The following is a 144179-nucleotide window of genomic DNA, read 5'->3' on the forward strand; positions in this document are numbered from 1 at the left end:
GAATCAAAGGACATTTTTCTCTTTTTAACAACAGAAGCGATACTAACTCCACATAGTGGTTTTGAATATTAAATAACTATGTGAAAGCATTTAGGAGACTGGGTAGAAAGGAGACTCACTTCATAAAACTATATATATGTTTATATCTCTCTCTATATAAGACATATATAAATATATCTCAATATATTTAGAGCAGAGCTTTTGGGGGATAAAACAAAAAAATAAAATGAAAACAAACACATAAAAAACGCAGAAATTACAAAATCCAAGAGGATGGTTCAGGACTTTTTGTACAAGTTTATCTTGTCTCATTTATGGACAGGCTGTTAATATAATAAGTTTACTAAATGTGAAATTTCTAGCACTTTATGTATTTTTTTACATTAGATATTTTTATTCAGTTCATTTATTAGTGATAGAAGTAATAAGTAGTTAATTGGTGAGCTTTTACTATACTTATTGAATAACTATATATAAATAACTATTTTTAATTGAATTTTATTTTTCAACATAAATGATAGCCAGATTGCTCAATCACAATGAACTGATTTTTGACATTTGTTAGTCTTTGGCAGCAACACATTATATAGTCTAAAAGAATTACAGCAAAGCTTTCGTGAAATACTGAACATGAAGTAGACATAATAAATTTGTCCTCTAACAGCGTACACAAGTACCACTCAAACTATTCCAAACACAAATATTACAAAGATAAATAATGATATTAGATGCCTTGATATCACATGGAAAATACCACCATCACCAATAGCGATAACAACTATAATAAAAATGATTAAAAACAACATAATCCAAACTTATTAAATGGTTGTTCTGAAATTGGAATGGTATTAAGCATCTTATATGATCTTTTTTAATATTTGAGAAACTCATTTAAAGATATTTAAAATACAGATGTAGAAACATACAGATAGAGACATATTTTAAAAATGGAAATTCCCTCCCTTATCAGATTAACATAGTATCATCTTAATATTAATTAGACTGTCAAATCTTTTTAGAATTTTTATCATCACATCTTTAGCTATTCTTAGGGGCCAAGAGTTTGCCTTACAACATATACTATAAAATACATTTTTTGCTTCTTTGTTTCATTTAAATTTGCTGGATAAGGATGGGAAGAGAGAGGGAAAAAAACGTATTGCAAAGTAGTTCTCGTTTGCTAAAATTAAGTGTTTTTTATTTTTTGCTTTTTAAAAGATATTTCCCTTTGTTTATTCATCAGTGTTAATCTTCACAGTACTTTTCTATGTCTCCTCCTTCTCCCGTACCTCTTGCACTTTATTCTCCACCTCTTTTGGCTCTCCTTCAGTTTCCCCAAGCTTGTTTAACATTTCTTCTTCTAATAATATATTTGGAAAGTGAGACTGCACTATCAAAACAGCTGTAGTACATAGCGACAAGCATACCAGTCTTAGTAATAAAGTAAGTATGCACATTGGATCACACACAAGTGGCCGGGGTACTTCCCATTTTGGATACCAAAATTTGTAATCTGTAAATAATGAAGCGATTGAAAGCTAGATTTCACATAAACTAGTAAAATCATTGAAGAAATAAAGGACAATAATACATACATGTGGCTTGGTCACGCTCTGCATTACCTAGAAAGAAAAAGACCGTAAAGAAATTTTGTCATTTCACCTTTTCTCTAGACTATAAGATAATTTGTCCAACAACCATGACATCATTCTCCGAGTTCTTAAGCAACATGGCATCATCATTGCTGCTCCACAAACTAGTAGCCTGAATTAAATACATTATATTTGCTTTTCATAAAAGTTAGCCTGCTCTGCTAGAGAAAACATCGATATATAAGAGAAATTGTGGATTCCGGTATTAATTCTTTCTCTAAATCCTTTTTTCACCTTATCTAATTCATTTCACTTCTGTACTCAAAAGATTGTTGCAGCTTCAACATTTTAGGGTTTTATAATATCTTATTTTTATCTCTCTTCCCCACCCTTCTACCCCCAATCATTCCCAATTAATCTTCTGAATCTACTCACTTTCTTCAAGAATTTTTATTTTCAGAAGCTGTCCGTTGTTCTTCCTTTCCTAGATGGCAAAGTTAACTCTCTAGCCTGTCATTCAATCATTTTACTATGTAGCCCCCTATACTATTACAATCCTTTACAGGAAATAAATTTCTGTACTTTACAGGAAATAAATTTCTTTTCCTTTGCTCACCTGGGCAGAGAGGCCCACACGACTATTCCTAGATGTCACTAGGAAGGAGAGTGGGAGCATAGAAGAGTTCTCACACATAGACAGCCCAGTGAAACCAGGGGCTTTTTCTTGTGTTGATACTAACCTTAGAGGAAAATTTAGAAATTGCTATTCAGGTACCTTGGAGAGTTAGTAACCTTCTGTTGGATACTTGAGGCTTTTAGCCTTTTTTGCTTAGTCTTATTTATTGTTTCATGTTTTATGTAATGATTCTTATTTTCCAGCTCCTTTTAAAAATATCTTTTATCACATCGTCTATATTTTTCCTGCTTCACTCTGTATATGTAACTAATGATAGCTTAGTAGAGCCATGATATAATTAGTACATTTACTCTTCATCACTAATTTTCATTGATTGCATTCTTGTTTTACTTTTGGTTTTGATTTAGTATTGAAATACATTTATATTTACTTAAATCTCTATAGTTTGATTTATCAGCTTTAAATGATATCTCTAGGACTCTGGTTATAAAAGACGAGAAAATTGAGTACACTGTTCTTTCTTTTTTTCCCTCTCTTTTCAATAATTATGCCATTTGTATATGTTAGCAAAATTTGTTATGTTTACATTTTGTTTTTATAACCATAGCCTTTAGATTTTAATCTTTATCAATTAAGATTTAAAGCATAGAGAGATGGTGAATATGACATTAACAGCGTTCTCTGCTTTGTTTCCAGAAAGATAATCTAAAAGTAGCCCAGAGGGCCACTAGTTTGAGAGGGTCCAGTGACGGGGCAAACTAGGGTACCCGTTGGACATCAGAGGCAAGCATTGACCACACAAGAAGGAATAATGAGGAAATTCAACTCCATACAACAAAAAGTGGGTAGAGAGTTGCCTAGAGACTATGGCAAGGGGTGGCAGCATGCCATGCAAAACTCAGAATTGTACTCTCAGATTTGGGTGACAACTCTGAGAAGGGTTAGCTGAGTGGCATGGAGTCACCCTCTTAACTGAAGGGAGATTGTGTGGAGGAGCTGGGGTGTGCCAGGCTTGCCAGGTTGCCAGGGAAGAGGATAGGGAAGTGGATGTACTTCCCTTCCCTTCCCTGGCAGGACTGGTGCTAACCTGTGAAGTTCTCCGATAACAGACAGATGCAGGCACACAGGTCTGGAAAGCCCAAAGAGGAGTGTTTTCAAAGGTGCCACAAACACAAGCCCACTTCAGTACAATTTTCACCAGTAACTGGACCCCTTCAGAGATCTTACACACCTCCCACTCTGCAGCTATAGGTCATTTTCCCCCAAAACACAAGATACTGACAGGCCAAGCCAAGAAAAAGAAAACCTACAGTGCCATCTGCTGGAAAAGTAGAAATTCAGCATCCTTAGGACATTTGAAAAGATGGCGATCTGGAAAGCTACACAGTGGGCAGACAGAAAAATAAAATACATGGCACCTCGCATCCCACAAATCTCCATAATCTAACCACAAAGTCATTAGAGCCCTTTTCTTCCTATCAGATACAGAGTTCAAAATTGCCATGTGAAAGAAATTCAAAGAAATGGAAGAAAACACAGAAAATATGATCAAAGATATACAAGAAAATACAGAAAAGCAAATGGATGTCCTGAGAATTAAAGTCAATGAACAGGAGATAAAATTGAAACATTAAATAAGAAAATAAAGGAGTTGCAGGATGTAAAACGATCATTAGAGGAGATAAAAAAAATTCTTTGAAAGCTATGCAAACTGAATAGACCAAATGGGAGATTGAATCATTGATCTCAAAGATGGTAACACAAAAATAACCCAGGTGGAAGAAAAAAGAGAAATATAAAAGAAAAACTGAAGAAACACTATGAGAATTATGACTTCATTAGGAAATGTAAGTATAAGAATAATAGGTATCCAAGAAGAGGAAGAGAGAGAGAAGGGAACAGAAACTTATTCAAAGAAATTAATAGAGGAAAAATTCCCAAACCTGGGAAAGAACTAAATATATGAGTGCATGAAGCTAAAAGAACACCAGATGATCTCATCTCTCTTGGTCTTCACAGAATTGAAGAGTTAGGGCACTGGGCTAGATTAGTCCTTGGCTATAATGTTATGGCTAGTTTGTTTTCTAACCACACCACTCAACTCTCTCCTTATCTGCAATCAGGCTGTTTTGCTTTTGCTTTTTTCATTCATGTATTAATTGAAGCACTACTTTTAATTTCTTTCAAGAACTTTTGCTTTGTGAACACAACTTGGCTAACAGGGCTCTTCAAAAAGAAAAAAAAGAGGCTGTGTCCTTGTGGTTACATGTCTCTATATTCTTTAAGCATTTCTTGCTTTTGGATATAAAAAGAAGTTCTGGATTTATCTTATATTTCCCTGCCTCTGTCCTAGATATTTTCTTTCTCCAATGCTCACTTTTAGTACAGGCTGAAATTTAGAAATCAAGGTCTGGGTGCTAATTGTGTTCATTGGGGGTGGGGAGGCGATGGTAGAATGGGGGTTGGGGGTTCTGCCCCAAGGTCTTTTCTGAGCTTAGGGAGTATGTGTATATAGATAGATCATATACAAATATTTCTGTCTATGTTTAGTTGCATGTTTGATCCTTACATGCTAATACCTGTACTTCGAATTCATAACCACAAGATCCATGCTTATTTTCCTCCTTTATGTATTTGTATTCCATCTTCTGACAGTCAGAGAACTGATGTCTATTGTTTTTTTCCCCATTGTGGCTGTCTTTATTCTTAATCTATTTGCATATTTGATCAAACCCCCAGTGTGCTTCCAATCTCCAATTGTTAGGGGGAAAGGATGTCCTGAGCTAATCCCACACAAGGTTTGTGGACTCCACCCCCACTCCAGACCAAAGCCTTCAGGACACTGGGAAAGACAAATCCAGTCACCACCAAAAGGAAGGTGGCTGGGACCTGACGGTGGGGTTAAGCAGCTAGGTTGGGTATAAAAAACAAACACGTGGGCCTTGGGGGGCTCGCTATCGCTCGCCTCCTGGCTTCACGGCTGGTGGCTTGCGGCCAACTCTCAGAGTGCTATTTGGGATTCCAGATTGGCGGATCAGGTAGGACACATTTAAAACTTTATCTCCCACTTTTCTCCCTGAGTTGCACATTTCCTCATTAGCCCTTCCCTTGTGAAAAAACCTTTTATTAACCTTTCACGTGAGCCTGCAGTAGAGTATTGATAAGTCCCATTAAGTGTGCAGGTGAGGACCCACAGTCAGGCACCCCATTTTGTATCGGGGCTGCCCTGTAACACTATCATTGCCTCTACTTCATCCCTTACACGGGTACCCTCTTCATCCTGTATAAGCTGTCACAGCACACACCAGGTTGGTAGAGCTGTCAGATTTAGAAACAAAAATATAGGCTATACAGGTAAATTTTAGAATATAACAAATAATCTTTTAGCTTAAGTATATCCTGTGCAATATTAACATGACAATAACTAGTGTACAGGTCATTTTTCTTATTATAAAATGCATTATACTTATTTTGATGTTTAAGTTATTTTCTTTATCTTACTGCATAGAAGATCTGTGCATCTGTCATATCTGTCACATCTAGAACAATGCCGTCCTGGCTTGTAAGGCTTTCTTTTCTGAGTTCTCTAAAACAAACAAACAAAAACAAAACCAAAAAACATTTAGTTAGAAAATGTCTCAAATCCTGTGCTGTTTAAATTTACTGTCATCAATTTTTAGTTTATAAAGGCAATTGAATTAAGAAAATGGGCTCAAGAAAGTCTTAAGCAAGAGACACAATATTTCCCTTCTCTTCCCCCCTTGGAAAACATTGTCTTCTGAAACTGTTTCCAGGTCTTTCTTTGAAAACATTATTATTTAAGCCTGAGTTTTAAAGCACTTTTATTTCATCTTAGTTTGCAGCAAAATTTCCCCTTAAATAGAATGCTATAGAATGTTTAGTAATTACTTGCTCTCTAGTTGGCCTAGGTATATAAAAACTTCTATAGAAGTGATATATTTATTTTCTGAAGAATTCACAAAATCCTGAAATGCCTATTGTCTCAAAGACCAAGATGCATGGATTATTTCAAGGTCCACTCAGAAAAAACATAAATATATGAACAAGTGAAAAAATCTAAGTGGGATTTTTACAAAGATGTTTTAATCCATTGCCTACAGCACAGGCTAGAATTGAGAAATTATTACATCAACTGTGCAGAGTTAAGTAAGGAAAATAGGCCCAAAAGTAGATATGAAAGCTCTATGATAAGAAAGATATGGAAGAAAGATATGGAAAAATATTTTTGAGTGAGGGGAGGGTCATTAATAGTCATCATTTAAATAGGATTGCTTATTAATTTACTCAGTGCACTGTTAGACATATAAGCAAGCATCAGGCATATAAATCTCAGTTAGGCCATTCTGGATCATGTAAAAGAATGGCCAAACAGAAGAAATACATATACAAATATGTGAATATTAAATTTCTGAGTCATGTTGTTTTTTTTTTTGATACCCAATTAGCTATCTGATACCCTTGAAAAGCAAGTTTTCTAGTCTATCAAGGACACTCAGAAGTTTGTGGTTATTTGTAGATCGCATATCACTTCTCTAATTTCACTTTTCACTATCAAAACACTTCAAGGAAAAAAAATACATTTTTATATTTTTAGAACCCTGTTGGGTCAGGAATGCCCCAGCATGACCCTGAGGACATGCTGAGGGACGAGTCGTGGAGCAGGTTTGCAAGGCAAGACTCTGCTGCTCAGTGAGCAGCCCTCTTGGTGTTTATTAGCAGTAAAAAATAGACATGACTGTTTATGTGACAATGGCAGGAGGAGCAGGGCCCAGGGAGACATAGGGAAGTCAACTTTATGGGGAACAGGAGGGGGCATGTTGGCCACATATACAGGGAGGACTTCCCACGCAGGTACTTGGTTTAATTTCTGAGCTACTTCTAGACCACCTGAGGCCATGGCCACACAATCAGTCAACAACAACCTAGGCATCCCCGGCTGCCTCGTAATGTGGGCCATTGTCTTAAGGCGGTCATGCAGGGGTGCCTTATCCAATTCTTTCACACATACACAGGTGCAGAGAGAGGCCATATATACAGGTGCAGAGGCCCCAAGTGTTAGAGAGGCCACAGATCCCAGCTAGAACACTAGCCTTCCAAAAATGTAAGAATTGATCTGGCCATATTTACCTATGTCCTAGTATACTTTTCCTGCCCTAAACCTTTATCACTGAAACACCTCCAACACAAAAACAGAGCATATCCTACCTATCCCAAGACCCAAGGGATAGAGGACCTCTACCTCTATACCTATGCAAAAAACTACTCACTATAAACACTGTCTTTAAAACCGGTAGCACAGGCCAATCACCCTGTGATCATAATGTCTGATAACTGTAGCCTGGAAAAACTCTGAAAAGGCAAATAAATAAACAAATAAATATATAAATATTAGTCAACCAATCAATTAATTTCATACTGATCTAGAATACAATGGACCCTCTTTCTCCAAGATTAAAAGTATCTGTTACTATCTATATTGGATAGCCAGAAATGCCAGGCTATACATTGTCCATGATCAAAGGGTCAATCCATTAAGAAGCTTTAACAGTCATTAATATTTATGCCTCCAACACAGGAATACCTTCATACTGACCATACAATGTTTATAGGTCTTGAATAATTCCAAGTCAGTGAATATGATGAGCTCTACTTCCATGTTTAATTATGCTACATAGCATAGTTGACCTTAAATTACAAATATTATCCAGGTGGACCTGATCCAATCAGTTGGGTAACTTAAAAAACAGAGAGTTTCTCTGGCTGGTCACAGAAGATAAACCAGGGATTTGAAACATCAGAAGGATCTGATGTGTCTTTAGTGACTTGAAAATGGTCGGAGACTGTATCAAGGAATGTGGACAGGCTCTAGAAGTTGAGAGCAATTCTTGGCTGGGACTCACAAAAGAAATGGGGACCTGAGTCCTATAGTCACATGAAACTGAACTCTACTAACAACCTAAATGACCTTGGAAGCAGATTCCAGATAAGAATTTAGTCACTTAGTCCCACTTAGGGTATATTATTCTTTTTCTATGTTTTTGGATTTGGTTTGGTTATATTTTGTTAAGAATTTTTGGATCCACATTGATGTATAGTTATGTTTGCTTGTGCTATCTTTTGTCTGGTTTGGATATTAGGGTAATGCTGACCTCATAAAATGAATTGATTACAGTTTCCTCCTATTTTTTAAAAGCATTTGTAAAGAATTTGTATTAACTGTTTAAATGTTTTGTAGAATACAGTGATAAAGTGAAAAAAAAAAAAGAATTCAGTCAATACTTTGATTTGGCTTTGAGACTCTAAGCAGAGAATCTAGGTATATTGTGCCTGAACTTATAACCTACAGGTCTATTTGATAATAAATGGGTTATATTTTAAGACACAAAGTTTGTGGTAATTTGTATGTAATAAAAGAAAACCAATCTGCATGCTCTAAACTTCATCCAAGATACCACAGTCTGTGGGTCTCCCTGGTGGTGCAAGGTGTTAAATCGTTAAATCAGCACTATGAAGTTATCTTCAGCACCAGTTCAATCCCTGGCCAGGGAGCTGACCCACGTGCCGCAGCAGATCTCTCCTGTCTCACATGCTGCTCCCCTCAGCAGTATATTTCAGTAGATCTTCCTGTTCTGCTTCACATCTGTCTCTGGTGAATCCTCTCACCACCACTTGCCACTGCACCTGTGGCCTACACCTCAGCTCTTGTATGGAGATATATATATATATGATATATATATGATATCTCATATATATGATACCACAGCTGTACTATCAGAGAAACAATTATTATGAAGCAAGTTCTTGCTTCCACTTTGTACCCTATTTTCCCTATATTCCATTCACAACACAATAGTCAGATTAATATTTTTGCGTCTGTATATTCTTTTCAAAAAAGATGTAATGTCACACCCTTGTTAAAGATTTTCCAATGGTTTTGCCATTACTTAGAATAAATTCCCAAGTCCTACGTATTTCCTGTGATCTTCTATTTGGTTAAGCTGTCACATAATTTACCTCAACTAGTAGTTCGAACCATAATTTATTATTTCTCAAACATGTTAAACTCAGTCTAAGTTCAGAGATTTTATACATGTTGTTATTTCTATCTGAAACATTCTTTAGCCACTCTTTTCTCATTTTACTTTCAGCTCAAATGCCACCTCTTTTTTTAATCTGTATTTGATTTTAGCTATCATTTATTTGTTTATTTCGATATATTTTACGGTATATTTCACAACCTAAGTAAATAGTATTTATTTATGTGTTCATTTATCATCTCCCTCTAAAACTATAAACTAAATATGGTAAGCAATTTTTTTGTCTTATTAGGAGATAGAACAGGAGATAGATTGTACATAAATGTCGAGTACATAAATGAATAATGGTACCTTAGATGAATGAATCCATTCTCTCCCTCTCCCGCCAGTACCTAGTTCTCTGTCTAAATTTTCAATTTTAATTGGTAGTCAATTTTCCAGTTTCTCCACATAATAGATAACATTCCAATGCTTCTAGTGTGTAGGAATGAAAGGAGGCTTAAAAATTTTTGCAGGGCCTCCCTGGTGGCGCAGGCGTTTGAGCGCCACACTGTGAAGCTGTCCGCAAACTCTGCAGCATGGGTTCGATCCTGGCCAGCCGGCGAGAATCCCACATGGTGCGGTAGACCTCTCCTGTCTTGCCCGCTGCTCCCCTCAGCAGTGTATTGCAGTCAGTCTGCCTGTTCTGTTCCCCACTCTGTCTCTGATGAATCCTCTCACCCTCCCGCACATCTGGCCTATACCCCGGTTCTTGTATAAATAAAATAAATCTTAAAAAAAACATTTGCAATGACTCTCCCAAACTTGTTTTGAGGTGCCTATGTTCAAAGTCTGCAAAGTTTTACAGCAGGAAGGGCCTTTCTGAGTCTAATTCAATTAGATCATGGTTAGGTTTTTGTCCCTATCTAGGGACATACAGTCAGTAATCAATATTCTTTTTCTTTTGGGTTTAGTCTTGAAAGCAGTTTATCAACAGAAATGCATTCTTAATTCTAACATGTTTTTTAATTTTTCCTGTTTATCTGACATACTAATTAGGCTATTTCTTCACATAGCTGGACATTATACTGCTACTACTTCTGTTATCATATTGGCCAAAAGAGAGCTTGAGATTTTCTAGACTAGGAGGCTAGATTTTCTATCCTCCAGACAGACATGGAGGCTATTCTAGAAGGTAGTTATTTCTCACCACATAAAGGTATTCAAATAGAGAATATTCGCATGGTAAGTAAAATGGAAATAATTCAAGTTTTGTATGGAAAACTTGACAAGAAGACTTTTGAAGTACTATTTCAACTCTGAGATATTATAATGACTCACATGTGTGAAACTAGTGCCAATTATTAATGTAACTTCTAAAGGATAGTCAACTAAAAGTATGCTTAAAGTAATAAGAACTGATGTACTCCTGAAACAATTATTATAGCACATCTAACCTTATTTTCTTTTGCCTTTTTTAAATAAGGGAATAATCTATTTTGGAAATTAATTTTAAAATACATAATTTAACAATCCTATGCTAATTAGGCTAGATTATGAAGTAATACTAAAGTTAAAATCTTTTAGGAAGTAATTGATTTGTCTATATACAAAATGCCCATGTTACATGCCCGTATTAAGACTCATTTCAAGATATAATTGAAAATATCTCAATATACAATCTTTAATATCTTATATTTAACTTATAGTTCACAGAGACATTAGAAGACTATATTGAAACCTAGAAAAGTTTAATATTGAAAAATATACAATGTTAATATATATATATTTTAATTTAAAGTTGCTTACCCTGGTGCGTAGTTACATATGAAAAGTGCTGCATCTTGAATACGTCCTATTCTTGCACAAGCAGTAACAGCACAACCAACTTTGTAAGTGAGATCCCAAACAACCTAAAATAAAAATTTCAGAGAAAACATAAAATGTAATTCCAAACATTTATTTTGCATGCTATAAGCAATAGTATATTCAATCCACATAAAACTTTAATCAAGCAGCTTGAGAATATAAATTATTCTTCATTTGGATGCAGGTAGAAAATTGTCATGTATTTAGGGAAGAAGTTTTAAAACTTTATTTAGAGAAATATTTTAATAGGTTTTGGCAATTCTGTATTCATAGGAGAAAGAATTTGAGAAACACTAACCCAGAATGATGTTGTAGAGCCAAAGGAAGGCATCCCTGCTGAATAAATTTTCAACTTCAGATTGTATCTGAAACTGCTATGTTATTGGTAGAAAGAAAAGGGAAAAGAGAGGAGAATGATTTTGGAAGAAAAAAAGTTGTGAATAGAAGGGCGAAGAAAGGCCCAAGATTATAGAAGAGAGGGAAAAGAAATATAAGATAGAGAGTAATGGAATGTTATTAACATTTCTCTTTCCACTTATGGAGGAAATTCCATTATAAAATGAAAGGGCTGTTCTTAAAAAATAAAAAAAAAGATCAGGTCTATAAAAGGAAAAGCAAGTCTTGATATGTGAAAATATGAGAATAACTGAAAGTATTCTTGAAATTTTCTGTACGGCTACTTCCATTAATTCCAAGTGAAAAAAAATACTTGTTTGTTAAACTCTGTGGAAGAGACAGGAGTCATTTTTGTTTTTCCTTTTCTCTTTACCACAACCTTAGTGGTTTTAAACATGTGATTCTTAAAGAAACAGTGATGCATTAAAAGACTAGCGAGTAGAATGTCTACAGCAGTTAATGTGAAGTCAAATGCAGTAAAGAAAAGTGTCTAAGAGAGTGGAATTGGGGAATAAAAAAGACAGAAGAGGGTGATATATAAAATAATTAGTGCATATATAGGAAATAAAAACTGGTTCAAAAGAGTATAAAGTGACAGGGTAAATTGTTAGACCTGAGGCAGGGAAATAAAACTATTAATTTGAATTAAAATATTTTAATCAATCAGTTATTTAGTAGTATGTATACTGAACATAAAAATACCAAATCTTTTCTTTATATTTATGGTCAGTATTTTTAAAATAATTAGTCTGCTGGTTGCTTACTTCCTTTTCCAAATGCACATTCTTTTTAGAAAAACACCTTTCACCTTTGGATAGGGGATCCAATTTACTAGATTTAAAGGATTGTTTTAATTGCATGGTTCACATAATAGATGAAATTATAGACATCTGAAGATTTAGAACTGCTTAGAATTTTTATTCTATTAGAAGTGATAATTTTTACCAGTTAAGTTTATTTATAAAATTGAAACATCATCAATAAAAACTTGGCAGTAAAGCAAATGAAGACATCTATTGAATTAATAGTATAAAAATTATTATACCTGCAGATAATTAGAACACTCTGATTTGCAAGTGTCATTTTCAAAGTCATAATTCTTCCTCTCCTCATACCAACTTCTAATGGCAATAGTTGCAGTGAACACATTTTCAGGGCCGACCCAAATATTTTCACCAATACCATTAAATACAGGATGGGCCGTCTTTACTTATTCTAAATGACTATTATGCTGAAGCAAACATTTTCTCCCCCATGCTCTAGCAGTCCGAGACAAAGCTACATCCCAAGTCTAAAAAAAATGCAAAAAGCAAAGAAAACAACGTAATGAGTTTTTTTGTGTGTACTCAAAATTATTTCCCTTGCATGTTCACAGTTAAGTTTAAGGAAAACACATTTAAATTTGTGCAGATGGATCTTGTTTGCAGAATTTCTATGCAGGGAAAGTTTTTGGAGATAATCATAAATCAAACTACTACACCTTGAGAGAAAGGACTATGCATATATTTATAATTAAATCAGATTGTTAGATGATGCAAATGATTATAATAATCTTGTAGTCTGTTCAAAACAGTATACTCTTACATGTAATCTGTTCAGAATATGTATTTTTAATCTCAAGTCTTTTCATACATAGTAATCATTTGAAATATTTATCTAAGAACTATCCTTTGAACACGGACTATATGCAAACTATTGTGAGGAGTAAAATAAGAAGTAAAACCTAAATTTTGTCATCTGATTGTCTACTGTTAGACTACCAGGGATAGTCTATGTCCCCAGAAATGTGTGCCTTTGTCATTAGAGTCTCATTGAGTCCACTGTTTATAGTTAATCACAAGAAAAAGAACAAAACACATAAAAAATCAATAAAATCAACAAATTAAGTTGTAAAACCAAAATATTGTGGTCATATGTTACAATATATCTAAAAAGTAGCAGCAAAAATTTCAGGCTTTGGGGTGAGAACACCATGAGGGACAAAGCAGTCTTGGAGCAGGTTTGCAAGGCAAAACTCTGCTACTTGAGCAGAAGTTCTTGGGCCTCCCCGGTGGCGCAGCGGTTGAGCGCTGGGTTGCGAAGCTGCCTGCAGCCTCTGCAGCCGGTTCGATCCCCGGCTGCTCCCCGGCCACCAGAGGAGGGTCCCACATGGCGCGCAGACCTCTCCTGCCGCCCGCTGCTCCCCTCAGCAGTGTGCTTCGGTCCTTCTGCCTGCTCTGCTCCCCGCTCTGGCTCTGGTGAATTCTCTCACCCTCCCACGCTTCTGACTGTACCCAGTGCATGTATCAAACAAACAAACAATAAATAAATAAATAAATAAGACATGCCTCTAGAAAATTAAAAAAAAAAAAAAAAGAAGTTCTTGTGCCACTTATTGAAAGCACACAGGCCAGTAAAAGCTGATCACGTGACAGTTGTATGAGGAATAAAGTTCGGAGGGTGGGATTGGAGTCAAAGGAATTGGAGGGTGGAGGAATGAGAGACAAAGTTTTATGAGGGACAGGGAAGGGGACATCATGAGTCAAGAGATCTTTGCGTCAGCAAAGTATGATGTTATCACAGGCAGAGTTATCTGAGACTGTAACAGGGTGGTCCCCAGGAAAGGGGGAGGTTCCAGCTTCCCTGCCCCACCCAAGGAAGGGTGGAGCTGAGCAGGGAGAGAAGAAGCTGCAGAAGAGACTGAGGAAGGAAGGAGCAGGATGGAGCCAGGAGACCTGGAGGAGGTGCATGGAGCCTAGAGACACGTGAAGAAACTGCGCTTGTCTTTTGGTCGTGGACTGGGTGACACAGATGTGGGTGAGACCCGTGGGGAGGTGACAATGGCAGCTTTTATCTTGATGTTGATTTTGCTCTTTTCCTTCCGGGCTTGTCCGGTTGTTTGTGACCCTTTGCTGTGGGTCCCCACTGGAAGATGCTTTAGACTTGTAGCAGGCTTTGGGGCCTTGTTCTGGGCCGATCCCATATGGATGGACTTTTACCCACGAGGGGATGGGTAACTTTGGGTGCTTCATTTAGAAACTAGACTCTTTGCCTTACCTGTATTGTTTCCTAGTTTAATTAAAGTTCCTTCCCATTAAAGTCTCCTATGTTTTGTGTTGATGCGGCGGATGGCAGAACCCATTTAGAATAGGCAGGTTTGCAGGGTTTTTGGGCTGCCCCTCTCCCTGTCCTATAACAAGACCACCATGGAGACAGTCACGTAATCAGATCAAGAGCGGCCTAGGGTGGTCCCAGGCCTGCCTCCTGATAAGGACTACACTCCTGTAGGTAGTCAAAGAATGCTCTGCTGTGATTAGCACATAGGAAATAGGTCACAGTTGCCTGTGAGTGCTCAGCTCATAGGAACCCACACTATACCAAGATTCCCTTAGATTATTTTATTTTCATAGATTATAAACAAATAATAGAAAATATATTATAGAAGATAAGCAAAATAGGCCTTCATAATACCATTTTTAAAACAATTGCTTTGTACCTATATATACACACACACATCAAACATCAGAAATGTTTAAAATGGGTACTTTATGATATTTTTCCCTTGCACTATTATAATCATAACACACACACACACACATGCCCCGATATAATTGGCTTGTTAACTTTTGGTTTTCACTTGGAGATACTATTCCAAATTGGCACAATTGCCAATTGCACCAATCCAATGTTTTACAAACTCTATGTGATACTGAATACTATAGATTGCATATTATGTTAGCATTCCACTAGTAATAGCCTATTAGATTTTGCATATTGTTTACACATCATATGTTTACTATTTACAGTCACTATTCTAAGTATTTTTGTTCATTATTTCACCTAATGTTCACAATAACCCTATACATTATTATTACTCTTTTGGTTTCACAAAGAAATTAACTAAAGCACAAATAAGTTCAATAACTTACTTCCAGCTACTTAATACCAGTATATTGTGGAGCCTGCATTTAAATCTGGAAAGCTAAATCTCATATCCAAGTTCCTAAGCAACTTTCTTCACTGTTTTCCATAATGGTGTACATATAAGATAGTTCCAAATTCCTTTCCTTTGTTCAAACTTGAATAAAGAAAAACCCAAGCTAAATGTGAAGTTCTCTGTGATCTTTGACCCTAAAGATCAGTGGCCCAGACTTTCCGAGGCTGAGAGCTAGGGTCTATAGTGACAAAGGTTATCAGAAATTGGGGCAAAGACCCTTAGGACTTGGCCCCGGAGCTCATTGTGGATGTTCACGTACTCATTGATAAAGTCCACATCCTCTTCATCAGGCAAGAATCCCTCGTTCAAACCTGAACCCAGAAGTAATAGCCAGAACTCAAAGAGCCACAGCTTCAAAACGCCCCCTCGCGGCAGTAGGTGAGACGGGGCGGCCCACTCCCGGGCTGACCACCTTCGGGGCTCCATGGTCTACCGGCCACAGACAGGCCGTGGTCACGCGCACGCCGGCCCGGGTGCCCTGCCAAGGCGCGCGGCGGTGCTTGCCTAGGAGAAGAAGCGAGAAGTTGGAGCAGAGCCAGAAATGCGGGCTGGTAAAAGCTTGTTTTTAACTGTCTAGCCAAAGAGGCGTAAGTTAAGTGGGTGCAGGCTTTTCACTGAGTTAATGTAGCTCAATGTTATTCAGGGTGGATTTCTGCCATCAAATGCTGTGTCACCGTTTATTAATGAGCCATTTTTACATGTCAATTGCTAAGTTATTAACATGTTATTAAAGGAACCTTCTAGTTATGGAAGAGGAAATGATCATTCTTCAGCGATACTGACGAAAATTCCATTATTTTTTCCCCTTCTTACTTGTTGGAAATTTGATGCAGGTCGCATCCTATTATTTTCCTTATGAACAACAAGAAAATATTCTCTCTAAAAAGGACTTCCTCATTAACTGAGATTTTTTGCTTACTTACTTATCGAATCCACAAAATAAATGGAAGAATAAAAAGCTCAGCATTTAGGGGATAGACTACTGATCATTGATTCTCATAAGGTTGAAATATATCCATTTCTTCTCTCACTAGTACTGTATAGTAGCCTGAATATCAGGATTCATTTATCTGACAAATTGTCCTGTTCCTAACAAGGTTGAATTCATTTTTGTGTTCATGTCTTTCTTTCAATGACCTGGTGTTTTTACCTTTTGCTCAAAAAAAGCTTGCTTTGAAGAATATACCATCTAGACACAAAATAAAAGAATTTCTTTTTTGGGAATACATGTGCTTTGCTTTATAACATTGTATTTAATAGCATCAAAGAGATACTCAAAGTCATTGATACTGGGACAGAATTTTGCTACAAAGAAAGCATTTCAACTGTTGGCCAAAAATCTTAAATGTGCTTTGAAAAAAGCAGTAGGTCCGAAAAGATGGCTTCATTTATGCCCTTATTCTTTTAGTAAGTATTTACTAGGCAATATGTTAGGTGGTTGGGAAAGACCAGGCGGCAAGACCAGACACAGACCCTTTTTCCAAGTAGATTACAGTTCAGAGAACTAGTACATAGGTAACTTTTATTCCATGAGATAAATACAAAATCAAGATACTTTTGCAGCATGTTCGGTGCAATACTCTTTTTGAGGATCAGGGAGGTCTTTCTAGAGAATATGACATCAAGATGGTGAAGCACACAGGTGAAACAGCACATTTTATTTTATTTTATTTTTTAATTTATTTATTCATTTACACAAGATCTGGGGTACAGGTGAGATGAGCGGAAGGTAAGAGGATTCTAGAGCCAGGGCAGGGAACAGAACAGGTAGACTGACTGAAATACACTGCTGAGGGGAGCAGTGGGCGCGGCAGGAGAGGTCTGTCGTGCCATGTGGGACCCTTGCTGGCTGGGTGGGATTGAACCAGTACTATAGAGGCTGTGGAGAGCTTCACAGCGCGGCCCTCAACTGCCTGCGCCACCAGGGGAGGCCCAAACAACACATTTTAAACAAAGGGAAAGCTTGTAATAGGCTAAGAGTTTTAGTATAACTGGAGCCTATTGCTGGGGGTGGTGGTGGCAAGTGTTGAAAAATGGGCTTCCTTTTTTATGTAGTGTTGTTAAACTTTGAACATTGCTCATTTAAAGCACAAGATAAAGAGAATAATGCAATTATAGGGGGAAGTGTTAGGCACTTTTACTAGTCCCGTGTATTAGGCATATTCTCTGACATTTCATTATATATGGAGTAATTTCTTTAGTAAACTATTGCTATTAGCTTAACTATTGCATTATGAAAATTAAATGTCATTTATTCCTTGTGGTTTGCAATAGGCTAAGGTAAATTTGTATATATAGGGTATACTTTTCTTTATGTTGTATTATCTTCTTAGATTTTTAATTTAACTTTTTCATTAATAATTAAAATAGCCTCTGATTTTAAACATTATACTATGACTTCTTCAGATGTCTCATTCATACAAAAGCATATGTTTCCTCAAATCAGATAAATTGAAATGTGTTACAGAATACATGAAAAGAAATTGTTATAGAATTATGTTGTCTGATTTTGAAGAACTATTTGTCAGAGTATTAAATTGGCACTTGCTAGTAATGGTGGTTCTCAGAAAATGGGATCTTGTAGAATTTTCTTTCCTTCTTTCCTTCCTTCCTTCCTTTCCTTCCTTTCTTTCTTTTCTTTCTTCATACAAGAGCTGGGGTACTGGCCAGAGGTGTGGGGGTGGTGGTGAGAGGATTCACCAGAGACAGAGCAGGGAACAGAACAGGCAGACTGAAATACACTGCTGAGGGGAGCAGCGGGTGAGACAGGAGAGGTCTGCTGGGCCATATGGGTTGCTCCCTGGCCGGCTGGAAATCGAACCTGCACTGCAGAGACTGCAGACTGCTTCACAGCGCTGTGCTCAACCCGCTTTGCCACTGGGGAGGCCCTGTATGAATTATTTATAGATCTTGGCTATTACCTCCTTGATGGATGTATGATGTGCAAATATTTTCTCCCATCCAGTTGGTGGTCTTTTGTTTTTATTGATAATTTCTTTTGCTGTACAGAAACTTTTTAATTTGATGTAGTACCAATTGCATGCTTTTGTTTTCTTTCTCTTGCCTTTGGAGTCTCCAGAGACATCACTGAAGCCAATGTCATGGAATGTTTTATCCATGTTTTCTTCTATGGATTTTATGGTTTCAGATCTTATGCTCTGTCTCTAGTGGATTCTCTCACCATCCCACAGCTCTGGCCTGTACCCCAGTTCTTGTGTAGATGGATCTAAAAAAAAAATTATAGCTGAGGGAAGATGGTGGTTACTTTAAGAAAACAATTTAGAATACTTAGTTCACAGGAGTCAACAATTCAGTGTAAGTGGTTTTTGAAACTGGATTAATTGAATTGTTTGGGTTTTTAAAATTTGTTCTTCAGACAAAAGAAATGCTAAAACTGACTAATTCTTTGCTTTGTGGAAATGTTGCTAACCACTAACCACGCTACAGATAATTTTGTATAGGTTTTAAAGGCCATAGTATCTGCACCCTGTTATTTTACACAAAGCATATTTAAAAATAAAATATCCTCAAGGAATGTGATTTTAATTTTCAGAACATATGCTTACTTTTCAAATATTAACATTTCCTTTTTGAGTTAGTTGATTATGACCATAATACAGTATTGCTTGTTATCTACAACTTTTCTTAATAACATTTTGTTTCTGAAATATGTTGATCATATGTATTCTTTAAGGAAACTAATGGCATATAAAAAGATATCTCAAATGTTTTTTAATCTACTGTAATTAATATGATAATCCAGGATATTAGAGAATGGAACTGTTGTTATATCTGAAATTATGATTAAAAATTAAGATTTTTTTTACTGCTATACTTCTACTATGCTACACCTTTTGAATTACAAAAACATTAAATTTGGATACCAGATAAGGGTGTAGAAGTTTTGATAATTAAACAGATGAAAGTTATATTTTGTCATAGACTGTTCTTTTATTGTCATATCTGAGAAATTATTTTGCATATACATGCTGATTAGAATACCCTCAGAAGACTGTAAATTAGGCACATTGCTGTATATGGTATGCACTGAGATGCTGAATTCCACTTTGCATCTGTGTCTGCGCCTCCTATAAAAAAACACAAACACACATAAACACATACAAACATACACAACAGTTCAGAGCTCAATTTAGTTTTAAGGGGAAGAAATAATTGAACCAATACAGAAGTATTTTGATGTACACTTTGATGTTTATAAGCTTCTTTGTTTTCTAAACTACAAAAAATTTATAAAATTAATAATTTTGTAATAATGTCCTGCCAACAATTTCATACCAAGTATTTCTTGCATGCCTCTTAGATTGAAAGCACAAAAGTCTAAAACTGGCAAAATGATATTTTTGACATTCTGCCATTCTTATTTAAAGTCCCTGGAAAACAATGTTGAGTTTTGGGTATCCAGATATTTCTATAAACATCACACTCATTTCCACACAACCTCTCCAGCAGAAGAACATGGATTTCTTGAGATGCTGGGGAGCTTCCAAAAAAGCAAAAGTCAAAACTGTCAGGACTCTTAAATTTGACAAAATCAAGGAGAGGAGAAATAGTTTCCACTTCTTGATGGGAGGAATTGTTGGTGAAGTTAAAGACAATTCACCATACCAAGAAACTGGGCATATTATTACAATCAAGAGAAAACTAAACATAACATTCTCAAAACTAGAAATAGACCCACAAGTGATTCAGATGCTGGAGATAGAGGAAAAGGTTTGTATATTTGAGGGTGGTGATGTTGTAGCTTATTATATCAAAGGAAGGTTAATAAAAATTTTCAGAGAGAGGGGGAAGAGCCAGACCACACTTGGGTTTGCCAGCCATGTAATGCAGTCAGATTTTTCTATAATTGCAATAAGAGGCAATTGAGGAATTAAGAGAAAAAGTGATATGACCTGATTTTCTTCATATTTAGCGTAGAGCAGGGAGTGAAATGAAATGGGAGACTACAGTAATTCAGGTGAAATGTCAGTGTCTTGGATACTGGGAAGGGGAAATAAAATAAAAAGAGTATATTATTGTTAATTTTAGATCCCTGTGATGGGAAAACAGAGTTTCCGTATAGGATGTATACAATGTATTTTTTATACTGCTTCAATTAGAATCTGAAATTAGAGGGATCATACTTCCAATTCATTCTCTAATTGAAATACAACATGAATACAAACATGGATACCTCATAAGTGGGAAAACTGATAAATCCTGTTATTATGATCTTTTTATTACACTTTTCTATTACAAAGTGAACACACCAAGTTAACCAAAACATAGGCCTGGAAAATCCTGGTGTCTTCTAATTAGTAATCCCTCTTTTCTCTTCAAAGGAAACTGTGACCTGACTCCAGAGCTAGATTAGGTGTTGCCTGATTTTGAACTTTATATGAAGTGAATAATTTAATATGTATTCTTTTTGTGTCTGTCTTTCATGTCACCACTTCTTTTCTCTTTTTTCACAATTTTCAAATCATCTCTTCATCCACTTCACTGTCCTCAATCAAGAATTTATATATTTATCTTTAAAAAGTTATCTTTAGTTTGAGGAACAAAGGCTGATAACGGAAGATAAACCTATTAGTTTTAAACCATAATTAATTTGGATATAAATTAATGTATTACTTCTGAGTGAGCCACTATTTTAATAATATCTAATAAAAGGAGGTGAATGGACACAAATACAAATAAACATTTCAATCAATAGTTATTTCAGGCATAGAGTAAACTAGATTATAGTTTTACCTCACTCCTTTCTCCTCTTTAGTCTGAGAGGGATTATCCTAGTTTAAATATGATATTTATGACAAATGGTTTATGTCATTATAAAGTAGCAATCAAATTTTGACTATAATCTAAAAACTTGAACCAAATTTTAAAATACAATGAATTTATGGAAGATTTGCTTTCCAAATAGAATGTTATGCTTATTTTTTTTCCTTTTTGCTTGCTGCAGAGTTTGTTTACACAAGTATCGTTTCCTTCACACATAGAGCAGGGTCTTCCTTTAGTGTAAGGGGGCGTATTTGGATAATTTCCTCTGTAAAAAAGAAAATTGATTAGCCCATATAGATATTAATTTCTCTAATTTTGTGCATGCATTAATGCAAATTGTTTTAGTTACTAAGTCATGAGTTTTGAAAGGAGAAAAGAACAACATTGTCACAATTTATTTAAGCAGAAATTGCTGGACTCTTAAAACTCTTCCTGACTGGATGTCCCTACTCCTTGTGGCAGTTATATTCTTGAATATCCTTTAGGACACAAATTAGATGTGAACCCAATGTAATTATTAATGTGACAGTCACAAAGATTTTGCAGTCAGTCACTATTACTATTTGATTTAATAAATGGAATACACAAAATTTAAATTGCAAATGAAAACTTATGGTTTAATCTAAAATTAAAAATACAATATCACAGTCCTTAATTAGCTCTATTTGGTGAGGTATCGAAAAGATTTTACAGCTATTATGCCTGCTTTGCAATAATATAAGTGGATGTATTTTAGCAAATGCCTTATTTTCCATCTGTGTCTGTGGAAGGCTTAAAAAATGTTACTTACCTAGAGTACATAAAGAAAAACATTAGTAACATGAGTAATATTAAGGAAATACTAAAATTAGTATTTAGAATTAAAGAAAATTCCACAATTTATTTATCCGTTCATGTGCAGATGGACAATTGGGTTGTTCCAGTAGTTGCATATTACAAATAAAGTTACTAGGCACATTTTTTTTTTTTTTTGGGAGGGTGGGGTAGGTGCCAGTTTTACTAAGCAAGGAAATTTTTTAAAATTTCTATATATAATTTATGTAAATTTACGCCATTGTTCATTTTTTAAAATATATTTACTTTTTATTTTTTACATTATTGCTAATTTTTAAACAATATTTGCTGCCCCCCCACCCCCTCAGATGTAGTCCCCATAGAGTTTCCTTCACTAATGCACCATGCACCACCACCTCAGTTCCTTTTACTCCTCCCTCCCTCCCTCTCATTACTCTCCCTCCTCTTGCCCTGCAGGATGTCTCTGATTTATAATTGTCCATTTTTGCTTCACTGTGTTTTGTACTGTTATTATTTTTTACTAGACACATTTTGCACAATCATATGTAAGTCTTTATATGGACATACATTTCCTTGCACAAATACCTAGGAGTGGAATGCACCATGCATATGGTCCATGTATGTTTAACTATTTAAGAAACTACCATATTGTTTTTACATTGCAGTTGTAAAACTTTAGCTTTCCTCAGTAGCATGTGAGAATTCCAGTCTCTCCACATTCTCCTTGGGTTTTGGAATGGCCAGTGTATGGCAGTTTTATTTCTTTTTTTAATAATATTCAGTGTGGCTTTAATTTATATTTCCCTAATAATTAATGATATTGAACTCTTTTTGATGTGCTTATTTGTTACCTGCATATCTTCTTTGTTAATTTTTGGTCCAGTTTTAAAAAACTGGCTTTTAAGTTGTCTTGAGTTTGAGCATTCTTCCTGTATAGTTGCTCCCTAACTTACAATGGGGTTACATAAAATTAACCTATTGTAAGTTGAAAATATCCTATGTTAAAACTGCATTTAATACACTTAACCAAGCATCATAGCTTAGCCTAGCCTATCTTAAATGTGCTAAGAACAGTTACATTAGCCTACAGTTGTACAAAATCATCTAACACAAAATAATAAGTGTTGCCTACCTCATGTAATTTATTGGCTACTGTACTGAAAGTGAAAAACAGAATGGTTGAATCTATTCTCACATTGTCATATACTTCTGAAAGCACAGTAAACCTGAAGAATGTTTGAAGCATTGAAAATATAACACAATATCCAGGAAACAACATCAAACAAAAAGGCCAACAAACACTATATCATGGGGTTTCCCTCAGTTGGGTCGGGAATGTGCCAGCAGGTACATGTCGTGGGACAGGTTTGCAAGGCAAGACTCTGCTGCTCAGTGGGCAGCTCTTTTGCTATTTATTAGCAGTAATAGACAATCATGATTGATTATGTGACAATGGCAAGAGCAGCAGGGCCCAGGGAAGACAAAGAGTAGTCAACTTTATGGGGAACAGGAGGACAAATGACATATACAGGGAGGACTTCCCATGCAGTTTCTTGGTGTAATTTCTGAGCTACTCCCAGAGCACCTCAGACCATGGCTACACAATTGGTCAATGGTTTCCTAGGTATCCCTGGCTGCCTTGTGATGTGGGCCATTGTCTTAAGGCAGTCATGCAGGGTGCCTTATCCAATTCTTTCACACCCACACACACAGGTGCAGAGAGAGGCCATACAAACAGGTACAGAGGCCCCAAGTGGGAGAGAGGCCACATCCCTTTTTTACCCTGGTGATCATGTGGCTGACTGGGAGCTTAGGCTCTGCTTGATCAGAAAATATAATAACTGTGTATTGCTAGTCTGGGAAAATGTCAGAATTCAAAATCTGAATATTGTTTCTACTGAATGCATATGGCTTTCATAACATTAAAGTAAAAAAATTGTCATTTGAACAATCATAAGTTAGGGATTGCATGTATTCTCAGCATAAGTCCTTGACTTGATATAGATGTGTTGCAGAGATTTCCTTCCAGTCTGTGGCTTCTCTTACCAGTGTCTTTGAACAGTAATAACTATTAATTTTAATAAAATACAATTTGTTAATTTGTTCTTTTGTGGATAATGCTGTTGATGTGGAAGCTAAAAAATATTTGGTGACAAAATATTAAGCTAAAAATTTAAGGTGACACAAGTTTTATTTATGTTTTCTAAAAGTTTTCTAGTTTTAGTTTGACATGGTGTGTGATCCATTTTGGGTTCATTTGTGAAGAGTATATGTTGTATAGATCCAAGTTTATTTCTCTTTTTTTATATCTGCATGATAAATTCTTCCATATCATTTATTGAAAAAAAATTTTTTTCTGCTTCATTGGCTTTGTGCATTTATGTAAAATCAATTGAAAGTATGTGGTAAATCATAGGTGGGTTTATTTCTGTACTCTGTATTCTATTCCACTGATTTTTTTGGTCTAACTTTACATAAATTTCTTAATGTGATTATTCTACCTTTAATAATTCTTGAAACTTCAAATTTAATCTTTCAGAGTTGTTTTGGCTTTGTGTTTTCACATGAATTTTATGATCAGCTTACTGATTTCATTAATAAAAGATTGCTAGGATTTTCACTGTGATTGTATTGAATCTGTACATCAATTCAGTGAAAAATTGCATCTTAACAATACTGAGTCTACTAACCCACTAACCAGGTATATCTCTCTATTTGTGTCATTGTTAATTTCTCCCTTGAACTTTATGTAGTTTTCTGTGTACATGCTTTTTGCCAGATTTATATCCCTTTGAATTAGTGGTTTTATATTTTTTAGGTAGAATTGCTGGATCATATGGTAGGTCTACATTTAATTTTTTTAATTAATTTTTTACTAATTAAATTTTTTCTTACATCATTGTAGTCCCCATAGTTTTCCTGTCATCTTATCCCCATGAACCATCACCATATTCCCTTGTGTTCTTACCATGCCTAATTTGCCACCCCTCCTGTCCCTTCCTTTGCTGTATGAAAGTTTATTATGGAAAAAAGGAACAGAAATCAAGTGGGACTCCCAGGCAGGTGGAACCAGGCCAGGGAGAAGGAGCAAGGAAGCCCTGCCTCAGTTCTATGGTTACAGAACACAGCAAAACCAAAGCAAACAACCCAGTCAAAAAATGGGCAAAAGAACAAAAAAGACACTTTTCCAAAGAAGAAAGGCAAATGGATAACAATTACATGAAAATATGTTGACCATCCCTAGTTATCAAGGAAATGCAAATCAAAACTACAGTGAGATACTACCTCACTCCAGTAAGAATGGGTCCTACCTTGAATATTTTGAGGAAACTTTACACTGTTTTCCATACAGGCTGGAGAAGTTTGCATTCCCATCAATATTGCACAACTTTTCCTTCCCTCCTACATCCTCTCCAATACTCATTGTTTCTGGTCTTCTTGATGTGGGCTTTTCTCATAGAAGTTATCTAATTTTGTTTTTGATTAACATTTCCCTGATGATGAGCATTATATAATTATCTTTGGAAAAGAATAAAATAATATGAAAAATATCCTACATTTTTACCTATGTAGTTATCTCTCCCAGTGCTTTGCAAACACTTTATTGAAAGCTATTTTCATAGGATCTAGAAGTCTCAGTTGATAGTTTAAGAAACTACTGTCTTCTCTCTTGCATTGCTTACAGTGAGAACTCTCTTGTCATCCTTATCTTTGCTCCTTTGTTTTTAACATGCCTTTGTCCTTTAGCTGCATTTATAATTTTTCTTTTGTTACTGGCTTTGGAATTTTTTATTATCAGGTGAATTTGTGTAGATTTTTTTTTAAAAGATTTATTTATTTATGCATATAGGAACTGGGTACAGGCCAGAGGTGTGGGGGGTGAGAGGATTCACAGAGACAGAGTGGGAGCAGTGGGCAAGGCAGGAGAGGTCTGCTGCACCATGTGGGTAGTTCCCTGGCTGGGAGTTGAACTCATACTGCAGTGGCTGCGGATAGCTTCATAGGTTGTATCTTAACCCCTTGCGCCACCAGGGAGTCCCTGTATAGTTTTCTTCGTGCTTCTTGTGACTGTGACTTGTTTAGCTTCTTGAATCTGTGAATTTATAATTTCCTGATAGCTTGAAAAATTACTTCAAATATTTTTTGGCCCCACCTCTTTCAGAATATTAATTTCCACTGAAGTTGTCGCATAGCCAACTGATGTTCTTTACATCAATTGTGGAGTCTTTTCTCTCTGTATTTTATTTTAGATGATAATAAGAATTTAGTAGTTCTTCAGTCTCTAGTATTTATAAAAATTGTACTCTGCTCCAAACTTTAAGACTATTAATTTGTTGTTCTTGTTTTTGCTTCTAAGAGAGGATGAAAAAAATATTCAGAAAGATATTTACACACACGTACCTCTTCACACCAATTTTGACTTAGCTCTTGCTTGCCAGTTCTTTATAATTATTCTTTGACTTTGTTTTCATCTTTTGTACATTTTATCCTTTTTAATTTTTGTTAAAGAGTTGGATTATTAACTGATTTTATCTTTTTTTTCCTTGTACAGCTCTATTGGGAATAGAGTTCCAGAATTTCATTTTTGGAACGTCTTTTTAGGTTTATATTGTATTTCCATTTACATGTACAATTATCAGAAAGGCAATTAAAATTATGGACTTCTGTTCTTAGAGGAAGGTGCTTTTCACCACCTTTCTAAATAATTGACTCATTCCAAGTTATGTTTTCTTAGAGAAGCCTCTGCCAACCTATTTTGTATTCCACTATTTAGCTACTACTGTGGCAATACATTTTCTGTTATCTCTTTTTTTCAATTTAGCAGTGTCTTCCATTTTCAAGTTTAAATGTTTCATAACAGTTATAATTCTTTACACATGTAACACTCTCTTATCACTTACTATTTTGATCTCTTTCTTTTGATTAGCAATGTAAAGGCAGACTTCTTTTATAAATAATATATTATCTCTTTAGTATAAGATCTTACTTTGGGAAATGATTCTTAATATGTATTTAAAACATTAATTGAAACATAAATTAAAAATATTTTAACATCAATTGAAAATATATTTTGATTGCAAATAACTTACGGAGGTGCATAGTTGCATACAAATATTGATGTTTGATCGTTTCCCAAGTTAGGGCATAATGAAATTGCACAACCAACTCTCTTTGATTTGGCCCAAACTACCTATAATGAAAGGAATTTTAAAATAAAATACCAAAACAACTCTATGCCAATTAATGCATTATAAAAACAGGAATAATATTGTCATACTAGAAAAATAAATGTACATCAATATCTATTATTTGGCTTAGAACAATTATTTTGTGAAGGCTACTCTCTCTCTCATGACAGTTACTTCACTAGTTTTTCCCTATTGATAAATTCCTATTCTCATAAATCAAATGGAGTATATTATCTATAATAAACAACAATAATTCTTCTAGATGATTTATGAGATGTATATTTTAATTTTATCCATGGCATATAATATCAGCAATATTAAAAACAGCTTATAAATATAAACAATTGACTTTATTGCTTTTTCTCAGAAAGAATATATTTATGATCGCATTAAAAATTTTGTGTTTTTTTTTTAAAGATTTATTTATTTATGCACACAAAAACAGGCCAGATGTATGGGGCGGGGGGTGAGAGGATTCACTAGAGACAGAGTGGGGAGCAGAACAGGCACACTGACTGAACTACACTGCTGAGGGGAGCAGTGGGCCAGACAGGAGAGGTCTGCTGTACCATGTGGGTCACCCTCCTGGCTGAAGTGGCTGCTGATAGCTTCATGGTGCTGTGCTTAACCTCTTACGCCACCAGGGAGGCCCCCACTATATTTTGGTCTTAACCATGTTCTTATCTTTGTTAAATCATAAGAGACAAATAGAAGACAGATAAGAATATATTGTTTATTGACAAAACATGTCTGCCATGGAGATGGTGAATCTCTCATTTGTCTAGTTGCAAGGGATAACCGTGCTATGCAAAGTAAAAAGACTTCTTAGGAAAAGGAGCTACAGGGAGAGAGAGAAAGAAGTGAAGAATATTACTATTTCTTTGTGACAATGGCATATTTTTTTCTTCATTTCCCCTCCCCCTAAAAAAAATGCTGATTTACTCCATTTGGAAAATGAAATCCAAGGAAAACTAATATAAATTTTGATAACATAAATCTTTCAACTTGGAAAATATATTAAAACATATCTTATAAACTGATCTCTTAGTAATTATTTCCCATGGTCTGGGTTTAGCCAGTTTTCCAAAATATATTTTGATATCTCTTTGATTGCAACAAAAGTACAATGAACAGAGTTTTGCAACAAAATTTTGCAACTAACCATGGTGACAGATGAATTCTGAGTTAATTTCCCACTTAATAAAATCAAATTAAGCTAGATTCTTTAAAAATCCCTTTCCATTGTGATGTTTTAGAATATGAATAAATTGTATGGCTTCAAGTTTATATATTTTAAAAAATAAACCAATGTTTAAAATTTTGGTTCATGAATAACTGACTACACTATGAAATCCTATTTGTTTAATATATTTAAATCATTATTCTTTTTTTTTTTTGCTTTGGGAATGGTAAAAATATTGACTATATTTAAGTTTAATACGTATTGCTTTCATTGAAGGGGTTGAACATTGGTTATTACTTCAATATGAACCTCTGTGGATGGTAAATGAAAGAAACCTTTAGCTCATTTTGTTTAGAATACTAAGCAAGACGTAGTAGCTGCAATAATGAGAATAACTCACCCACTCCCAGTTATTTAAGCATATGTGTAAATTAGCCCTGAGGAATGAACTTCTGTTTCTGATGTAGCAATGCTAGGAGAAAGGGAGTAGCGTTCCTTTTTTTCTTGCAATAAAAGTGAAGACAAGGGACTGTGTTAAGCTTGTGACCCGGCCTTGATGCCATATTAGGAATGTTGCATTCTGCTTGTTATTAGGACACCTAACATTTGATTCTATTCTTTCATTTTCTAGCAATGACCAAAATATATTCTTTGCAAATGTCTATCCTCAGAAGGGTTTCCAGATTTACAGTATCCTGTTTTTTGGGCAAAGAGTGAATTGAAGGGAGTACGAGAGCTGCTACTTTCTTTGTTCACTGCACCTCTGGCAAAAACGACTTGATTTAAAACACTAAATGTTGGGCCTCCCCTGGTGGTGCAGCGGTTGAGCGCTGGTTTGCGAGGCTTCCCGCAGCCTCTGCAGCACCAGTTCGATCCCAGATCACCGGCAAGGGTCCCACAAAAAACAAAACAAAACAAAACAAAAAATAATGTTAGCTCAGCTTACACAGGTGAGTAAGTTTGGAAAAGAAAGTTAGCTATCAATATTGTTTGAAGGGACTTTCCTATGAGCTCAATGCCATGTTTAGGATTAGCTTGGCTAAATAGTGAATTCTATTTCCTACCAAAATTATAAGAACTAATCTTTTTCAAGATAGTGAATATTAGGTAACAAATGATAATACTACTTGAGTGTCAGCAGAAAAGAATACGAGCTATACAGTTGTCCCAGCTTACTTCTTTGAGAGAGTTTGTAGGACATAGCTGTTGAGGGTGGGGTGTGGGGAAGCCAGGAGGAGCTTAATGGATTCACATAGTTGAGAGACAGTCTGTGGAGACTGGAGAGGCAGGAGATTAGAGAGTGTAATACTGGAGATGTGACATAACTGTAATGATTACAGATGGTCCTCATCACCACAGCACTAACTAGAGCATGCATGTGAAGAAATTAATCTAGAAAGAACCTCTGCGAAAGAACCTGGGAAAGAACCTCTTCTAAAAACAGGAGGAAACAATACTGAGGCTTTTGCATGGCCAGGAATAAGCTTGTTACCAGCAGCAAGCAGGAAGCTCTCATAATATCTGGGGCTTTTGGGAGACAATACAGAAAAAGCTTACCTCACTGGTAGATAATTCACTGCAGAAAAAAAAAAATGCTTTCCTTCCACCTGACACTTTTTAAAAGCAGGAGCCAAAAGGATCAAACAAATTCCAGATAACTGTATGCCAGAAGACACTTCAAGAACATTTTCATGTACATAAATAAGGCCAGCATCCAACAAGGAAAAACCCAATGTGATAAGATAGAAAATTTTGGCCCATAATGAAGAAGGAAAATGAAGCCACTGGAAATAACCCAGAACTAACATAAGTGCTAGAGTTAGCAAGGAAAACAAAATCATTATTACAACTGTATATCATATGCTTTACCAGATAGATGAAAGATTAAACATACTAGATATAGTTATTGACAATATAAAAAAGACAAAAACCAAACTTTTAGAGATACAAACTTCAACATGGAAAACAAAAAGTCATTTTCAGTAGATTAAAATTACAGAAGAAAAGGTTAGTGAAATTTAAGATAAAGACACCGAAAAGGGGCCTCCCTGGTGGTGCAGGGGTTAAAGAAGTGCTATCAAGCTGTTGCCACTGCCACTGTCACCACTGCAGCATGAGTTCCATCCCCTGGGAATTCCATCCTTTGCCCTGCCAGGGAGCAACCCACTTGAAGCAGCAGATCTCTCCTGCCTTGCCCGCTGCTCCCCTCAGCAGTGTATTTCCGTAGATCTGTCTGTTCTGCTCCCCACTCTGTCTCTGGTTGATCCTCTCACCTACCTCATCTCTCGCCCGTACCCCAGTTCTTGTATGCATAAATAAATAAATCTTTAAAAAAAAGGACACAGAAAAGAGAGCATCAATTAGCTGTTGGAGATTTTGAGTGGCCTTCTTCATGGGTAACTGGACTTTGGGAAGAGAGGAAGCAGAGGGAGCAACAGGAATATTTCAAGAAACAATGGCCAACATTTTTCCACATTCGATTTAAATTAGCGACCTACCATTCCAAACAGTTCAGTCAACTGTAGCACAAAACAAAATAAAAACAAAAACACATGAGGAAAACTGCAGTGTTATTATGAAATTGCTCGAGAATTATGATAAAGGAATAATTTTAAAGGGAATCGGATTGAAAAGACAACATACAAAGGAATAAATAAAAGAATTACTATAGATTTCTCATTTGAAACAATACAAGTGAAATGACAATGGGATAACATTTTCAATGTTAAAAAAAACAACAAAAGAAACTCACTATATAGAGTTCTATTCCCAGTAAAAATATCTTCCCAATGAAGGTAGTTTTCCAGATACTCAAAAGAAGTTCAAAGGTGGGCCTCCCCAGTGGTGCAGCGGTTGAGCACTGGGTTGCGAAGCTGCCTGTAGCCTCTGCAACCAGAAGAGGGTCCCGCATGGCACGCAGACCGCTCCTGCAGCCCGCTGCTCCCCCAGCAGTGTACTTTGGTCCTTCTGCCTGCTCTGCTCCCTGCTCTGGCTCTGGTGAATTCTCTCACCCTCCCACGCTTCTGACTGTACCCAGTGCTTGTATAAATAAATAAATAAATAAATCTAAAAAAAAAAAAAAAAAAGGAAGTTCAAAGGAAATGCTAATAACATTGTAACTGAAATGTGCATAAGTGAGAACTAATTAATAAAATGTCAAATATTCACCTGTGTATAATGGCCACAAATTAAGGAGCATGATAACGTATCAAAATTATAAAATGCAGTTTCATTATACCAAGAGTTAACAGCAAATTTTGGTGAAAATATTCTCAATCCACCTAACCAGATATTTTCTCCAATATATTGGAACATTGCATGGCATCCATATTGTTTTGGTAAACAGCTGTTGTGTTCAAATTTGCACTTGTCTGCCCATGCTTTGGCAACCTTCGCTAAGGCGGCTTCCCAAGTCTGAAAGATAAAAATAATTTAAAATTGTGAGTGTTTATTTTGGATTAGTGAAACTTGTAGTCAATTAAATTTTATTTTAACAAGAATTTTTCTTTGACAGTATATTCATAGTTGGTAATTTCTTTTTGTCTGTGCTTCAGAAATAGTCATTTAGTACTCTACATATGAGAGTTCCTTTTTGTATTTGCAGAACTTAATCTAATAAAATTATCTTAAATATTTCTTCTACATACATTAAGAACCATTTATGACAATGTTATAATTTTTGCTTTAGCTGTCAAATGTAAAAGAAGTATAATTTATTATATTTAGTCATATTTTTACTCTTTTCTTTGTTCCTTCTTCATTCCTGTTGTTTCTGCATTGTCTTTCTGACTGAAGAACCTTCCTTAGCTATTCTTTTAGAGAAATTTGGCTCATGATAAGTTGTCTTAGTTCTGATATTGGCTATGTCTTAGTTTCACCTGAGTAGAATTAGTTGTCTTAGTTTCTCTGGATAGAATTCTTAGTTCACACTTTGAAAATGAAGTTGAAATTTTATATGTTGTGCCACTTTGTTCTGGTTTCCATAGAGTTGGATGAGAAATTTGATGACATTGAAATTGTTTCTCTCCTATAGGTAATTATTATTTCTCTCCATCTGTTCTTACAGAATTTTTTTTTTGTCTTAAATTTGTTGAAGTTTGATTATGACGTACTTTGGCATGAATTTCTTTGTTTATGTCTTTACCCAAAATTTGGAAGTTCAGCCAGGATGCCACAATCAAGGTAATAAATATAAAAAGACCTTTCAAGAGTTTCCTTATGTCTCTTTGGTTTTGTTCATTTTTGTGTAAGTATATAAATTTTGAAGTAAACCATTACTAATATAGTAAACTATATTGTACTACGCTATATGGAAGATCTCTAGAAATTATTTATTGAACATAACTGAAACTATATAATTGAATATAACTGAAATTGAATTGAACAACAGTGTCCCAATTTCCCCACCCCTGCCCCCTAACCCCTGGCAATCAGCACTTTATTCTTTGCTTCTGAGTCTATTTTAGATACTTCAGATAGGTGAAATCATGTTGTACTTGTTGTTCTGTGACTGCCTTATTTCACTTACAATGTTCAGCATGCTTTTCCATGCTGTTACAAATGGCAAGATCTTCCTTCTCATGGCTGAATAATATTCCATTGTTTGTATATATGTATATATACATATATACCTGTAGGTGGCCTTTCTTTCTATATATGTATACATATGTATACAAATGTATACAGTGTAATTATATGTGTGTGTGTATATATAATGTGTGTGTATAACATTTTCTTTATCCATTCATTTGTTGATGGATATTTGGGTTGAGTTGTTTCTCTAGCATGCCTGTAGTGAACAGTGCAATGAATATGAAGGTGTAGATATCGCTTTAAGATTCTCTCTTCAAGATCCTTATTTCAATGATTTTTGGATATATCCCAAAAGTGAGATTCTGGATCACATGATAATTATATTTTTTAATTTCTTGAATCATTGGCATGCCATTTTCCATAGTTGCAGCACAATTAACATTCTCACAAACAGTGCACTATTGTTCTAATTCCCTGCAACCTTGTGAACATTTACCTTAAAATTTATTTGTATTATTTTAAATCACTTCTGGCAAAACAAATATTTGCAATTAAGAACAGCAATTTCTTAATAAAATTTCTAATATAAAAGTAATATTCAATGATATGTGGTGAAGAGATGACAAGAAAAGGACGGAAACTATCTTAGAATAGCAAGAAATTCATTAGATACCCTCTTATGCTTCATATTGGGAGCCCTTGTTATTGCCTATCAATGAACCTGCTAGGGATAGGAAGCCCCCCTTGTCTCAGAAGAATTGAATCCTAATCACCTTCTGTACAGCTGGCACAAATAAGAAATTAAACTTTGTTTTGCTAAGCCACTGACATTTCACGGTTTATTTCATACTATTGCTTAGACTGACATCTTATAAAACTTAGTGCTGGAAGAGGGGAACAGCATAATAAAAATATGAACTCATGTTCCCTTGAGACCTAGGCAGGAGGGATTCTAGCCTTTATAAGATATCACATCTCTCTTTCTCTCTGTAACAACAACCCACTCGCCCCCACCAAACACCACACACAATTTATTATTAAAAGTTTCTCAGCACAGGTTCAGGGTGACCCACAACGCTGGACATTTACATCTTTTGCCACGTGTTCTTAAACCAAAGGCTTCTTTAACTGAATGGTAAATAGATTTATGAATATTGTTGTTGATATTATATAGGAATACTCTTCAGAGTCAAGAAAAATATGAACTGTGCAAACTTTGAAGAAAATCCCCTGTGCAATCCTCTAGTCTTAAAGTTGACTCTGAAGAACATGAGTTGGTGTGATGGAACCAGGATATAATCAGGGAAGGCATTGCATGGGGAAGAGGTAATATGGAGAATAGTGTAGCTGGTATTAGACTTTGTGAGAGTGAAATAGTAAACCTGTTTTAAGTGAAACAAATACTAAGTGAGACAAATAGTGTATGATTTCATTTAAATGTGAAATCTAAAAAAAAAAGCCTGAACTAACAGGAACAGGCAACAGATTGGTGGCTGTTGGAGGTGGAGCTTGGGGGGGGGGGAGATAGATAAAATGGGTGAAGGTGGTCAAAAGTTACAGCTTTTAGTTATAAGATAAATAAGTTTGAGGAATGTAAACTACAGCATGTCATTTCAGATGTAAAGTATGATTATAGTTAGCGATATTGTGCTGTATATTTGAAAGTTGAAAAAAATTCACAAATTTGAAAAAATTCTCCCCACAAGAAGAATAAATGTATCTGTGTGTGTGTGTGTGTGTGTGGGGAGATATTAACTAAACTTATGGTGATAATCATTTCACAGTATAGGCATATAGCAGACTGTTATGTTGTACACTGTAATACAATGCTGTATGTCAATCAAAAAAGAAAAATATTTTAGGGTTTGTTTGTTAACACAACATAGTCTATACTGGCATGTAGAAATTGTTATGAGGAATGAAGTGCCTAGTTTTTCTGGATGATTCAGTCGTGGAAGACAGGAGAAACTCCTGTTGAAGAGTTAGCCAACATTTGGCATTTCAGCTCTGGCCAAGATGGAGTAACAGGAGTAGGTTTATCTTAGCATTTGAAGAAACAAGACTAATGGTATGGACACTTACGATTTCTTGGTATCAAATGTACATGAAAGAAAACATTATAATGTAAGGGAAATTCCCAGCAATAAATTCATAGTCAAGAATTTGTTAAAGTTTGTAAATTTTATGAATGATATTAATTATCCAATGTTTTATCTGCTCACTTCAATAGACAAATATTCTTTTGCCTTACTGTCTGTGTGATGGAGGCCTATAAAAGACAAAATGAGTTCAATGTTTCTTGGAGTTAAACTTCACATATTTATTATTTTTCATGAAAAGGAAAGTCTGATATTTTTCTAGTGCTGATTTCATTATTTACATCCTTGTAGAACTTTTTTTCCCCAAATGAATACTATACAAGAGTGTTATTTCAACTGCAAGTTCATAGGATTTAAAAATAAGAAAGAACAAGAGAATCTCCATCCCTGTGCTATTTATTTAATGTGTGGTATATTGGTTGTGTGCCTGGGAAGTGCTAGCCAAAATATGAGGGAGAGGAATTTATAGGAATTACACAGGAGCCTTAGGGATGCAGACCAAACAACTTCCACTCCTGCCATCACCCTCCTCTTCTCCCCTCCCCCTTCCCCCCTCATATCTCTCCCTGCCCCATCAAAAGGTAGCTGGGTGTAGGCAAGGAACAACTTCAAGTTTTCCTTTCTCATCCACTCCCTGGAGACATCCAAGGTGTGATTTTGACAGCATGCTGAATATGCAGGCCAAATTCATGAATAAATCCGGGTAATTTACCATCCAGATACCTTAGATGTAACCACAGGTGTAAGATCTCAGCCGGGTTCTCTCACCATGTATTTCATGTCGGCTGCTGGGGGTGAGACTTTGCCACGCAATTCATTGTGGGTCCTGACACACTGGTCTATAAAATCCCTGTCCGTGATGGATGGTATCTTGGGGGAAGAGTCTCTGACTACCTGAAAGAGAATTAAGGTCCATAGACAACTCAATTTTCCCATTAGAACCATGGTGGGATGCTGAGACAGCACAACCAGTAACGGCTGTGTGAGTCAGTCTTCCAGGCCCTTGGGGACCGCGCTCTGTCTGGCTTCATCCTCCTGCACCCGGCAGTGCGCGCGGCAGCAGAGACCCCCGTAAAGCACCTTCATATCAAATTATTTAACATTTAAGCATGTGTTTATTTTTTTTCTTCCTCCATATTTCAGCCTGGGAACGGAATACCCGATAACGCTCTATAAAATATGCTACACGGAATTCATTTAAATGAAGAATAAACACCCCCCCCCCCCACCCCCGGGCCAGGCTTTGGCTGTCCTCCGCTCAGGATAATCCGCAATGAGTGAGTTCGTTCCAGATCCTCGCCGGGATTTGGAGGCGCTGCAGAGCTGGTGTGCAGAGTCTCGGGCGGCTGCACCTGTACCTTCACCTGCGGCTGTGGGGTGAGTAATCCCGCTGTGGCGGCGGGACTGGCGCCTCAAATTTAGGAGTCGGGAGCTGGCGTGGACGGAGGGAGAGACTAAGGCCAACGACCTGCTGGTTGAGGGGCTTTAAAGGCCCTGAGCGGAGGCATTTTCTTTTTCTTTTTCTGGTGGTTGAGAGGCTTTAGAGGACTTGCGCGGAGACTCTTGTTGCTAGGCAACCTGAGGACGCCTGTCTGGATTAGTGGAGCATTTGCCTGTTGCTATCCCCTTCCAGCTTGTGTTGTGTGAAACTGTCCGAAGAGTGTTCTCGGTCGTGTAACTCTCGCTTATGCTTTTCCCAGCTCTGCCATTCTGGTTCTGGGTTTACCCAGCTGGTTGGGCCTAGTCACCCTGACTATCCTTCTGTCCCACCTTGATGGTGAATCCCAGATAGGGAGAAGGTCGAGCGTTCATTCTGGTGCGTTTGCAGATGCCCTGAAGTTTGATCACAATTTTGGGGTGATATGGGGGTAATTACTCTGCTTTGTTTGAAATTAGAAGTGTACTCCTAAATAACTGTACTCCAAAATAGGCTTGTCACCCCCCCCCATGCTTTAATATTAAAATGTATCACAAATCGCGTTTTCATTGTCTTTGATTGTGGGTTAGATTTGGTCAATTTATTGTTTGCTTTGATTTCGTGTAAGCAGAATTAGAGCTACTGATACTACTCACCGAGAGAGAGAGAGGTGGCCCTTGGAATTGGAAATAATCCTCCTTTAAAATGGGCATGAGTTCAGTTACTTTTGGTTGTACCAAAAACATGGTAAGAGTTGGATCTGTTAGTTAACAGCGTTCATCATATGCTAGAAGTAATGTCTAGTAACTTGCTGCCCGCCATTGAGTTGGAGACAGAACGATTTGTATTTCGGTGTAGTTCTGAAATAACATTATCAGGATTAGTGGAATTTGCTTATTTAAGAAATATTTATTAAGTTACTATTGTTTTCTAGGCTTTCTGCTAAGTGCTGAGAGATTGGACAAGCAAAGCCAGTGGTGGTTGCCTTTATGAGGCATCTAGAATAGTGGAGAATAATAACCACTGAATATCATTCTTGCTTTAAATGCTTTCACTAGTTGTTTGAAGACAAAATTTAAATGTGATCATGTCATTCTTGGGTGTAGAGAAATGAAACTAATCAGAATATGTTTAAAATGTGTACAGGTATTTAACTTATTTATTGAATAAATAAATATTAAGTATCTGGTATAGAAAGGAGATGAGATGCCAATTTCCATGGGCTGTTAGAGAGTTGAAAAAAGTGGTGCTGGCTGTCATGCAGGTGGAAGTGCAAGAACTGTTAGGACTTGGACATTTGAATATTTAAATTTTGCTGTTTTTATGATTTGCACAAAAATTATATGATTTTAAGTGATGGATAGTGGTTTGAAATAGCTGTAATAGTTACTAAAGCATAAATAATGAATTGTGTGGCTGATGTGTGGAGTTCACTTCGCTGATGACTCAGCATCCGTCTCTTGGTCTCTCCAGCTTGGGTTTGCTTGCTGACCTCTCATCATCACGGTGAGTACAGCACTTCTTGTATGTGATAAATCCCTCTCCCTACACCAAACCAATAAGAACTGTAAAAAGTTCCTTCTTTGTGAACGATATCTCTGAAAAGAAGCCATCTGCTAGAACTATAGGAGTATTTTCTTTTTTTTTTTTAAGTTTTTTTTTTTTTAATATTTATTTATTTATACAAGCACTGGGTACAGTCAGAAGCGCGGGAGGGTGAGAGAATTCACCAGAGCCAGAGCGGGGAGCAGAGCAGACAGAAGGACCGAAGTACACTGCTGAGGGGAGCAGCGGGCGGCAGGAGAGGTCTGCTCGCCATGTGGGACCCTCCTTAGGTGGCCGGGGAGCAGCCGGGGATCGAACCGGCACTGCAGAGGCTGCAGGCAGCTTCGCAACCCAGCGCTCAACCGCTGCGCCACCGGGGAGGCCCTTATAGGAGTATTTTCAAATCTAGTAAATTGTGATGACTTTAAAATGTGTTTGTTATTGGTTGATAAGTCTTCCTGAATACTCTCCTAGAAGAATTCCAGGCTTAGGGTATGGGATTTCTAGGGGCTAGGGCTATGAAAATGGGGTGAAGGGAGCCATTTAGATAAGCTAGTAAGAAATTGGGACTCTTTCAGGTAAGAGGATTTCATTGTGCTTTTAAATAATAATAATAATGATGATGATGGCTAAATGTATTGTTTAACTATTTTCCACATGACATGAAAGGATGAAAACGGTGTTAGCATTAAACTAATTTTACATATAAAAATATTAACTCAGAAAGATTCATTTCTTTTTTTTTTTTTTTTTGGTGGGACCCTTGCCGGTGGCCGCGGATTGAACTGGCGCTGCAGAGGCTGCAGGCAGCCTTGCAACCCAGCACTCAACTGCTGTGCCACCAGGGGAGGCCCAGAAAGATTCAGTTCTTAACCAGCAAAGCATACCTTATGGGAAAGCACCAAAAATGAGGATTTTAAGTCAGTCTGTGTGATTCCAAGCTTGCACTAACTAGCACATGCTATCTTTATATAAAAATAAAACAAAAATATTTTACTATTAGAATAATTGCAAGTGTATAATAGAAAAATGTAATGTGAGTGAAATAAAAAAGGTATCCTTGGTTACATCAGATTGAACTATAAGATATATAAAGTTTGGATGACAGAGATAATCATCTGATTTTTATTTTATATGTCCTTGCAAGTTAGTTCAACATCCACTTGCAAACATTTTTACCCATCATCCATAATTACTAATCAGAACATTCACTCCATTTTATTCTTTGCATATATAAAGAATACTGTTTATTAAAAATATTTTCATCGCCTCCTCTGGCAAAATCAAAACTCAAAAAAGTTTAGGAAGAGTAAAGAAAATAAATGTACATCACATTGTGTGAGGAAAAAGGTACTTGGCATTAGTTTCCTGTTGCTGATGTAAAATATTACCACATATGTGCTGCCTTAAATGAAAATTGATTATTTTACTGTTTTGGAGGTAGGAAATATAAAACCACCCCTAGAAGGCTAGAATCTAGATGTCAGTAGGGCTGGCTCTTTCTCAGGGCTCTGGAGGAGAATCCATTCCTTGTTTCTTCTAGACACTTCTGGAGATTGCTCATGGCTTCTACATCCATATTCAAAGCTAGCTGAGTAACATCTTTACTCCTTTCTGACCTATGAATCCATTCTTGTGTCTTTTCTTTTTCACTCTGACCATCCTGTCTCCTTTTTATAACGACTCTCTGGTGCTTGCATTAGGCTTACCAGTTAATCCAGGTTAACCCCTACATATTAAAATCCATACTTTAACCATATGCAAAATGTCCTTTTTGTCATATTCACAGAGTCTAGGGGATTGGGTCATGGAAATCCTTGGGGAATCATTATCCATACTTGTATTTGCCCCATAAATATTATCCCACATAATGCCAATGCCCTGCAAAAAGTTGATTTGGTGAAAGATGAGTAAACCATATGTTTTCTTTCATGTGTTATTATTATATAATTTGTATGATATTTAAAAGTAGTAAGAATTATTTCATATGTATTTTACCTTTTTCAAAGTATACTGCATAAAAATACATGAATTTGAATGGATTTAGAGGTTAAAGGAGTTGCTGCTTCTCCTACAAGTCAAACACAGCCTTTCTCTGGAAAAAAGAAGCCATTACATGTATGTATGCTATATAATTTTCCTCTTCTATGAAATCCATTAATTGATTTCTTTCTTCATGACCACTTATGCTCACAAATATTTATGATCATTATTTCCTAGAGTTGAAAAACCGAACCACCAAAACTAAAAATAACTATTTAAAATTGACCACTGCTTCAGGTGGTTTTCTTTTTCAAAATTAAGCTTAAATTATTAGTTTTCTTATCTAAAAAAATCTTCAGAAAATATAAAAAATAAAAAGCATAGTAGAAACTATCAATATATATTTTGTTTTAGCTAGATAGGGAAAGAATAGGAGCTTTTGTTGTTAGGACTTTTATTCTCAATGCTCATAACATCATTGTTGAATCATGACTTAGTTAAGTGTGAGTTTAAAACTTCTTTGTCCTGTTACCTACCACATATTGAATAAATACAAAACTTAGATTAGAAATTCATTTAAGTGATGTGTATTTCCTTGTTGTTTTGTTCCAAATGTTGAATACCTACTGCTATTTAACAATCATGTTTCTGTAATTTTTATCATTTAATTCTTACAACAGATCTTTGTAGCGGGCATTAACCTGCTTTTAGGTATGGAACAAATGAAATGAAGCTTCTAGAGATTAAGTGACTTTGACAGGGTTTTGAACTCATCTGACTTCAAGATCTGTGCTTTTTACTCTGTTTTCAGCTGACTCCCAATATGAATAAGATAGTGCTATGGGACTCTTATGGTTCATACTATTATGGGTTAAATTTGAATTATTTGATAATTTGAATCAAACCAACCCTTCCTTTCAGTCAAACCAATAAGTACAGTATTCTATCTTCTCTCATGGATAGTTTGGTTACCATATTATGGAGCCTTCCACTTCAACAGATACATTAGTTTTTTCAATTAGCATTGATTCATTGCTTTCTTTTAATATGTAAACAAAGGGTTTATGCCTACTGACTCTTATTTTTTTTAAACTTTATTTTAAGGAAGGATGGAATTCCAAGTCACGGTTATTCCACGATCCTTTTCTACCTGTGTAAGTCACACTACTTCACATTAAAACAGTTTAATAGTCAAATATTTATAATACATTGACAAGGAAAAAAATGAAGATTATCTTTCTCTCAGTCTACATATATATTGGTGCAATGTATAATATTTAGAATATAGATAATAGTGAAGTACAGTAAAATTACATGTATGCGTGTATGTACATACATTAACATACATATATGTGTATGTGTGTATAGTGAGAGAGAGAGAGAAAGCGAGCGCGCAAGCGTGCCCATGCACTATCCTTGTGAACCATGGAAAAATTTGTATACATGTGAATGACCTGAAGATTTTTACATCAAAATTAAAGTAGCTTATGGTAGGATGGTAAAATTAAAGTTAATACTTCTCATTTCATATTTTCTTTAATATTATTTCTATGTTTTATTGAAAAATATTGCTTTATAAAATTCAGCTAAATGCATTTATTAAAGAGGTAGAACTTTTCCTTTTATAACAGGGATAGTGAAAATGAATTTAATGGTAAGTATATCTGTGCTTTAATCTTGAATATCCCAATTTTTTCAATATTAGTATAATGCATTTATTTATTTATTTATTTATTTATTTATTTATTTATTTATTTATTTGAAAGATTTATTTATTTATGCAAGCACTGAGGTACAGGCCAGAGGCGCGGGAACATGAGAGAATTCAACAGAGACAGAGCAGGGAGCAGAACAGGCAGAAGGACCCAAGTACACCGCTGAGGGGAGCCGCAGGCAAGACAGGAGAGGTTTGCCTGGCCATGTGGGTTGCTCCCTGGTCACGGATCAATCGCGTGTGCAGAGGCTGCGGACAGGCTCACAGAGCAGCGCTCAACCTGCTGTGCCATGGGGGAGGTCCTAATGGTTTCATATTTAGGCTAGAAGATATTATGGTTTATACTTAACATTTTTACGTTTTAAAATTTGGAAGGATTTTTTTTATAGTCTTTCAAGTGTTTTACACTGCAAGGCTTCTTGGGAAATAGTGATTTGCTGGTCTGAGCCAATTGACATTTTTGTAAATTAAGAATGGGCAAATAGTCGCCATTTCTTGTCAGTCTACATAATAGCTATGTTTATACTTGCTTAGACATAGAGTTAGATGCAAGTGCTAGATACAAAATACTGGCTGTAAGACAGTTTGTTTTATACTGATAAATGTTTAACACCTGGTTTTCTGAAAGTGCACTATAAATTTTACTTGTTATTATAAATAAAGCTAAGTATATTTTAAGTTGATTATAAACTTTACTGATATAAAGATATGTGGCAAGAAGTTTACAAATACTGATAAAATATGTTTTATACTTTACTCTTAATTGTAAATTTCATCTAGCTAATAGATACTTACAGGATGGTTTCTTTATTTTAGCTAAACTTTTCCATCTGTAGCCAACCTATGATTGCAATTGATAAACCAGTATAGTTCCAAAAGGAATGTTGGTTGACCTTTACATTTATTGCAGAGCAATGTGAGTTATTTCTTTGCTGAATCAAATAATAATTTTGAACACTGGCATCAATACTTCCCCAGTTTTTTTGTTATTTACAATGTGACTTTTACAGACATGACACACTTTTAAATTTAACCTGCACTATTAATGTTTTCTCTACCATATTTTTAAGTCTCAGGAGCCAGCAAAATAATGAACCAGGTCTTGATTTATAACATTTGCCAGTTCTGTGTAAATACTTCCACCACACCTGACTTCAAGCTATAAGTAAATATCCCTGAACACTGAGAAGGAAAGAAATGCTTATCATTATATTACAGTATAATTACATATAATTAAGTATGTATGATTAGGTGAAGTAGATATAAATAACCTTTAGATACAGATAACAGTACAGTAAAATTATTAGGAAATTATAAGTTTTGAGTATTTATTAACTTTGTTTTTAATATATCTAATAATCTTATATAATTCTATTTTTAATAATGTGTTAACAAGCAGGTCATAAAGTTGCTGAGAATTTAACAAAAGATATATATTAAGATATAGAATGTAGGATTTAGAACTATCAAATTCACATTTTTAAAAGTTATGGAATGCATAGATTATTTCTTTCAGGGTCCCACCACTTGATTTGGGAAGACTTGTTGACTCTGATGATGAGGTAATTTTTAGTATTTGTTATTTAATACAGCAAACATTTGAATATAGAATTATAGGTAGCATGTAATAAGTATCATTGAATTTCATTTTTAGGATGATATTTTACATATTCCACTTAGTACAGTGGGTATTGATTTTAACCCACCAAATTCATCTTCTACTCTTGGTTGGGTCACACCATGTCAGATACCATTTACTCAGTGTCATCTAAGTGATCTGGTTAGTGTTTATTTATTACCTGCTTTTACAGAATTTTAGTGGTACTTTAGCACTAAATTTAATCCAGAAGTTTCATTATGTTCAGTCTGTTTTATCTGGCTTAAGTATTATATGTATTAATGCACCAATAATAATGTTGGTGAAATAATTTACTTTGTTTTACATTTTTTTCTCATGCAAAAATGGTATTCAAAAAAATTTCTTATAAAATTGGTAGAGGTTTATCCTAATAGGGAATCTAGGAATTTAAAAATATGGTAGAATATAAAATATGGTTTTACTAGTTTACCAGTATAAAATTGTCTCTTAGAAAAATGACTCATTCTTTAGGCTACTAAGATACTATACATTTAGTTATGAGCTATACCTATTCCAAAGTGTCTTCTTCAGACATATTTATATTTCAAAAAATATTTATGTTTTCACTTCACGAACAGAAGTTCTGACCAGTAATCTATGCGCATGGCTTGCTTTTCTGTCTTTGTCAGTCTTTCTCCTACAGCTGACTCTAAACCATCTTCTCTTCAGTATAATGTTTTTATTTTTTAAGTATTTTTTTTAAGATTTATTTATTTATACAAGCACTGGGGTACAGGTCAGAGGCATGGGAGAGTGAGAGAATTCACCATAGACAGAGCAGGGAACAGAACAGGCAGAAGGGCTGAAATACACTGCTGAGGGGAGCAGCAGGCATGACAAGAGAGGTCTGCCATGCCATGTGGGTATCTCCCTGTCCGGCCGGGAATCAAACCCGTGCTGCAGAGGCTGTGGACAGCTTCACAGCACTGCGTTCAACCCAGTGTGCCACAGGGGAGGCCCACTTCAGTATCATTTTTGATAAATTATATTGATGGTACACTAATCTGTATCATGCTGCAGTTTTCACCCTGACCCTTTGCCTCAACCTTCTCCTCTGTGACAGACTTAGGTATTATCAATACCTTTCAAGGATTGTACTGACTATATTCCTCTTGGAGTGACCATCCCTTTCTGGGACAGCCTTCATATTCATTATAGATTTTTCTATCCACTGGCTAAATTATTTCTCACTTCTGTGGAAATGTGGCAGGGAACCAAATAATATCAGAAGGTAGAAGATCTCAATATTCTGGAGGTGGTAATCAGTGCTTCTTAGTATTAATGATCTTCAGTTCCTATGATGATTCCAGAAAAAGATAACTGGCAATGAGCTTTTATAGGGCAAGACAAATAGACTTATCTCTAAAACCCCTAAGAAGAAAGAAAAATCCTTTTTCCCTTTTCCTCTCAAATTATTTTAGAATCAGGACTGATCTTCAGTTGGGATAAAGAGATATAGGCTAATTGGTATTTAGGGCCAGTGTCTATTCTGAGTAGTTCTGCCTGCTCTGATCACTCAGTGATGCTGTGCTGGCTGAATGTTTTCAATATCACCTCTGTTTAGAACCTCCATCAGAATAGTCTGTTTCATACAGACTGTTGCAAAGGTAAACGATGCAAAGGTAAACCTACTTATAGTAATAAGGAAAATGAGTGATTATTTTGATTTTTTTTTTCCTCGTGAATAGTATATGTTTTCCTTTTATACTAGGAGCAGGATACTATACCTGAAAATTTGTCAGCACCAACAGGCAAATATAAAATGAAATATCAGCAATGCAAAACTGAAATGATAGAGGGACATAAGCAGTATAGTCAAAGAAATGCAGAAAAGGGGACACCAAGTATCACACATCAACAGTCTCTAAGAAACAAGACAGATAACAAGGTAATGTATGGGACTTTATAGAATTCTAATGAAATTTTAAAAAATCAGTACTCATATTATCAAAACATCTCTTAATCTGTTGTCTTGCTGTCAGTGATAATAGAATAACTAACTTTATTTCTGTGTACCAGGACCTATTTTAAGTGTTTTAGTTACATTAACTAATTTATTCTTCATTCAAAGAATGTCAAATGACATTCAATATGTCATTAAAGTAAAACTTTGATTTCTTTGAACAGAAGTTGAGGACATTTGCTTGTTACTTTTGGTTTGAGAAAGAATCGAATATTGTTTGCAAGTATTCCTATGTAATTAATAAATATTTACATACTGTGAACAATAGGATTTTAGAAATAAAAGCCAGTGTATACATATTAAAAAGAACCTGTTCTGTGTCCTTGATTTTTTAACTTACATTTAAAAATGTATAAAATTGTGTTTAATATGTTCCTGGTAGTCAGGCCAAGAAGCTCTGATGTCTCTACATACCATATATGACAATATTGTATTCAAGGACCTTAAGCTACTTATTTGATATCTTTTTAGTTATACACCATTATAAGAGTCAAACATATGAGTTATGTGCTGTTAATAAATCCTATTACAATTACATGAATTAACGCTGGATAGTAATCTAGAAGTGATGAGGTGCATGATGTAAGAAATGTAAATCCCTCTCTAAAGTAAGGGGCGACATGCAAATTGATTGTCTTTAAGGAGATATTTAGAGATAAACTTGGTGCTTTGCCTCTTTGGGAACCCAGTGGATCCATTACTCTAAAGGATGCACTTCTGAATTTTATTTTATAAGGGAGTGGACATGCCCACATTTATTAACTTTACAAAGACTTGACATGGACAGCAAAAGCTATAATAGCTACAACCTTTCATTTAATACTTCTGTATGTTAGGTTTTTTTTTAAGAGTTGGATATGTGTCTTCTCATTTAATCTTTTTTGTATATAAAGTAATTACTGTTATTAATTCCCATTTTATCAGTGAGTAAACTGAGGCACAGAGAGATCCTTTAGCTGGAGCTAGAAGAGCTGGATTCAAACACAGGCAACCTGATCATCAGAGTCTGTTCTCTTAACCACTACAAATATAATCATTGACACATCAAGTGGTTATTTAATCCCTTATTTTTTTAGAAAACAAATATTCTAAATCTGTGTCTGTTTCATTCATTGCTTTCACTTGTAGTGTGTACAAGGTGAAGAAGCCATCACTGATGATCTTACAAGTCTGGATAGGAAAGCGCTCTTACAGCAGGGTTATGCAGAGAGCCCTTACAATGCACAGCGCAGTACAAGAAAATCTCATGCTGTAAGTTACCGATATTTTTATATATGGTATACCGTTAAGATACTTTGTCCTCCAAGATTTTACAGACAGGGCCTCCCTGGTAGCATAGCCGGTTGAGCACCACGCTATAAAGCACTATAAACCTGTCCACAGCCTCTGCAGCACAGGTTTGATTCCTGGCCAGTCAGGGAGCAACCCACATGGCGCGGTAGACCTCTCCTGACTCACCTGCTGCTCCCCTCAGCAGTGTCTTTGGTCCATCTACCTGTTCTGCTCCCTGCTCTTTCTCTGGTGAATTATCTGACCCTCCCATGCCTCTGGCCTGTATCCCAATTCTGTTATTTTACAGACATATAATGGAAGAAATAACTGCAACATTTGAATTTGAGCCGAGGTCAATATTAATGTGTAACTGAGTTCTCATTTTTACAAAAGATTGGTATACTTGATGTGGAAAACATTAACCTGAATCTTTGAGAATTGGTAGAAACTTAGTTTACACTTTTCAGATTGACTGCTGTTTATACCAGGGGGTTAATTTGGTATTGCCCCTCTCCTTAGAATAAACTGGTTATTTTATTTATTTTTTTTAAAGATTTATTTATTTATTTATACAAGCACTGGGTACAGTCAGAAGCGTGGGAGGGTAAGAGAATTCACCAGAGCCAGAGCAGGGAGCAGAACAGGCAGCAGGACCGAAGTACACTGCTGAGGGGAGCAGAGGCTGTGGCAGGAGAGGTCTGTGCGCCATGTGGGACACATGCCTGGCGGCTGGGGATCGAACTGGCGTGGCAGAGGCTGCTGGTTGATTCGCAGCCCAGCGCTCAACCGCTGGCCACCAGGGAGGCCCAATAAACTGGTTATTTTTTTTTTGAAGGTCATAAGCTAATAAAAATAGAGAAATTCAAGACAATTAAGGAAAAGGACAGCAATAAAATATTTTTTCTTTAGCAAGAAGAAAAGCTTCTTGCTAATATTGATTCTCAATATTAACTTTCAACAACATCTTTTACAAATAAATTAGATAGTTTCATGAATATTGGTTGGACCAAGTCTGGTACAAATGAATAATTGTATTTATAGTGGCTTGAGGTGTTAAGATCTGTTTGAGCCCACTGGCTACCACAGATACCCCAAAGTAAATAATATCTTAGGTGGAACTGTCACGGGTTGATAGAATATCAGTGTATGGTATGTTAAAGTTGAAAAAACTCTGATTTCAATGGCCTACATAATAATAAAACAGTAATGATTGTGGTTGTTCCAAGGTGCTAATTTGTTATGGCTCTTTTACTATTGTAAAACCAAATACACATATTTTCTATGCCTATTATTATTCAAATATTTGTGCTTAATTGAATGAGAAGTCTTACCAGCATTATCCTAGAAATTCAAAGCAGTAGTAACTTATCAAAGTTATTACACTGGGTATTGTGGTTCATATAGTACAAAATTATCTGGATGTTACTGGATTTCTTTTCCTTGCCACTACTTTCTTAGTGCCAGTATATCTAAATTCACTATCAGGTACATTTTCCTTTATTGTGGTAGTGCTCATTCATTTATATTTTTCAGGAAATATTTATGTGAGTAAACATTGAATGCTTTGTTCTGAAATTCTGATTTATTTTTAAATTGTAGTTAGAAGCATTTTAATTTAATTTTAACTACTAAAAGGGACAACAGAAGCAGTGAACCTTTGGTTTTTATATCATTTCTTCTAGTTTGTCATTTTTTAATGTCATCAGATCCTTTACATCAGTGTGACTTGTGCTTCTAATACGCTCTATGCTTACACAGACGTCTAAAGAATGTGCCTGAGGGTGGTTCTAACCTTTCCTATAAAATATGAACCACAATAAATGTTAACACTTGAGGTAGACTTTCTGCATGGACTCTGATTTTCATTAAACTCACCCCTGTACTTCTGTGTTTTGCATTTATGTTCTGGCTGATGTGGATCTATTTATAAATTCTATTTCTATTTCTAAAGTCATGTTTTAATCAGTTCGTTTTCTGAATCATCCTTATGTATAAATGATTTCTTGCCTTACCTTTATAATTGTGTAAGTTACACATTTTTTTCTAACTTTTTAACTGTTGGTTTAATTTATTACTAACCAAACATTATTAAAGTGTCATAAATGTAGAGAACACAAGATGCATTTATATATTAAATGATATCAACTGTGTATGATGTAAATTTGAATTACTATAAATTGTAGTTTTTATATACTGTATATCTTAAATTTCTCCCAAATACACACACACACACACATATATATATATTCATATGGGGTGTATTAGGATTATTATAAACTAAAGACTATATAAATTATATATCTTAAATATTTTTTTAAAAGTTGTATCTTTATTATTTTTTTAAAGATTTATTTATTTATTTATACAAGCACTGGGTACAGTCAGAAGCGCGGGAGGGTGAGAGAATTCACCAGAGCCAGAGCAGCGGGGAACAGAACAGACAGACTGACAATATATACTGCTGAGGGGAGCAGCAGGCGGCAGGAGAGGTCTGTCATGCCATGTGGGGCGCCACATGGGACCTTCGCCAGAGGCTGGGGATCGAACCGGCACTGCAGAGGCTGCGGGCAGCTTTGCAGCCCAGCGCTAAAATGCTGCGCCACCAGGGGAGGCCCTACATCTTAAATTTTTGCCAAAAAGAAAAACTAAACTCGATTATGGACTAACATTTAATGTGCCCAACTTTTCAAGATTTCCTAGGAGTTTCTTTCTTTTAATCATTGTTATTTGAATTTTGTGTCAATTTTGAATAGAGCACTCTCCTTAAGATTATAAAGCCTCTATCTTAAGCAATATTATTTTATTTGATTTTATTTATTAATATGATCGGGGGAATGATTGCAATGTACATTCTGAAAATAGACTCAAGCTTTATTTTGACTTGCTAATTTTTTATCCTCTTTCATTTACCCTTCACAGAAGTTCACTATGAAACATCTTAATGTCACATGATCTAATTGGAATTGAGTGGTTACATATTTTTTAATTGCTATCACCTAAAATGTAGTGAAATTTTTTATTGGATACCAGTAAAAAATAGTATCATATAGGTTAAGTTAAACCAGTAATTGAAAAAAGTTGAGGTATTATTAATTAATTATAGACCCAAAAGATTACATCTTTTAATGACGGGAGGCTTTTATAAAGGTTTTTGATGTATGATTGAATGATTCAAATTCAGTTTTAGCCTTATTTTCTGTAATTATGTCAGTGCTCTTTTTGGAGCCAGATAAGATGCCTTTTGCAGGGCATCACTCAAGGGGAGGGATGTCATACCTCCGTTATTCTGGCTCTATAAAATGCTTGGTGCCTCATGGAGCTATTAGATGCTTTCAATCAAAATTTAAATGCTTTGTTTTTTAGGAAATAAGTATATATATTTTAGATTAAATAATTGGAATTTAAATTTATCAGTGATGGGTTTTGTAATATATATATATATTAAAGAAATAGGAACCATTTAAGTTATGTTTTAGGACTCATGTTAACTCTCATGCTGTTCTGCTTTGTGGACAATGGAATTTCCTCAGGAAATTGTGGCTGCAGAGAAGAAGAAACAGACTGTCGCAGAGCAAGTGATGATAGACTGCTTATCTAGGTGAGAGATAGTAACTGGCATGAGAAATTCATTCTGAAAATTTGCATTCAGTTTCTTTTTTATACATGACAACCATGTCTTTGGCCATGACCAAGTGGATTAATTTACCAACTTATTCACTGCAGTGTTTTAATAACTCTTTCAGACTAATAGAAAGATCTATTTATTAAGTGTTTTTCTCTGAACAACTTTGTTAGTTTTTATTTCCTAATAACTTAACGATCATTTGAAAAATTAATATAAATAAGTTGAAAGATTTTTTTTTTTATTTCATCCGTAAATAGCCAAAATTCCTTACTAGTAGGATATATTCACCTTTGGGCTCTGCACAATTTCTCAAACTTTAGAATTACTTAGGGTTCAATTCTTAGATTTCTTCTATCTTTACGTCTTAAGCTATCTCATCTAACACCATGCCTTTAGAAAACATCTATATGTTTATACTTCTCTAATATGACTCTAATGTAACCTTTTCTGATCCTGAAAGTTCTTCCTTTCTGCTCCACAATGAATAAGTCCTCTTAATTTCTCCCCTTGACAACTCAGTTTTTCTTTAGTCTTAAAATCTTGGTGATGTCTTTGAGTAGTCTTTCAAATTCTGTGTACATTGGGTCAGCAAATACTCTTAGTTCTACCATCAAAATGAATCTACTCTCTCTGCTGCCACCATCCCTGTTCACACTGTCATCCTCTGTCCCTTTGCTTATTTTACTCACTTTGTAAGTGTGCTAATTGTGACTGCATTTGCCTTTTTTCTGTCTATCCTCAACCTCGAAGCCAGAGTGAGTCTATTAAAAGGCAAGCCAGATCATATCCTCCAGTAATTCTCCATCTTAATCAGCATTAAATCTAAAAGATACATATATATTGCTCATGTGTCAATACAAAACTTAATAGCTTAAAACAGCAATTATTTGTAGCATATGTATCTTCAGGTCAGCTGTCCAAGTGATGCTTGGCTGAGTGGTTTTTACTTTTAATTTACTCTGACATTCATATATGAGCAAAAGCAATGTTTTCAGTTTTGAGCTTAGACCTTAAAAAAAGGGATGTGTCTACAAATGCAGTTGGGCTGCTTAGCCAAAATTATCCCAGATTAATAGATCCCTAGACAGACACTTATATAAGTTAGTGCCACTCAGATCAGCAGAGCCATCAGCTATATGTGATTTTTCAAAGTAAGTCAAATGGCTAAATTCAAATCCATAGGCTGAGAAGGTGCACTATGCCTATAGTGAGGCTGTTAATGTATGACCAAAGGTCCTAGGGATTTGAAACTGTTAAAGGATGCATGCTCTAAAAGGGATTCAGTCTTCCATGTGCACAAAGACAAAGGAAACAGACTTAGTGTGAAAGAACTGGTTTGCAGAGAGAGAGAAAGAGAGAGAGAAGAAAGGATTTCAAATAATAGTTTCCCTATAAAATTCCAAAATCACCCATTCCACATGGGCAAATACCAAGTCAAAAAGGTTTACTCTTAAGTGGAGCCACTGAGACCTGAAAGCTTGCTGCAAGTTTCATGTACCTTCAGGCAAGTATTGGAGGAACAGTATGTTCTGAATGAACTGTACTCATTGTTTTATGGACTCCCTCCCCATCTCCATGCTAAAGAGATCTCAGGAGCTAAGGATTACAACTCCCATCATGTCATCAATCTGCCATGATTCTGACTTCTTGCAGGGGGCATTGCTGGGAACTAAGGGTGGACTCGCATCTTCTTGCTTTTCCTATTTTCTGCTTGCACCCGGGGTCTCAGCTTAGAGAGTGTTACCAGTAGGACATATCAAACAATCTCTCTCTTTCTGTACTCTGGGAGAAGTCCATCTGTCTTCAGTTTTATATTAAGCATGGCTACTTAACTCCACCTTTAGTTCCCAGCAACCCCCCTTCAAGGTAAAGTCAGAAAAGCCAAAGAATGAGAGCATGCACATCTTCAATTATATATCAAGCGTGGCTACTTAACTCTACCCCTAGTTCCCAGTAGCCCCCCTTTTAGGAAATCAGGTTCATGGCGTGCTGGGAGTTGTAGTTTTTAGTGCTTGAGATCTCTGGCATAGAGATGGGGGGTGGGGTCCATAAAATGATCAGAGGATGGAGTTCATTCAGGATGTCTTTCACTGCCTCAGAGTTTGCTCCTTATTATTCCTCAAACAGGGCCATGGCAAGGATGTGGATAAGGAGTGCTAAAAATTTGGGGTTAGTAATATGGCCTATCCAAGCCCTACATGACCTGTCTACCTTGGATACCTACCTACCTTCCTTTAAACATAGGATCCTAGGATCCTTTTTCCTATTTCTCTTTTCTCTTTTATCTATTCTGGTCTAGTTATTCCGCTTCCTCCCTGTGCTGAAACATACCAGGCTCATTCCAGTTTTAAGTGCTGGACATTTATTTTCCTTTTGCTAGGAATGCTTTTTCCTCAGAAATCCATAAGCCTGCTTACTTTGCTTCATGTCTTTATTTAGCAATCACCAGTACAGTGTGTATTTGTTTAAAAAATAGTAAAAGCAAGATATGAAGCTCTGAGTTCTTTTACAATTTTTCAATTTATTTTTAGGTAACACTTACGGAAAGAGAAATAGACAGGATTATCTACTTTTTATGGCCAGTATTTTTTAATTATTAAGTTTATTCGTTCACTATCTGACAAAAATAGTATTCTGATGGTAGTATAAATTTGCATTTGTAGTTGAGCTTTTCCAAATGGTTATAAATGTGTGAATGCTAGAGCAATGCATTGGCACATTTAATTGGCAGACTTTGTATTTTCCTGTATAGGGCTGTAATCAGTGATCCAGATCAAAATTTAATCACTGAGAAACAAGAAAGTGATTGTATCCTCCCAGATTCAAAGATAGCACCTCTTCGTTTTAGAAAAAGAACTCTACACGAGACAAAGTAAGAAGGTTTTACTTATATAAAATGAGGATATTATGTGTATTTTAAAATGTGCTTTCATGTGTAACTGGAAATTTCTCTCATTTGCTTTTGCTTTTTTCTGTGTAACGGAAGTGGGATTTTTGGAGTTCAAATTCCAGTTCTGTGACTTTAAGATTTTGAACAATGCTTGCTCTTCAGATTTTCTATTTGTAATTTCCAAATAACAGCCACAATTAGGAAATAATATATGTGAAAATGTCTAATAGAGTAACTGGAACATTTGTTTGTGCACAATAGGTATTGGTTGTTTCATTGATATACTCAACATTAATATTGTTTAAAAATTGTTATCTGCATTTTACTTTTTAGCTTGTAAAATCTTTGAGTTGGTATAGACTTTCATGGTCTCTGGTAAATTTTTCAACAATTTCACTGACAGTTGACATTCTGCCTTAGCCATAATAGAAAATCCCCCAGTTCCTGCTAAACTTCCTTTCTATTTTCAGATTTATGTTATTGTTAGACAGTACTTATAACTTTCATTTTTTGGCCTTGTTCTTATTTTCTGTAAGCCTTTGTTTCCATATCTTTTATGTATTTGAAGTTATGTGTTAATTTCCTATTGCTGCTGTAACAAATTACCATAAAGTGTTTAAAAATAACACACATTTATTCTGTTATAGTCCTGGAGGTCAATAGATGTTGACAGTACTGGATTCCTTGTCTAAGATGTTGACAGTACTGGATTCCTTGTATAGTCCTTGGGGAGAATCCATTTCTTTCCCTTTTGCAGCTGTAGATTCTTCCTTCATTTCTTGGCTGATGGCATTTCCTCCATCTTGAGACCCAGAGGTGGCTAGTCACATCTTTCTTGTGTAAGTTGTAGCACTCTGACACTTCTCTCCTACAGTCACATGTCCTCTACTTTCCTTTATAAATACACTTGTGATTGCACTGAACCTCCCTGGATAATCCTGACTATTTCATCATCTGAAATCCTTAGCTTAATTTTCATATGCAAAGTCCCTTTTGTCATGTAAACTTAACGTTTTTACATGTTTTGAGGATAAAGATAGAAACTACTTTGGGGGACCATCATTCAGCTGTGACATATCTAAACTTCTCTTTTTTAAAGTAAATTTTTATTGAAGTAAAAAAATATTTCACAAAATGTACACATTTTTTAGTACAGCTTAGGAACTTGAATAAGCTAAACAATACTCAGGTACTGTGTTTCTTGATCAAGAAATAGAATATTGCCAGTACCCCAAAAATCTCCCTGGTGCTGCCTCTCAGTCACTCTCCACTTCCTCTGCCATACCAGGTTAACTGCTCTGTCTTGATAATAGCACAAATTAAAACTGCCTGGTTATAAACGTACATGAAATTGCAAAATTCAAACTCTGTATTTGACTTCTTTCATCCAATATGATTGTGAGTTTTATCCATGCTGTCATTTGTAATTGTCCTTTATTCTTATTGCTGTACAGGACTTCATTGTAGGAACACAATTTATTTATCCACAGATATTGATGGCCATTTGGTTATTTATGAATAGTGTTGCCATGAACTTTAGTGCATTATTTTGGTGAACATATGTACTCATTTCTGCTTGGTACCATTTATTATGCATATGCTCAGCTTTTTAAAAATACTACTAAATAGTTTTCCAAAGTGGTTGGTGCAATTAACACTTCCACCAGCAGCAGTAAGAATGTGCTAGGTGCACCATGTCTTTGCCAGTCCTTGGGCTTGTTTACAGTTTTTAATTTGGTTCTTCATGTGGAAGTATATTTTGTGACTTTAATTTACATTCTACTGGAGACTAATGAAATTGAGCATTTATGCATATGCATATTTTTGACCTAGATATCCTCTCATAGGAAATTGCCCTTCATGTCTGTTGTGAACTTTAGTTATATATTCTAGTTCCAAGTCCATTTTCATTTATATTTGTTGAACTATTTTTTCCTAATGCTTTCACTCTTTCATATTCTTGATCATGTCTTTAGTTGAATCATAGTTGCTAATTCTAGTTGTAGACCAGTTTACCAATCTTTCAATTTATTGTTGGTGTCCTTCGTGTCATCTTTAAGAAATCTCTGGTCATGACAAAGCCATTGTGCCTTTGACTTGTAAGCCACTTATGTCATATATCAAGTCGGTATAAATGCATGGTCACCTTTAGGCTTTTTCTTTCGTTTCACCTACCTATTAAATATCCCTGAACTAGTATTATCCTGTCTTAGTATTAAGCTAAGTACTAATTAGCTTTCTGTTAGAATAAAGACCTGCAGCTTATATGCCTTCAATATTGTCTTGACATACTAGGCCCTTTCCTCTTCACTATTACATTTTAGATTTAGCGAGTCTAGTTTCATGAAAAGAAAATCCCATGGGGTTTTTGACTGGAATTATTGAATTTATGAATTTCAAACTTCTTCCCCCACCCCACCCAATTCGTTCTTCCTATAAGAGGAGAGAATTCTGCTTCATAGAGCTGGAAATTGGAATTGGGCTGGTCAGTGCATCACTTCTTTTTTCTTGGAAGCCAGATGTCACAGAAGCACACATTCTACTTTCTGTACTGTTTCACAGCTTCCTTTCTCGGTGGGAATGTGTGGATCATTGTGTTTAATTCTAGTATTAAGAACTTAATATGTGGTTGCTGCATTCCTAAGCCATGGTTTCCAACAACCTTATCAACAATACACCATGTATTTTGGTATTTAGCTGCCTGAGTCTTATTTCTGTATTGAGTAAGACCTTGGGTAACGAGAAGAAGTATTGATTCTCTCATTGGATACCTAAAACCTCAACATGGATCTTTGGTTTTACAATATAAATGCTTATTTGCTTATTTTTCTTTTCAAGAAGACTCTAGACTCTTAAAAAGGTGTTATTTTAGCCCACCTGAAATAACCAAGTGTTAAATGATGTTTCATTGACCTTTGAGAAGCAATATCATGTTAAAGGTTATGAGCAAGTTTTTCTGGCTCTGCCATGTATTATCTGTGTGGTCGTAGGCAACTAATCTTTCTCTCTGACTGTAAAGTTTATTTGTATAGTGATAATAGTACTTATTTCTTAGAGTTATTGCAAGTGTTAAATAAACCAGTACATATTAAAGTGATTTTACAATGACTAGTGTCTAAGAAGTCATCAATAAATAATAATAGCTATTATAGCTACTGTTATTTTCTCAATGTTTAGAGTTGCTTTAGGCATTCTATAAACATCAGTATCAGTGTAGTAAATTGTATAGTGATAACTAAGCTATCATGGCTCTACTCTGTGTTTACAAACTCATTAGGTCTACAGGCTCTTGTGTCCTTTCCTGTTACCTTATATAGAGACCTAGATTTTATATAAGTATAACTTTTCAAAAGCTCTCAATGACCCATGCATTTACTTAATGCTTACATTATTGCAATTCCATTATACCTGAAATTTAAAGGGACTATCATAACATTTTTTAGGAAGGAGAATAAAGATCCATCACTGAATCTCCGGATTTCTTCTTTTAAGAGATTATTAATGGTAAAATACCAAAGTGTGTGCATTTCTGTTTTCCTTTATATTATTAAACAGAATTTTAGGACTGGTAGTCTTTGTGAGATTATTTTGGTGCTACCTGAACACCTTAAAACTTAAACAACTGATGTGATGTCTGACAACTACATCGATGCCAAAGCTGGAACTTTATCTAGCACTTTCCCCCCATATTCCATTTTGCTAAGGAATGTTTTTTGACTACTCATAACTGAACTCCTGACTTGTATATACTCTCAGGGATATTGTGTTCTGTCTGCTACAATTAGCAATTTTTTTAAAAAATGCTTGTACCTTAACTATCCTATCTGTAGATTTCAAGGAAACGTAACTTTTTAAAATTTTTTTATCATTTACATCAACTATAAATAACTTTAAAATAATTATTGACAAATTTATTTCTTCACAGAGTAAGAACTCATTCTACATTAACAGAAAATATGCTTTCTCATAAAGTAGAATTTGATAGTAGGATCATATCAAGGTAATTGTGTTTTTATCAAACTTTTTAATTTTATGTTTATAAATGTTTTGTCTTCTTTTTATTCTTAATCTTTCATCTGAAAAAGTTTTTTTATTTACTAAATAAGCTTTTTACTTAACTGAAGTAACACTGATTTACTAACATTGCATGTGTTTCAGAGGCAATAATGAAATTAGATAAAATTGTCACAATTTAGAATAAACATTTGTAGGTAACATATATTAATCTGCTACAAAATTATATTAGGTGTGAACCTCTAAGAAAAATATTTCAATTAGAAGTTACTTAAAATTGTTTTAAAATGTCTTTTTTAGAAGTGAATATTTTAAACGTCTCTCTGACTATTAGAGGATTGTAAACCAGTTAAATGTTAGCTTTTGTGTAAGGTGCTTTATTTAATTTATTTTTAATGACTTAACAGATTATTGAGTTATGATAAAGTGAGAAGAAAGATGGTTTTTGAATCTGCTATCTCAGTCTAATAAACCTCTAGCAATACATACTGCTAGTTGATATTCCTAATGTATGTGAATGGTAAGGTGTGTTTTTTTTTTAATTATATTTGTTCAATGATTTTAAACTTTCTAGGACAAAAGACAGTAAAACCTTAATGGCTTCTTGCAAGTTCAACATTTTTTTAAGTTTCACTTTATCTTAAAATCCTCTGTTGAATTATTAGTATATGTTGTAGCATATCCAAATTCATATTTGTGTAAAATAAAGCTTCTTTCTCCACCATATTACTTCAGTTGACACTTAAGCAAGCTGAGTCATGTTTATCCCATGGCTTCTTGTTTCTTACTCATTACCACACATTTGAGGGAGTTACCCTTCCCCTCTTTAACATACACATTCTGGTTTACTATTTCATTTGAAAATTATCCTATATGGGGCCTCCCTGTTGGCGCAAGGGGTTAATACACAACCTGTGAAGCTAGCCACTGCCACTGTAGCATGAGTTCAATGCCCGGCCAGGGAGCAACCCACATGGCCCAGCAGACCTCTCCTGACTCGCTTGCTGCTCGCCTCAGCAGTGTACTTCAGTCCATCTGCCTCTTCTGTTCCCCACTCTGTCTCTGGTGAATCCTCTCACCCCCAACACCTCTGCCTATACCCCAGTTCTTGTCTGTAAAAATAAATAAATCTTTAAAAAAATTATCCTATTTGAAATTCTTTGATATCATTTTATTTTTCTAGAAATGGGCGTGATGCTTGCAGAGAGCTGATGGGGTTCTTTTTTACTCATGACCAGTCCCTTACAATTTATGAATACCGGCAATTTGGGAAAAATAGGTATGCTATAAAACATTGCTATGGCACTCAAGATGTTATTTCAAGGGAAGCTGAATAACTTTACGTTTTTGTCATTCAACTTCTAGAACAAATGTGCTTCCCTTCATTCAAAAAAACATTTATAGTCATCAACATGGACGAAGAAAAGGAAAACAATACCAACTTGATGATTTTTATATTGTGAGTTAAGTGTGTGTGTGTGTGTGTGTGTGTGCGTGTGTGTGCAAATATTTTATACTGAATGTTGGATTCTGTGAGATCCTGTGAGGGTGAAAGAACAGAGTTTCTAGACTTCAGTTTATTTTCTCTCCTCATTCCTGAGCAAGGACTTTTGTGTCTTTAAGGATGTCATAATTTCCACTGAAATAATGGGTTCTTTCTTCCTCTGATTCTTATAAAAATTAGGAGTTATTTTTTTCTGCATGCATTGCTGAATGAAAGATTGTTCCATTAAGAGGCTGACTGGGAAATTAATTACTTTATTTTTCTATATTACTACTTGAACCCTGTGTGGTTCTCTAAATATATATTTTTATCATGATAAACGTATACCATGTAACATATAATCAAAATTGAATATTTAAAAATGTTATTAGTTGTATTTTACGTCTCACAAACTTTTAAACTTTAATTCATTTGTTAATTTCTTTAGGGTGCAAATTTGACATTTTTGACTTCTGAGCATCCCAGACTTTCAGAAAGCATGAAAGAGAGAACATTACTTACACTTCGGATCACAAATATTGATCAGACAGCTTTGGATTTTCTCAAGTGAGTCAAACATGCACTTGTAATTTTTTTTAAAGATTTATTTATTTATGCTTAGAAGTGCTGGGGTGCAGGCTAGCGATGGGGGGTGGTGGTGAGAAGATTCACCAGAGACAGAGTGGTGAGCAGAACAGACAATCTAGTGAAATACACTGCTGAGGGGAGCAGCAAGCGAGACAGGAGAGGTCTACTGTGCCATGTGAGTCACCTCCCTGGTCGGGGATCGAACTTGTGCTACATTGGGGATTGCTTCATAGTGCTAAGTCTTAGCCTCTTGCACCACCAGAGAGGCCCTGTACTTGTAATTTTGAAAGCAAAAGCATTGTTTTTTATTATCTTAAAATGAGATTCTATTCTAAAACATTTTGAGTTTAAAGGTTTTATTTTAAAATATTAAAAAAATAAAGCGTAGCTATTTTTGTACTTTTTATGTGCTATCTTGTACTCACATACACTCCTTATATGAAAAATTAATTCAAAGATGAAGACCATCATATCTTATATTATTTAAAATACTTTATTAATTTGCTTGTGCTGTAGCATTTTTATTTTACCACATGCTACCAAGTAATATATTTTGTTTATTATGATTTTCTTTTTTATAAATTTTTTCCAGTTATTTTGAGGTAACATTGGTTTACAGTATTGTAGTGATTTAGAGTTATATGATCAGTGCCTTCCTTCAGGTATTTTTTTTTTTAAGATTTATTTATTTTTACACAAGAGCTAGGGTACAGGTCAGAGGCGCGGGAGGGTGAGAGGATCCACCAGAGACAGAGCATGGAACAAAACAGACAGACTGACTGAAATACACTGCTGAGGGAAGCAGCAGGCAAGCGTTTTTGCTGAGTGTTTCTTGGTGCTAAATATAATTCAAAAATTACAATGATTGATGTGCTGTGTATACATTGGAGGCCATAACCCACAAATTGGCTATAAGGAAGACTATATTTCATTTACTATATTACTCAAGATGAATCCCTTATTTTTTTTTGACTTTTTGAAACAACTTTTTTTTTAATTTTTTAAATTTTTTATTTTATTTTTTATTTTATTTTTATATTTTTTTAAAGATTTATTTATTTTATTTTTTTTTTTTTTTTTTTTTTTAAATATTAAATTTTATTTTTATATTCCCCCATACAATTGCAAACGCCCCATTCTGACCCCAATCCTTCCCCTCCCGCCCCCCACCCCCCAAAAGTGTCTCTGGTTCATAGTTTTTTTGTTGATTTTGATTTTCACTTTCTTATATTCATTTTCCTGGTCCCTTATTTAAGTTTTCTAGATTCCTGCTATGAGTGAGACCATCCGGTATTTTTCTTTTTCTTTTTGGCTTATTTCGCTGAGCATGATCCCTTCCAGTGCCATCCATGTTGCTGCAAATTGCATGTGTTTATCTTTTTTGAATGCTGAGTAATATTCCATGGTATATATGTACCACATCTTCTTGATCCAGTCATCTATTTTTGGGCATTTGGGTTGTTTCCAAAGCTTAGCTATTGTAAACAGTGCTGCTATAAACATAGGAGTGCAGGTGCTCTTTGGAATTGATGTTTCTGTGTCCTTTGGGTAAATACCTAGGAGTGGAATTGCTGGATCATATGGAAGCTCTATGTTTAGTAGGTCCAGAAATCTCCACACAGCTCTCCATAGTGGTTGGACCAGTTTGCACTCCCACCAACAGTGCACAAGAGTTCCTTTTTCTCCACATCCTCGCCAACATTTGTTGTTGCTAGTTTTTTTAATATGTGCCATTCTCACTGGTGTGAGATGGTATCTCATGGTAGTTTTGATTTGCATTTCCCTGATTACAAGTGATGTTGAACATTTTTTCATATGTCTGTTGGCCATTTTCATTTCCTCTTCAGAGAAGTTTCTTTTTAGCTCTTCTGCCCATTTTTTGACTTATTTATTTTATTTATACAAGCACTGGGTACAGTCAGAAGCTTGGGAGGGTGAGAGAATTCACCAGAGCCAGAGCCGGGAGCAGAGCAGGCAGAAGGACCGAAGTACACTGCTGAGGGGAGCAGCGGGCGGCAGGAGAGGTCTGCGTGCCATGTGGGACCCTCCTCCGGTGGCCGGGGAGCAGCCGGGGATCGAACCAGCGCTGCAGAGGCTGCGGGCAGCTTCGCAACCCAGCGCTCAACCACTGCGCCACAGGGGAGGCCCCTGAAACAACTTTTTTTTTTATATTTTGTGCTTTGCAAGGTAAACCTGCTTTAAAATTTAATAGTTCTAATTACATATTTTCAATGAACATTGAAATAGTTACAAAAATGAATATAATGTTTAAAAGTTGCTCTTGGAGCAGTGGTTTTAAGGATTTTAGGTCTTGGTTGTATATATTTCACTTGTCTGGAATTAAAACAGCAGAAAAAGGTAGAGCTAGATTGTCTCTAAGTATTTTCCCAACTTTGAGAACTTCACTGAGTCTGAAACAGGGAAGAATTCAGTTTCCTTGCTCAAGATGGCAAAACAGGATATATTTTACCATTATGACATGTCTATTGCAGAACTGATTCTGTAGAACATGAGGATGATATCACTAGTCAAGAGACCAAAGATAGGCTAGTCTTCAAGACCATTCAAGGTATGTATCATTACTATACTTCAAAGAGTTTTAATTTCCAACTATTTTCTTTTTAAACAATGAAGGAGCATTTTCCAGATATTTCTTAGTTTCATGGCACATGACTTTATTTTCCACATACCTATATTTTTACAAGTTAATATACATGTATTCATATATATATATTTGTAATATATATTATAATTATATTTATAATTAAATTTATATTTATATTGCATTTGGTATATATGTTTTGAATATTTTTATCATTTCTCCTACCTTAATGATCTTGACTAACTCAATAGTTTCATGTAAATTAAGAATTTAAGGATATTATAAATTATTAGGTATTATGGGTTCTGTTTATGAACTGAATAAAATACGGTTGATTTTTTTTTATAATACACCATAGTTATTTTTTAAATTTTTTTTTATTTTTATATTCTCCATACAATTGCAACCCCGATTTTGACCCCAATCCCTCCTTTCCACCCCCCCCCACAAAGAGTGTCTCTAGTTCATAGTTGTTTGTTGATTTTGATTGTTTTCTTCCTTATAGTTATTCTTTTTCCTAATCCATATTTAGGTTTTCTGGATTTCTGTTATGAGTGAGACCATCTGGTATTTTTCTTTTTCCTTCTGGCTTATTTTGCTGAGCATGATCCCATCCAGCTCCATCCATGTTGCTGCAAATTGCATGTGTTTATCATTTTTGAATGCTGAGTAATATTCCATTGTGTATATGTACCACATCTTCTTGATCCAGTCATCTATTTTTGGGCATTTGGGTTGTTTCCAAAGCTTAGCTATTGTAAATTGTGCTGCTATAAATATCGGGGTGCAGGCGCTCTTTGGAATTGATGTTTCTGTGTCCTTTGGGTAAATACCTAGGAGTGGAATTGCTGGATCATATGGAAGCTCTATCTTTAGTAGGTTGAGGAATCTCCACACAGCTTTCCATAGTGGTTGAACCAGTTTGCACTCCCACCAGCAGAGGAGGAGAGTTCTTTTCCTCTCCACATCCTCACCAACATTTGTTCTTGCTAGTTTTTTTAATATGTGCCATTCTCACTGGTATGAGATGGTATCTCACTGTAGTTTTGATTTGCATTTCCCTGATTGCAAGTGATGTTGAACATTTTTTCATATGCCTGTTGGCCATTTGTATTTCCTCTTCAGAGAAGTTTCTTTTTAGCTCTTCTGCCCATTTTTTGACTGGATTATTTTCTTTGTTTTTGTTGAGTCTCATGAGCTCTTTGTAGATTTTTGTGATCAGTCCTTTATCATTAGTGTTGTGTGCAAAAATTTTCTCCCAGTCGGTGGGGTTTCTCTTTGTTTTGGTTATTGTCTCTTTTGCTGTGCAGAATACGGTTGATTTTTGTGATAGAATACTTGTCCCATACAGTAGTTAATATCCTAGAGAGACTTGTGGTAACCTAGTGTAAAAGAAAAAATGCTAGACTTGGAGCCAGATTCATGTTTGGATTATGCAAAACATAGATGACTTTTTATAAATCCTGCCTATGTTTTTCTTTATCTCCAAAATTGGCATAGCAATCTTTTCTCTAACTTTTGAAAGCTTTTATTGGTAGACCTTAAACAATAAAATAGTAAAACATTCAAGAAATTTTTTTTCTGGCATGCAGTCTTATAACCACAACAGTCTACAAGACTCAAATAGACAATTCCTCTGCTGAATCTCATAGTTTAGAAAGGAGAAAGACATTAAACAAGTTACAGAAATCAACATGTTATTTATGAATTTTGAGAATCCTGATTTATCATTTAAAGGTGATAAGGGAGTAAGAAGGCCAAAACAGATTAAAAAGTTGACTGGTGTTAGCAAATATTCCTGATGCTGTCCTTAGTCAATTGCTGTCTCTATCATGGCTTGTACAATATTATATTTGGTTACATTTTTCTGTCCTCCAATGTACTGTATTTAAATATTTCGTTAAGATGGCACAAATTACATTAAGTAAAAGCACTGACTTACAAAGAAAATACTTAAGGTCTGGAGATTAGATTTCCTGGAGGAAAGATTTACTTTAAACATCTAAGTATAGATAGCACTCCAGAATTCAGATGGTATTTAATATGTAAGTTACAATTTGAAAATTTCAAACTGCTTTAGGCATTTGGAAATGATGACATTTGAGAGACTTACCTGGCATCAGTTTTATAGCCCAGTTGGGAAGAGTAAAGAGGGATGAAAGAGATTAAAAATGTGGGATCATTAAATGAAGCCTAGAAAAGAAAACTACAATTTTATTTGTAACATTTAGTTTATTTTCATATTGATAAAGTGAGACTTCATTTCCCTATATTTAAAATACAACACTTCTACCACATAGTGGTGCTGTAGTTCTAGTGTATTTACATGTGGCTTTATCTATAAACCTCTTTCTAAAGCATTCTGTTTTCTAAAGGTTTTTGCTGGTCATGTAAATGATTTGGTTGAATAGTCACATTCCTTATATCACTTTCATCAATTTTAATTTTCTTATAAGTGAGACAATCGCAGTGTGATCCATTTGTGCATAGGAGCTCTTAGTTTCATCTTCTCTTCTTAAACAGATGTGCTAAAAGAACAGCTACATAAAAGAGGCGTTCGTATTTTGACTGGATTGGGAAAATACCTGCAACAGTTGGACAAAGAAGGAAATGGACTTTTAGATAAGGCAGATTTTAAGCAAGCTCTAAAAAGGTTTCACTTAGAAGTGTCTGAAAAGGTATGTACTGCAGATCACTCTGTGGAGTGGATAATATGTCGTTCTTAGGTCATGTTTTTCATTTTTCTGAAAGGCAGGCATTGTTCTAAGCTCTGAGAAGATCTACTCTGGACTCTCAAGGTCTTCATAATCAGAGAAAGGAAGATAAATGATTATAAATATATGGTACATGTTAAATAGAGAATGCTTTCAGAACTCACTGGATAAATTTCAAGCTAGATTATGGGAAAGATCATGGATGAATTCCTGCAGAAAGATATAACTGAGCTGAGTTTCAAAGGATGGAGTGTGGATCGGACCATGTGTACTTCAGGGAAAGGGAAAATGTGGAGGCCTGGAGAGGAGAGGGTGTGGCCTGTTCCAGGAATTGCACATGGGTCATCCCTCCTGTCTCCCTGCCCTGAGCTCTCCCACGCCATCCCCTCTGCTGTGAATAATCTTCCACCAGACCTTTGCATGTCTGGATTTTTCCGTCAGGCATGTTTTCTGTACTGAGAGCCCCAGCCTGACACCCTCTGTCACAAGGAACATCCCTGTCTGATCCCCGGTCTTCTGTATACCATTTACCCATTTTATTTTATTTTATTTTATTTTCTCCACGCCACACTCAGTGTTGTCTGATCCTGCCTGTAAATAGAATGTAAGTCCTGTCAGTGCAGGGACCAGTTGCTTTTGGTTTCTTGCTCTATTTCTAGCACTTCAAATAGAACCTGGCGTACAATACAGCAAGTGCTGAATAAACAGACACTACATTAGCTGAAATGGAAGGAAAGAAAAGAGAGAAATGGAGAGAAATAAGCTTGGCAGGGTCCATTATGTGAAAACCTTGCATGGCTGTGCTAAGAAATTTGGATTTTATGAATTTGAAACACATCTACCTCAAGGGTTTCAGATAAGTGATTTTTTTGCTTCAGATGGTTTTGCCACAGTATATTTTGTGGAAGGAAGACGAGAAATTGAATTGATGAGATGTAGGTTCAAATTCTCACCTCACTACTTCAACTGAGATCATGAAATCTTTGAACTTTTCTGATTGACAGGTCCTCCCTGCACAATCCCAAGATAATACCTACTCAGAGTTGCTTTGAAGCTTACGTGAGATAATTATGTGAAAATATGCCTTAACTCTAAAATTCTTTTTTTTTGATTTATTTATTTATGCATATAAGAACTGGGGTACAGGCAGAGATGGGGAAGGGTGAAAAGATTCACCAGAGACAGAGTGGGGAGCAGAACAGATGGACTGACTGAAATACACTGCTGAGGGGAGCAGTGGTTGAGGCAGGAGAGGTCTGCTGTGCCCTGTGGCTAAGCTCCCTGGCCGGGATTGAACTCATGCTGCAGTGGCTGAAATTGCTTCATAGAGCTGATGCTTAACCCCTTGTGCCACCAGCGAGGCCCCCTTAACTCTAAAATTATGTGCCAAAGTGAGGTTGCTTATAGTTGTGACATACCTGTTTTTTGTTTTTTTTACACAGTCAGCCTTGTGACCCACCTAGTGACACACACTGAAGGTCCTCAGGATCATCTCAACTTCACTGCTTCTTTCATAAATTAAAAACAAGAAAGCAATAGGAAATTAAAATCCTCAGTGTCTTTCTCTTGTCCATTAGGCAATTAATAACTAAGCAGAGTTAGACCCAGATAATCTGGGCTAGTCTAGTATACTCTTTTTGCTTAACTGCAATACTTCTCTTTTTGATTGACATGCTAAACTTTTTTTTTTTTAAATAATAAATTTTATTTTTATATTCCCCATACAATTGCAGCCCCCCCATTCTGACCCCAATCCCTCCCCTCCGGCCCCTGCCCCCCTAAAAATGTCTCTGGTTCATAGTTTTTTGTTGATTTTGATTTTCACTTTCTTATAGTTATTCATTTTCCTGGTCCCTTATTTAAGTTTTCTAGATTCCTGCTATGAGTGAGACCATCCAGTATTTTTCTTTTCCTTTCTGGCTTATTTCGCTGAGCATGATCCCTTCCAGCGCCATCCATGTTGCTGCAAATTGATGTGTTTATCTTTTTTGAATGCTGAGTAATATTCCATGGTATATATGTACCACATCTTCTTGATCCAGTCATCTATTTTTGGGCATTTGGGTTGTTTCCAAAGCTTAGCTATTGTAAACAGTGCTGCTATAAACGTAGGGGTGCAGGTGTTCTTTGGAATTGATGTTTCTGTGTCCTTTGGGTAAATACCTAGGAGTGGAATTGCTGGATCATATGGAAGCTCTATGTTTAGTAGGTCCAGAAATCTCCACACAGCTCTCCATAGTGGTTGGACCAGTTTGCACTCCCACCAACAGTGCAGAAGAGTCCCTTTTTCTCCACACCCTCGCCAACATTTGTTGTTGCTAGTTTTTTTAATATGTGCCATTCTCACTGGTGTAAGATGGTATCTCATGGTAGTTTTGATTTGCATTTCCCTGATGACAAGTGATGTGGAACATTTTTTCATATGCCTGTTGGCCATTTGCATTTCCTCTTCAGAGAAGTTTCTTTTTAGCTCTTCTGCCCATTTTTTGACTGGATTATTTTCTTTGTTGTTGTTGAGTCTCATCAGCTCTTTGCAGATTTTTGTGATCAGCCCTTTATCATTAGTGTTGGGTGCAAAAATGTTCTCCCAGTTGGTGGGGTTTCTCTTTGTTTTTGTTATTGTCTCTTTTGCTGTGCAGAAGCTCTTTAATTTGATATAGTCCCAGCTGTTTATCTTTGCCTTCACTATCACTGCTTTGGGTGATGTGTCTGTAAAGATGTCTTTGATGTGCAAATCACGTAGTGTTTCGCCTATATTTCCTTCTATATATTTTATGGTTTCAGGTCTTATGTCTAGTTCTTTAATCCATTTTGAGTTGATTTTTGTGTATGGTGTGAGGTAGTGGTCAAGCTTCATTCTTTTGCATGTAGCGACCCAGTTTTCCCAGCACCATTTATTGAACAAACTTTCTTTGCTCCAATGCATAGTCTTTGCTCCTTTGTCAAAGATTAGTTGACCATAAATATGTGGGTTTATTTCTGGATTTTCTATTCAATTCCATTGGTCTGTATGTCTGTTCTTGTTCCAATACCATGCAGTTTTGATGATTATGGCTTTGTAGTATAGTTTGAAGTCTGGGAGTGTGATGCCTCCATTTCCTTCTTTTTTTTTCAGTAGAGCTTTGGCTATTCGGGGTTTTTGGTGATTCCATATTAATTTCATCAGTAATTGTTCTATTTCTTTGAAGAATGACATTGAAATTTTGATTGGAATAGCATTGAATCGGTATATTGCTTTTGGTAGGATGGCCATTTTAATAATGTTTATTCTTCCAATCCATGAGCAGGGGATGTCTTTCCATTTCTTTGTGTCTTCTTCTATTTCCTTTAACAGTGTTTTATAATTTTCTTTGCATAGGTCCTTTACCTCTTTTGTTAGATTTATTCCCAAATATTTGATTTTTTTTGTTTCGATAATAAAAGGGATGGTTTTTTTTTATTTCTTCTTCTTCAGATTTATTGTTTGTGTATAGGAAGTCTACTGACTTTTGCGAGTTGATTTTGTATCCTGCCACTTTACTGAATTGATTGATGAGTTGAATTAGTTTTTCTGTGGAGATTTTGGGGTTCTCTATGTATATTATCATATCATCTGCAAATAGTGATAGTTTGACTTCTTCTTTTCCTATTTGGATTCCTTGTATGTCTTTCTCTTGTCTTATTGCTCTGGCTAGGACTTCCAGTATTATATTGAAAAGCAGTGGTGAGAGTGGACATCCTTGTCTTGTTCCAGATCTTAATGGAATTGCTTTCAGCTTTTCACCATTGAGGATGATACTGGCTGTTGGCTTGTCATAGATGGCCTTTATGATGTTGAGGTATGTTCCTTGTATCCCAAGAATTTCAAGGGCTTTTATCATGAATGGGTGTTGCACTTTGTCGAAAGCTTTCTCAGCATCTATTGATATTATCATATGGTTTTTATATTTCTTTTTGTTGATGTGTTGGATAACGTTGATTGATTTTCAGATGTTAAACCATCCTTGTGTCCCTGGAATGAATCCTACTTGGTCGTGGTGAATTATCTTATAGATACATTGTTGGATTCTGATAGCTAAAATTTTATTGAGGATTTTTGCATCAGTGTTCATTAGGGAGATTGGCCTGTAGTTTTCCTTTTTTGTGTTGTCCTTATTCGGTTTTGGTATTAGTGTAATGTTGGCTTCATAGAACGTGTTTGGTATTGTCCCTTCCTTCTCAATTTTTTGGAAGAGTTTGTGAAGGATAGGCACTAATTCGTCTCTGAATGTTTGGTAGAATTCATTTGTAAATCCATCAGGTCCTGGGCTTTTGTTTTTGGGAAGGTTTTTGATTACCATTTCAATTTCGCTGCTTGTAATTGGTCTGTTTAGGTGTTCTATTTCTTCTTTATCTAGCTTTGGGTGATTGTAGAGTTGTAGGAATTTGTCCATCTCCTCTAGATTGTTGAACTTGTTTCCATATAACTGTTCATAGTAGTTACTGATTATTCTTTTGATTTCTGCTGTGTCCGTTGTGATTTCTCCTCTTTCATTGATGATCCTGTTTATTTGTGCTTTCTCCCTTTTTTCCTTTGTGAGCCTGGCTAGGGGTTTGTCTATTTTATTGATTTTTTCAAAGAACCAGCTCTTGGTTTCATTGATCTTTTGGATTGTTTTTTTAGTTTCAATTTCATTTATTTCTGCTTTGGTTTTTATTATTTCTTTTCTTCTACTGGTTTTGGGTTTTTTTTTTTGTTGTTCTTTTTCTAGATCTCTGAGCTTCGAGATTAGGTTGTTTCTTTGAGTTCTTTCTTGTTTTTTGATGTGAGCTTCTATTGCTATATATTTTCCTCTTATTACTGCTTTTGCTGCATCCCATACATTTGGGATATTAGTGTCCTCCTTGTCATTCAATTCAAAGAATTTTTTAATTTCTTCTTTGATCTCCTCGTTAGTCCAGTGGTCTTCCAGTAGTGTGGTTTTTAATCTCCATGAGGTAGGATAGTTCCTTGCCTTCTTTTTATGGTTTATTTCTAGTTTGATGCCTTCATGGTCTGAAAAAATTGTTGGTATGATTTCAATCTTGGTGTATCTGTTGATGTTTGTCTTGTGGCCCAGTATGTGATCGATCCTGGAGAATGATCCATGTGCGCTTGAGAAAAATGTGTACTCCGTTTTTTTTGGGTTTAGTGTTCTATAGATGTCTGTTAAGCCCAAATGCTCTAGGTCCTTATTTAGAGCTTTAGTTTCTTTACTTATTTTTTGTCTTGTTGATCTATCCATTGTTGATAGTGGTGTGTTGAAGTCTCCCACTACGTATGTGTTTTCTCTGATGTCTGTTTTCAAAGAGGACAACAGTTGTCTGATATATTTTGGTGCTCCTTCGTTTGGTGAGTATATGTTAATGAGTGTTATTTCTTCTTGAAGTATTGTCCCCTTGATCATAATGTAGTGACCACTGGGGTCTCTTTTTATTTTTTTGAGTTTGAAGTCTGTTTTATCTGATATAAGTATAGCTGTTCCTGCTTTCTTTTTTGGTCCATTTGCTTGTAGGATTGTTTTCCATCCTTTAACTTTAAGCCTATTTTTATCTTTTGTAGCCAAATGTGTTTCCTGGAGACAGCAAAAGGTTGGGTTTTGTTTCTTAATCCAGGCTGCAACTCTGTGTCTTTTTATTGAAGAGTTTAGTCCATTTACATTTAGAGTTAATATTGATATGTTAGCATCTGTATTTGCCATTGTGTTTGTCTTTCCTTTGATTTTATTTATTTATTCTTTTAATAACTTTTTTTTTTTTTGGTCTTCTTTTGTTGTTATTCATCCCACTGAGGTTCTGACTTTAGGATTCCTTGTAGTATTTTTTGGAGTGGGGGTTTAGTTGCAATGAAATTCCGGAGTTTGTGTTTGTCTGGGAAGGTCCATATTCTTTCTTCAAAGAGGAAGGAGAGCTTTGCGGGATAGAGTATTCTTGGTTGGCATCTGTTTTCTTGGAGTCTGTTGACTATGTCCCTCCACTCTCTCCTTGCCCGTAGTGTTTCTTCAGAGAAGTCTGATGTCAGCCTGATTGGTTTTCCTTTGAATGTTATCTGTTTCTTCCCTCTTGTCAGCTTCATTATTTTTTCCTTGTCCTGGATTCTTGGGAGCTTTACTATTATGTGTCTTGCTGTGTTTTTCCTTTCATCGTGGAAGTTTGGTGTTCTTCTTGCTTCTTGTATATCAATTTTCAGCTCCTTCTTCGCATTTGGGAAGTTCTCTTCAATTATCTCCTGGAATATTTTCTCTGTTCCTACATCTCTCTCCTCTCCTTCTGGAATTCCTATAACTCTTATATTTCCTTTCCTCATGGAGTCAGATAGTTCCCGAAGTCTTTCTTCGTTCTTTTTCCTTCATACTTCTCTTTCCTTTTCTGTTTTGGTTCTTTTTATTTCTGTGTCTTCAAGAGTACTTATTCGTTCTTCCATTTCATCTATTCTGCTTTCATTGCTTTTCCCAGAGTTCTTTAGTTCCTCCATTAATTCTTTGATCTCTTGCATTTCTTTTACTTCCCTCTTTAGGGACTCAATTTCATTCTTCTGACCATTGTTTTCCCTTTTTAGGGACTCAATTTCATTCTTCTGACCATTGTTTTCCCTCTTTAGGGACTCAATTTCCTTCTTCTGATCATTGTTTTCCTTTATGACTTCTGCCACTTTTTTAATCAGGGCAATTTTAAATTCTCTTTCTGGAAGGCTCAGAAGTTCTTCCAAGTTACTGTCGTTGCAATCTGGAGGGTGGTTTTCTTTTTGTGGTGTGCTTCTTTCCTGAGGCGTTGTTAGGTTGCGTGTGGTTCTTCTACTCCCTACTGTCTGTTTTCTAATTTGTTGTATGCATTGGGACACTGTGTTGCTTGGACTGGCCGTCATCTTGGGTGAACTTCTCCGCTCCCCTCTGGCTCCTCCAGGAACCATCTCTGGCTTCTGGGGGGGCTTTCTGCTGGTTTCAGGAAGTCTTTACTGAAGAAATGTCCCTTTTCTAAACTGGCGAAGCGGGACGCAGTCCCTGCACATCCGGTCTCAGGCACACACTTCTGCGTGCCCGGTCTGCCCCGGACGTGGGTGCCTGCTCCCTCTGTGGGCTCAGACTGCAGGTTGGAAGGGGCCTGGCATGGGCTAACTTCCCAGCTGGCCACTGGGTCCTCCAGAAGCCTTCTGCTCTTTTCAAGAAGTCTTAAGAAATTTCCCTGTTCTATGGGGTGTTAGTGACTTTTTTTTCTGGTGGCTAGGTGGCGCCAGAGATCTCTCCTATTGTCCTTGGGGGGCTGTTTTTCAACCCCCCCACCCCCATGAGACAGGGAACAGAGAGCGAGAATGGTAGCGTAAACCTCAATGGCTTTGGGGTGCTGTGTCTGCCTTGTGCCCCACCGTCGTGGAGAACCCATGCCCAGAATTTCGTGCCCCAGGTCTCAGTTCAAAGCCCTCAGGTCCAGGACGCGGGCTGTAGCCCAGTTCAGTGGCGCGGGAATGGCCCCTTTTGCACCCGCTCCCGTGCCGGGTGCCTGGTTCCTGCTTACTCAGTGAGGGGCTTTCACCCCCGTGAGGGTCTCCGTGCGTCTCCCCACAAACCTAGGTCGCAGGTGCGGAGACCTGGGCAGCCGCAATCCCGGTCTGCGTTTGCTTTTCAAGCGCGCCAAGCGCGCCGCATTTCCGCGCAAGCTTACCGGCAGCCCGGGCTGTGTGCGCGTCTCCCGGGGTCTTTGTTCTTCTCTAATGGCGCCCGGAGCCTTCGCTCACCGCCGCGGCAAATCCTGCAGGGTTCGCCTCAGCTCCCGTTCACGGGGTGTGGTGGCTGCAATAGTTCCTTTCCACTCACAGTCCCGCTTGCTGCATAGTTTGTTCTTGTTGGTCGTTTTGGTTTGTTGTTTCCTCCTCTCTGCGGGTCAGAGAGTGCCGCCTCTGTGGGCGGGGGAGGGGAGCAGGGTTCTGCGCTTCCCTCCCTTCTGGTCCTCTTTTATGGCCACTTTCTTCTTCGGGCAGTTCGCTGGCGTCACCCGTTTATCTTCCGTGTCCCAGTTCTCACTGGGACCTGCCGCTTTTCCTCCCTATTCACTTTTTTTAATGGGAGATCTTACTCGCAGCGTCTCCTCGCCGCCATGTTGCTCCGCCCCCGACATGCTAAACTTTTATGATTGGATTCAGTAATGAAAACTAAAATAATTATGGAAGAAATCTAACATAGGATACGTATTATGAAATTGGAATAAGCTTCTACTTTTTCTCATTTAAAAAGTAATATTGCCTTTTTTTTGCCCTGTAATGTCACTGGAGACTTCCCAGCCAATGAGAAGCAAAAAAGTACATAATCCCCGACCTGGGTCTAATTGTGGGACTAGTTTGCAGGAAGGCATAGTCATTGCCCCTGATTTTGAAATTAAAAAAAATTGATATGCAACCTAAATAGTCTAATTTGCATAGAGATACCATCAATGAATTTACTGCAGGTTTTTTTTAAAAACTGAATTAGCATATTCTGTGCTCTGTCTTAGGAAGTTAAATAATTTTTTTCTGTTTTTCAATTCTTGAATATTATTTTTTTCAACTTCCAAATAATATCTTTTTATTCTAGCCCTCCATTATTTGGTACTGCACTTGATCTTAGCCAAAAGGCGGAGAAGCGATAGTCCTTCATTATTTGAATGAGCAAATTCATCTTCTGTCTGTGCTACTTATGCTTATAAAAAGGTCAAGTTCATTTTTGTACTTCAAGCTTATTTACAGACACTTAAGTTCTGTGTCATGTACAGGCATCATGACAGACAAAAAAAAAAATGGTATCCATTATTTAGATTTAGGAGGAAGCAGGGCATTTCAGGATTTAGATTTTGGGGCCTCCCTGGTGGTGCAAGGAGTTAAGTCTCAGCACTATCAAACTGTCTCCAGCCACTGCAGCATGAGTGCCTGGCCAGGGAGCTACCCACATGGCAAAGCAGTCCTCTCCTGTCTTGCCCGCTGCCCCCATCAGCAGTGTATTTCAGTAGATCTGCCTGTTCTGCTACCCACTCTGTCTCTGGTGAATCCTCTCACCCTCTGCATCTCTGGCCTACACCCCAGTTCTTGTATGCATAAATTAAAAAAAAAAAAAACTAAAAAAAAAAGATTTAGTTTTTCTTATTAAAGCTTTATTTTAAAAAAATTAAGAGGAAGTAGAAGAGAATATTTTTTTGAGTACCCATTACTTGTCAGTCACCTTGGTAGACATTTTATTTACATTCTCATTTATAGCTAGCAGTGACTGAGTCACTGAAAATGTAATTACCTGAATTTAAGAAAATGCCAGGCTGTAATTTCTTTATGGTTAGGAACTCTTTGAATTGAGAATTCCATTAAAAAGGGATTTGTCAAAGAAGTAAATGGTAATGGTAAAATGAACAAACTGGCATAAGGGATTTAATGAAAATAAACCTTTCAGTGTAAATTAATGGAATAATAGAGGGTCATTCAAATTTCAATACTTTCAAGGGTGAAGAGTGGCAAATATACAATTAGTGATCCCAATGCTATTGGAGGTATTCCAAACCTGAAGTGACTTTTTAATGGTCACCGATATATTATACATTAAAAATAATTAAATGTTCAAGTCTAAATAAGTGATAAACATTTTTGGGGGGCCATAGTAAGGACCTAAACTTAAAAATATTTATTCATGACTTATTGCCATTTTTACATGATTATTAACTTTACAGAACTATCCAGCAGAGTTCCTTGAATAGCTTTCTTAGAGCTTTTGCATTTATATATAACTTTTTGGGGATTTTCTTATTTAGTCTGCTACTTTGTCTAGGGTAAAAAATAAAAAGATGTACCAAAATACAATTATGGTGATTGTTGTTGAGGCCATGTAGAACTTAGAGGTGTAACAGTGGTCTCTATGTGATTATTTCCAGGATTTTGAATCTCTATGGCTAATTCTAAATGGCAATGGCAAGGTTGATTATGGAGAATTCAAACGTGCCATTATTGGTGAAATGAATGAATATAGGAAATCATTTGTTCGAAAGGTAACTTTGTTAGGTAATATTTCAAATAAATAATAACTTTTAAACAGTCGCTAGTTTCGTTACTTAAATACTTTAATGAATTATGATTGAAAATACTTTTAAATCCCTTTATCTGTAATATTTTGGTTTAGTAAAGCACAGAGAATTATATATACATACAAATCTTCCCAGATAAAGTAAAATATGTATATTTTAGGGAAATAAAAGCTGAAATAAATTTTGATTCAAAAATTACTTATTCTGGCTCCATAGCTCAGGGGTTAGAGCACTGGTCTTGTAAAAATTACTTATTCCATAAATTTCTGTCTCCAAAAATTACTAGCTTTATATAAAACTATTTGTGTTTTTAAATATCTCTGAGTTTCAGTTTATTATAGAGTTTGTATAAGGATTGAATAAAATAATGCATGTGAACGCTTGGCTTTGTGTCTGACTCAGGATGAAGGCTCATTATGTATTATTTTAGTATGGTGACTAAAAGGTGTTTCTCTGATTTTTACAATAAATGTGGCAAATATTATAGTGAAGATTATAATGACCACATTGTTGGAATTTAAACAGTTTGCTTTGATTTTTTTAATTTTTTTTATTTTTATATTCCCCACACAGTTGCAACCCCGATTTTGACCCCAATCCCTCTTTTCCCCCCACCCCCCTAAAAAGTGTCTCTGGTTCATAGTTGTTTGTTGATTTTGATTTTTTTCTTTCTTATAGTTATTTTTTTTCCTGGTCCATATTTAGGTTTTCTAGATTTCTGTTATGAGTGAGACCATCCGGTATTTTTCTTTTTCTTTCTGGCTTATTTTGCTGAGCATGATCCCGTCCAGCTCCATCCATGTTGCTGCAAATGGCATGTGTTTATCAAATGTTCACCGTCATTTGCAATCAGGGAAATGCAAATCAAAACTACAATGAGATACCATCTCACACCAGTGAGAATGGCACATATTAAAAAAACTAGCAACAACAAATGTTGGCGAGGATGTGACGAGAAAAGAACTCTCCTGCACTGCTGGTGGGAGTGCAAACTGGTCCAACCACTATGGAAAGCTGTGTGGAGATTCCTCAACCTACTAAACATAGAGCTTCCATATGATCCAGCAATTCCACTCCAAGGTATTTACCCAAAGGACACAGAAACATTAACTCCAAAGAGCACCTGCACGCCTATGTTTATAGCAGCACAATTTACAATAGCTAAGCTTTGGAAACAACCCAAATGCCCAAAAATAAATGAGTGGATCAAGAAGATGTGGTACATATACACAGTGGAATATTACTCAGCATTCAAAAAAGATAGCTTTGATTTTTTATAGGAAGCTCCAAAATACTCAGGTTCTAGTAGTCATTTTATTTTTTTCTCTCAAATTTTATTGCATTGCAATTCAATTAAATAAATACATAATTTGCAATCTTGGAAGTACAACTTTGTACCTCCGCCTGTGTTCATGCCTCACCCTCTGTCAGGTCTCCAGTGCCACAGCCCTATCACTTACACTCCCCACTCTTTTCCCCTCCCCCTAACCCGCTCTGGTAAACAGTACATTTTTCACAGTCTAAGAATTATTCTTGTTGCTTTCCCAGTTTGATGGTTTGATTTTGGTGATTTATATTCTGCAAATGACTAAAACAATCTAATAACTATATTTTAATTGATTTCACTTAGCATAATTACCTCAAGATCCCTCCATTTTGTCCCAAAAGGCACAATTTCACCTTTTTCAGTAGTTGAGTAGTATTCCTTTGGCTATAGATTCATTAATTCTTTTATCCAGTTGTCTGTCATGGGCATTTAGGTTGGTTTCATGACTTGGTTATTGTGAATAATGCTGTGAACACAGGATTGCATAAATCATTTTGCATCAGTGTTTTCACATTCTTTGGGTAAATACTTATAAGTCGGGCCTCCCTAGTGGCACAGTGGGTTGAGCGCAGTGCTGTGAAGCTGCCTGCAGACTCTGCAGTGTGGGTTCAATCCCAGCCGGCCGGTGAGAATCCCACATGGCACGGCAGACCTCTCCTGTCTCGCCTGCTGCTCCCCTCAGCAGTGTATTTCTTCAGTTTGCCTGTTCTGTTCCCCGCTCTGGCTCTGGTGGATTCTCTCACCTCCCACGCTTCTGACTGTACCCTGGTTCTTGTATAAATAAATAAATATTTTAAAAAATACCTAGAAGTAGTATTTACTTCCATTTATACCTTTTTGTGGTATTTCCATTTATAATTTTTTGAGGAATCTCCATGTCATTTTCTATAGATACTGCACCAAATTACATTTCTACCAAGTATAAATGAGTGTTCTTTTTTCTCCATATCCTTGACAACATTGCTTTTTTGTCTTTTTTGATACAGGCCATTCTTATAGGGGTCAGGTTTTCATTTGTATTTCCTTTATAATAAGTGATGTTGTCTATTTTTCATGTGCTGTAGGCCATTTGTATGTCTTCTTTGGAAAAGCATTTATTTAGATACTTTACCCTTTTTTGATTGCATCATTTATTTATTTATTTTTTGGTTATTGATTTGTATAAGTTCTTTATATGTCTTGGGTTAACCCCTTGACAGACGAGGGATTTGCAAATATCTTCTTCCAGTTCTTATGCAGTCTTTTTCTTTTTGTGGTGGTTTCCTCTGAGGTATAAAAACTTTTTAGTTGTTATAGTCCCAATTTGTTTATTTTTGCTCTGTTTCTCTTGCATTGTAATTGTGTCCCCAAATACATCTCCGCAGTTGATCTCCAAGAATATGTCACCAGAGTTTCTTTTATGTAACTTACAGTTTTAGATCTTATATCCAAGTATTTAATCCATTTTGAATTAATTTTTGTATAAGGGGTGAAGTAAGGATCTAGTTTCATATTTTTGCCTATGACCACCTAGGTTCCCAGCACTTTTTTTTTTAATATGTATATATATATATATTAAAGATTTTATTTATTTATTTATACAAGCACTGGGTACAGTCAGGAGCGCAGGAGGGTGAGAGAATCCACCAGAGCCAGAGCCGGGAGCAGAGCAGGCAGTAGGACCAAAGGCAGAAGGACACTGCTGAGGGGAGCAGCAGGCAGCAGGAGAGATCTGCGTGCCATGTAGGACCCTCGCCAGCTGCTAGGGATCAAACCAGCACTGCAGAGGCTGCAGGCAGCTTCGCAGCCCAGCACTCAACTGCTGCACCACCAGGAGAGGCCCTCCCAGCACTTTTTTTTAAGAGGCTCTTTTTTCTCATTGTATGGTCATAGCCCCTTGGTCAAAAACTAACTGTTCATGTTTGTGCGGCTCTATTTCTAGACTTTCTATTTTATCCCACTGGTTTGTGTTTCTGTTTTGTTCTAATATCATACTCTTCTTCCTTTAATGTTTTGTTGTTGTCTCACATTACTGTTTATAGTTCTTATTTTATGTTCCTATTTATCAACTTACTCAAGGTTTTGTGTTGTTCTGGTTTGCATTTAATTTTTTTTTCTTCACATTGAAAAACTCTTTTCAGCATTTCTTGTATGGAAGGTCTCGTGATGGAAAACTACATTTTTGTCTGTCTGGGAAAGCCTTTATTGGATAATACATTTGCAGGATAGAATTTTCTTGGGTGACATCTCTTTTCTTTTAAAACTGTGACTGTGTCATTCTATTTTCTTCTAGACTTGAATGTATCTGCTGAGAAAGCTGATAAAAATATGACTGAGGTTCCTCTTTATGTTACATTCTTCTCTTCCTCCTGCAGTATTTAATTTTTTTCTTTATCATTAACTTTTGATAATTTAACAGTGATGTGTCTTGATGAAGGCCATTTTGTATTTTGAAATTTTGGTGTTCTTTTGGCTTCCTTGGTATTTATTTTCAATTCGTTTCTTAGGTTTGGGAAGTTCTCAGTCATTATTTCTTTGAAAAGGGTCTCCATGCCCTTCACTTCTTACCTTCTGGAATACCCAATATCTCTGTTTCCTCTTCAAATGAAGTCTGCTATTTCTTGTAGAGATTCTTCATTTTTCCTAAATTTCCATTTTCCTAAATTTTCATTTTTTCCTAAATTTCCATTTTTCCACTTGGGTCATTTATATCTTCAATTTCTGTCATTTTTCTTCCTGCATAAGTCTACTGAAAATATTTTCTATATTTTTCCTCATTATATTCAGTCTCTCTCTCTCTCTCTCTCTCTTAAATATCCTCAGTTTCTTTCCTAGTGAGTTCTTTCTATTCCTGGGTCTCTTTTCTAAGAACCTCACATGTCCTTCTTTGAGCTGCTAGGATAATGTTGATTGTTTTTTCCCAAGAAAATATTTTGTGATATTCAGTGTTGTCTTGAATTAGAGAAGCATTACAATAACTGAATTTCAAAATATGGTATTCAAAGTCAGGAAATAGAATAATAAAGCTCAATTGTAAAATGTTTTGTGTGCCTCCCCGATGGCACAGCAGTTGAGGGCTGGGTTGCGAAGTTGCCTGCAGACTCTGTGGCACCAGTTCCATCCCCGGCTGCTCCCGGCCACCAGAGGAGGGTCCCACATGGCGCGCAGACCTCTCCTGCCGCCCGCTGCTCCCCTCAGCAGTGTACTTCAGTTCCTTCTGCCTGCTCTGCTCCCAGCTCTGGCTCTGGTGAATTCTCTGACCCTCCTGCACTTCTGACTGTACCCAGTGCTTGTATAAATAAATAAACAAACAAACAAATAAATCTTTAAAAAAAATGTTTTGTTTTCTTACTGTGATGGAATATTTGCAAGCTCATTTTTTATGAATTATTTCATTTTATATAATTCTTACATAATTTTTCATTTTGCATAATGTGTGCATTTTCATTTTGGTTATATTCCCCATGCAAACTCATTTTTTGAATCAAAATTATTTACCTGACAGTTTGTCTGGGCCATTTTTCAGTTTCATGTGAATTCTGAGCTAGATGTTACTTGAGAGGTCTTTTACCCAACCCTGTACTGTGTAGTTGAGCAAAACCAAACACAGGTTTGGTTACTTTCTCAAGGAGAGAGTGCTGGAAAGTGGTAATACTTGAGTGCAGGTCTATCTTGCTCCAGTGTCTTTCTCCCTGTATTCATAATGTGTCCTGTATATACGGTTTAGTGCTTTATACTGCCTTGTTTAGAGGTCAGATTAGGTTCTCATGTCTAATGTTTTCATAGAAAAAAATAACACTTCTTTTGTAGGCCTTTATGAAACTGGATTTCAACAAAACTGGCAGTGTGCCTATTATAGAAATTAGAAAATGTTACTGTGCAAAGACGCATCCTCAAGTAATTTCAGGTAATTACTATTAGTCAAAATGCATTATATTTCTAAAATTTTAGTTAATAAATAAAGATATTTAAATTATATTAATTGATAGCATGGACTTTAGACCATAAGGGAAGAAATAAAAATTATTTTTTAAACCAGAAAAGTGAGAGCTGCTTGCCCCTCTTCATTTAAAAACTCTCAGGTGTGTCATCTATACTTACCTTTTTTTGAGTGAATTTTTATTTCCTGTGAGATGTGATGAATTTGAGTTAGAAAGAATCGAATAGATTTAGAGAATAGATCATAGCATATGCAAGTTCACCAACTTAACTTTACTGTATCTGCTTATACTTGAAGACTTAAGGCAGAATAAGGGAGTGTCTTTCTTTAGAGTGGATTTATACATATAACAAATGCATGTCTATACAAATTTGATGATGTAATAATTCTAAAGATTCATTTTCTACTATATTTCTTAAGACTTTAATTTTTATACAATTGATTTATAAATGAATTAGTGTTACAAAGACAGCATTTGATTACAGTAACTCCTTTTTATTACATTTCCCTTTCTATAATGATTATTGTTTTTAGTATATATATTTATTTATAGTTAATTCCTTTGAATTTTTATAGCTTTGTATTTACTATAAATATCTAATTTTTTGAAGGTATTTTTAACACCATAAACACATTGCTATGTAGTTTGCTGTTCATACTCAGCAATATGTTGGAGCTCTTTCCATGTTAATTCATACTGAGACACCTTATTTTATTTTTTTAAATCACTTTTCCAGAGTTTACCTAGTTATTCTTCTGTTTTAGACTTTTAAATTTCTACTCATTGATGTGTAACCAAAGAAGCCATGGGTATAGTTGTGACTCCTTAGGTCTATTGCCTATTGTTTCTTGACAGTAAGTCAAGAAACTACCATGAATGCTGTATTTTAAATTTTAATTGATACTTTTAAATTACATGATAGGATTGCTCTATCATATTACACTGCCATTATTTGGAGAATTCATTTTCCTTATCTCCTGGCCAACTCCTTAGTTTTTGCCAGTCTGATAGATGAAAAAAAAAATTTTCATTTCCCTGGTTACTATGGAGGTTAAAACATATTTTGTATGTTTATTGACCACTTGTAAATTATATTTTATGATAGTTTCTAACTAGTTTTGATTATATAGTATTAGATACAGTGGAATACTATTACTTAAGAATTTTATTCTTAAATATTAAAAGTGATACACCATTGTTGGCTTCTTATCATCATTACAAATGGTTTATTATTATTGTTTAGTTTAAAAAAACAGATATTGTAATAGAAATAAGGCTGATCTACACTGGCTTTCCAAATTTCAAATTATGTATTTCAAGACCAAGTAATGTAAGTTGCTTATCAGTGACTTAAATAAACTGTAATTGCTGTAAGAGATTTCTATTATTATTTAATTATTTTTAGTATATCTTTTCCCTTTACATCCATGCCACTCATTTTCTTTTAACTAGCAACATGAAAGTTCACTTATTTCAAACTCAGGTGATAGCCATGCCATGTTTTTTTCTTTTTGTCTTTCCCTTTCTTCTAATATCAAGGAAGTTGCTTAATTAGCTTTAGTTTCACTATATTGTCCTTGTTTTTATTATTGTTGGCTAAGCCTTTGTTAATCCAAGAAATTCCATGCTTCCCAAAGAAATGATATTTAAACTAAGATTGTTCCTTCCCTTTAAATGGTCATGGTAAAATCAAAGCCACTTATTTCAATATGTTATTATTCTTTTACTGAATTAAAATAATCAAATGAATTTTAGAAAGAAAATGGATCAGATATTTTGTTTTCTCTTTAAATTGCAATGTTTTATACAGATGTGATTGTCACTTGCATCTTCCTATGCAATAAATATATATGACACAGTGGAACTAGCCAACTTAATGTCAAAGATTTAAATGGAATGATTTAATAGTGTGAAAGTTCTTCCAGCAAAGATTTTCATAGACCTCTGAATCCTGTGTTTTTAGTAATATTTTCTTTGTGTTGTCTGGGTAGGTGATGCCTATAAAAACTAATGCTTGAATATAGGCATGCCTGTGAAAGGCATGGCATTACTGTATTGATATCCTATAAATCTTTGAAAGTATTTGATTTCTTTGCTCATATCTAGTGGAAATGAAGCCAAGTCCTTCAAAACACTAAGAAATACAAGAATACCTGTAACAGTGACTATAAGTGACTTATTTTGCCTATATGTATAAGATAGACCCTATCAGAAACTAAAAAGATTTCCTCAAATGTGTATTCAAACCATTTCCATCAAATTCTATTTGATGCAAGAAAATGTTTAAATAATATGAAAGGTAGTTTGACATAGGATTTCATATTGTTGAAAAGATTTCATTAAGTAATTAAGTATTATCGTCAATCATTTTATTAATCTATTAAAGATATTCTTTCATAGGCAGTATTATTTTACAGGCCATTCTACAGAAGAAGAAATTAAATCATCCTTTCTAGAGACATTAAAAGACGCTTGCAGCAAGTCTGATGAAGTGTCATATGGTGAATTTGAAGATTACTATGAAGGCCTAAGTTTAGGGATAGTAGATGATAAAGATTTTGTTAATATTTTACGTACTCCTTGGGGGATTTAGTTTTTAAAAATGTTAAGTTATCAACCTTTTAAAGGAGAGATTAATTGAAGGTAAAGTTTGATCCAACATTGCAATATATTTTTCCAGGACTCCAGATGTAGAGGTATGTGTATGTTCTTACACATGTATGAGTGTTTGCTTATCTATACGTTTATAAAGATCTTTTTGATTTGTTACTTATCTTGAGCATGTTTTATTTGAATATATTTTAGAAGATTCTTTAAATTAATCTTCATAGGAAAGTTATGTCTATATCAAGCTCTGCGAGACCATCTGTATAATAAACAAGTTTCTTTTCCTTTGGTTTTTGCCACCAGTCCCTCAAATGTAATTGCCACTGTCACCATTCTCAACTTGATAAATGGAAATTGGGCCCAAAGCCTATGAAATGGAAATAATTCAGCCTGTTTCAAACATGAAAATGTTAAAGAAATTGAGGTATATGCAAGAGAATTTTCCAAACAGTGTGATTATAGATATTTTCTATAACATAAATATTTAGAATATCAATGGCCAACCCCTAAAATGCATAAGCACTAACTTGTCTTTATAAATTCTTGCTTTCTATATTGTGTGCTGTTTGTGCAATAGAGCTGTGCCCTAAAATTAATGCATGTTATTCTAGACATCTTTTTGGTATATTAAATGACTGAGACATTTTCTTCTAAATAGATATTATTTAATGTTTAGATGTGCATAATCATTCTTTGTAATTTTTTCTGTTTCTTGCTTCTTTGTAATATAAGAGAAGAGAAAAAAAGATTTAGAATTGTTTTCAACTTCATAATTTTAATTTTGGGTTAAGATGCCATATTTGAAAAAAGTAGCATTAAGAAAATAAGAAATGGTTCAAAATGAAAATATGCACTTTGTAGAATATGACTTTGGCATATAATGTTATTCATTTATAGACTTGTCAAAATTATCAGAAATGTGTAAACACAATAAATTAAAAGTATTTGCGTAAATAAGAAAATGCACTATTAAAATATCAGACAGAAAATATAAACAAATATTTTAGTGATGTGATGTTTCCATTAGCTAAGTTCATTATTTCTTGGATCTTTTCCTGAATTAGTTATTGAAATTAAAAGCTGGAAGATGTTTTGGCAGAAATAAGTCTAAACTATTATCTGAGTCACACCCTTTTTCTTGAAAAATTTCATACAACTGTAGTCATCTGAAATCCTAAAAATTGTTCTCATGTTCAAATGACTAATATTGTGTGTGCTGAGTATGCGTATAGTATTTTTCATTGATAAATTTTTATTTAGTTCTCATAACAGTCTACTAACAGTCTCATAACAGTCTTAATTTTCTGATGAATAGCATTAGAACATGTGTCAGTTATCGTTATAAAAAAGGGGGAGGAAAGTTCTTCCAGAATGTGACATATTAATATTAATATGATGGCATGATTTTAAACCTCTGCCTCCTAAATATTCATTTGGTTTTTATTAGAAAGTATCTGTTTATGAAATGTAAGTTTTAAAGTTAATTTTCTGTTGTTTGGCATCATAATATCCATGTAGAGTTAGAAAATATGTATTCAATATGAGGGTATTTCGGGTATATTTTGTTAAAATATAATGGGTGGCACAATAAATCATTCTTTTGAGTTTGCCTCACTGTCTACATTCTTCTTTCAATTTGATGAAATGGAATCTATTATTTTGTCTTCAATTTAATAGAATAGCATTTAATAAATGTGACATTTTCAGATATCTACAGTGTAATAATTGGGTTTTGAAATTCTATTCAAGATTTTGAAATATCTCTTGATTAATTTTAAAAATATTAAGTTATATGTTGTAATGATGTAACATGAGTTTTATAATTATGCATATTTCATGAGTAAATTTTTGAAAATTTTAGGTAATGATACTGTTTATTGGATTCTATATGTTGATTTTACTATTTCTATTATTACAGAGTTTTATAGACTTTTCAGGAAAAAGGCTCATTAGAAAACTAAAAATATATTTAGGAATATATTTAACTATGCATTAACTACGCACAAATATGCATTTCCATGATAGAGTAATGAGTAAAACATAGCTAAAATATATGTTCCTTATTCTCGTATGCTGTTGGTGGGAATGTAGACTGATCCAACACCTATAAGACAGCATTGCTCTTCCTCAAAATATTAAAAATACATGACCAAACAATTCCACTGCTAAGTATCTACCTGTAAAATGCTAACACACTAATTCAAAGGAATACATGTATTCCTATGTTCATTGCAATTCTATTTACAATAACTAATTTACAATGGGCCAATTAGAGATGTTAGAAATTTGCCCAAAGTGTTTACAAATGTAAAGTTATTCTTCCACATGTATCATCTTGGTATTAAATTCAGTACAAGACACTTTGTTATTCATTACTTTTAACTTGTCACTTTGCTACATGTTTTGAAGGAAAAGAGAGGCTAACCTTAATACAAGATTTTATTTTTTTCCTTTATGGATTTTGAAAAAGGAAGAGAATTAAAAACCAGATATTTATTAGTTGTAGAAGGAAATGCTGCCCATTAAAATATATGTCTTTAGAAGAATGCCTCTGATGATTGCCATTTGAGATTAATCAGGAAAAAGTTAGCAAAGCTTTTCATTTATTTCCAGCAAGAAAACAAAGGAAATAAATGCACAATGAGTACATTTTCTGTAAAGCTGTATGACATGCTACATATAGATTAAGTATTACATCTGTATCTCTAAACATATCCTTATCTATATCTATATTCAATCTTCATTGTAATTTTCAGATGAAGAAGTAGAGACTCAGTGATATTAAGTAGCTTCTCAAGCTCATAGAACTAATTTCTAGGAGAGTTCAAGTTTGAAATCAGTATTCAGAGACTTCAAAGCTTGTGCTCTTTCAACATCATTTATATTAAAATATTACTCTAAGGACATACTCTTACTTGATGGAATAGTAATTGAATACTTCCTCAAAATTACTTTTCCTTGACAACATATATTTTGTTAAAAGTTCTGTAAAAATCTCTCTAGCTACTATATACGTGTGTGACTTTCTAAGTGGCATATAGTGCTCTCCTTGAATTGCAGTTATTTGCTTCATACTAGCCTTCTTATTACCTGAAAATCCCAGGGAAATCAACATACAGTTGAGCTGCAAAGATGAGAATCTTTTCATGTACATCTGAATTCATTCAGCCATAACTCAGATATCTCATTCTAACTATTGAAAAAATATAGAATATCTTTTCTTCTTGCTCTCTTGCATAAAATTCATCAACCAGATAGGTAATTTTTTAATTTAAATTCTTCCAAATAACTTTACCTTGTTTGGATACCCCAAAATTATACAAATCGGCCTCAAGGCTCATTGAGGAAAATGTGTATCCATTACTGTTTCTACAATCTATACAGTCAATTCTCCAGGTTTTTTGCTGTTTCATCTTAAATGGACAGATCAATCACCAATCTTAATTATACCTTAATAAATCATATTTTCACAGTGGTGAGTTATTTCTCCCCTGGGATGACATAGGTAGTCCTTCCATGTACCAATGAACCCAGTTTCCAGAAGAGATGGTTCTTGAGGTAGTATTAGAAAACAGGCATGAGTTAATAATTTAATTTCACCAAGTGGAGGAAATAACTTTAGACAAATGTAGCAGAGCAATTCTGAAGTCATGGAAGTTTGAAACCTTTCAATCATTTTAAAAACTAGTTCATAATGGCATGAGGAACATGGAGAATGATCTGAGTACAGGAAGTGTTTTACCAGTCATGGACGAGGGGTGATTGAATTTATAACTTTAAATGTAGACACTTTGCCACATGTTTTGGGGCTCTGTGATACCTACTGCAGTCATGGAAAGAAACTAATTTCTTAGTTTCTTTGCTACTGTGAACTGGCAACTAAATTAGAAGTAGTAAATTGTGCACAAGTAATAGTTTCTTTATGGTAGTTATCTGTGACCTCCCCCTTAAGTCTCTGAGGTATTTGAGAATTACCTAATCCTCCTAACCTCACTCTAAGTTATAATTGAAACAAGTTTCAGACCAAATTCTGCCAAGCAGATATTAAGGACGTACATCTTTAGCAAGGAGGCACAAGGAAGCTACAAACCTATTCTGTAAACTCTGAAATTCCAGCAGTTTGTCCCATTGGGAGCTCCAATTACCACTGTGGATGAAATGCTAACACAGGAAGCAGCATTTATAGTCCAGGGGCAACATCTGCTGACCTCATTGTTACAGTTGGGTAAACAAAAGTTATTCTAATCTATAAGTGGATCTGAGACCTAATAGGGCTCTAACAAGACTATTTTCATGAATATAAAACCCATTATGTTTACAAGGCTAATTAGCTAGGCACCAGATGTTAACTGAATTCCAGATAACAAGTGTGTATAGTAACACCTGAGCAGGAAAGCTTTGTTGATAAAGTGCTAACTGAACCTTCTCCAATCTGTGCTTTCTTTACTAGGGAAACTGTCTCTCCATAGCTGAAATTTACACTAAATAGCGCATTCACATTTGTGCTATTTGTATGGTCTATTCTAAAGTGTTTTAATGGAAAAGTGTTTAAATGCAAGAACAAGCATAACAGTTGCTGCTTCATCTCAAATTTATCTAGTCAATAAGTACTGATTTAACTTCTACAATATGTCACAACATTAGACACCAGAGTCAAAGTTAAATAACATGGTTCCTGTCCTCAAGGAGCTAACAGTCTGGTGGGAAAAACAGCATTTAGTGATTCTATATTTACTATACCATAAAACGATAAATGCTGAATTGAGGGCACACCCATGGTGCCAATGTGATCCAAAAAAAAAGGACAGCTATGGATAGACTGAAGTTTCTTTTATTTAGTGTTTCAGAAGAGGTGATTCTTGAGGTAGCATTAGAAAATTGGAATGGTTTAATCATTTAGGTAGGCCAGGTGGAGGAAATAACTTTAGGCAAAAGTAGCAGAGGGCAGTACCAGCAAGGCACTGAGCTGTTTCTCTATGATCCAGACAGTCCAGTAAAGGAGGAGTCCTAGAGCCCTTGGTGGCTTTTTCAGGCTTTTATTGAGCTTTTAACATCATTAGTAGTGTGGCAACCAGGTACTCGGAGGGGTGGGGGAGCTGCGGTCTGGGGTGGGGGGTTTGGCAGGAGGCTGACAGGCCACTGGCCCCAGGCAAATCTTCACTTTTGGGGGCCCTCTGGCTATGTCTGGTTGCCTCTGCTCTCTCTGCTGTCGCTGGTGTCCCTGGGATGCCACCCTTTTATGCTCAGCCTCTCAGCTCAGGTGTGCCCACATATGCATGCCCACACTCTACTCCAGTGTCTGCCATCAAGCACACATGTAAGAACACAGATGTGGGTCTTAGACACCAATGGTGGGAGGGTGGAAAATCCTGAAAATTTCCACTTACCCTATACAGAGCAACTCTGAAGGCAGGGAAATTAGAAATCTTACAATCCATTTTAAAAACTAGTTCAGACTGGCAGGAGGAACATAGAGAATGAGCTGAGCAGAGGGAGACAATGTTAGGGAGACCAGATCACTTAGGTTGTATGTGCTAAACAGAGAATCTGAACTTTTCTGAAAGGTATGAAAACTTTATGAAAAAATTCTAATCATGGAAATAACGCATATTTTAGATGATTCCAGCAGTAATATTGATCTTGTCTATATATAAATTTCAAATTTTGTCATAAACATTTTTGCATTAATTTAAATTTTCAAAGCATTACACAAATTGAAAGTTATCTCCATCAGTGACATTTTAATATTTATTACATTTTGGTCATCTCTATCACAGTACCCTACCCTAGCCTGACCTGCCAATTCAATAGATGGGGTCTCAAAACAGGCTGCATGTGATTGAGAGAAATAAAAACGTGAGCATTTTACAAATATAAGAGGAGCATAACCTGTGGTTCAGAATTTGATTCTTAACACCCTTGAATTTAGTCCCTCAAATCCTATCACCAATTTTTATTTTCCATTGAAAGTTCTGTGGTTAGGAAGTTTTCAGAGTATGATTTCTAACACTTTATTAGAAATGTTTTCTGTATTTACTTTAGTGATTGGTCTACCACAGAATATCAAAAGAGGTCAAGTGTATTATTATTTAGAAGGTAATGGTTGGTCAGGCACAGTAATAAACCTTAGATCTCTATTGTTAAGAAGTGTTTTTCCTTAAGATCTAAGGGGATGAATTTAGAGTTAGTATAAAGTTCCTGGAGAATAGTGGATGCCCAAAAGATGGTAATTTTAATGTTTTGGGTTGAATTGTGATGCTGAAAATTCCTATGTTGAAAACGTAACCTCTTGGGCTTCCAAACAGGACCTTATTTGAAGATAGGGAAATTATGAGAGAATAAAATTAAAATAGTTATTAGAGTAGGTCCTAATCCAGTGTGACTGGGGTCCTTATAAGATGGGAAAATTTGGGCACAGACAAGTACAGAAAGTGGAAAATTTGAAGATATAGGAAAATGCAATGTGAACTTGAAGATGCTCATCTCTAAGCCAAGGAAACAGATCTAAGAAGGAACCAAACCTGTTAAAACTTTAATTTTAGACTTCTGGCCTCCAAAAATGAGAAAATATATTTCTGTTGTTAGTTTCCCATTTTATGGTACTTTGTTAAAGCTGTCCTAAAAATCTAATTACCAACTCCCAGTTTTTCTCCTTCTGCTTAAGACTTCTGATATGAAGATCAACTCATCAGAAAGATTAGAAACATTACTTGTTAACTCACATGTCTTGCCTTTGTAGCTATTTTATTGAGTATGTTTAACATTGTCTATTACTGCATAATACATTTTTTTATCTCATAGGCAGTGTTTAAGAAGAGATGGAATGTGGTACCAAGAGCATTACGTTGTGGGCTAGGGGAGAGAAACGTATGCTTGAAGTTTCAGAATTTGAAATACACATATAGATTCTTTCCACATATGCACACCATTATGATCTTAAGCTTTTTAATTCTGTGTGGAGTTTACATATGTTGATAGGCATATACATATATTATTATGATTTTAATTTTGTTGCTAGATTTTAAAGTTATTTTGTTTTAAATTTTGTCATGCTCCCTTGTTAAATTCATTTGTTGAGCATATATTGAGAGCCGATGATAAATTGAGAACAATAGCTATGAACCATTGTTATGAGCGAATCCATGAAAAAAAAAAAAAAACCTAAATTTCCTGGACTTTACATTCTAATGGGTTGGTGGTAAATATATGTGTGAATAACAAACATATAAATAAATAACATACTATGTTAGATGATTAATTTTAAAACATGGTAATTGGAAGTGAGGATGAGCATAATTTTATTATTTAACTGTGCTTCCAGAACTTTTTTCTTAAGACTTAATGGGTTGTTTTCAGCATCAGTGCACAGACATTTCAATCTGTGCACAATTCTTTATGTTCTGAAATCTTAAAAAAAAGAAACAAATCATGTAGTTGTAGTTCTTTCCTAAACAATTATTCCAATGACTTTCCAGCTTAAAATGTGAAGGCAAATTTTCCTTAATTGGATTCCAAGTATCAATATCTTCAAATGTTGATAGCTGTTACTTTGGAAATTCCACTACATCATAATTTAGTATCATGTACACTATACGCAACATCTTTCAGAGCAACTGTTTTCCCAAATTGCCATTTAAATGCCTTAATGCAGTAGTGAGTCCTAGGGCAAGTGAGGGTTAACTAGGCAGCTTCAGGGACAGTGCAGGCAGGAACTTTGGGAGAGTTAAAAAAGCTTCTGAGGGCCTCCTTGGTGGCGCAAGGGGTTAAGACGCAACCTATGAAGCTATCCCCAGCCACTGCAGCAAAGGTCGATCCCTGTCAGGGAGTTACCTACATGGTGCAGCAGACCTCTCCTGACTTGCCCGCTGTTCCCCTCAGCAGTGTATTTCTGTTAAGTCTGCCTGTTCTGTTCCCCATTCTGTCTCTGGTGAATCCTCTCACCCCCCCGCACCTCTGGCCTGTACCCCAGCTCTTTTATGCATAAATAAATCTTTAAAAATAAAAGCTTCTGAGATAAGGACAGAGAAATCCAGGAGGGCTAATGAGGGTGATGAGTGTTGTGCCCAAGATCAGCAGGCTCAGCGAGCATAGCCTCCAAGAACCCAAAGACAGCCGATGCAAACACAAAAGGGAGTTTATTACAGACTCGAGTCCGCGCTCACGGCACCTGCCAATGCAGCGGCTGATATCGAGAGCCCCAAACAAAGGAAGCAGGGGTATTTTATAGGGTTAAATCATGCTGGCAGTTACTCATTGGCTACAAGGATGCGTTCTCCAATTTTGCCCAGCTATAATTCTAAGCTGACTGGCCCGCCGAGATGCAGCTCCAATTACAGCAAATTCGCCCTCATTGGTGACCCGAGGGCGAGGGTGCAATGAGGGTCGAAACTGTCAAAACTATCTCTGGAATGCAGTTGTCATTCCTGGGACAGCAAAAGCTAAAATTCTAAAATGGCAGTTACACACAAAATGACAAAGCAATGACTAAGAATACTTATGCTTGGTTCCACAATGAGAAAATATATTATTGAGCAAATGAATATAATAAAGATTCCAGCAGAACTTCCAGCCCAGGAGCAATGACCATTCCAATGCAGGCATAATCAACAAGTTTGCTTACTTACTCCTTCCCCTTCAAGATTCATGGCCAGGCAGGGCCTCAGCACTCTTATCTACAAGGTCAGGCAGCCGGCCAAGCTGGTCTCTCTCTCCAAGGCCATCCCTGAATGCCTGAATCTTTTCCCCTGGCCTTGCCTCTCTTGTCCGGGGTCTTTGCTGCAAATGGTTGTGCCTGCTGAAAAACGATGTTATCAATGTAACAGATATGGAGACAGTTGTGTATAAAAGAACCCTTGGTCTTTAAATGGTGCTCAGACCTTATGGGGCTACCCAGGTCTGGGACCTCATGCATGTGTAATAAAGCTTCTCCTGACCTCACCATTCCTGAAGTACAAGTACCACTTGTTCTTCCTCTGCCTGGACAAAAGGCTAGAATTCATTTCCACAACAAGGGCAGTACAGTTTAAGGCTAATAAGATAGGTAAATTTTAAAAAGAGAACTTGACAGGGGCAGTGAAAGAAAGACTAAGATAAGAGCTGTAAAGCTGGACACAGCTGCCCAGGGAAATAGAGCCACTGAGAGAGCCAATGTCAAGGAGGATGATGAGATTTTTAAAATAGAGAAAAAAGGTTTAAATATGCCCTAGACAGAGGCCCATTCAGCATCTTTTGCTCCTCCTTGGCATCGCTGCCTGGGAGTCCTTGTTTTCGTTCTTTTTCCTCTCAATAAAATTCACTTTCTAGAACAAAGTTTGTTTCTCTCTGCTTATCTAAAAAGTCTGCAAATTCCTTTTTATGGCTCTGTGGGACAAGAACTCGTGGTGGTTTAAGGGTTACTGGGGTGAGCAGCAGCAGCAACAATCACAGTAACAGCGCACACCAGCTTGAGTAGGAAATAAAAACCGTCCCACCTATGGAATGTCAAGCAGACACCCAGGACAAGCAAAACCTCCCTATTGACTATCCCAGTGTTTTTTGGTTTCACAAAAAAAAAAAAAAAAAAAAAAGCAAATGATTTCACCTCTTTAAAAAAAAAAAGCATTTACACTTTAAAAATGGATGAGGTGGGTTTCCCTCCTCCTTAAAAATGTTTCTAGAGCTACTAAAAACTTGCATTTGCAAAAAGAGTTGATAAAAATATTCCACTGCATTGTACAAGAAGCTCTGGGAGGGAGGGAGGCAGGGAGTTCTGGGAGGACGTGGCGCATACATCAGACTTGACTACTTTCTCCTGTGGCATCAAAAGTTGTGTTAGAGGGCAGCCCCGATACAAAACGGGGTACCTGACTGGGGGTTCTCACCCGTGCACTTATAAGGACTTATCAATGCTCTACTGCAGGCACACACGAAAGGTTAATAAAAGGTTTATTTACAAGGGAAGGGCAAATGAGGAAATGTACAGCTCAGGGAGAAAAATGTGAGACTAAGTTTTAAATGTGTCCTACCTGATCCGCAGATCTGGAATCCCAAATGGCACTCTGAGAGCTGGCCGCGAGCCAGGAGCCGTGAAGCCAGGAGGCGAGCGACAGAGCGAGAGCCCCCAAGGCCCATGTGTTTGGTTTTATACCCAACCTGGCTGCTTAACTCCACCCTCAGGTCCCAGCCACCTTCCCTTTGGTGGTGACGGGATTTGTCTTTCCCAATGTCTTGATGGCTTTGGTCTGGAGTGGGGTGGAGTCCACAAGGCCTGTATGGGATTAGCTCAGAACATCCTTTCCCCCTAACAATTCCAAAGACCTGGGAGTCCCACTTTATTTCTGTTCTTTTTCTCATTAACCATTTTTTCTTTCTCTAGCAAATCTGCTTCTTTTTTTTTTAAAAAAAAAATTTAATATTATTTATTTATTTATTTATCTATTTATTTTAAGGTTTATTTATTTTTTTAAATAAATTTTATTTTTATATTCCCCATACAACAACAAAGGAAATACTCCTGTCAAAAAATGGGCAGAGAAGCTAAAAAGAAACTTCTCTGAAGAGGAAATGCAAATGACCAACAGGCATATGAAAAAATGTTCAACATCACTTGTAATCAGGGAAATGCAAATCAAAACTACCATGAGATACCATCTCACACCAGTGAGAATGGCACATATTAAAAAATCTGCTTCTTTTTTGCTTGCTTGCTTGCTTGAGCATCAGCCATATTCCTTCTGTGTCTTCCTGAGACACCAACCGGTGGTGGTCTAGTAACTGCAACTCAGTGCTGCTGCTACTGCTGCTGCTGCTGCTGCTGCTGCAGCCTGTGCTCAGTTCCTGGCTGGTAGACTAGACCTGATAACCTTAAATTGTTACGGAGCAGCCCCGATATAAAACTGGTTGACTGGTTGTGTGTCCTCACCCATGCACTTAAAGGGGACTTATTAATACTCCACTACAGGCACACACAAAAGGTTAATAAAAGGTTTATTTACAAGGGAAAGGGAATAGAGGAAATGTACAACTCAGGGAGAAAATAGAGAAATAAAGTCTTTAATGCGTCCTACCTGATCCGCCTACCTGGAAACCCAAAGGCACTCTCAGAGCTGGTTGAGCTGTGAGCTGGTGGAGAGTCAAAAAGGGAGCCCCCCAAAGCCCACATGTCTGGTTTTATACCAAACCTGGCTGCTTAACCCCACCCTCAGGTCCCAGCAACCTTCCCTTGGTGGTGATGGGATTTGTCTCTCCCAGTGTCTTTTGGCTTTGATATGGAGTGGGGGTGGAGTCCACAAAGCCTGTGTGGAATTAGCTTTAGGACATCCTTTCCCCCTAACAAAATTATGGCATCATCATCATCATATACCCTCCATAGCATGGCCGATCCTTTGTATTACTTCGCCACTTGTTTTTGCTTATATCAAATATTATCTTCCTTAAGAGGGCAGTTGGCCACTTTTTATTGTTCATTATTATATTATCATTGCTTTGTGCAGCTCCTGGTTTTGTGTCTGGCATATAAATATGCAATAAATATTTGTTGATTGACGTAATACATGAAATTGTCTCAACAATTCTAATACTCTGGATTATTTTTGTACCAGGTACTTTGTTTTTTATCTTTTCTGTTTCAGTCCTATCAAATTCTTTGACTTTTGTATAAAAAACTGACATGTCTTAAAGCACAATTTTCTTCAAAAAGTTATTGAAAATCCATTCCACTTTCTTGTCCTTTGGGTGTTTTTAATTTACCCTTTTTAAGCACCATTTTTTTACTTTTCTCCTTATCATTTTCATGTAACTAAAGCAAGTAGTTAGTTTACAAGACATGAAGATTTACATGGTTTGAGTGTTCCTGTAATCCCTTAGTTATGGATGTTCTAAGTATCATACTCTTCTCGGAAGAAAAATTAGCAAGTGGCATCAATGCAGGAGGGACAGCTTGAGAGGACAGTGGTGACACTCTTCTCTTTCTGGCTTTTGAAGATGTCACTTTGTTACAGGGCAACCCCCATACGAAATGGGTTGCCTGTCTGTGTGTCTATACCCACGTGCTTAAAAGGGACACTGGTGTGCTTAAAAGCGACTTATAATAGTACTCAACTGCAGTCACACAAAAAGGTTAATAAAGGATTTAATTACAAAAGAAGGGGAAATGAAGAAATAAATAACTCAGGGAGAAGGAGAGGGAGATAAATTTGTGAATGCATCTTGCCAGTTCCGCTGAGCTGGAATCCCCAATAGCAAGCTGAGAGCTGGCAGAAAACCAAGAGACGCCCCTCAAGGCCCACATGTCTGGTTTTATACCAAACCTGGCTGCTTAATTCCACCCTGAAGTCCCAGCAATCCTCCCTTTGGTGATGATGACATTATGGGATTTGTAGTTCTTAGTATCTTAGATCTCTGATCTGGAGTGGGGGTGGGGACAACAAAACCTATTTCTGGAGTTTGTTCAGGACATGATTTCCCCCTATCAACTTCACTATCTTGGGCAGTCTGAAGCTCTCAGAAATTTGGTTTCCTCATAGTGACACTTAAGCTTTTGAGGTTTGGAGAATTCATATTTTTCTTGAACTTTAAGGCTTTTATTAGAACATATCACAATATTGACTTTGATTTGTTCAGTTGATACCAGATATATTTTCCATTTCTCATCCATTTCATATAATGTTGATTATCGATTTTTCTCAAATAATCAGGCATTTTCTTAATATATCTTAAGGTGAGATTTCAATGGGGGGTAGTATCCACAATATATTCTTTTATAGTCTCCATATCTTGAGTATCTTCTCCTTTATACATGACATCTGTTTATGAGTCATTTATATCCTTTTCTTGTTTTAAAGATCTCTCCTTCATAGTGAACTTAGATTAATGTTTCACTGTCTGCTTTTGTCACCTTGCAAGTTCCATTCTTCTGTCCTTACCTTAGGAGTTACCAGTTGCATCTTGTGGACTCATTTTTCCTCAGAACTGAGGGAGGCAGGGGCAAGGCAGTGAGAAAAAGAAAGTGAATTTAACATATGCCAGGCACTAACTAGAAGGATACAAACTTGAACTAGTCCAATAACGAGGGTGGAAACCTAGAGAAATTAATTGGCAAGAACAGGTCCTGGAGGGCCTTATATACTATATAAAGGAACTTGGATTTTGTGCTGAGGTTGAGTAGTTCTTAATCTTTTGATGAAATTCTCTTTTACAATCTGTTGACAGCTTTGGAACCACTCCAGAACAACGGGGGAGAGACATGAACATGTTTGTAGTTTAAAGGTCTTTCCACTCAAGATGGTTCCTATCCTTTTCTCCAAATGCAAACAAATGACAAAACATTACATTAATGACTGATCATAAGAAGTTAATTGTGTATCTGTCAGGGTGGCCTGGGCACTGACTGCAAGCAGAGTGCTTGGGGTGCAGGTAGGGAAATTCTTGCTACTACCCACCAAGCAGATGCCAGGGGATCCCTGGGACTGGGCAGGGGGTGGTATGGGGTTGGGGTTGCCAGCAGGCAGCATGCAGGGACAGCAGGCTGGAAATTGGCAGCAGCTGCTGCTGCTTTTACTGTGGTGTGTGCAGGCCACCGCCTATACCTGCTGGGGCAACTCAGTTTCTAGGATCCGCTGCTTATTAGAGTGTTGGATGCAAATTCTGACATGCTCTGTGGCTTGTTCTGTGGGGATCCTGTTCTACTGTAACATAAATTTCCATGCAAAGTAAATAATTTACTATATCTAAGATTAATACCAATTCAGCTGTATTTTGGAGTAGGATGCAAAATTTATGTGCATATTAATGACAAAACCACAAATATCAAAGAAAATTTACACTGAAATGTTGCTTTGAGCTAGTTGGGAAATTACAGATAACAAAAAAAAGAGAAGTCTAGAGTAATCCATGCAGTAATGAGTTAGAGTGGGAGCTCTTGGTATGAAATCATGTTTAGCTTAATATAGTACAGATGACTACATATAGACATATTTATAGATCACATATAAAAATGAGTTAATGTGCGTACATAGATGTCCTTGTTCTGTCACCTGAGGAAGCCTAGAAGCAATGACACTCACATAACAGTGAGCATATTCAGATTTAGTTTAAAATTCATTCTCTATCAGAAGAAACCAGGTTTCCTTGGGGGAAATGACATTGCAGGACGAGGGTAGGAAATATTCAAGATGAGCCTGCAGCATCTTGTAGTACTAGAAAGTGAGGAGTGCTGGAAAAAGAACATCAAACCTAAAAAAACAATGATGATACAGCCACAATGATGGGGGAATGTCTAGTGGCCAAAACTATTAGAACAATTTGAGCAACAGAATAAATGAAAACTATTTCCATAGTTATGAAATAAATATCTAAGAGTCTATGTGGATATAAGTAAATGATTGAATAAATAAATACATAGGGAGGCAAATCTTCCAAGCAGAAGAATTCCAAGTAATTTATGTAGCTACTCTGCCCTCAAAGAGTTGGGATTAATATCCATTTCTTTTCCTTTTTTTTTTTTTTTTAAGATTTATTCATGCATATAAGGGCTGGGGTACAGGCCAGAGATACGGGGAGTGAGAGGATTCACCAGAGACAGAGTGGGGAACAGAACAGACAGACTGATGAAATACACTGCTGAGGGGAGCAGAGGGTGAGTCAAGCGAGGTCTGCTGTGCCATGTGGGTTGGTTGCTCCCTGGCCGGCTGGGGATCGAACTCCTGCTGCAGAGGCTGTGGATTACTTCATAGTGCGGTGCTTAACCCCTGTGCCACCAGGGAGGCCCTAATACCCATTTCTCAAGAGTGAGCTGCACATAGTGATTCCAAGGAACACAGTATGGAAGTGGGGAAAAAAAGAATAAATTTATGATGGAAAAATCTAACAAACATTACTTCAGCCAAGCAATCAAGGTAAACATTAATAATTCTAATAAGACATACCAGTGATAGGATGAAATGAGGATGTGACTGATTTTCTCCCAGCCTAATCACTAGGGAAAAATCAGATAAATTCCAAATGAGGAACATTTGCAAAATATCTGACCAGTACTCCTCCAAATTGTCAAGGTCATCAAAAATCAGGGAAGTCTATGAAAATATGTTGAGAGGAATCTAAATATATACGACAAGTAAATATAATGAGGCGTCCTACAGCAGCAAAAAACATTATGTTAAAAACTAAGAATATATGAATAAAATATGGATAATAGTCAATAATAATGATCAGTATCATGTATCATGGCACATGTACTATATTATTATAATTAATAGTGGTAACTGAGTGTGGATGTATGGACACTCTTCACTACCTTCTCAACTTTTCCTTATACCTAGAACTGTAACTAAAGCATTTATTAAAAAAAAATCTGTCCAGAAATATATTTTTTATCTTTTTTACCCTCCACAGTAAAATGTTTTCTTTGATCTGTGATTCTATCCTGCATGTCATTTATATCATAGCCAAAAATAGAAAAGCCACCAAGTTGGACTCCTACTAATGTAACTTTGTAACTGAATATGCCTGAGAGAAAAAAAAATCAATGGGAGAAAGATTGTCCTTGTGATATTGTAGTCAGAGACCCTGTAGAAAACCCTACAATTTTTGGAAATGCTCCCATAAGGAGGGTACAGAGAACCTCATGAAAGTGGATAGCAGGGTGTAGGGCTCTGAAATTTACTTTTGGGGGTCAAGTCCGAAGGTTATTCTTACATTAAACATAACTAATCACTATTTTATTATGTGATGTGACACTGGACACAATATATATTGTCTCTACATTCTCATTAATCTCTGTTCCTTGGATATATTCACTTAATCCAATATTGCTATTCAATCTAACTGAACCATGACCAGACCATCTTTCTTCATTTTCTTTTTTAGAAGTTTCTATGAGGGACATTGCCTACACCAATGAACTGCCATACAAAGAATTATGGTCAATAAATTACCCTGATCTGGTTGTTTCGAGTATAGGGATGAAGAGGCCAGACATGCTCCTTATTCCGACAGAAGTGCCAGTCCTGTGAGAAAGACAAATAGTAAGCAAATAATTATCTATGCAAATAATTAGTTATAAAGGTAGAAAGAGGTATGAATGAAAGACCCTTATTATTATATAATGAGGGAATCTGTCCTTTATTTTTTTTTCTGTGTCAAGGGGGATATCAGGAAGAATTCACAATCTGATACATGAAAGATGAGTTAGCTGGATTAAAACTGTAAGGTTTAAGGAAGTGTCAATCAAGAGAGTGAGAGGTTTATAGGCAGAGGGAAGTGCATGCTCAGAGACTAGGGGAAAATTCACTAGAAAATATCAGAATTTGTGAATATCAGAATTTGAGTAATCTATTCAACAAAAATTTGTTTTGTTTCTATAATGTGTCAGGTTTTTTTGGATGACAGGTTGCTCTCTGTGGTTGGGGCAAAGAGAACAAGGGGAGAAGGAAAAATGTATTAGTTGAATCCCTTGTTTTAAATTGATGCATTAAATCCCCTGTTATTAGTAAACTTACTGTTTACTGCTTATTATAGTTTAATTTCATGAGGGTCATAAATTTTTCTTTTATAATCTGTTCTGGATGTATTCTTTTGGTAAACGGTTTTTAGAAAATTTCATTTTGTTCTCTGCCTTTTTGAATATAGGAAAAACATTGGATTTTTATAGACTTACGGAAGTTTGTGTATTTACCTGAACTTTACAAAGATTAATTCTATTATGCATCCATTAGAAAATTCATTTGGAAGTTATTTGATCTCTCTTGAGATGGCTGAAATGGTTCAAGAGAACTGGTCTCATTTTGAGATATTGCTTTGTCTCTTTCAATACCTTCTGGCTTTTGATTTCCTCTTTTTGGTGTGATTATGCTGCTCTTTATAAGCAATAAAATACATCCATTTAAAATATATACCTCTATGAGTTATAAACAAATAATTGATGTTCATTTCACCACCATCCCAGCCAGCATTTCTATCACCTCTAAAAGTGTTGCTCATTTCCCATCCAGCCAACCAATGACCTCATTTCTATCAACACAGATTAGTTTTCACCATTCTAGAAGTTCATATAAGTGGGATCACACAACATCTATACTTTTGCATCTTCTCTCACTGAAAATATTTTTGAGCTTCCTTTATGTAGTTGCATCTATCGATATATTTCTTCCTTTTTTCTTTTTTACATCATTGGTCATTTTGAAACAATATTTGCTTCCCCCTACCCCCTCAGGTGTAGTCCCTATAATCAGAGACCTACTGCGGGGGAGGAGGAGGGAGAGGGATCAGAAGGAGGGAGGGAGGAGCACAGGGGACTGAGGTGATGGTGCATGGGTGCATTGGTGAAGGAAACTCTTGTTCTGCTCTTTAAATGCGATCATTTACCAGGCCTCCCCTGGTGGAGCAGGTGGTTGAGTGCAGCGCTGTGGAGCTGTCCGCAGCCTCTGCAGCGCGCACTGGTTCGAGCCTGGCCAGCTGGCGAGGGTCCCAAATGGCACAGCAGACCTCTCCTGTCAGGCCCACTGCTCCCCTCAGCAGTGTATTTCTTCAGTCTGCCTGCTCTGTTCCCCACTCTGTCTCTGGTGAATCCTCTCACCCTCCCACGCATCTGGCCTGTACCCCGGTTCTTGTATAAATAAATAAATAAACAAACAAATAAATAAATAAATCTTTAAAATAAATAAATAAATAAATGCAATCATTTACCTTGCAAGAAAATACAAGTGCAAAATAGTTAAGCTTCATTATCTTCCTATAGTAGAAAAACATTTTCTCAGGCTGCCCTCTTTTTGCTTATCTTTTTCTCAAAAATGAACAAAAAGTTGTTTTAGTTGTCTTTAATATTTTTGCAAATTTAATTGCAATTTGAAAAAAAAAAAAAACTTCCTGAGAACATTCTTGAGAGACACTATTTTACCATTGTCGCCATTTGCTCCTTTAAAATTGGATATTTCAGAAAGCTTTCTTTGTGGAAATAACCTTATTGTTTCTTCCCCGTCTTCCCCATCAAAATCTCTTCCATAATGACAGAAGCAGAATTACACTTTCCGGAGTATTTTGAAAACTCTTGAGATTACCTCTTGGGTTCTGATGACTTGAGTCCCTTTTCACTTTTTTCTTTAACTAATAAAAAATATTTCCTTTAAGAACTTAAAAAATGTCATCTGAATGTGCTCAGAGTTTTCTTCTGTTCTTATTTTAAAAATCAAAGATGGTATTGTTTCCTGTCTCCAAAATTTTGTCACTTTTAATTTTCCAACCAGTTTTTCCTGCCTATCATTGTTAGCCTCAGAGTAGCAATCTCCCAAGAGACTTCCACTATCATCTAAGAGGTGTAATTGTCAATAGGACAACCTAGTTACTAACTAGTTTGATAGTCCCAGGAAATCCTACCAGTTTAATGGACAGAGCAGAGCCATTTTTAATTAAATTTATTTATTTATTAAAAATTAATTTTATGTATTTATTCATACCAGAGCTGGGGTATAGGCCAGAGGTGCAGGGGGAGAGAGGGGGTGTTGATGAGAGTATTCACCAGAGACAGAGTGGGGAGCAGAACAGGCAGATTGAAATACACTGCTGAGGGGAGCAGCGGGTGAGACAGGAAAGGCCGGGGATCAAACTCAACAGATATCTTCATAGTGCTTAGACTTAACTCCTTGCACACCAGAGAGTCCCCCCCAGTGACATTTTTTACAGCCTTTGGGTAGAAATGTTATGGCAGCTAACTTGGCTGTAACACTTTGCATCATCTGTAGCAGTCCTGGTGGATAGTGCATGTTTTCAGCCATGATCAAATGAAAGTACACTATATTATCTACATATGATTCCTTCCAGAAATGTTGATTGGATTAATAATGAGGAAATAATCAAACCATTCAGAATATCAGACACTCTGTAACGCAAATGACCTCTTCGAAAGCATCCTGAGAAACAAGGGAAGAGCAATGAGTTCAGGTGAAAGGAGTATAAAGAGACATGGCACATGCAAATGTATGATCATTGCTTATATCCTGGTCTGGGAAAAATTGAACTTGGAATGTTTGTTAGGCATTACTGATTATTGTTCATTTTCTTAGGTTTTATGAATATGTAGGAAAATGTCTTCATTAATAGGCATTGCATACTGAAATAATCAGAGATTAAATGCGAAGTCATTTATAATTATTTTAAATTGACTTAGTAACACCAACACATTTTATGTACACACTTAAAATGTAATTAAATACATAACATTTAATAAGCAAATTAAGTTTACTGATAGTGAAATGAATATAAAATACTAAAATGACAAAGTATTTTCTTCCTGTTTCAATAGAGGAAATAAATTGTGCTTTTTACGCATCATTTACAAAGGCAGACTGTGAAATATATTCTAGGTAGCTTTTCTTAAATGGTCGAAAAGAAAACATTTGAAATCAAAGGGGACAATTGCTACATATCTTGAAATATGAACAATCTGAACATTTCCTATTTATCCTCAATATTAAATATAAAATACTAACTTTATTATATGTTAAGCAAGAGCTGTTTCCTTTTTTCCCCCCTGGAACTAAAATGGCCAGCTCTGGCGTCTCCTACTCTGGCAGGGTGCCATATATGCATATGATGGACTTGTTATAGTATCCTTCAGCAAAAAAAAAAATTATGTTTCTAGCTGCCCTTTATGGCAAGAGCACCTTCATTCAGTTTACATTGGACATGTTTTTGCTCCAACAAAGTAATTTTATTCCCAGGAAGAGATTCAAGACTTACTTTACTAACCTGAGGATGGGGACTTCCAGGGACAATTTCTTAATGAGTTGTGCAAATTAGCAGCCTTGTCTGTGCCTTTTAGTTCAGCAGTGGAATAAAGTTACTTCTGTGTATTTTTTTTCACTGTATAATAGATTCTAGTATGATTCCCATGAGTTAGATTCTGTGGAAACATTTTCCTTACTAAGAAAAATGATGCATGTGAAATTAACTTGCTTCTAAATCTTGGTGGAAGTGATGAAACTTGATGTTTAATGATGCTCTCTTGGGATGTGGAGCGAATATTTCTAAGACTAGGACAAACTATAATTAAATTTCTAGTCTCCCCTATTGCCTAGAGGGAGAGTTCATCCAAGCTGATCCACGCATTGCTTTCTAATAATTTCTTTCTTATCTACTACAACAATACTAGACATTTTACTCTCTTATAACCATTGAAGTCAGAATTTTCTCCCTGTGTCTAACGTAAATTCCTACACTTGCAATTCCTTTTGATGTTCTATTGTTCAGATGAGAAATAGAGTTTAAAGAAATTTTTTGAATGAAAAATACATAAACTTTTGTTTAAATGGGACATTTTCTCTGTCCTCCATATAGTGTTGCTGTTGCTTAGGGCAAGGAAGTAAAACATAAGATGGTTTAGATGACTGCCATAGCTGATGTGAGGAAAATTGAGAAATTCTAAAAAAGCAGATTCTCATCTCTGGTTGGTCCCTACTTTTTTTTTTTTTAAGTCTGGATTCTAACTTATTTAACATTTCCCAAATTTACAGGTAAAGTACATACACACACACACAAAAGTATATAATTAGATTGTGACTGACTTTGCTTTTCATAAAACCACAATGATTGGAGGAAGGGAAAATGTCATAAAAATTAAGATTTAAGTATTTGCAATATCTCACCAGCTGCAAGACAGTATTATCTTTTGCTTTTTGACCTTTCCGCTGCATACCCCCTATCTCATTAAGAAAAGTGACAAGCTTCTTTGGATTCTGGGTGACTGATGTAAGAGGTAATTTTTTCAGGACAGCCATTGCACAACAATGAGTTTGAACAGACTTGAATGACATAAAGGGCAATCCAGGAAAAGATCCATGAAAAAAACAGTTCAGGCAAAAGAAACAGTAGATGAAATGGTCCTAAGATGGGGACTAGTTTAGTACATCAGGAAATGGAAATAAAACCACTGGGTTAGTTTAGGTTTGCCATATTATAGAAATCCTTGTAGTTTCCACCATTATCTATTAGGTCTATTGCTTTTGAAGTCCTGACATTCAATGTAAAGTGTCTGATTCCCTTGGGCAGCCTTACTGGAGGTACTCTTAGAGATTTTCTGTAGAGAGATCCTAAGAGTACATAGTTGCAAATTCTCAGTCAGTCTCAACTGATCCAGTCCACATCCATTTCAGTCTTCCCCTTTAAGGCTACAGATATCATGGAACTAGAAGGAACCATCTTTGCTATGTTCTGTCTAAATACCTGATCCCTTTAGAGATAATAATAATATGGTTCTTGTTTTAAGCCACCAGGTTTTGGAGTAGTTTGTGATGCTGCTATAATCAAAGCAGAATTTGATTTGGAAAATGTAATACTGCTATAATAAAAAGCCAAAACATTTGACATTGGCTTTCAGATCCAGTGGTAAAACAAATCTGAAAGGGTCTCAAGGAAATTGTTAGGAAAAGCTGGAAAGACCTGGAAAAACCTCGTAATGAAGTCCTGAGGTTAGAGAAATATCCAAGTGTGGGAAAAAGCAGACCCTAGTTATGTAGGAGAAGAAAGTTCGGCAATTCTGTTGCCTACAGTTATAGGAAAACTAGAAAAGCAACCCAATGAACTCATTGCTCTGTAGGGAAGTTATTTAGGTAGAATGTGCAAAATAACAACTGTCTTTTCTTTTTCTTCCTGTGATAAAATATGAGAAGATATATACCAAAGAATAAACCTCCAAACCTTGTGAGGAGAGTTCAGAGAAATCATGAGTCAGAAATTGCTAGATTTGAAAATAAAACTATTTCTTTTCTCAATCTCTTGCAGCAAAATCAAATATCAAAGTAAGAAAATAAACCCAGATAGGGCTATAAGATCCTTTGTTAAAATCCCAAAAAGATATAAGTTGGTATGTCTCATACCAGACACTTTCAGTTATAGAGACTCCATTGAAAGAATGTAAGAGCATACATAGACCTGCCTTGTGAAAGCAACAGAACTCTGGGTTACAGTAGCCACACCAAAATTTAAAGGGGTTTTGAAAAAAGATGTGTCTTTTGTTTAGTGGAGTAGATTATAATTTGATATGCAAAAATTTTAAAGGATTTATAATAACTTAAACTGAAAAAGACAGAGAAGTTCAAAATAAAAAGGCTTTTTTTTTTTGGATCCCAACCACTTTAGACAGGCTGAGAAGCTTCATTTTCTTCTCCTTCTCCACCTCCTCTCCTCCTGCTCTTCCTTTTCCATCTTCCTTTCTGTTTTTAAAATAAACAGAACTAATATTAGAACAGGACATTAGCTGAAAAAAGGTGTTTCTGCACTAATTAAAAAATTTGGAGGAAATTGATCTATCAACCCCGAATATCCATTTCAATTTTTTTAGCTTTGACAACCTGTGTTATATAGTGTGGGTTGTTTAATTATCCAAGGAAATACTACATTTAGAATTCTTTTTTTCCCTTTTTTTTTAAAGATTTATGCATGCAAGAGCTGGGGTACAGGTCAGAGATGCAGGGGGTAAGAGGATCCACCAGAGACAGAGTGGGGAACAGAACAGGCAGATTGACTGAAATACACTGCTGAGGGGAGCAGCGGGCAAGACAGGAGAGGTCTGCCTTGCCATGTGGTTTTCTCTCTGGCCGGCTGGGGATCGAACTTGTGCTGCAGAGGCTGCAGATTGCTTCACAGTGTGGTGCTTAACCCCTTGCGCCTCCAGGGAGGCCCCTACAATTAGAATTCTTAAGAAAGAAGAGCTGAAAGCAGAACAATTACATTTTGAATGAAAGTTATTGAAACATAAGAAATCCAATAGAATAAGAATTCAATATCTAAAATTCTCAAAATCCAATATCTGAAACTCAAACTCATAAGGAGCAATTTTTCCACATTGCCTGCAACTTTCAAGAAATTCATCACAAATATTGAAAAAGACAACCTTTTCAGACAAAACACGTGAATTCCAATCTTACCTCCTCCAATGACTAAGGGTTGGACTTCAGGCAACTTAAGTAACCTCTCCACACATAAGATGGCAGTAATCACAGTACATATACTAAAGTACTGTTGTGAGAATTTAAAGGAAGAAAATATGTAAATCACTTAGCATGGAACCACTTGCTGTACAGTCACCATCAACATCACTGGTCATTGTAAACTAGGTACAAAACTGGGGATTGAGGATATAATTATGGCTAAGGCAGATTTGATTCTAGCCTTTTTTAGTCTAGACTAGGAGAGAAGCAATTAAACAAGTAATTGCAATTTTGGTGTCTAAGTGTCCTGAGAGAGCAAATAAAGGGTATTATGTGCATATGCACAATACTGAGTCCACAGAACACAATATATTTTAGAGCATCAAGGAGGCCTATGAAGAGGTAATGATGTCAAAACTGAGATTTGAATGTTGAGTAGCAGTTAGACATGTGAGGAGGGCTGAGGAGGCTCTGAGAAAAAAGAATGGCAAGTGGAAATGTCCCAAGTTCAAAGAAGTAGAAAGCATAAGAAAGAAATATCCCAAGTGAGAGGGGCAGGATCATATTCAGTAATTTGGATTTATCTTACACAGGATCATATTCAGTAATTTGGATTTATCTTAAGTGCAAAAGATAGCCATTTATAGGTAATAAAAAAGGGTAGTGGCATCTTGAAAATCTTTATTCTCTGAAAAGACCATTTTGACCATGACATGCAGAATAGATTTTTAGGTATCAATGTTAAAGAAAGAGAGCTTTGCTAGGGAACTGTGGGTATCAAGTAGGTAAGAGATCTTACCACTTCTATTTAAGTTATAGTCCTCAATTATGTTTTCTAACTTGGTTCTACTCTATAGAACCATTTTGACAACTGCCTAAAAGGAGACAAAATATGTTATTGAAGTGGCCATTAAAGAAAACAGGAAGTATTGTCCTTAGGATTAGAGATTAGAGAGGAGTGTAAATCATGATTATTCTTTTGGTTTATATTTCATTAATAAATTGTTACCTGTCATAGCAATGTAATGAAATCAACTACAGATCCTCTTAAATCTATCTGTTTATCTAAATGTCCACATTTAATCATGGCCATCAAAAGATTCAATACATTGAGAGAATACTAGTACTTTAAAAATCATGTATCTAGGGCTTCCCCTGGTGGCGCAGCGGTTGAGTGCTGGATTGACCACTGCCCGCGGTCTCTGCAGTGCCAGTTTGATCCCTGGCCATCGGCGAGGGTCCCACAAAAAAAAAAAAAAATCATGTATCTAAAAATGGTGTTAACCAGTGAAAATGGCACATATTAAAAAAACTAGCAACAACAAATGCTGGCGAGGGTGTGGAGAAAAAGGAACTCTTCTGCACTGTTGGTGGGAGTGCAAACTGGTCCAACCAATGTGGAAAGCTGTGTGGAGATTTCTGGACCTACTAAACATAGAGCTTCCATATGATCCAGCAATTCCACTCCTAGGTATTTACCCAAAGGACACAGAAACATCAATTCCAAAGAACACCTGCACCCCTATGTTTATAGCAGCACTGTTTACAATAGCTAAGCTTTGGAAACAACCCAAATGCCCAAAAATAGATGACTGGATCAAGAAGATGTGGTACATATATACCATGGAATATTACTCAGCATTCAAAAAAGATAAACACATGCAATTTGCAGCAACATGGATGGCGCTGGAAGGGATCATGCTCAGCGAAATAAGCCAAAAAGAAAAAGAAAAATACCGGATGGTCTCACTCATAGCAGGAATCTAGAAAACTTAAATAAGGGACCAGGAAAATGAATAACTTAAGAAAGTGAAAATCAAAATCAACAAAAAACTATGAACCAGAGACACTTTTTTGGGGGGCGGGGGCGGGAGGGGAGGGATTGGGGTCAGAATTGGGGGGCTGAAATTGTATGGGGAATATAACAATAAAATTTAAAAAAAAAATAAAAATGGTGTTAAAATTGACGCTTTTTTCCCTGACATAAATTGACTGTGTGTTTCAGTGTATGGTATAACATTTGCTCTGGGAGGTTGCTCTGTTTGCTAATCCATATTGGAATTTTAAGTTATTTTTCATTTCTGTTCTCCAAATAGCATGATATTCTATGCTATTACATAGTTTGATTTCTTTAAATAAATAAATAAAAATGAAAAGCAGGTTTCCATGATCTGGTTAAAGGATAATTTCAATAATGCTTGTCTCCACCTGTTTCATCTTTAGAACTCTTCCTTTGCCCTGATGTTATTTTTCACTTCCCTTGATTCCATTTGAAACCTGCATGCAGTAGCTTTTTAGAAGCCTGCTTTTCCACCCTGCTTAGATATCTTTTTAAATAATGAAGCTAAACTGGCTTGCTTGTATCTGCTTTAGTCTTATTGTAAGTCTCTTTCAGCTTCTTCATTCCTTGAACTTTTACTTTTGTTTCCTGGGGAAACCAACCTGATTATTTCTAACCTTTCGCAGAATAGTATTTGTGTTTCATGGTTTCCATTCTTCTCCTTTAGTATTAAACAAGTCCAAACAGATTTCTTAAAAATCTGCTTTACTTACCTGATATGATTGTTGCTTTTATCATGTGCCATTTATTAAGCAGGAAGAAGTGCTGTAAGTTTGAGATATTTTGCTAATGGATTTTCAAGTCACTAAACAAAAGATGTACTTCAAATTTAGCATTTTTTGCTATCCACATATTCGAATCATGGATCTACCATTTATTCACTAACTGAAGAAACAAACATTGGAATTAAATACCTGTGGGTTTCAGTACTACTATCAGCCGCTTATTAGTTGTGTGATATTGGGCAAGTGATTTTAAAATTTCAGTATCTCAGTCTCCTCATCAGCAAAATGTTGGCAGAATCATAGGCTGAGGATTAAATGAATTAAATATAAAACTCTTGGCATTTTATTTTGCACTTAAGAGCGTAATGAAGTTTTGACTACTGTAACTACTAATATATTTTTCCCTTAATCAATCTATCACTTGTCTAATATGAAACACTTCAATATTTATTTGTTAGACTTATCATAATGACTATAAAGTTATATATATTTGTATGATGCTATGGTTTGTCCTTAGTAAATGTTTATTCTCTTCCTGTCTTATTAATGAGAATGTTCAGCTAATTTCTTGTCATATTTTTACAGACATCCACTTCAATAGAGCTTCCTATGGGCATTTCATAAAATGTAGGATGCTTTTTAAAAACACAGATTTCCCATTTCTGCATCATACCAACTGAATCAGAATCTCAGGGTGGAGGCTTTTGCATCTCAGCTTCTCAGGGGAGTTTGATGCATTTCAAGAAATAGAACTTTTCTAAGGCTGGGTGAATATAAATAAAATATAAAGAGAGAATATATAAATGTGTATAATGTAGCAGAGTAAATCATACACAAATGAAATAATTAGCAGGAGAAGGCAAGAAAGTACTAAATATATAGATTACAAAATTTTAATGAAATGCCATCTCTAGTATCTATGACCTATTGAGGAACAATAACAATAAGAAAATAAATGACTTCATTGATATTTTCTAATAATTTAACAGTGTCAAGTAAAATAGTCACCTATTATATACATACTCCTTTTTATAAGTAATATGAATTCAAGTATGGAATGAATAATGGGGCATTTCATTTACCAAAGTTTGTCTATGTATTTATCTAATCTATCTCTAATTCTCATTGCCTGTCATCATTATCTATTTAAATAATTGTTTGGTTATGACTCGAAAGTTTTCCATAAGGAGACGGTTATTTTCAATTTTGGCTTTTAGCACTCATCAGTCACGTCAGCTTATATTCCCTGACAAATATTCTCTTTAAAATGCCTTTTCTGGGGGCCTCCCTGGTGGTGCAGGCGGTTGAGCACCTCGCTGTGAAGCTGTCTGCAGCCTCCACAGCGCTGAATTGATTCCCAAGTGGCCAGGGAGAATCCCACGTGACGAGGCAGACACCTCCTGCCTTGCCCACTGCTTCCCTCAGCAGTGCATTCGGTCCGTCTGCCTGTTCTGCTCCCTGCCCGTGACTCTGGCCTGTACCCCAGCTCTTGTATAAATAAAAAAATAAAAATAAATTTAAAAAAAGTGCCTTTTCTGGGCCTCCCCTGGTGGCGCAGCAGTTGAGCACGCTGGCCTGCGAAGCTGCCCACAGCCTCTGCAGCGCCAGTTAGATCCCCGGCCACCGGCAAGGGCCCCATATGGCGCGCAGACCTCTCCTGCCACGCCTGTTGCTCCCCTTAGCAGTGTATTTTGTCAGTCTGCCTGTTCTGTTCCCCGCTCTGTCTCTGGTGAATTCTCTCACCCTCCCGCACTTCTGACTGTACCCAGTGCTTGTATAAATAAATAAATAAATCTTTAAAAAAAAAAAAGATGAAATACTTGTTTAGAAAAAATAAAATGCCTTTTCTCTGTACTCTTACACATTAATTTTATAAATATACAATAAGCTCAAATTGGCTATATGTTTATGTTCTTATGCTGGGTATTTATGCAGAGCCCCTGGTTCTTAACAACCAGTGCAAATATATATTTCTTACATAGCAAATGGCCAAGTTTAGAATTAGCAATTCATGAATTCTCCATATGTGCATAAGTATTATAATTATCATAAGTTGTCACAATTTCACGCTTTTGGGTAGTAAAAAAGTGTGTTGCATTACGAATGGTTAATACATTTTTTAAATTAAAATAATTTGAGAAGAATGTAGATTTATTGTAAGGATATTGGAGTTTCAGTTTTACTACATATCTATAGAATATCCAATAATTGAGCTTGCTTTGACCTCTGTAAAGTGACTATGGTCTAACAGTTACGATTGCAATCAGAGGGTATGGATTATCTATCTTGGCTTTGGAAGCCAAGGCTTTGAAGTGGTACAATATCACTGTTACTTCCACTTCATTCTAAATTACCTAGTAACTATGTGATTTGGGGGTGAAACTTTTTCTTAATTTAATAAAAGTACAAAATAGTAGATGCCTAAAATGTGCCCAGAACTTTCTTAAGTGCCTTACTGGTTATGTCATTTAATCCTCATTGTAACTATAGTGTCATCATCCCCCAATTCTATAGAAATGAGCATTGAGACTCGAATTGTGCATTTTTCTCTGGGTCAGAAAGTGAACTCTGTGTCACCTGCTTCCAAGACCTGTGGAATCAATCACCTTTAAAATTCATGCCTCTCAAAATTAATGCAATGAATAATATACATATTATATTGGTTTTTCTTTAAAACTTTACAATTCATGATGTAAATGTTAGTTATTGCTAAAAGGGCAGGTAAATAGGCCCATAATTTTTTGCATTTCAGAAGAGGGAAACTTAAAGGATGCATCTGCTCGAATAACCAGCCATTTTAAAACTTAAAAGCTTTAATATAGTCTTTTATTTAGCTCATGATTCCGTGGGTCAGTGCATTTGGACCAGATTCAGCTGGACAGTTTTTGACACATGCTTAGGAGTAAGGCAGTTCTGCTTCTGGGGAGTAACTGGCTCTCATCTAGGATGAGATGTTTGTTGAGGATAGTACTTTCTTTCTTTTAAATCCTTGCTCTATTATGTTCTCTGAGTTGTTTTCAAATACTATTTCTTTTTGTATCAAAGGTGAATGTAAAAGAGATAGAATGGGCAAATAAGGTTCATTCTCTTAACACAGAGGTAGAGTTCTAAGAAAGAGAGACACAGAAACATGCAAGACCTTTGGAAGCCAAGGCTTTGAACTGGTAAAATGTCACTGTCTCTTCTACTTCATTCTATTAGCCAATGGAACCAAAGGAAGTTAAAAGCTGCCACACATTTAAAGACTGGAGAAAGTTTTTTTTTTTTTAAAGATTTATTTATTTATGAATACAAGAACTGGGGTGCAGGCCAGAGGTGTGGGGGTGGGTGGTGGTGGTGGTGGTGGTGGTGAAAGGATTTACTAGAGACAGAGTGGGGAGCAGAACAGGCAGACTGACTGAAATACACTGCTGAGGGGAGCAGAGGCCAGATAGGAGAGGTCTGCTGTGCCATGTGGGTCACCTTCCTGGCCTGGGATCAAACTCATGCTCCAGTGGCTGCTGATAGCTTTATAGTGCTGAGACTTAATTCCTTGCACCACAAGGGAGGCCCCTGGAGAAACAGTCTTGATGGCAGCAGCTGTAGTCACGTTTAAAAGGAAGTGCTTATAGCAATGATGAGTAGTCACAGCCATTTTTTACATTTACTACAGAGGAGTTTTGTTTATGAATATGTTGTTTTTGGAGGGTGAATAATATTTGAAAAACCCTTATACTGGACTTTTAAAAACCAAGTTAATTTGTTCAAATGTTAAACTTTTGCAAGTATGTCATTTAGACAGTCACAATGTGGCTTTGTGAGATCAAGCCCCATTTCTGGTGATGATGTAGTGCTCAGTTTCTGTAGCTTTCTGTGTTGCTAACTCAAGGATATAAAGAAGGCAACATTTCAGCTGCTTCTCTGTAAGGGGTAATGTCCATAAGGTCTTTCAAATCTTTGCTCCGCGCAGACCAACAAAGGAAACCACAACTGTTTGTTCCGCCTTAGTTTTCCATTGCCATCTTTCAAAGATTTGCTTTCTTTTCACTTTTATCTCTCTTTTGCAGCAGGATCAGTGGAGTTTGTTAGCTGGAGGGGTTTTCTGTTCTCTCCTGTCTTATGTAATGAGCCTGGATATATGTCTTAGGATCATCTCCTCTTCTATTGACCAGGAAAAAAAATAAAAGAAACTATTTTATTCATTGCTCTGCTTATCAATTCCCCATTATATGCACACCTCATCCTTTCATCTCCCACATTCTTATTTTCAAATGTATCTGACATGTTTTATAATTTCACTCTAATCCTTTGTGAATCACAAGAAAAGTCTGAACTCTTTTAAAAGTGATCTTTTTATCAATGTGATTATTTCTAGATAACTTATGTAACCTTAGTCTCAAATTGATTCATTGGGTCTTTGCTTTCTCTTCTCTCTCCCTATGAATCCTTTGCACCATTCTATTCCCTTTTTGGTTTCTTATCATCCCTCATAACACAAATTTAATATTATCAAACTAAAGGTTTTCATTATTGATTCCTGCTTTTGGTATGGGTTATCTTTCTAGAAATCTTGTAAGTTAACTATGAACACAGTAAGAGCACAGTATATATTTACTATTATTAATGCATCTGCGAATACATGTATAATTGCTAATTTATTTTAAAGCAAACCACATGCCTTTTTTTCCCCTATTGAATTTACCGTATGAATTAATATAAGGGATCATCTACATAATATGAGATTACATGTTAGAATGTGAATATATTTTTTCTTTGCAATTTTTCTGGCAATTGGAATTTACTATCACTGTTATTTTTAGAAATGTCTTGTGACTGATAATGGTGCAAAACCAGAAATACTTTCCTTAGTGTTTAAGCTTTTTACTTTGTGTGTATGTATTTTAGAAAATCAAATTTATGTTTTCACAAAGTTCACATAGGTCTTTAGATTACTATGTATACACATGTACTCTTGTGGTATAAGTAAGTTTCTTATAAATGCATATGTTTGATATTTTCTTGTAGTAGTGTCTTTGACATCAGTGACCATCCAAAGACCTTTTAGTTCTTTACTTTCTTTAATTTATTTACTGTCATAAAAGATAGGTGTTTTCTTTAGAGAACTGTTTCTATTTAGCTGCCCCCAACTATCATTCCTCTATATTGCTAAACCTTTCTCAGTAACTCTTGTCCTTAGTGTTGATATCAAAATCTGTTTTTCAAAGATACCTCCACCTCCTAGTATTTTATCCACTCAGTAAACTGCAGCCCTAACAACATCCTCCTCGCCCCCCAACCCCCCAACTGATACAGAAACATGCTATTTGGTGCAAAGGTCTGGTTTGGGTTAAATTATGTTCCACTGCACCCGACCCCTCAAAAAAAGTTGAGATGGTGAGTTTTAACTTCCAGTACCTCAGAATGTGACTTCATTTGGAGACAGCATCTTTTCAGAGGTGATCAATTTAAAATGAAGTCATCAGGGTGAGCTCTAATCCAATATGACTAGTGTTCTTGTAAGCATATAAGGGAAAAAGCATATAAGGGAAAATTTGGACACAGGCAGGCATGCGTGGAGGGAAAATGACATAAAAAAAGACAGGAGAAGACCTCCATCTGCAAGCCAGGGAGAAAAACTTGGAGTAGGGTCATTCCCCCCAGCCCTCTGAAGAAGTCAATCCTGACCACACCTGAATTTTACACTTCCAGCCTCCAGAACTGTGAGATAATAAACTTCTGCTGTTCATACAATCCAGTTTGTGGTGCTTCGTTGCAGCAGTGCTAGACAATGTCTACAAGGCCCATTACAAATTTGAGAAAGGGAGACAATGGCTAATTAGATAATTGCTTTGGCACTGGAGTTCTGTAGTTCATCTCTTTTGGGTCTGATAAAGAAACCTGAATTTTCACTTGCTAGAGCATTGTATTCCTGGAATAAACTTTTTAAAACTTGTTTTATATAACAATGATGTGGTGACTGGAGACCTACATTTGACTGGAAAGAGCCAGCCAGAGCCATGTATAAGACACGAGAAACAAGACTCACTTGTCACCTGTAAGTAGACCCCTCTCTCCCATCAGCTGTCATTAAGGGGGGAAAAAAAAATGCAATCCCCTTGGATTCTCTCACTTGTTGGGAGGGGTGGGGCAGCATTGACAGAAAGGGTGTGGGGTGTAAATAAGGCAGGCAGAAGCTTTAGAGCTCCACGAAAGAAAAATATGTGAACCTGGTTGGTACAACAGAGCTTCCCAGACCCACCCACCCACCCTTTCCAGAGCCCTGTGTTCTGGCGGCGGTGGTTGGCAGCGGCGAGTGGAGGTGAAGGGACAGCTCCAGCAGCCTCTGCCCGGGGGGCAGAAACAAAACCTGCAGGTCATAATCCGAGCAGGTGACTTCACCTTCAAGTGGGTGAGCTCTCCTGACCTCGGACGACCTCCGCTCCAGTGAAGGCCAAGCCGATCTGCGGGCTCCCGGCGGGGTCGCGGAGCGCCGGCTGGACCCGCCCCGAGCTCCATGGTTCGCCCAGCCCTGCGCGATGGTGACTCTGGGCGCGGAGGTGGGCGCGGGGCGAGCCCGCGGCTCGCAGAATGAAGGCGGGGAGCTCAGCTGCCCGCCGGCGCGGGTTGTCTCCGCGACCCCAGCTCCTGCAGAAGCGGCCCAGCCCCCCGAACCCCGGAAAACGCCAACAAGTAGTTTCTCCTTGGAGCAGGGCGGCTCGGCGGGGTGTCGGGACTCAGCCTGGCTGCTCGGAGAACCTCGTCCACTCGGAAACCAAAGCAGAACCACTTTTCTCTCGGTCTCGTTAAGGTATTTGGGGGTGGAGGGAATAGGGGGTGATTCCCGGGAAAGGCTTGCTGACTCTGCAGGCCGGTGTCCCCGACTCCGTCTCCATTCCGCAACGGGAAGGTAGAGGTGAAGCCCCGGGGAGCGGCGGCTGGTGGAAACCCGGACGCCGTCAGCCAGGATTTCCAGTTCAGGGGTTCAGGGGGGTGTGCCTTCGGCAGCCCCCCCCCCAGGGCCTCGCCCCTCCTCGAAAGCAACCCCCCACCCTCTACTCGCAAGGCGTTTGTTTTTCTCGGGAAGATGAGCTGAACGGCTCACTTCTCGTCTCAGAAATGGATTCTTAGTTAGCCCTTTGCTTTCCCAAGTAGTAATAATATTAACAACAGCGACAATGTGAAAAGGAAATTGGATCAGGAAATTAGTCAGAGGTCTCCTTGGTGAAAGGCAGCCGCAGGGGAATTTTTTTGCTCTGACTTCTGCTTCAGTCCTTTCGCCCGGCGCGAGAGGTGACCCGAGAACAGGTCGCGCAAAGGGCACCCCCTGGGCTCCCGCAGGCGGCGAGTCTCCAGAGTTGGCCGAGGGCAGGCGCGCCATGCTGCTGCCGGCGAGTCGGGGGGCCTCGCGCCCCACACCACCAAGTTGCCTCCCAGGGGGTAACTCCCTGTCTAAGGGATCTGCAGCCAGGTTAGGGGAGGGGGACAGAGGGGGAGAGCCTGGGCCCGGGGAGTGGGCGGAGGAGGGCTTAGCAGGGAGAGTCTAGGGGTTTGGGAAGAGTTTGGGGGTCGGGGCTGGCTGCAGGTTAAACTCCAGAGAGCACTGCGCTGGGGAGTATGAAGGGTGAAAGCTGGAGAGGTCAGAGCCCGGGGAGGTCGGGCGTGAGGCAGGGGGGAAAGGTGTTTGGAAGGTCAAGGAAGACTCGGACTGCAATCTCTGGAGTGCCCTGGAAACCTGGGGATGATGCGATGCTTGAGGAGGGGGACAGGGCTGGGCGCTGCTGTCCCCCTGGGAGGGTCGTGTGTCCCTGGTCCGTCTGCCAGCCCAGCCTCTGGGGCCGCCTGGCTTGGGATTGGGGGGGTGGGGGTCACGGGGCGACCGTGACAGCCGAGATCTTTAACTTGGCGCTGTGTTCGCTCCCCCTAGTCATGTCTGAGCCACAGAGATGGGCAAGATCGAGAGCAACGAGAGGGTGATCCTCAATGTTGGGGGCACCCGGCACGAAACCTACCGCAGCACCCTCAGGACCCTGCCCGGGACGCGCCTGGCCCTCCTCGCCGCCTCCGAGCCCCAGGGCGACTGCCTGACCTCGTCGCCCCCACTCTCCCCGCTGCCGCGACCGCCCCCGAGGTCCCCTGGCCCCGGCGGCTGCTTCGAGGGCGGCGCGGGCAACTGCAGCCCCCGCGGCGGGGGCAGTGACCACCTCGGGGGCGGCCGCGAGTTCTTCTTCGACCGGCACCCGGGCGTCTTCGCCTATGTGCTCAACTACTACCGCACCGGCAAGCTGCACTGCCCCGCCGACGTGTGCGGGCCGCTCTTCGAGGAGGAGCTGGCCTTCTGGGGCATCGACGAGACGGACGTGGAGCCCTGCTGCTGGATGACCTACCGGCAGCACCGCGACGCCGAGGAGGCGCTGGACATCTTCGAGACCCCCGATCTCATCGGCGGCGACCCTGGCGACGACGAAGACCTGGCGGCCAAGAGGTTGGGCATCGAGGACGCCGCAGGCCTAGGGGGCCCCGACGGGAAGTCTGACCGCTGGAGGAGGCTGCAGCCCCGCATGTGGGCCCTCTTCGAGGACCCCTACTCGTCCAGAGCCGCCAGGGTAAGGCCAGGGGTGCCCCCTTCCGCGCGTTCCTCCAGCTCTCTACCCCTTCCCAACTTTGTCTTTTCAGTCAAGGGCCTCTGGGACTGGGCTTGGGAGAAAGGAGAGCAGGGACCCCCTGACAGTGAGATTAGAGGGCCATCTGGTGCAAGGAAAACAGAGGGATCCTGCCCCACCCCAGGCCCCCTCCCCAAGAATTCCCCACCCACCCCACCAACTTTTATTCTTTCCTCAACTCAAACTGAGATTTACTTTAGCAGATGGGACCTGGGGGACAAATGTTCACTGCTCTGTGCAAGTCTGTCCAGAATCTCGTCTGGATTCCGGTGTCATGCTTCCTCTGATTTTGGTTTTTCTCCCTCTGACTCTTTTGTTGCAACTTTTCCTTCAGCTCGCATGTCTCTTCCAGCCTGTGGTCATCACGAGTTGACATTTTCAGTGAGGCCTGACACTGTTCGCCTCTGACTCATCCAGAGCAGTGACTTTAATTAGGGGCTAATGTGAGGACAGAGGAAGGGGACATGGAATGTGTGTTGTGACTGGGGGAGGGGTGCTTGTGGAGGGTTTGCAGCAGGGTCACTTTGTGAAGGGAATCTTCTGAATGCTGTTTGGGTCTGTCTCCTTCCAAGGTAGAAGAGTGCTGAAATTTCTTGTTCCAGTGAGTGGCCCAGAAAGTTCACCTACACAGTGCATTTTGGAATCTGGTGCCTTTCTCTTTGGGCCATATTTATGTTTGTACAGGTTGAGTGAGAATTTCTAACTCTTGGTGATCCTAGCTTAGTCCAGGTCTTTCAATCTGGGAAATTTAGATCGCAGCAAATTATTGTTGTCCTCTAAATTGTGACCCCATGTTTGATTTTTCTTTTCACTTTCTAGCTTGAGTGACAACTTAAATTTAGTCCTTGATACTCCCAATTAATTCTTCAAATTTCCACAAAGGAACTCTAAAGTGACCAATAATGCTTTCTCCAGTTTAAAGAAAATAAAAGAAATGTAAATAACCAAAAATTATACAGCATAGTAATGCTTTTTAATTATATGTGAGGGCAAAGAACTGCATTTAGTTAGATATTTGCAACTGCATGTATCTAGTTTGTTTCTGACACCCCAAAAGATCCCCCTCTTGGCAGGATGGGAATTCTGCCAGTATTCATTTGTATTGTCTCCCTCTGCATGTAGAAGTCACTGCATCTGAGTTATTTCGCAGCTGTCTATATACTAACTTGTCAGAAGGTGTGCCTTTATACCACTTTGGAAGTCTGAGGATAGGTTTTGTTATTAGTGTGGAATAGAATATGATAAAGGAAATTTAAAGCATTGCTACTCTGTTGAATCTGATACTTAAAGACATACCTAAATTCTAGCAAGTCCAATCTCATTGAATATTGGACTAATAAGTTTCACACTGAAATCTTCCTTTTAAGATCATTCTGTGAATTCAACAGGAGTTGGCATTCAGGAAAAAAAAAAAGTGCACATGAAAATTTATTTAAATTAAATCACAGACGCATGACCACTACATCTATATTTTTTGGATTCCAGCTGAGTTCCACAGTGCTCTTTGTACTTGGTGGCTAAAAGGATAATCTGAATTTGTTTTTAGGCTTGTCATGTGATTTTTTTTCAGATCATGTGCTAAGTGAGAATATTTTATTATCTTTCTTTATGATAACATAAAACATTTTATTGTAGGCCAGCTTATATGGAAAAGACTTGAAGAAGGTGTTCAGTCTTATCGCTATGGAAATTTATTCTATTGATTATTATTTAAAGGGTAAGCCATTAATTTGAAAATAGATTTTTTTTTCCAAATCTTACTGAGAAATTCATTGTAGTGTTAGTAAAGATTTGACCTGCATCCATTTGAGATGAGGAAAGAACACACAGAGCCGAAAGATTAACACAAGGTCAAAGAGCTATTAGAAGCAGAGTCAGCTGAGAATCATGGATTTGGAAAATTTCTTTCAGTCATCTCACGAAGACCCTTTAATTTGAAGACTGCTGATGCTAAGTAATGGCCAAGGTCATACTGCAAGTTAATAGCAGAGTCAAAATTAGGCTGGAGGTCTCCTGATGTCCTCCCCAGGCCATTTCCACCACAACCACTGAGTACAACAGAGAGTTTGGATTTCGAAATCTCTGTAGATGTGTGTTGCTCTTGTGATTTAATGCAGCATAACACATTCACTGGAGTTCTAACTTTAAAAGGTCATCTATGACTTTTCAAATGTATGCATACCAGGACTTGGTTGATACAGTTTTTGCCCTGCACCACTTAACATTAAAGTAAAAATATGGGATTCAAATTAACTTGTAAAATGAGCCCTATTTAAACTTTCCATTTTTATTGACCAGTCAATATGTGATGTTTTTCTATCTTTCAGTTTGGCTAACATTTGTTTGTGGGACTTATCTTCAGGGAAACTCCTCTTCAAATTACTGGAGGTTGTCTGATAAAAGAATAATTATAAACCAGCTTTCTATGTAAATGTAATTTAACATTTTTATGTGCATCCTTCTAGTTCAGATACTATCCTGACTTAATGTTATCTGACTAGCTTAATAAATAAAATTACATTGGGAGGTCCAGGATGAAATTATATTTTGCATGGGCATCATTCTAAGGAAGCTTAAATCAATTATTAAGTGGCTTGCTTCAGCTCTAGTCTTGTTGCCACAATTCTCATTCTTCATAGAAGTATTTAGCTTTTATAAACTTTTTTCTTACTTTAGCTCATCTTTTACTGATATAGGTGAGATGAAAAATTTATTTGTCTAAATTCCTTTTTCATTTTGTTATACCTATGTCAGCATTTCTTCATCCTTTATGAATATTGAGAAGATTGACTCAGTTCTACTATAGATGTGTTTTATTTCTAACTCTATGATCCAAACTGTCAAATTGAAACAACAGTGATAGGAACTGGATAATTAATTGAATTTTACAACATCATTGTTTTGCCTTTTATTTTGGTTGGCGTTCCCTCTCCTTGGTTACTTTTTATTTATTTGTAAATACCTGTTTGAGAGCCTATACGTTGTTCTAGTCAACCAGGTGAATAAGTTTATGTTTCATACTTTTGAATTCTTATCTCTAAGGATAGCATTCAAAGAGAAATTCATAAAAATTCAAATATAAGTTGTCATGGATACCTGTTGTGGAGAAAATGAGCTCAGGAAAGAAAAGTAGAGATTACTCTATGGATGTCATTGATTAATATTTAGAAATAGCAAAAAGCAAGAAAAGCAAAAAGATAACAATGTCATGCACTGATTATTTCCAATTTAATAGCTAAGTTTTCAAAGGCTATAAAGCTCTTATGTGATTTCCTCTGAAGACATTATATCATAGGTAAGTGCACAGGTACCAAGCAAAAAATTTTGCTAAAACTTATAATTTTCTTTAGAAGTTAAAAAAGCATAAGGACAAAATACTGGAATCAAAATATTTTAAATAATGTGTTCCCAATAACCGAGAACAGATATTAGTTCTTCCATATCTTTTCATTTGCTTTTTTCTTGGGGGAATTGGGGTGAGCAGAGGAGGGAAGGTGATTGAATTCAGTTTTATTTTAGAGTGTGACTCTTCATTTGCATGTACATGTCTTTGATACCTCTAGCCTTTTTTCACCCTTTTACTTTCAAAGGGCATTTTGCAAAAGGAAACCTGCCATGGAACTACATTATGTTGTTTACTTTTTGATGGGGAATCCACATCACTTCATATAAGTTTTCCTGAACTTTATCTTCTAAATTACCATTATGTGCAGCTCAGCCTGAGTCAAACATGGATTGTGAGAGTCAATCCATATTTTCTTTTAATCTTAGAAACATTCACGTTATTGTTTTATCTCCACAGCATCACAAAAATACACTTTTTAAAATTATTAAGATTTGAATTTCAGTATCTAGAATTGATTTCGCAATTGTACATACTTAATTTACTATCTAGGGGCCATTTTTTCGCTCTTGCTCAAGCCATAAAACAAATAGGTAAGAAATGATCTAAGTAAATATTTACTAGTTTTAAGTGAAGATTAAATTGAAAAAAACTATACCTCACTAAAAAATACAATAAAAAACTCCATAAAAAAATTAAAAACAAATCTGATTTTATGTTTGGAGTTGTTTTTAATTTTGATGACTGAAGTTTTTGAATTCAGAAAATTAAATAATTAATTAAAAATTTAAGTCAATTTATAAAAAATTATAAAATACAAACAATTTGAGTCATGTATTGAGATTAAAGAAAGAAAATGCATTGATTCTTATTTTGATGCAGTTAAAAATTTAATGTCTAAATATATGTTATTCATAAGAGATTGTTGTCAACTACTAAAATTTTTAGAACATAGTATATTCAATGAATATTGATTATGCAATCACTAGATCAGAAATTATGTAAAGTACTGGGAGTGCATGGGGAAGACATGGTGCTTTTCTCTCAGGAAGTTCAGAATAAGTGTATAATAAATGTTTCCTAAATTAAGATAAATGATGAAAAAATAATAAACAAAATTCTAGGAACATTAGATACATTTTTCTCAAAAAAGTCACAGTGGAAATATTCACTGCACACACAGGAAAATGTTCCATTTAGAAATTATGATGTCAAGCTATTGTTAGTGGTTATTTTTTTATGAATGTGTTAGACTCTTAATCTTGAGTTTTCTATTTTTAAAGTGATTTATGGGCTCTTTGCAGTATTACTAGAGAATATGATGAAGATTTTACTTAAACATAGGAACTGAATTATTTGGACTGTAGTCAACTGTTTTCACTCCTTCTGTATTAACTGAAGGCCATGGCCATTTGTATGCATATAACAATGCAAATGCAAACTTTAACACCATGAAAAGAGTCTGCTGCAATTGTCTGGTGCGTATATATTTGCATCTAATTGTCTTGACCTTTTCCAGATCTCTAATTGAAAGTTCACAAATAAATTTAATTTTATGATTATAATCTGAGCATTGGGTAGGATTAGAGAATAACTAATTAAATACATCATCAAAAGAACCAAGTGATTTCAATAGTCAATTGTATATTCAGTAGTATATTTGATTACAAACTGGGTGATCTGATTGATTGCTGAGCACTAGGCGTGTCAAAGGTGAATGTAGTTGGACAGATTAAGTATGACTCTGTCTTGTAATATTTTGCTAGGGGCTCATATGTAGACTTGACTTGATGAATGTTAAGGAAATTTTCCGTGGAGAAGCTCATTTTCAAGGCAACTGAAAACAAGGGAACATGTAGGTTTATGTAAAAATGCAGGTGATTCTTGCCCATCTGGAAATGTATATCGATATCATTTGTTTTTATCATTACAAATACAGTAAATTTGGTTTTCAGGTCTCATTTTTTTAACTTCTGAATTATATATCCACTTTGTTATAGCAGCCTTTAAAATGTCTAAATAAAATGGTAAAAGGCGCTAAGGGACATAGTCTAAACAATAAACATCAACATAGTATATACATTTTATTAAATTCTGTTTGAAATATGAATCACTTAAAGGAGCAGTCAAGATAATTTGCTTTGGACAAGATAGCTTTTCTTATGGGTTGAAGGTTTGTAATTAATTTGAATAGTGTGTAGCCAATATTTTTATAGCAATTGTCTAAATGTGAGTGTTGGGAGAAATGAGGAGGAGTAGAGAATATATGGAAACAGCATTGGAAAAATGTCTGGACTGGGATCTTTGAGAGTAACTCACCCTGATTAGTGATTTCACTAACCTTGATTTCACCACTAGCTGTATGTGTGACCTTAGAGAATCTATTTTTCTGAGTTTTTGTTTTCTTTGCCTTATTGTGAGAAAAAAAAAAAAGAGTATGGCTATATTGGACTAGATAGTATTCAAACTTCTTTCCAGCTCTAAAATTTTGAGATTTGATGAAAAACATGGATACTTATTGCTAAAGATGCCTGGGAATGGGGTGGGAATGGAACATGTCTGCTCTGCTCTATTTTGATTGTTCTCTAAGGACCCTCATGCAAATAAGTTAAACCAGCATTGATTTTGTTTTTGTTTTTGTTTTTGTTTTACATTTATAACTTTCTGCCCCTTTTTTTTCCCTACAGCTGTTGGGTAGCTGCTGCTCTGGTTACCATAGAAACAAGTTAGCTCCTAGCTTCCTGTTTCCATTGAAAACAGCTTTCTCTCAACCACATATTGATCTCAGGAAATCATCAGGCTGTGGTTCTGTCATGAGACTCATAAAGATGATTGGCTCTGTCATTTCCTAAGTCTAAAATTCAATGCAGGTGTATATCTATCCACCCACAAGGATAAGTGATTAGATAATCTCAGTTTGATTCCCATAAGAAAAGAGCCTTGTCAAAGGCACCATCCCTTTTCCTCTTCCCATATCTTACACAGAAGGCAAAGTCTTATTCATTTGAGGATTTACAGATATGCCTAACACATTTAAGTGTTTACAAAATAGTGTCAAATTATTCAGTTCTAATCTCTTTCATAACCTATTCTATTAGAATAAGCATAGAGAATTCTATGTGGTCTAATACACTTCATTAATTTTATATTTGAATGTACTCATTACTGTATCAGTGAAGAATATTTCAAGATAAATAAATGTGTGTGTGTATTCCCCTTGAATTTTTCCTTTTAAGAAAATATGTTTTATGTTTCAAGATATTCTTTTTATTTCTATAAAAAGATATATTCACTGTTTTAACATAGATGCATGCTCAGGGAATATGTTTATAACATGTCTATATGGATAATAAATGGAAGAAACTTTTAGGAATATAACTTAAATTTTAATTGGGAACATTAGTGTGTGTGTGCATATGTGCATGAATTATGTATATCCAATATATACACTTTATGAATGAGATTTGTGATTCTTATATATGATAGATTTCTGGTGTTCTTGAACTTACTTAGAATGTGAAGGAAACTGGTACAACTGCCTCAATTCACCGAGAAAGTAGTTGACTTGGCTGTAGCTAGTTACTGACAGTGACAGGACTAGAATTTAGATATGATTCTGGGCTCTTTTTGTTCAATTTCGATTGCATAGTCTGGAATGAGTTGAAAATTTAAATGCACAAAATTTAGTTCTTGGGAAGCAACAAGTATGCTAGAAATAATTAGGGAAGAGTTTGCCCTCATCATTGTTTTATATACTCATTTTATTTCCAGATTCCCCTCCAGAGGCTTTCCCCTTCTATTGCTGCATTCTCTACCAGTCTCAAAACTACCTCATCTATTTACTGAGCTGCTACTTGTTTCCCTTCATCCTGAAATTTGTATGAGAGAATCCTCAGAAACCTTTACTGCCATACCGAGTCTTGTATAATACACACCAGAGGACGTTGAGATAATTAAGATGTAATATCTTTATTTCTTTTATCACTGTGTGTCTTTGTAATATATTTCTCTACTCTTCTTTGATTTGTCTTTAGAATTTTTTAAATTCAACCCTTTTCTAAACTACTGGTGATGGTTTTTATGTTTTATAGAACATTGTCCTCTCATGTATAATAAACTAGATTATGGTAGATTTCCAAAGGGGTAACTGGTGAATTAGAGGATTGATATATTTTTGAGCTATTCAGATCTGCAAATGAGATTAGATGTTGTGAAGTCAGTAAAATACAGTGCAGAAAATAAGAAAATTTCCCTTGAATCTTTCTTTAACAGATCATTAGCTGAGGTGGTGTTCATTGCACTATGATGTGAAGCAACATTATAATTTTGGGGGTGCTTGAGGTACTACATTTTGCAGGAATGAAAACAGAAGAACTTAGGCCAAAATGTTGGGGAAAATATTCCATAATTGTTATGGTCACTTGACTTAGTTTTTCTTTTGAAAAGGAATTATGATGAAGGCATTTTTGTAATCCAGCATTTCCATGGTATTCCACATATTAAGGATCTGTCAACATTGTTGACATCTTAAAAAAAATTGGAACAATGAGAAAGGTGCTCCGTCTTGGCAGTTGTTCTTTGATTTCTTGTGCGCAATGGAAGAAGATCTTATCCACTGAGTTATCTCTATGGAGAATGTCCAGAGCTGAAAACATGGCACCTTTGGGTCACACTCATGATATCTTCCTCTATGCCATTTGTCTAAAACTTTTAATGTGTTCACAAGATGATAAAATGCAAGTATATTTTTATAAAATGAAGTTATTTTAACTAATATTGTCAATATAGTCAAATAATAAGTTCACTATAAGCTTAAGACATGCCTTATGAATTATATTTAATCATCTTAGTCTGGTATTAGTGTAACAGCATCAGCTTTGGAGGTTAGGTTTGCATGGTATTTTCCTCCATCCTTTTCCTTTCAATATGTCTATGTTCTTTTTTTTTTTTTTTTAAATTTATTTAGTTAGTTATACAAGAACAGGGGTACAGGCCAGATGCACAGGAAAAAAAATTATTTGGACCAATATAAATAATTCATTGAATAGTTTGTCAGATTGTGGGCCAATGAAGGGGTCAAAGAGTATTCAGAACTTGCGTAAAATGTCTGCCTTTGCAAATTATACAAAAGATGCCAGACATGGGGTTACTTATTTTGGTATTTTTTTAGATTTTTGATTTAGGAAAAATGATTGTTAAAAGTGAATATTGTGTAATAATTATATTGGAAAGAATGCAAAATAATCATAGCAAGAGTAAATTTCCTCACTATTTTGATGTATTCATTTGGATAAAATTGATATTGAGGAAGACAGAACAAAGTAGTTATTGCAGTTTGATTTATCATTTAAAGTGCCCAGCTTCTGTCTTGAGGTGAGCCATGAGATAGAATATAAAAGTTAATAAAATATCTTTAATGAAACCTGTCTTTCATATAAATTGAGTAGAAAATGCACAGGATAGAGCCTTAGCTGACCCTTTTATGTGCAAACAGAATTTAAAGCCGCAAGTAGTATTTTTAAAAGCAATTGGAATTTTATTATTAGGTCTATCACAGTCTCTGAAATGATAAGTGGATGCATTGAAGTTGAACAGCTACCACACTTGTACTATCATGGAATGTTTTTGTGAACTTATCCTCAATTCCCAAGTTCCTAATGTGCTTTGATATTTATACTACAATGTTAGAGATACATAATTCAAGAAAATTAATGGAACCAAGCATATTTTAATGCACTAATAAGCTTCAATGACATTAAAAAATGATAATTGGTAATGCAAAAACAGGTGTTTTTTAAAATTAAATTCCTTGATTTTTTTCCCTTTGACTTGCTGCTCAGATTTTAGTTGTAATGTGCACATGCTACTAGTTCCTTAGATTTTTTTTTTTAATTTAGTGATTGTTTTCAAATTCTGTTCAATTTTCCATTTTCAATTTTCTATCGTTGATTTAATTTATTTTTTATTTCTCTCTTTTTGGTGGTTTTAGGGTACCATTTGTTTTCTAGACATAAATACAGTTGTGTATTTTATTTGTATTTCAATGCTGGGTTTCTTTATCTTTATCTTTATCAATGCTGGGTTTTTTCTTTTTGTTTCTTCTACCTTGGTTTACATTGATTGGTTGGTTATAACATGTATGTTTTATATACCAGGCACTGTGCCAATGGAAAGATGAAAGCATATTTGCTGCCTTTAAGAAGTTTAAGATCTTGTAGACGGAAAGCAACAAAAGAGAAATGACAGTGTAATGACATAAGATCTCCATAAGAAATAAGCACAGGATACTTTGGGGTTTAATCTTTCCAAGATTGAAAAAAACGTATTGAAGGGACTATATACCGCTATCGATACAAGAAGATGAAGAGGAGCTAGATAGGCTTTTGACACAGAAGGAAAAGCCTAAACAAAGTCCTAAAAGGAAAAGAAGGCTTGGCCTGTGGAAGATACTTAAATAATTCAGCACAGCTGCAACATTGGGTAGGGGGTGGGGAGCTATGGCAGGAGACAGAAGCTGCAGTTGGTTAAAGGTTTGTGATCTCTTGAGAAGGTCTGTTCTTCCTCTGGTGGTAATTGTGAGCTTTGGAAATACTTTAAGCTGAGCATGGGCATGCAGAATTGTAACTGGGAATATGATCCTGAAACCTTTGTACTTGCAGAGGGGATTGGTTTGGGCAAGGTGTGTGCAAGTTTGTCTGAAGAACTATAATTTAGGTAAATTAATCCAATTTACCTGGATTGTATCATTGCAATAATCTAGATAAGAAATACTGGTGAACTGAGTAAAGACAGTAACCAAAAGGTTGAAGCAAAATGGATATGAAGAGAAGTTGTTGATGTTTTCGGTTCAGTGAATTCAAGGCAGGGAAGTCAAGACTGTCACCCTAGTTTCTGTTTGCACAATGGAGAAGAAAACCGTATGACTATTTTTCTATTACAAAATTTAGTGGTGAAGTGATTTGAGAATCTGGTTCATCAATACTTATTCTTTTTATATATTTTTAAAATTTTAATTTTTTTACTTTACATTTTAAAAAGACAGGTTTATTAGGAAAAGGAGAAAAAAAAAGAGAGAAGCACTTGCTTAGTCACAGGTGGGCAGAAAGAAGCTTTGCTTTGTAAATGGAAAAGTTTTGTGAAAAGAAACACCTGAAAAGTCATGGGCAGGCAGGAGAACTGCCAATAGTTATCCTGTTATATTCATGGGACTTAATACTGTAACATTTTATGTTATGTTTTATGATTTTAGATAGTCATTTCATAGATTTTCAGATCATGGAATTCCGTGCAAATGATGCCCCTTAAGATTTTTGATTACAGTAATTCACCACCGTTTTGTGTTGACGAGGAATAAGAGGTCCTCCCTATAGAAGTGTCAGCTTTGCATTACTGCTATTTGGTTTACAACTCAAGAAAATATTATTTCTTTTTACGTAATTTGCGTGAAATGGAACTAACTATCCAATGCAATAGCCTATGTAGACTCTAAAGCTAGAAGCTTAAACAGGGTTTAAGTTTTTTCTAAAATTATTTTGCAGTTATACATTTCCTTGGAAAATTGCCTTAAATAACATTTTCTTTTACACAAATGTCCAAGAAGTGAGGAATGAAAACAGATACCAAGGGAGTTAATCTGGGAAGAAGGGGGTAGTTCAAATTTAAGGCTGTGTCTTTCTGAAGTATAAATATACCATGCCATTTTCTTGCTTAAACATTACGTATCTCCTGCCTTTGGCTACATTCTAAGATATACATTCTTGCTTAAACATTACGTATCTCCTGCCTTTGGCTACATTCTAAGATATACATTCCCTATCCTGGCTCTTCAGAAGCTGTCTAACACCTATAATCCTAATAATACTTCTTACAATTCTACCATATGGTGGAAAGTCATACCACACACTTTGCCATTCCAGAATAGGAGATGTGTTCATATTGTATCTTTGTGTACACTATTAACACAGCCTGCAATGCTTTCTTCTCCTGGACTTAACAGGTTGACACAGTTACGTTTCAATATCTTGTATTATTATCAAGTTTTACTTGTCACCTTCTAAAATTTCTCAAAAAATTTCTTTCTCTGAGTTTCCATATAACTTTGTAGACAAGTATGAAAGCTCTTAGCAGGCTGTATTAATATCTAAGAGCTGCTGTAGCAAATTACAACACAATGGTGTCTTAAAACAATGGAAATTTATTCTCTATGGTTCTGTAGGGAAGAAGTGTGAAATCCAGGTGTCAGCAGGATTTATTTCTTCTGGGTTCTGAATGAAAATATGTTTTATGGCTCTCTCTTAGCTTCTGGTGCTTGCTGGAAATCACTAGTATTCTTTGGCGTGTAGACTCCTCACTTCCATCTCTGCCTCTGTCTTCACATTTTTAAAAAAAGATTAACTTTATTTATGCATACAAGAGCTGAGGGTATAGACCAGAGGTTCGTGTGTGTGTGTGTGTGTGTGTGTGCGCATGAGAGAGAGAGAGAGAGAGGATTCACCAGAGAGAGTGGGGAGCAGAGCACGCAGATTGACTGAAATACTCTGCTGAGGGGAGCAGTGAGCAAGACAAGAGAGGTCTGCTGAGCCATGTGGGTTAGTTCCCTGGTGGGGGATTCCAATTCCTGCTGCAGTGGCTGCTGCTAGCTTCCTAGTGCTGAGACTTAACCCCTTGCGCCACCAGGGAGGCCCCTGTCTTCACATTTTAAAAGGACATATTAGGAAAAGGAGAAAGAAAATGAGACACTTGCTTAGTCACAGGTGGGCAGAGAACTGCTATTGCTTTACGACGGGAAAAGTTTTGTGAAAAGAAACACAGGCAGGCGGGAGAGCAGCCCTGTGTATGTCTTTGTATCTCAGTTTTCTCTTTTCATAAAAACATCAATTTTTTTTAAAGATTTATTTATTTTTACAAGAACTGGGGTACAGGCCAGATGTGCAGGAGGGTGAGAGGATTTACCAGAGACAGAGTGGGGAACAGAACAGGCAGACTGACGAAATACACTGCTGAGGGGAGCAGTGGGCGAGACAGGAGAGATCTGCCACGCCATGTGGGCATCTCCGCGGCTGGCAGGGATCGAACTGGCACTGCAAAAGCTGAGGACAACTTCACAGCGCTGCGCTCAACCACCTGCACCACCAGGGAGGCCCAAAGACACCGATTTTGATTTATGGCTCCAACAATCCTGTACAACCCGATATTAAACTAGCTTAGTTACCTCTGCAAATAAGTAGCTTCAAGATGAGGTCACATTCTGAGGTTTGGGGACACATAAATTTGAGGGATACACTCTTCAACCTGGTGCACAGACTTTTCCATTTTGGCAACATGTTTCCATTATCCAGTAATTATTTTATTTTCTGATTCCTTCTTTCTGTATCATTGCATTCTCATTTAACAACTACTAAGTGCTGATGAATCTCTCTGAAGATATATGACAATTTTTAAAGTTCTATTTCATTTCTGGTATTGACTCTGGTCCCTCTATAAATGTTTTCTTATTTATCAATTAATTTTTAATAATGATTTTATTGAGGTTTCATTGGTTTTCAACACTGTATTTTAGGGGGCTAGGTCCATATCTCTTTAAATGTTTGTTATCATGCCATCCCTGCCACCAAAGCACCAATAATCCTCTACCACAGTCCTTTGGGGCCCCCTCCCCCATCTTTTCTTGCATTTCCCTTCTGGTGGCCTCAGTTTTGTGGCCAGATTTAAAGAATTTGTTTTGGTTTTGTCCATTTCTTTGGATTTTTCTATACTTTCACCTTTTTATATTATTGCTTTTCCTCAAATATTTTTCCTTTGAAAGAGTGTTTGGGTATTTCAGTGTTCTGTGGGTAGATAGGCAGGATCACACAGAAACAGACTTCTCTGCAGAGTAAATAGGTAGGAGCAGATGGGCAAAATAGAGACACTCCCCAGGTCTAAGAAAGGAAACTATTTGGACAAGGATTTTAGTATATTTTAATTAATGTGAAGTGACCTTCCCTTTCTTTATACCCAGGCACTTTTTTTTTTTTAAAGATTTATTTATTTATGCATACAAGAACTGGGATACATGCCAGAGATGTGGTGGGGTGAAAGGATTCACCAGAGACAGAGTGGGGAACAGAACAGGCAGATCTACTGAAATACACTGCTGAGGGGAGTGGCAGGTGAGACAGGAGAGGTCTGGTGCACCTTGTGGGTAGCTCCCTGGCCTGGCGGGGGATCAAATGCGTGCTGTGGTGGCTGCGGACAGCTGTGCCACCAGGGAAGTCCTTTCCCAGGCACTTTAAGGAAATCCGAAGCTACTAAGGTGCTTCACTTTTCTCTATCACAGTAATACACCGTATTAGGAACTGTCTCTTATGGTTCTCCACTTAGTTTAGAGAGCTGTTCCTGGTTGTATCCTGAGGGCAATCTGTGGCATTCAGTAAAGGAAGTGAGGGACATCCCACAGCCAGCGTCTTCTTAGTGTCTGTTGCCTTTGATTTTGAGATTTCTTTGGACTCCGAATCTCCTTAGCAATCATAAGACCTGCCCAAAGAAATGCTCACTTCTGCACTTATATGAATTACATTCTCACCCTCCCTTTAATCTGTATCAGCCTTGGGCCTCTCTGGTAGCGCAAGGGGTTAAGACTCAAACTCTGAAGCTATCCACAACCTATGCAGCATGAGTTCTATTCCCAGTCAGCCAGGGAGCTACTCACATGGCACAGCAGACCTCTCCTGACTCTCCCACTGCTCCCCTCAGCAGTGTATTTCAGTCAATCTGCCTGTTCTGTTCCCCACTCTGTCTCTGGTGAATCCTCTCACACACACACACCCCCACCTCTGGCCTGTACCCCAGCTCTTGTATGCATAAATAAATTAAAATTAAAAAAAAAAATCTGTACCAGCCTTAGTCCAATCCTGTTTGATTTCTATCTCAGTATCTGCAATCCAATAATAGCAATTTTTCCTGATTTCCATCCCTATGGCTTTTTTCCCCATAACTTTTAATAGGAATTGGCTAAGTAAAGGATTATTATGAGGATTATTATCTTCAAATTATTATAATTCAATTATAATTTGATTTCTGTATGTATAGGCTTCTTGTCCATACCAATTATGAACTTGTATATAAGGATACTATTCATATTTTCTGTTGCCTTCCAGAGTTCAAAGTCTGATTGTTTTCTCAATGGGATTTTATCACCATCTGAATAATTTAGAGTTCCTTGTCTACCTGCATGTATTCCTGATTATTCCCCACAAAGTCAGGGTTTCTTTTTACCATTTTTAAGTTCAGTTTTTTCTATCTTATCATCACCAAACAGAAAAAAAACAAAAACAAAAATGAATATACATTACCAACTATATAACCCTACTGAAGAAATCCAAAGCCCATGTATAGTGCATTATTTCATCATTGCTATAAGAAAGCTTGTTAGGCTAACATTAATATTAAATCCTTGAAAATTATCACTTGGAGAACAGTGACACTTTAGTCATCTGCCCACTGAGAATACATTTGTAAGAACATGAACTTTGGTGCTCTAACAGATGTCTGTGGTGCTAAAAATGCCCAAATAAGCATAGTGAACACATACTGGCATGCTTTGACTTTTTGCACAGAGACATTGTCAGTGGGACCAAATACTTAGTCCCTATTATGTAGAGAAGCATCTGACTAACAATAATAGGTGGCACTGAATGTCCTGCTAATTATCTGGAAAACGGGCCTTCACTGAGAGATGCTGTGTCCAAGAAAGGATAGTTAAGAATGGACATTGTAGCAGCAAGGCATTAGACAAAGAGAGCTGAAAAAAGTGATTCCTATTCATCACACTATTGTTATCTCATTTCATTTAATACAATAGAAATATCCAAAGGTGAATTTTTCCCCAAGCTATCAAGGATATATTTTATTAAATCCATGTAGTAATGAAGACAATTATAGCCTAATAAGAAGTCTAATTATATCCAGACATCCCCTCTGAGATGTAGAAAGTAGGACTGAAGAAAACATTTAAAGAAGCATATGCATTATAGTAGTCATGCAAATAGGAGGAATGAGAAATTTACACAAACTTACTATGCATATTGTAATGATCAGGTAAAGATGTATTTTTTTTAAGAAAAACCATTGTGAGATAGTAGATAAAATAAAAAATTATAAAAGATTATATTATGCAAGCAAAATAATATTAGAGTAAGATTATGATTTTAAGATAAAGGATTATTATATTTAAAAATAAGTATCAAAGCATGAGTAAATGCTATTATCATGGAAAACTGGGGACATACAAAATATGAAGAAGAAAATAGCTCTTTTATCCCTCAGAGACTATCACAAATTTGGTATAATTGTTTTATTTTTATTTTTTTCTAAGATAATTCTAACCGTGGGACTATAGGGAGTGTCTTAATCCTATATTTAACTTTGCAATGAGGAACACAATACCTTCCATTTTATTCAAGTCTGGTTTTACATCTCAAAAAAGAATTTCATACAAAGTATGAAATAAATTCATACTTTGTAATATGTTTTATATGTTTATTTGAAATGTTATTACATATTTTATAGTTTATTGTGAGTGGCATCTTACTATTTATTACACTTGAGTTAGTATACGTGTGAGGTACTACTTTTATTATATTAATTACATGTATATGTTTTCATATGACTTCATATTGATTGAAATAGTATCTCAGTTTATTATTTTAGGTTTTGTAGATAGTTATAATTAATATATATCCTATTTCTTTTTTGTTACATATTATTATCCATAACTATATCAGCTTAATTTTCAGACATATTTGTACCTGTTTAATTACCACTGTTGACTTTTTGTCATTTCCTAATTTTTGAGTGAATTTGGAAAAAGTTCTTTATGATAAGCTACCTTTTTTAAAATTTATTTTTCATGAATGACTTGAGTATGATGTATTTTTGTGGGACATCATGTATCTGAAGTTATCCTCCTGTTCGATTCACGTTTACCCCCCCCCATAGAGATAAATCTATACCTAATGTTGAAATACAGCCAAGACTCAGAATGTTCTGAATTTCCTCATAATCCATTTATGTTGCAGCATAATCTCCCTTTGGAGGCAGCATGTTGTGATGACTAAAAGGAAATATCATGACATCAGACAACTTGGATTTAAGTATGGTCCTATTAGTTGCATGACCTTACATGATACAATTCACTTTCTTTAAGTTTCTGTTTCATTATTTATAAAACAAACTCCTCACAAGATGGGTATTATGAGGACTAAAATGATATGAAAAAAAGTGTGTAGGAAAATGCTTGACAATGTACGGCTTCTATAAATTACAACACTTATTATATGAAGCTTATGGGCAGGCTGATGTGCAAAACCTTTAACTTAACAATTGGTGGCATGTATCCAATGCTTATTCTTTGTCTAGATGGGAATAAGAGAGCCCCCTTTTATGAAGTCATATATAGAAAGTCCAGGAGGCTGTGGTAAAGAGTTTTGGAGATTATTTGTATTTTTGTCACTAGACTGTGGAGCACAGCTGACAGCTTTGTTCCAATTGCCTTGACCATAATTACACTCAGCTTGGACCCTGCGTTGAAATGAAGATAATATTCCTGATATCATTATCTTCTTCTCTGAATGAGGTTCACCTTCAGGGAGTGGATAACGAAGATGTACAGGGAAGACTGAGATCATTTAGTGTAGTGAATTACAGAGGCCTGTGACAGACTGGTGGAACTGTACACTTCTCAGCATGCAACTCCCCAACCGTTTCCACTGCTTCAACCACAAAACTGCTCTGAGGGAAGCAACCAAAGCATTGTTCTTTCTTCAGTCCCTGGAATGTGGTGAGATGATGAAGAGGGAGGAAGGAACAGGGCTTCCCTGCCCAATGCTCACGACTGGCTCTAGATAACCACACTGGCAACTTTCCACGTCCCAAAATGTCCAAAGAGTAACAAACTGAGGGAAAATATTGTTGCAGAAGTAGAATTTTTCCCTCTAAGTAGTTTCCCTTCCTTGAAAGATCATTGGTGGACAGGTTCTTGGTTATGTGGTTTGCCTAATCAGAGGGAAGGCCTGCACTAACTAGAACTATTCTACTCAAAGGAGCTTTCAAATTTCTCTAACCTCGGTTGATATTGTCTCCCTCTCCCCACCCCACCCCAACACTATTTCAACAGTTTGAGCACAAGTTTCAAATGAACATCATGTTTTCATTAATAGATATTTTAGTTAATATAAACTCTTCCTGCATCCTGACATGTTGTTTTGTCCTGAAAATTCTGGCTATGATATGTGTTAGCATTATTATGTGTTTATACTTATAAGGTTACCTGATTAAACATGACACTTAGTTAACTTTTATTTATTTATTTTTTTAAAGATTTATTGATTTATGCATGCAAGAACTGGGGTGTAAGCCAGAGGTGTGGGGGGTGAGAGGATTCACCAGAGAGAGTGGGGAGCAGAATAGACAGATCACGGGGGAAGTAGGAGAGGTCTGCTGCACCATGTGGGTTGCTCCCTGGCCAGCAGGGGATCAGGGATGGAACTCCTGCTGCAGTGGCTGGCCATAGCTTGACAGCGCTGTCTTTAACCCCTGCACCACCAAGGAGGCCCATAGTTAACTTTTAACTACAGATAAACAACAAATAAGTGTTTTTAGTTCAAACATGTTTATGGAATTATGAACCATAGTTAAACTAAAAATAATTTGTTTCTTAGCTGACATTCAACATTAAGTAGGTATCTTGTTTTTGTTTTGTTTTTGTTTTTGTTTTTGGTAACTCTAGCTATCCTTTGTGCTAACGAGAATTTTTGGTGCTCACATTTTGCCAACTTTCTTACTGTTTTAGTGTTAGTCCCATTACAAATTTTCTGACTAAACATTTTCATGGTGTTTTACAGTGTCTAGTATAGTTCTAGCTAGTTTTTTTTTAGCAGTTAGTGCTCAAATAGAGATCGATAACTCCTCCAGCTGTCTAGCAAATCTACTGCCAGAACAATAGCAAAGATGATGGGTCCTTGCCAGAGGTAATTTCTGTGGTTCCAGTGCTAGAGAAAGAATAAAATTTATTATCATTCTCATTCAAACATTATTGGACCAACATACTTCAAATGATATTGTTTTTATTCTCTTCTTTCTGACTTTTATACTACCTGCATTTTTAGGTTAGTCTCTTCCTAATACAGTTTACTCAAAAAAAGTTTGACTATTGCAAAAAAGAGGATGTTTAATTATTATGGAATAATGGTACAAAAAAGTTATGTTAGCTGAAGAAAATTATTAATAAATTATATTTATACTATATTTAGAAATCCAACTTTCTTTATAGTTGTGTTTTTAAATATATCGTTATTCTTAACTTCCGGCAACATGATTTCTCATAATTTTCATTTATAGTCCTCAGGTTCTAATATTTATGTGATGTTTTATTTAGACCATCAATAGTCAGTGGGCAATTAAATTTAAATTAAGCATTCTGCTCCATGATATACTCTGGTCAAGGTTGCTTCTTGCTTCTGCCTTCAGTTTGATTCCCCAGTCTTTTGCCTACACTGTTTATCTTCCTCAAATAACTCTTCTTGCAAACAGTACCAGCATGCCTCTGGTGTGAGCTCCCCAGGATTCAGTAAGTGAGGAGCAAGCAGGTGAAGGAATGCAGCTGGAAAATAAGGACAAAGGAAGAGGTTGGAACAAAAGAGCAGAGCCTATTGCTATAATTCAGTTAAACTGATTTTCTGGTGTTTGGTAAATTGTCTCCTGAAGTCAGTTCCAACAGAGGAGTTCCAAAAATGTTTTCAACAATGGCAATGTCATACTAAGGGCATAATCTCCCAAAGCAGAAGTGTGTTCTTCAATACACAAATCCTTTGAGATGCTTCATCATAAAAAACAAATTCTGTTTGAGAAATGAGGCACACTCTACCTCCACTTGTCGATTCTCAGTGTGCATTGTATATTAATGCTTGTGAGAATCCCAATTAAAACAGAAGAGAAAATTGCTTATCCTCCAGATTGGTTTTCCCCCCAAATATCCAGTATTATGGACTATATTTTGAAAAGTACTTTATAAAGGGAAGAGACCATGTCATTGCTTGTCTGAGTTTTGATTTGTATATTTGTAAAACCATTGTTAAAAAGTAGAGCCCTAGGGCCTCCCCGGTGGCGCAGCAGTTGAGCGCTGGGTTGTGAAGCTGCCCGCAGCCTCTGCAGCGCCTGTTCGATCCCCTGCTGCTCCCTGGCCACCGGAGCAGGGTCCCACATGGCCACCGGAGGAGGGTCCCACATGGCGCGCAGACCTCTCCTGCTGCCTGCTGCTCCCCTCAGCAGTGTACTTTGGTCCTTCTGCCTGCTCTGCTCCCTGCTCTGGCTCTGGTGAATTCTCATACCCTCCTGTGCTTCTGACTGTACTCAGTGCTTGTATAAATAAATAAATATATATATATTTTTTAAATTAGAGCCATATATTGCAGGAAAGGTGTTAAAGAGGCTAATGAAAGGAAAACGACACACACCTGTGATTCCCTTGGCTAAGTAAAACTGCAGCCTGTCATAGGAGACACCAATTCTATGAAATGAGTGTTTAGTTCAGTGCTAGTGTGCCTCTGGATCTGGACACCATTCAAGAGAGCATTTGAGGGTTTTGATTATGGGATTCCATAATAAAGTAAGGAATGAAGAACTTTAAAAAAAGTAACTTGAAAAAGGTCTAACAATAGACCTTCATTCAGTCATGGAGAACATTGATAAAATGCTGTTACCTTTATAAAGAACAGAATTATTTCTCATTTTAGTGGCCTTACTTTTAGTAATTAATTATAATAAAAAGTATTAGTTTCTTCAAAGCATTTTTTTAAAAGATTTATTTATTTATACAAGCACTGGGTACAGTCAGAAGCGCAAGAGGGTGAGAGAATTCACCAGAGTCAGAGGGGAGAGCAGAGCAGGCAGACTGACGAAGTACACTGCTGAGGGGAGCAGCCAGCAGCAGGAGAGGTCTGCACGCCATGTGAGACCCTCGCCCGGCGGTTGGGAATCGAACCTGTGCTGCAGAGGCTGCGGGCAGCTTCGCAACCCAGCGCTCAATTGCTGCTCCACCGGGGAGGCCCACTTCAAACTAATTTTTGCACAATGTATTTCCCAAATTTTACAGTAGTCAAAATTTGAAATTTAATTGTAATGAATTTGCTTTAACTTCACAATTCAAATAGCTTTAATTCATAACAGAAAGAGATGGGAGACACATAAATGATGACAATCAGCATGATATAATACTAATCCACTGTTAAAACATATTTATGAAAATGTCTTAGAAACCTGCTTATCCTAATCTTAGCAGGTTTAAATTTTACTTATTCTGTATGTTATTAATGATTTAAATAACTGTATGGTGAATAAATGCTCAGAAGGGATAAAAGGTTATAACATAAAACTGAATTATAAAGATTTGAGATCACTTATTCTTTTAGCTTAAAGAATTATATATATATCTAAATTTTATCCAGTGGTCATTTACTGACTTTATAAAAGTTATTGACTGTAACAATTTTAAAAGCATGTTTCTAAATTACAAAAGTATATGCAAATGAAGCTCTTGGCCTAAAGATGTAGCAGGTCAGGAATCCCATAAGTCTTTCTGCTTTCAGTGGAGCAGTAAAATTACCAAAAACCTCATCTTATGTATCTCTAGGTTAATGCACACTATGGAGATAAAACAACAGTGAGAAAAATTAAGTGCCCAAATCAATTTTCACTTGCGCATGGATCAGGAATTGAGCTTCATGACTACTGAGTGCAACTTGTTCTGGAGATTATCTCCAATCTAAAGAAACATACAGTTTAATTGGGGTTTCTGTGTACATCAGACAGGTAAACAAGCAATTCTACAGTTTGATAAATTCATGAGACATGCCCAGAATGTCTTAAGAACCCGCTGGAGAGTGTCTTAAGAACCCACTGGAACAGCCGCTAACCTGGACCTCAGAATCAGGAGAAATTTCCTTAAGGAGAACGACATCTGAGCTGGGTCTTAAATGACAGGTACAATGTGAACAAGAGAAGAGTGAGAAGAAAGATATTGCTGATGGAGGGAGCAACACTGGAAATGTTTCAAGTTTGAGGGTGCTCTACAAGACAATCCTTTAGTCTAGAGGAGTGTGCAGAAACACAGGATTGGTGGAGAACCCAATGACTTTCTTCAAAATACATTCCATGGTTCTAGAACTCTAAGAACTCTCAAAGAAGCCAAAAGAAAATTTACAAAAATCATAGGAGCTGGGAGCCTCCCTGGTGGCGCAAGGGGTTAAGCACCACACTATGAGGCAATCCACAGCCTATGCAGCACGATTTTGATCCCCCGCCAGTGGGGGAGAAACCCACATGGCGCAGCAGACCTCTCCTGACTCGCCCGCTGCTCCCCTCAGCAGTGTATTTTGGTTGGTCTGCCTGTTCTGTTCCCCGCTCTGTCTCTGGTGAATCCTCTCAATCCCCACACCTCTGACCTGTACCCCAGCTCTTGTAAGCATAAATAAATAAATCTTAAAAAAAATCATAGAGTTGTAGACACTCTGGTAATGTGTGACTCTGCTGAAGGCTTACTTCTATTTTTTATTGTTATTTCAATGAAATTGGGAAAAATAGCTAATGTAGCATTAATAGGAGCTACTATACATTTGTAGTAAACTCAAGACTTTACAGAATTTTGCTTTTGGAAACCTATAGAAATTGAATACATTTGTAAACTATTAAATCATATAAACTTAGCAGCATGTGTCAGCATTGTGCCCATCTGAAGGTGTCTTTCATAATCTGTAATAACTGATTACATATGATATCTGTTAGCATTCCTGTAAAGAACTACACACCAAGTCATTTTTGTAACTTTCGATACAGTTCTTAAATCATTTCAGATGTAGAGCCCACTCTTAACATTCCGGATTTGTTCTCCATGCATCTCTAGCTCCACATCTCTGCCCCATGTATTAATAACTACTCACATACTAAAACTTTCCCATGAGAATGTTGCCTATAACTATCATGTCAGCACTTATTCTGAATAATGATGGTTTGACCTGTAATTCTGTTCTATCTCTGTGGATTCGTGCATCACTTTACAAGCAGGCACTTAGGTCTATGAGTGGCTCTTCAATCAATGTGATCACAGAAGTGGAGGAATATTTTTAATATATTCTATGTCAGGTGCTATGTGATAATTAGAAGAGATCACTGTTCTTGGTGACCCCTTCATTTTCTTATTCAGGAAAGATAATGCATGTGGCAACATATTCTGTCAGGCATTTTAAGGTAGTGAAGGGAAGTTTCTGACTTTATACCTGAGTTTACATACCAGTTGTGCCAATTAAGTTAATGACTTTGAGGAAGTTGCCTACTTTTCCTTGATGAAATAGGAGTAGTAAGGGTTAAGTGAGAAAAAGATACAAATTGCCATGTTGTAGATGGTACCTATTTAGTGGTTGATATTATTATTAATGATTAAAACCGATGCTATTAACTTAGTTTCCTAGCCTTCCCAATTGACATTTATGGAGACTCACATAGATGATTAACTTGGCATTCCGTATCTGCTCTTGAATAATATTAAAACTGTTTAGTTTCTACAAAAGCATGTATAATAGTTTAAATTGTTGATCTTCATGTCTCTGCCAAATAGACTCTATATTAATAGAGCTACACAAAATTTTTCACAAACCCTTATAGAATCTGTCTCTAGGAAAGTGGAAACAATCATTTCAATGAAACATGATAAGGATTTTGGTAGATGGCATACAGGGAATATATCGAAAGAAGGGGGTCTAAACAAGCCAAGGTGATCAGAGACAACCTACAGGAATTGAAATGTATATAGCCTTTTGAGGGGGAGCGCAGACTATGAAAAGTGAGTGTGAGCAAGGGTGCATGTGAGCTGTGAGATGAGAGGTGTCAGATGATCTGTGGTGAGTGTGATACTCTTGAGAAAATGTATAAGTTTGCGAAAGACTGGGGTTTGGAGGATCCGAGGGGGAGACTAGGCAGAGAGAGTGGTGAAATTTTGAAGTCCTCTGGAGATTGTGGAAAGCCTGATAAGTCAGCTAAAGGAGTTTAGACTTATGCTGCAATGAGAGGTAAGTGAAGGATTTGCTGCAAGTGAGTGACAAGATCTATTTTAAGTTTTAGAGATATCATTGGTATAGTTTGGAGAATGGTTAGGAGAAGAGCAAGAATGTTGGAGAACAAACAGTACAAGAGATGATACACTATTCCAAGCAAGTTTTTCCTATTTAAACATTTAGTATCCTTCCCCATCCTTCTTCATTTTCATATAGTTTTCGTCTATATAGAAGCGGACACAGTGAAAAGCAAACTTGAACAGCTACAGGTTTCTTCAAAGCAGTCAGCTTTTACTGAACAATATGGACTTTCTTTTTCTATCTGGGAAAAATAATAGCATCATTACTTTGATAACAAAATATTTTAAGACAAGAATATTATTCAATTTTACTTTAAGATTCTAGGGTAAAATACCTATAATTGATTTTCATTATGAAAATTTGGGGGTCATCTCCGCTGACATTTCATATTCTTACATCCCTTTTATAGTGAAATGATGGAGACATCATTCAGTTGGACTTGAAAAGAAGCAGAATGATTATGTTAAAATTCCTAACACATATAGATAACATTTCAAAGAGACATCAAGGTCTTACAGAAATATCAAATACAGTTTGCTTTTATTCCTAGGTTCTTGTCATTTCTAGGTCTTCTGTAACGGGTTATTTCACTCCAGAGGATGATTGATAATTTTGGTGTATTAGGCACAGTGGCTTCTTCTTTTAATTTATTTTTTGATTGGACAAAGAAAAGAAAAATTATTATTTTTACTATGGTGGATATCTTCTATACTAGACTATAGTTTGTTTTAGAAATGATCCTCCTACTACTTGCTTAGCACAAAGGAATAATCAAGTTCACGTTTGAGGTCTCTTTATCAGTGGTCTGTCTGTGGAGAATAGTTGAGCTGAAGGACTTCTAAATCTCAGCACCATATTACTTTGCTATGATGCTTGATAACTCTTGATGATGGAATCATGATTTAATTAATATACAAATAATTCTGAATGTGGCTGTTAATGTGTAAACATTTTCCTGAGAGATGTAACCCCTTGGAATCTTAGTCACAAAAACTGTATGAGTTAGTGATCAGATTGCTATGTGCTCCAGTGAAATGCAAGGTAATTTGTTTGGGGATTGAAGATCTGGATGATAATAGATTTATTCTCTGTCTCTTGCATTGCTGCTAGATATTTCATCCTGAATACCCTAATGCCTGTATAGAACCTGGCACAAAATAATCCACAATCTCTTATCCTTAGTTCCTCAATTCAGAAAACTCTGGAAACAGAGCATTTTCTTTAGTAACCGATTCACAGTAAAGCTTGTCCTGAAGTGAGGTGAGGCTATTTATAGTCTCCTTTATTTATCCCACTTGGTGTGAATGTTTTGATTGCTGCAGAAATATTAATGTGCTTGATTGATTATGGGGTGCTGCCTCAGGCCCTGCTAGAGGTGTTGCCTTACATGCGTTAAAGGTACTGGGTTGCCGTTCTCAAATCTAGAATGTTGGGTATTCTGAAATACATCTGATCTTCAGTTTCGAGTAAGTGACTGGAAAGTTTAGAAAGCACCTAGTGCTTCCCAAGAGCTGGACTGGGCACTCTGAGTTTCCACATATCACCCCATTAAGGCATGCAGGAGAGGCAGCTGCTGCAGTGTGGATAGAACAGGGATTGGAAAGTCAGACTGAGTGTTTGGGATTCAAGCCCTATCACTATACCACCTGTATGCCTTTGGGTATGATCCTTTTCCTCCCTTTATCTCCATTTTCTCATCTGAAAATTGAGATAACATTTTCTTAATAGATTTATAATGGAGATTAAATGATTTTAAGAGATATGAAGCACTTAGAACTATGCCTTCATAGAATTATTATTGTTAATCATTGTGACAAAACTGTGATGTTGTCACGAGTTCCATCTTGTAGATGAAGAAATTGAGATGTGATGAGGTTCAATAATGTATCTATGTTCACCTAATAAGAAAGTCATTAAGAAGGGTTTGGGTCCCCACCTGTAGGGTCACCAAATCCCTACTTTTCTGTCACCATTATAACTCCCTTGCTTCGCTGAAAACTGAGGAGCTTTAATGAACTGCTTGGAAAGAAAAGGGTGAGAGAATGAGAGACTACTTGGGGAAGGTCAGATGGTAGCTACTCCAGTGTGGAGCCCTTTGCACCCATGATGTACATACTTAGTGGAAGGAGGAAGATATCAAAGGTTGAGATAAAACTATTAAATATAACTTTGAGGTCTTTGGCTCTATGATTGAACTTTTGCTTATTCTTTCTACTTGTCAAAATTCTATTACTGATTTAAAATCCATCTTAGATACCACTGCTTTCATACATAGGGCTGTTACATTTAGTAAGTAAAAAACAGAGGAAGTCCAGTTAAATTTGAATTTCATTGAATAAATAATATTTTGGTATATGTGTGTTCCAAAACTGTGTGGGATATATACTATTTTTTTCATTGTTTATTGAAATTCATATTGAACCGGAAGTCTTGTATCTAACAACCCTAACATGAACACTTAAATTAGATGTCATTTCCATCAAGATAAGTTTTGTTATGAACAGTAAAATGAAACCCAAAAGTCTTAGAGATGTTAGACAACAAAGTTTTATTTCCTGCTCATACTACATGTACTTTGTGGGGAAGCAGAGATGTTCTATTAATTACAGCTATTAATTCAGAGATTGCTATTTCAAAGTTGCTCCTTACTAAAGCAGAGGGGAAAAAGGAGAGCTTAGAAGAGTCTCGCATTAGCAATTAAGTTCTCTTGCTTGGAAGTAACAAATATCAGTGCTTGCAATTCACTGGTTAGAAATAATCCCCTGGGCTCATCAGCCAGAGGAACCAGACATTTAATGCCACCAGGCAGGTTTTGGGAAACAGGAGAACTGAAACTATGTAGAGAATAGCACCAATGAAGTAATCCCTAAATATGATTTCCCATAGATGAAATCTCTCCTTTTTTGGTCCCATAGGGATTTATTAGTGTTCCTGAATGATACTTATCTCATTCTAATTTACAGTTTAACCATTTTTAAAATTTATTTAATCCTTTGACATAAATTGTTTAGAGGCAAATCATAGAGTTATAGCAACAGAGAGTAGACCCTCAACAAATGGACATTTAATTGAACTTTTGTGCTTGAGGCAAGACTCTTTCGTGTGATCTTGTCTTAGGTTTGCTGTTATATGTCCACCATCATGGTGCATTGGTGCCTAAGTACACTGTTTCCTTTCTGATCTCATTTGTCTAACTGTCCTTTCACTATTTCCCTGCAACTTTAAATGACAGGCAGGAAGCCTTCTGCAACTTCTGGGCACTACAGTTCTCTGCCCTTCGTGCCTCTTTATCTATCTCCAGCTTGGAAGAATTAATCTGGTATTAATTTCTTTTTCTTAGCCATTTTCTTCTCTGCTTTCCTTTCAATCAGTAAGATAAATAGATGTTCAAACAAAAAAGCACATGTGTACAAACCACAGTTAATTCAAAGAAATGCACAGAAGGCCCTGGAACAACATTGTTTCTTTCCACATGATTTTATTACCATGTTGATGAGCAAAAAAGGAATCCCGACTATGGTGTTGAACAAAATATTATTCAGTGACCTAGTTGTTTAAAGTTAAGTTTATAAGAAACATCAATAACCTTAAGTGTATTTACTATACAAAGAACTATGTTGACTACTCAAATGAGAGAATTCTTTGGAATACATTTGGAATACAAATTTATCATCAAATTTTGGCAGGTTCCTGAGAGGAGTAGATTTCATTTTCCAACAACTGAGAAGACATATTCCAATAAATATCAAGGAAAGGATGGAAAGACTTAGAGGTAAATTAAGCTCCAAATGAATATGGAATTTATATCTGAAAAGGAGTCAATCAGGGCCAGCATGTGTACTAAGTCAAAGAAAATTCATTCACTTGTGTCTCAATAGGAGATATCTCAGACTGTACATAAATACCACAGTATTTCTATATCTCTTATGGTGAGAACCAGGCAAAATAAGATAGCTTTTTGCCCCTCTTTATTTTATATTCTCTAGAGAAATGCATGTCATATGCATTTATAACTGATTAAGTTAAATAACCTGGATAAATACCATGAAATATGGTATCTAATATAATAACTATAATAAAAATATATTAATAAAATTACAGTTTTTCTGAAATTATCTTTTTTGAGAAAGATAAGATAGTGTTCTAA

General features: G+C 36.4%; 4 protein-coding genes and 1 long non-coding RNA gene across 18 annotated transcripts in view; 2 read left to right on the plus strand and 3 right to left on the minus strand.

Annotated features, from left to right (window-relative positions):
• Positions 1–527: 527 nt before the first annotated feature.
• On the minus strand, positions 528–15933 carry LOC119246931 (GLIPR1-like protein 2). The gene is made up of 5 exons (XM_054696840.1): positions 15724–15933; positions 7518–7559; positions 5731–5815; positions 1596–1622; positions 528–1513 (listed from the first exon to the last, which is right to left on the minus strand). The coding sequence occupies exons 1-5, from the start codon at positions 15931–15933 to the stop codon at positions 1266–1268; spliced, it is 612 nt and encodes a 203-aa protein (XP_054552815.1). The 3' UTR covers positions 528–1265.
• Positions 15934–19366: 3433 nt separating this feature from the next.
• On the minus strand, positions 19367–36122 carry LOC119247497 (GLIPR1-like protein 1). Its single transcript, XM_054696841.1, has 4 exons — positions 35859–36122; positions 31627–31872; positions 27177–27277; positions 19367–19595 (listed from the first exon to the last, which is right to left on the minus strand). The coding sequence occupies exons 1-4, from the start codon at positions 36033–36035 to the stop codon at positions 19367–19369; spliced, it is 753 nt and encodes a 250-aa protein (XP_054552816.1). The 5' UTR covers positions 36036–36122.
• A 192-nt stretch (positions 36123–36314) lies between these two features.
• Positions 36315–84026, plus strand: LOC119247496 (calcyphosin-2-like). Of its 5 annotated transcripts, none has more exons than XM_054696208.1 (18): positions 36315–36467; positions 37981–38013; positions 40062–40170; positions 41140–41189; positions 43266–43311; positions 45100–45276; positions 46480–46602; positions 50154–50221; positions 53001–53120; positions 57064–57138; positions 58336–58431; positions 58518–58611; positions 59084–59202; positions 61716–61792; positions 64349–64503; positions 74419–74532; positions 79685–79781; positions 82233–84026. In XM_054696208.1, exons 3-18 carry the CDS (start codon positions 40090–40092, stop codon positions 82406–82408), a joined length of 1668 nt encoding a protein of 555 aa, XP_054552183.1. In that variant the 5' UTR covers positions 36315–36467; positions 37981–38013; positions 40062–40089; the 3' UTR covers positions 82409–84026. The 5 variants fall into 5 exon arrangements, with proteins under 5 accessions (XP_054552183.1, XP_054552186.1, XP_037369858.1 ...); XM_054696210.1 differs by lacking the exon at positions 36315–36467 and adding an exon at positions 36490–36906; XM_054696211.1 differs by lacking the exon at positions 53001–53120.
• Positions 84027–111193: 27167 nt separating this feature from the next.
• Positions 111194–114103, minus strand: LOC129145957 (uncharacterized). The gene is made up of 4 exons (XR_008552204.1): positions 113911–114103; positions 113555–113656; positions 113280–113377; positions 111194–112025 (listed from the first exon to the last, which is right to left on the minus strand). It is a non-coding gene; the product is annotated as an uncharacterized LOC129145957 (long non-coding RNA).
• Positions 114104–114632: 529 nt separating this feature from the next.
• The window catches only part of KCNC2 (potassium voltage-gated channel subfamily C member 2), a 271287-nt gene continuing 241740 nt past the window's right edge, over positions 114633–144179 (plus strand). For 9 of the 10 annotated variants that reach the window (XM_054696219.1, XM_054696222.1, XM_054696218.1 and 6 more), the window contains exons 1-2: positions 114633–114672; positions 115789–116467. In XM_054696219.1, coding sequence (XP_054552194.1) covers positions 115808–116467 — 660 coding nt within the window. In that variant the 5' untranslated portion in view covers positions 114633–114672; positions 115789–115807. Of the gene's footprint in view, positions 114673–114861; positions 115333–115788; positions 116468–144179 lie in introns of those variants that run through there. The other variant, XM_054696216.1, reaches the window with a different exon arrangement.

The sequence above is a fragment of the Talpa occidentalis genome, unplaced genomic scaffold (assembly GCF_014898055.3).
Source record: "Talpa occidentalis isolate TD23 unplaced genomic scaffold, MPIMG_talOcc4v2.1 talOcc4.16, whole genome shotgun sequence".
Classification (NCBI taxonomy): domain Eukaryota; kingdom Metazoa; phylum Chordata; class Mammalia; order Eulipotyphla; family Talpidae; genus Talpa; species Talpa occidentalis.

Coding starts and splice junctions, on each gene's coding strand:
- LOC119247497 (XM_054696841.1), bottom strand. CDS start 36,035: ATGGTTCTAATGGGAAAATTGAGTTGTCTATGGACCTTAATTCTCTTT. Junction 31,873..35,858: donor CAGCCGACATGAAATACATG/GTGAGAGAACCC, acceptor TTTATCTTTCAG/ACTTGGGAAGCCGCCTTAGC. Junction 19,596..27,176: donor GTATGCAACTATGCACCTCC/GTAAGTTATTTG, acceptor GTTTTTTTATAG/GAGGCGCAGACACAGATGCA.
- LOC119246931 (XM_054696840.1), bottom strand. CDS start 15,933: ATGGAGCCCCGAAGGTGGTCAGCCCGGGAGTGGGCCGCCCCGTCTCAC. Junction 5,816..7,517: donor TTTTAAAGACAGTGTTTATA/GTGAGTAGTTTT, acceptor TGTTTGTTTTAG/AGAACTCAGAAAAGAAAGCC. Junction 1,514..1,595: donor AGAGCGTGACCAAGCCACAT/GTATGTATTATT, acceptor CATTATTTACAG/ATTACAAATTTTGGTATCCA.
- LOC119247496 (XM_054696208.1), top strand. CDS start 40,090: ATGGATTTAGAGGTTAAAGGAGTTGCTGCTTCTCCTACAAGTCAAACA. Junction 58,432..58,517: donor CGGCAATTTGGGAAAAATAG/GTATGCTATAAA, acceptor TTCAACTTCTAG/AACAAATGTGCTTCCCTTCA. Junction 59,203..61,715: donor ACAGCTTTGGATTTTCTCAA/GTGAGTCAAACA, acceptor TGTCTATTGCAG/AACTGATTCTGTAGAACATG.